The sequence below is a fragment of the Nothobranchius furzeri genome, chromosome 18, assembly GCF_043380555.1.
Source record: "Nothobranchius furzeri strain GRZ-AD chromosome 18, NfurGRZ-RIMD1, whole genome shotgun sequence".
Taxonomy (NCBI): domain Eukaryota; kingdom Metazoa; phylum Chordata; class Actinopteri; order Cyprinodontiformes; family Nothobranchiidae; genus Nothobranchius; species Nothobranchius furzeri.
In genome coordinates this window covers 24,196,330-24,339,889 of record NC_091758.1, presented here as the reverse complement: position 1 = coordinate 24,339,889, position 143,560 = coordinate 24,196,330, and the positions used below count along the sequence as shown (strand labels likewise).

Here is a 143,560-nt window from a genome sequence, read left to right as displayed (position 1 = left end):
AGGGAACTCCTGGCCATTAAATGGGCCTTGGAGGAATGGCGGCAGTGGTTGCTGGGCACAACGGACCCTTTTACCATCTGGATGGACCACCAAAACCTCATCCACATCCAGAATGCCCGGCAACTTAAACCCCATCAGGCCCCTGGGCGCTTTTTTTTAGCCATATCACTTTCACCTGGCCTATCGTCCCAGTTCAAAGAATCTCAAGGCTGATGCCCTCTCCCGCTGCTACACCCAGTCTGCACCCGCCAGGGAACTACCTCCTATTCTCCCAGCCCAGAAGATCATCGCTGCTCTCCACTGGCCGGTAGAGGAACGCTCCTGGGAGCTGACGAGCGCGATCATGGACCCCTCGCTCATCTCTGACTTCTGGGCCAGTCGCTCCTGGGACTTCTGGGGCCGTCCCTCGGGTGGGGGTCCTGTCATGCTGCCTTCCTCTCAGCCCTCGACATCCTCCCCCGGAGGAACCCACACTCATTCAGCCTGGTCCAACTCCACTACCCAGCATTCCCCGGCTCACGTCACCCGCCACGTCTACATAAGGAAGACACCAGATCACTCAGTCATCGATCCTAACTAGACTATGTTCCGAGTCCTCACCGAATCCTACCGGATTACTCTAACCAGTTCTGACCAGACCAGCCCAAGCTACTCACCCTGCCGACTCATAGTAAGTCAGCTTGTTTCCTTTTGGAGCCGCCGTGCTCACTAGCCTGTTACGGTTTGGCTCCTAGAGCAAACGCGTGTCTATCTGCCCGGCGTCAGTCACTCCGCGCTTGGGTCATAAATACACGCTACAATCCAAACTCTCGCTCCGGTCCCGCTCAGCTCAAGTCAGGCCTAACAGTAACAGTCTGCTGGAGCATAGGCGTTGGAACCACTATATCAGAAGGGGACGTACCCCCCCCCCCCCCCCCCCCCCACCACCACCACCACATTTTTTAAAATGACGCATTTGGTCCCCCCCCCCACATTTAGTCCACCTTGCACGATCTTTCAAGCATTCTTAAAGAAATCCATTCCACTTGATTCAGTAGAAAATACTGTCTCCTGAAATCCATTCCATGTTTTACTGGTTGCTCTGCTCTGGTGCACACAACAGCCGGGGTTGTCAATAAAGAAAGAAAAAAAGAATGAACCGAAGTGAAACTTCAGTGCAGGCTTGTCAAAGCTGGAGAAGCCTAGCCTGACCAGCCAGCCCCATGCTTCCTTAATCATGGGAACCTAAGGAACCTGTGCTTCCTTAAGCATGGGGCTGGAAATTCTTCTTTTCAAATAACCCCACCCCCTGAGAATTCGAATCGAGCCAATCAGCGCTGAGCTGTCACACACTGCAACGCTCAGTTTCTTATAAACAACAAAGATGGCACCTGAAACAGAGTTCGCTGCAGCTCTTTCCTCTTTTCTAAATCACTTGAACACATTTTTAAAACCACAACAAGTAGAAGCACTAAAAGCCTTTGTTCTAAAGAAAGATGTTTGCACCATCGCCAGACGTCATTTTTGACTACAGCAGACATGGACTGTCACATACCGCGACGCTCAGTTTTTTATAAACAACAAAAACAGAGGTGGAGTTCACTGCAGCCCTTTCCTCTGTTCTAAATGACTTGGACGTATCTTTAAAACCACAAGAGCGCTAAAAGCCTTTCTTCCTAAAAAAATGTTTGCACCATCGCCAGACGCCATTTTTGACTACAGCAAAAAAACTACAGCATTGCGTGGTACAGTCGGCAATTCCGCCTTTTTTTCTGATTGGTAGTTTTTGAGCTGGCTAGTCCCGCCCCTTGTGCCTCTCTGCCTGTGAGTAACCTGACTAGTTCTCTGTGTAGAATAGAGGACGAGTCTGGCAGGCCAGGCTAGGAGAAGTCATCCCACAATAAGTTGTGTCGTCTGATCCCTCCACAGACATAGACATCAGGGGATTTCTCGCAAAGAATCATAAAGTAAGTTAATAAGTTCTGCAGGACAGGTTTCAGTGGAGCGGGCTGGCTAGTCAGTGTTATTCATCAGCAAGGCTCTCGAGAGGGTGCTCTGACTCTGGTGCAGCTCCACCTTCTGGTGCAGCTCCGCCTTTGTGGTTCTGCAGCGAGCACCACTTGGGGCTCTCTGGGTGTTTAAACATTGGGAAGACTGGTAATGTGTTTCTGATCCAATCTGTTGTTCTTAGTACAAATTAATGTTCCAGATAAACACAAGAGCTAAACTGAATTCTGACTAGGATAAACTCTCACTTTGAACACCTATCATTCTATAATATTGTTACTGGTAAAATGTCTTATTCTAAATAGATACAATGAGAAAAAAAGTCCAGCTATCAATAATTTTATTTTAATATCTGAATTTACATTTAAACTAGAACTATTTTTATTGCAGATAGGCAGAACTTCAGTCTTGTGCTGCAAAACCAATACACATGAATGGGAAATGTGACATTATATGTCCAATATCTGAAGTGTTTGGTGTGGATAGTAGAATGTTATTATGGATATCTGGAATATAAAAATTTACTTGGAACAACAGATTCATAGATATCTGGAATATTAAAAATTTACTTGGAACAACAGATTCATAGATAGCTGGAAAATACGTAAAACTTGCCTAATAAATGTTGACTGTTTTTTAGGATGCGGGTATGTCTCTAATCAGTGCAGTTGTTGGATATCCTTGCATAAAATTCCTGTTCATATCTGTCTTTTCAATCTGACTAGTAATAATATTATTTGTACTGGGATAAATTATTGCTTTGTAAAATAGGGATACAATAAGAGGTATGGTTGTTATTAAATGTGAAAATGGTTCGTTAAATTCAAATTTAGTCCATAGACACCTCCTGGTATTCTTATTTTCAACAACGATCAAATAAACATGCAATCAAAATTTTATTGGAAGTTTCCATTTTTTGTGTGTTTTAATCTTTTTTGCATAAATCAGCTGAAGGTTTGTGGTGATGGTGACTGAGAAATAGTAATTGAGTTATGGTTTTGCTACTGTAGGTAAATTAGGTGTAACAACCTGTATAAATACACCAGAATGCAGAAAATGACATCTACACCATATTTAACTTTTCTCTGTTGTCATGCACAAGAGATTGTTCTGATATACTAGGAGTCCAGATTTATGTACAAATTCAGAGTAAAGCAGTAAATTCTCAGAATATTGTTGAATCAATTCAGAATTTGATGGTAAATTTCCTAGATGCTTATGGTTGATGTGTGTAAGTTAATACTGATCTCGTAGAAAATAAAACAACAAATATAATGAAGTTTTACCTCAAAGTTAATCCATCCGTCTGTAGTTTTTACTGAACAATTTAAGCAAAGATCACCAGACCTCCTTCTACCCAATGTTTTGCCTTCTCTGTCTCCAGAATTTTTTCAATTTTTTTATGTTTAGGTCCCTCGAGCCAGATCCTAACACCAACCACCTCTTTCAGTTCACCATGAGGGTTTTCAAGACTGTTAGATTTTCTGTTCCAGTGAGTCTTGTATCTAACCCAACATCTCCTCCTGGTGGGAGATGTCTCAAGCCTCTTCTGTTGATAGTGTGCAGCAGGCATCCTTACCAGATGCCCAAACCACCTCAAATGGCCATTTGTGATGCAGAGGAGAAGCAAATATTTGAGCTCTGCATATCCTTGCATGTCCTTGAGAATGAGTTCTGCCACTGTTCTGATGAAGCCCTTTTATTTGTGATGTTCTTCAATCCACTGTTTTGCCAGTCAGCTCAGCTCTCTTTCCACCAAGACCTACCAGCATCAGTCCCCTGCTCTGTTCTACCATTACTTATGAACAAGATATTTATATATTTGAATTTATTCACTTGGAACAGTGTCTCATTCCCATGAAGGAACTGGAAATCCACTCTTTTTCAGCCAAGCACAAGGTGTCAGACAAGGTGACAAAGTGATTGTCATCCCTTGAAACAGTTCCAGGGTCTACTGGAGCTCCTGGCCAGTAGGGCAAACCCTAACCCTCTAAAGACAACAAAGCAATCGGATTATCCCCAAAAAGGGGAACTTTCACCTCTTAAATGTGTCTGTAACTTTTTCTGTAATTTGAAATATTTGAAAACCTAATCAAGCTAGACTGACTAGTTTGTCCAAGAGCAATTCTGATAAATTAACTACTTAACAAATTTAGTAAAAGATGTATTTGGTCCCAAAAGTGAAGCGGGTTTGATTTTATGGCCAGCTTTGAACTTTTGGTGACACACCAGATTGAGGAAGAACGATTCCTCTAAAATAGACATAAAAATTCAAACCTTTGGAAAATATTCCTTCAATAATACATTATTTACCCACTGAGAATGTCATTTCACCATAACAAACCCTAAACTGACCATAAGCCAAACATTCTCAAGTGTTGTTGGGAGTTTTTAGAAAAAATGCCACTCTCAGTGCAACTGTTAGAAATATTTAGTCTATTCTGACAACACAGTTACTTCTGTAGTCATCTGTTTGTATACTTAGCAAATTTATTTGTGCTTATTGGAACGTATTTTAATTGCATCTTGCATAGTTTGGTTTTGTATTTTATGCTCATCTTTGTAAGTTGTCAGTTATGATTCTCCATTGATGCATTGGCCTTTTCCGCTGGCTCGGGCATGATGCTTCTACTATTCATTGTATCAGATTTTACTGAACCAAGTCTCATTCATGCCCATGACACATCTGGTTTCCTAGGACACTTTTGGTTACCTAGGAAAGATGTTGTTGATGGCATCACCGCCAACCCACTTACTTCCCAAATCCTCCATATCACTGAAGCTCTCAGAAAGCAGGTTTATGGTATTGATACTATATTCAGTTTACTATTTTTAACTTTTATTTGCAAGAAATTGCTCAAGAACATAACATTTTAAATAACTGATTCTATCACAAGCCTCTCGCTTGTGCAAGAACATTAGGTCTGAAATGGAGTCAGGCCCACAGAACCCCATTAAAGCATGTGTGTGTGTGTGTGTGTGTGTGTGTGTGTGTGTGTGTGTCTTTGGACAATCCATGTATACCTGTACATGTGTGTGTGAGTGTGTGTGTGCTAGACGGAATTTGTGCATGGGTGTGTGTGTGTATGTGTGTTTGGACAATCCATGTATACCTGTACGTGTGTGTGTGTCTTTGGACAATCCATGTATACCTGTACGTGTGTGTGTGTGTGTGTCTTTGGACAATCCATGTATACCTGTAAATGTGTGTGAGTGTGTATGTGCTAGATGGAATTTGTGCATCGGTGTATGTGTGTGTGTGTGTGTGTGTGTGTGTGTGTGTGTGTGTCTGTCGATAAAGATAAAAGTGCAGTGTGTGTGTTTGCGTCTACCCCAGCTAGTCTCTAATGGGGATCATATGTGGAGTCAGCAGTGCAGACACACAAAAACATGCTAACCCAACTCGCCTACCCCCCCATGCATGGTCTGCATTAACACGCATGTGCACGCAGGAACACACACACACACATGCACGCAAATATGCGCACAGAGCATGCCTCAGTCAGCGAGTTAAGAACAACTCCTAAGGGAGGTAAAGCACCAGTTTCTCTGTGAGCATGTGTGTGGATGTGTGTGTGTGGCAGAACACACACTTTGTTTCAGAAAGATGGGGGATGGTGTGTATATGGGGGGGTGGATGGTTAAGGGGGAGGGGAGGGAATGAGAAGAAGGGGGCCAAAGAGAGAAAGGAGAAAGATATGGCCAGTGAGCAAAGGCAAAAGGATGAAATGTGTGTGTATGTGTGTTCGTGTGAGAGTGGAAAGAGAAGGAAAGCGAGCAGAGAGAGAGAGAGAGAGAGAGAGAGAGAGAGAGAGAGAGAGAGAGAGAGAGAGAGAGAGAGAGAGAGAGAGAGAGAGAGAGAGAGAGAGAGAGAGAGAGCAGATCGACAGGGAGGATAGGTTGAGTGTCTGAGAAAAAGAAAAGGAGTGAGGGGAAGGGAAGCTGAGGGGCCCTGCGCAGGGGGAGAGGAGGCCCTGTAGTTTTGGCCGAGGGGTAAGACAGTCAACAACACATTCATCCAAACCTTCAGACAAACCTCTTCATCAAGAACAATCACACTGAGCTGGGACGATGAATTGGTCAGTTTTGCACAATTCTGATCATCCAATTCCCGGTTGACTCCTGCAAGCATCAGTACTGCTTTTATGATCACTAACTTGAAACAAAAAACGCCTGTGAGCGATGAGGGGTCAGTGCAATGGCTTTACACACATCCTGGAGCAAGAATAATACAATCACTCACATCAAATCAACAGCCCCTTTTACACCATGGTTCTGTAACATGGCCATAAACACAAACCCCTCCTTTAGCTGTATTTGGTCATTCATACATGAACCAATAAAACAATACGGAAATGTGTTTTCAACGTTCATCTCCGTTTGTGGTGCTACTGACATGTTGGTTTAGACATCAAAGCAATCAGGGCAGATGAACCCATTGAAATCTTTCCGCTGGCCCTTTATGTGCACAAATTCAAGTCAAGCTGCAAAGTGTTGCTGAAGACTGGAAACTAACACACAGGATAGTAGCATGCACTATTACCACATGGGCCTAACCCTAACCCTAGTTTCAGCCCTGTCTTTGTTACAGGCTCAGAGATGTGTCAGTAAGGAATCATCTTCAATTCAATTCAATTCAGTTCAATTCAAAAATACTTTATTAATCCCAGAGGGAAAATGATTGCTGTAGTAGCTCAGAATAATAATAATAATAATCAAATCATCAAATAGTTATTGTATATTACAATGGCTGTTGGCAGGAAGGATCTCCAGTAGCGGTCAGTGTTGCAACGAAACTGAAGAAGCCTCTGACTGAAGACACTCTTCCGTTGTCAGACAGTCTTGTGAAGAGAATGCTCAGGGTTGTCCATAATTGTTTTGATTCTCCACAGAATCCTTCTTTCCATTATCTCCTCCAGTGGTTCCACAGTCGTCCCCAGAACAGAACCAGCCTTTTTTATTAGGCTGTTGAGCCTTTTCAGATCCCTGCTTCTGATGCTACTACCCCAACAGACGATGACTGAAGAGATTACACTCTCAACAACAGAATTGTAGAAGTGTCATGTTGTGGGCAAGGTGCTTAACCCAGGACATGAGGAACCACACGTGAAAACCAGGTAAGTAAAAAGAGTAAAATATTTTATGAAATGAATCTAAGGAAAAACTAAGGGCGCTGCTCCAGAAAAACAGGAACAGGAACGGACCGGAAATCTAAAACGAAAGAATAAACAATCATGAATACAAGGCGGAACCAGAGAACCAAGAGAATAATAAGTTTGGCGTTTGAATTGTTCTTACGGTCTTAAACCAGTTCTTAGCGGTGGTGGACTGGGTGAAGTTCAGCGGAGGAGAGGCTGCAGGTCCGATGGTTGTAGAGGAGGTGGACAGGAGAAGGTTGTGTGAATCCAGGGTGTAGGTTGGCAGGCAGGCAGAGCCAGAGAGGCAGGAGAGTGGAGGCCAGAGGATCCTGAGCGACGGGACAAGGAAAACAACTCCAGGCGTGGTTAGAGGATGCGAGGCGCGATACTAGAAACAAGAGCATACAGGATCTCATAGAACAAGTTTGTTGGAAGATCAGGTAATGTACTGGGCTAGAAGCTACCCTGGTGAGAGTATCAACTGGCGCTGGAGTTGTGTCACACCGCTCCTTAAATCCCCTGGCCCTCTGATTAGCGGAATCAGGATCAGCTGGAGCTCGTGCCATGCCCACCTGCAACACAAACAGCTGACTGCCAGGTTACCTCACCTGCTGATAGAGGCAGACCGTGACAGCTGAAGAAGTCCTGCAGGGTTGTTTTGAGACCACAGATTGGATGACTCTCTGCCAAGGATATGAAGAGGACATCAATGCCATTACTGGATATGTAACGGACTATATAAACTTCTGTGTGGACATATCATACCCACCAGAACAGTGAAATGCTTCGCTAATAACAAACCCTGGATCACCAGTGAACTGAAGAATATGCTAAATGAGAAAAAAAAGAGCCTTCAAGAAGGGAAACAGGGAATTATTGAGGAGTATACAGAAGCGACTGAAGATCAAGATCAGAGACAGCAAGGAAGCATACAGGAAGAAGCTGGAGAACAAACTACAGAGGAACAATATCAGAGATGTCTGGTCAGGGATGAAGAAGATCACTGGCTTCAAGCAGAGGAAGGATTGCACAGATGGCAGCCTGGACACAGCCAATTAACTGAACAAGTTCTTCAATAGGTTCAGTTCAGGAACAAACCCAGCATCCTCCTCGCCTGTCCCCAGCCAATCAGACATCCCATCCTCCTCTGATCCAACATTTTCCTGTCACACGCCAGCTCTTTTGTCCTCTAACACAGTCATGGTCTTTTATGGTTCTCTTAATCTTTCTTCAACCAAGTCAGGAGATGCGGCTGCCCCATTTACCTCCCCCTCCCGCCTATCTGTCTCTAGAAGTCAGGTGAAGAGGCAGCTGGAGAGACTGAACAGGAACAAGGCTGCAGGTCCAGATGGTGTCAGCGCCAGAGTACTGAAGGCCTGTGCAGAGCAGCTCTGTGGGACTCTGCAGCACCTCTTCAACCTCAGCCTGGCCCAGGAGACGGTTCCAGTCCTGAAGAAGACATCCTGCCTTGTTCTAGTTCCAAATAAAACTCACCCATCAGTCAGTGATGACTACAGACTGGTTGCCCTGACATCCCACATCATAAAGGTCCTGGAGAGACTCCTGTTGGTCCACCTGAATAAGCAAACTAGGGCATATCAGGACCCACTGCAGTTTGCTTATCGCCATGGAGTCGGAGTTGAAGATGCCATCATCCAGCTGCTTCAACCAACCCACTGTCATCTGGAAAAAGCAGGCAGCACTGTGAGAGTCATGTTCTTTGATTTCTCCAGTGCATTTAACACAATTCAGCCTGATGTACTTTGCAAGAAACTCCAGAAGACACAGGTGGGGGCCTCAAATATCGCCTGGATTAAAGACTACCTGACAAACAGACCACAGTTTGTAAGGCTGAAGAACTGCACATCAAACCAGGTGATTAGTAACATTGGAGCGCCACAGGGGACTGTACTCTCACCATTCCTTTTCACCCCGTACACCTCAGACTTCCAGTACAAATCAGAGACCTGTCATCTACAGAAATACTCAGATGACTCTGCAGTTGTCGGGTGTATCAGAGATGGACAGGAAGCTGAGTACAGAGAGCTGGTGGAGCGCTTTGTGGCATGGTGTGGAAACAATCATCTGACCTTGAATGTGAACAAAACAAAGGAGATGATTTTATACTTCAGAAGAAACAGGGTGGAGTCAAACACAGTTTCCATCATGATAGAAGAAGTGGAGGTGGTTGAGGAATACAAATACCTTGGAGTTCACCTGGACAACAGACTGGACTGGAGAAAGAACAGCCAAGCCGTTTACAAGAAGGGACACAGCAGACTGCACTTCTTGAGGATGCTTAGGTCTTTCAATGTCTGTAGCAAGATGCTGCAGATCTTCTTGTCACGGTCTGCCTCTATCAGCAGGTGAGGTAACCTGGCAGTCAGCTGTTTGTGTTGCAGGTTGGTGTGGCACGAGCTCCAGCTGATCCTGATTCCGCTAATCAGAGGGCCAGGGGATTTAAGGAGCGGTGTGACACAACTCCAGCGCCGGTTGATACTCTCACCAGGGTAGCTTCTAGTCCAGTACATTACCTGATCTTCCAACGAACTTGTTCTATGAGATCCTGTATGCTCTTGTTTCTAGTATCGCGCCTTGCATCCTCTAACCACGACTGGAGTTGTTTTCCTCGTCCCGTCGCTCAGGATCCTCTGGCCTCCACTCTCCATCACTCTGCCTGCCTGCCTGCCAACCTACACCCTGGACTCACACAACCTTCTCCTGTCCACCTCCTCTACAACCATCAGAGCTGCAGCCTCTCCTCCGCTGAACTTCACCCAGTCCACCACCGCTAAGAACTGGTTTAAGACTGTAAGAGCAATTCAAACACCAAACTTATTATTCTCTTGGTTCTCTGGTTCCGCCTTGTATTCACGATTGTTTATTCTTTCGTTTTAGATTTCCGGTCCGTTCCTGTTCCTGCTTTTCTGGAGCAGCGCCCTTAGTTTTTCCTTAGATTCATTTCATAAAACATTTTACTCTTTTTACTTACCTGGTTTTCACGTGTGGTTCCTCATGTCCTGGGTTAAGCACCTTGCCCACAACATGACATCAGCGTCCTGTGACCATTTTCTCACAGTTCTTCTTGTCACAGGTTGCCTCTTAACAATTGGTTTGTATTCTTAGCAGAGAAAAACAAGATTGTGATCTGATTGTCACAGAGGAGGTCTTGTTTTGGACATGTATGCATTCTTTACATTTGCATAACACAAATCCAATGTCTTGTTTTCTCTGGTGGAGCAGCTGACAAACCAATGAAGTGTTGGAAGTGCAGCAGAGAGCGAGGCATGATTAAAATCACCAGATATAGCCACAAATGCATTGGGGTGCTGGGTTTGTAGCTTAGCGACAACAAAACTGATGGCATCAGTGTTGATGTCCAGCCACATAGAAAAAAACTACACTCTACACAAACATTCCCTGGTCACAAGAGAAATCTCAATGGACAGTGCATTTGTTTATCCTTTAAACAAATCTTATAGCCCAAATTTATGACCAGAGCAGTCCCAATGTCCGTCCAAGCAGATCAGAGCAATCTTACCACACCACACACAGTAAGAATATCTGATAAAATGTCTTTAGAGCCATAAGCCTGTGAGGCTGAAGTGAATACCCTCCCCTCAGAAGAAAAGTGGAATGCTGCCGTCGCCACGGCAACTCTGTCTCCCTATCCCAGCCTGGGCGGGACTGCGACCGGTGAAGGCCGTTGAATCGTTTCCGGGAGTCACTGTGCTTTCTAAACCCAACTACCTCCCTCCCCTGTCCAAACGGAGATGACGAGCGCTGCTTATCGCAGCTGCATGCACTTATGTGTGCAGAGTCCCCAACCCTACCTCCCCACCTAGTGGACACTTATGATGTGTAATGTCTGAAGTCTGCATTTCTGTCTGAGGTGTTTTTTGCATAGCAAAGCTACCCTCCTGGTGGAGGGTAACTCTGAAGTGCCCTTTTTTCCTCCACCTGACCCAATCCACGTGTAAATCCTCTGACCTCTATTAAGGTAGTGTGACTCCGGTTGCGAATGACCAGTCACCAATTCTTGTCATGTGTCTATGCCTATGTATGTCTGATCTCAGAATTGTGTGCACACTGAAACTCTAATTTCCCTCTGGGATTAATAAAGTATCTTTGAATTGAATTGAATAACAATAGTCAGATGTGTTGTTAAAGAGCATGTCACCCTCAAATCAATAATTTTTTTTGCCGATAAACTATATAAATTAGTGTCTAATCGTGCTGTAGACATGCACACTCAATAATTTGGCACTTTTGTGCATCTTAGTTTAAATTAAAATATTCTGCTTAAAACTGTCAGTGTTGTGCCCTCGTCAGGTTAAAATTCTGCACTGCATTTGAATTTAAATCTGCCATTATCATTGGCTAAGAGGTACACTATGATGTTAGCTGGTATATTGTGATGATGACACAATGTTGTTGTGAGCCTGTGTGTGTGTGTGTGTGTGTGTGTGTGTGTGTGTGTGTGTATTTGTTAACGGTTCCACCCTGCCAGGCAACAGCATTTGGTGCATTTTTTTTAATCAGGAAGTGGGAGTGGATTAATGCTCTGGTATGGGGTGACTTGCTCTTTAAGATTGTCGTAAGGGGAATAATGATACATTTGCTTTTTCCATTCATGTTAAGAGGATCACTTTCATTGCTGCACAAAAACTGTGAGACTATATGTTTTAGAAAACAAAATAAAACCTTCCAAGTAAAAAAAAAAGCAGAAAATGAAAAAAAGTGCTTCTGAATTATATCTGCTTCAGATATAATTGTGTTTATTGTAAACATCAGACTCAATCTAAACATGATTAGTCACTTTAATTTAGTCACTCTTTCATTATGGAAGAAAAAATTTATAAGAACACCAACAATAATTATCAGCTCTGATTTATGCAACATAATTTTGTGTTAGGATAATCAAAGATTTCACAAGATAAAACAAAATAAAAGAGATTAAAAATTCAAAACCACTAGTAGACTTTTACAGTATAAACTGATAAAATATTAATCGTTAATGAAGGTGAATTGTCGCTAAAGTGTCTTTAAAGATAGTGACAGGAAAACAGCATCTGAAGTTACTCTACTAGTATAAATAAAATAACATCTGTAGACTGAGCAGCCAATTATAGCACCACATACTCAGTTTGTGTCTCTGATTAAAACAAAAAGAAAAAAAAGAGGGGGTCGTGTAACCCTTCAAACGTTTTTCAAGTGGGACTTACAATCTGGATCCAATTTGACATCCAGCACAACATATGTTTCTGTCGCAGGGTTTCAGGTCAAATGTAAATAAAAGAATGTGAGCCCCTTTATGTTGTGAATTCTTCACACAAAAGCAAAAGAAGAAAGAAATTTGGCACATCGCTGAATCCATACCAAATGTATGACGTGTGTTAAAGTGAAGTATTGAATGACATATTAGAAAAAAATGAAGTTACAAAAAAACAGAGTGCTGAAAAATGTAATTTTCTTACTTGAACATTTTAATAAAAGTTTTCGTCTTTGAAATGTTCAAATGAAAAACAGCTCAAATAGCTCAAAAGCAGATTTTCACACAGATATAATTGAGCAGTTGCAAAAAAAATATAAATGTGTTATTTATGAGGAAAAATATGAAAGTGGCCTTGGTCTTTATCCTGTAAAAGGGTGATATTAAAAGAAGTTGACGTGTATTTATTTTCTGAACTCAAATGAGTGCATTGAGGCGTTATGGTCGATAAATGTCTTATTTATCACCAAATTAAATTAATTCCTTAACCCTTAAAAACATGGACAATCCAAAATGGGCATTCTTTGGAATTAGCCCAGCTGGTTTAAGAGAAGGAAATCAAGCAAATTAAAGTCCTACGTCTGCACTGGGGGTGTACGTTTGGCATTTTGCAAGGAAGAATTGCATTGAGGCAACCATGCTAACTACCATCCAGATGGTAACTTACTTTTCAAAAGTTAAATTGAAAGTGGCTGCTTTTAATTTTCCTGGACAATTGGACCGGTTCCACCAAATTGTACATTTACACCAAACCAAGTCTCACCTCTTAGGCTTGTTTCATTCTACAAGATTTTACATGGATCAGAAGATTTTTAAAACATGAAAGAATCCACATGTTGTAATCATCGACATATATACACGGTGGAGATAAATAACTTACTAATTTAACAGTTGTGGTCCTGCAGTGTGTGGTCTGTGGCAACAAGGGAAAGACAACACACCACACACGAATGGATTTCACTTATGAACATTCCCTATTCAGACCGGAAATCACACAAAACCTGTTGAGATTACACTTAAGATAAGCAAACATGGTGGACAAGCAATAGTTTGTGGACTACACCACATTTAACAAGTTGCACACTTGTTTGTACTCAGGGCACAGCACGAATGCCGCAGAATAGGCCAAGACAATCCAACATGTTAAATATCCTCGATTTGTGATCAGATGGGTCCCAACTTCCTGACCCTAACCCTAAGCCACACAATACATTTCGATATTCCAGCTAATGTTATCTTTAGAGACATTATGCTTATCGGAGGCATCCATTAGATTATTGGAAGAGAAGAATCGGGTGACAACTCTACACATCTATCTTGAGGTGTGTGTGAACCAGACCTTAGTTACTTTGGTCCATTGATAATCACCCCAATCTATTGGGTTTGTTTTTGGCTTTTGGGCTTTCAGTTATTTCATCAGGTGACACTTCATAAGTTGAAGAACTTCCTGCTGTAGTAAGGCAATGTAGTTTTATCAGTTTGGTAAAGGGTAGGAATCTCATAATCCCCAGAAATAAGAGAATATATAATTGTATATATACAATAATACACGTTCATATCCCGTTTCACAGGTTGGTGAGACTACATGAGGTTTGGTGTCTTGCCCAAAGGGTAAATATTGTAAATAGCATGTATTTATATAGCCTTTTCTAGAGTCCTGCAACCCCCCAAGGAGCTTTATTACGCGATAGTCACTCCTTGAAAGACACTGAGGGTGATATGCTACACTGTAGCCACAGCATAGTGATACAATAAGTGCTATTGGTAAGTACAACCACCACCAGCAAGCATGGAGGGTTAAGTGTCTTTCCCAAGGACAAGACTGCAACAGGCTGATTGGGGCACAAGTCTGCAGCCCTTCCATTACAGGGCGGGTACTCAACTCCTCTGTCACTGTCGCTGCTAAAGACACTTTGCTCCCTTTCCCTGATGCAACCAGTGACTCCATCTCCAAATCAATTTAGACCAACAGTAGCCGATGTTGGGTTTTCAGAAAGGTTTGGTATGTTAGGAATCACAATGAGGTACTGAAAATTTGGGGAAATTACCAACTTGTGGTGCTGGAAAAGGCATTTCAATTCAATCAAACCCATCTGAGTGGTGCTGCTAGAAAAGAGGCATAGGGAAGACAGGATTGACAGGACAAACACCTTTCCCACGTATTTGATGCTGCCCCAAAGCGAGTCTCGTGTGTACTTTGAAGTCATCGTAGACTAGCCAAGTAAGATAAATGAGGGGTGAGTGTTAAAATATGTTGGTAAATGATCATTTGTTGACTAAGGAGGAGAGGGTGTATAGTGTTCTCAGTTCAGCAACAAAAGCTAATGAGAGACTAATGGTTAAAACAAAGTTTTTTAAAGAATGTACGTAATAAATGATCTCACCTTGAACAAAGAGATGTGATAATCTTACGATACAAAATTTGAGGTTTTCATGATCTGTAAGACATTACGTAAGTCAAAAGGCTTGAAATGTTTCACAAGGTGGACTGAAGAGTGAAACAAATTACTGAAACTTTTCACAATGCTCTAATTTTCTTCAGGTGCACCCATGGTGCACAGATGCTTTGATTTCAAACATAAAGCAGTTCAATCTTTTCTGATGATTGAGTTGTCATTCAGTCATTTGAGATTTGTGACATGGCTTGGACTTGCATTTCAATGACTTGATATGGATTTAGTCCTCAACAGGGCTTGAATTGGAGTGAACTCCAGAAAACTAGATGATTTGTACTTGAATCCTATGGACTTAAGATTTCACTTGAGTTCTAAAGACTTGAGAATTTACTTTTTTAACAAAAAGCCCTTGACCGCCTTCAGTTGGTCCAGAACTCTGCAGCGAGGCTCCAAACTCGGGCAAACAGAAGAGCACACATCACTCTTATTCCAATGTCTCTGCACTGGTTACCCATTAACTTTAGAGTTCATTTTAGAATCCTGACTATAACTTTCAGTGCTCTACATGGTCAAGCTCCTCCCTATATTGCTGAAGTTCCGAGCCCTCGGGTCCACCCTCCAGAATATTCTAGAAATTCCAAAGACCAGATATAAAAGTCGAGGTGATCAGTCCTTCCCGACTGTTGCACCCCAACTTTGGAATGATCTTCCTTAAACCTTACGTAACATTGACAGTCTGGACACTTAAAAAACAAGCTAAAGACCCTTTTATTTAAAGCTGCTTTTACATAATTCTTTGTTTTCTTACTTTTAACTCAAATTTGGAATCATCTTTCATTTGTTTTATGATATTTTATAATTTTATTACTTTATTTATCTGATGTTAATCTATTTCTGTTTCAATTATGATTTTATGACCTTATCTTTTATTTTGTTTTGATCTGTGATTCTGTCTGTGATGAGTGCTATATAAATAAAATGTACTTTAGTAAATTTACTTCAAATCAAAAACATACAACTTAACATAAACATTGCCCCCAAAAACTTTCAAATTGCTTTGCACCTAAAGAACTTCGCACTTTATTTGGACGTTCCCTCAGAGACTTGAGGCTTGACTTGGAAGAAAATGACTTGGGAACATCTTTGGAACATGATTTCCTAACTTCACATTTTCATTCTTTCCCGCCTGATGGTTTATGCCAGGAAGAAGCTGCTGTAAATTGATTTGCTTTTTCTCATGTCTAGACTAGAACCCCAAAAACTTGATGCTTGGACTTGGACCTGGACAAAGTTACAATCAGAAGAAAACTCGGTATTGATCATTTGTTAGGAGCGGTTGCGCGCCCTGGACATTCCAGCTGTGTGACGTGAACAGAATTCATTTACATAAGACGTACCTTCTGTTCCAGCTTCATCCAACACAAGTGCTTCTAAGCGCATCTCCACAGCTGAACACTAGTCATGTTGTTAACATGTTACAGTGTGAATCTTTTTTCTGTGTGCATATTTTTATGTCGCCCCCTGAGGGGGTGCTTGCTGTCAGCCTTGGGAACTAGTTTCAGACGGCAAGTCCACAGTCCTGCCCTGTCAGAAATAGGCCGGGTTAGGTTAAAAAATGTTTCATAAGCTTAGACTGACCTCCTTCCTCTCTGCTTCTCCCTCTCAGCCCCCCCCCCCCCCCCCCCCCCCCCCCCCCCCGTGCTGCTGTCTCTCTTTCACCTAGACATTTTAGCGGCCAAATGTAGTTTACTACAGAATGCAAACAAACCCTTTGTAAAATTTGTTTTATTATACTGAGACAAATTCAGACTTCTTCCACTTGTTTTGATCTCAAATTCTCAGTGCTCATTATTATTTTTAGTGTTGCATTTATTGATGGCTTTGTGGAAACTGAAAAGACTTCCTATGATAGCGTGATTTGTTCTTGTGCATGGATCGTGTGTGCAGGTACATGAACGCATGAGTCACTTTTGATGCATGTGCATTTGTGTGTGTGTGTGTGTGTGTGTGTGTGTGTGTGTGTGTGTGTGTGTGTGTGTGTGTGTGTAATTGCATGCATGTGTCTCTATGTTTGTCTCAGTCTACCATTTGACTGCCGTCTGAATCTGTGGCACGTACAGCAGAGCTACGAAACAGCAGATTGGCAGTCAGGAGGGACGAAGCAAAAAATAAAAAAGGAAAAGTGTATGCGTGTGGAGGGGAGAAATGGGGGGGTGAGAAGAAGTGATGAGAGGAGAACAAGTGAGGAGGAGGAGAGGGCAAAAAGCAGAGGAAAGAGAGAAAGACATGAGAGTTAGACAAATAGAGATACAGAAAGAAACAGAGAGACAGGCACAGAGAAGGAGGGGGAGGTGGGGGTGGCATCGGCCTACAGAGGGAGGCTGTGGTCTTCCAAGCAGCAGCGGCAGTAAAAATAGGGGAGAGGAAAACAATGATGGCTTGAAAGATTAAATTCCTGTTGGAGTAGGAAGTGCAGAAAGAGGGAAGGGCAGATGGGAGAGGGAGGCGATGGGACCAATAACCTCTGGATGTGGGATCATTCACAGTAAATTCCTCTCAATCTGCCATCTAAATTTTAAACACCTGATTGGCAACAATGTGAGGGTCCCCATCATGAAGAATCAATGCAAATTTTCATCCAGCTGAAAAGAAAAGAGAAAAATGGAAGAAAAATCATATATTTGAGGGTTTTGTTTTTATTTGGATTATTGTTCACTTTTAGTTTCAGAATCTTTTAAATAGAGAAATAAGCATACGGGCGACGGTGGCACAGAAGTTAAGTGCTCGCCCCGTAATTGGAAGGTTGCAGGTTCGAGCCCCGCTCAGTCTGTCGCTGTCGTTGTGTCCTTGGGCAAGACACTTAACCCACGTTGCTTGCTGGTGGTGGTCGGAGGGACCGGTGGCGCCAGTGTTCGGCTGCCTCGCCTCTGTCAGTGCGCCCCAGGGCAGCTGTGGCTACATTTTAGCTCATCCCCACCAGTGTGTGAATGTGTGTGTGAATGGGTGAATGACTGATTGTGTTGTAAAGTGCCTTGAGGGGTTCCAGGACTCTAGAAGGCACTATATCAAATACAGGCCATTTACCATTTACTATATATATATATATATATATATATATATATATATATATATATATATATATATGTATATGTGTGTGTGGGGCATTGAACATTAGGTCTATTTTTTCTAAGACTTTGTTAGTTGATTACTTGATTTGTGATAATCATATTTCTTTGCTCTCTCTCACAGAATCCTGGCTGCAGCAAGAGGACTATGGTAACTTAAATGAGTCGACTCCTTCTAATTATTTAAATCATTATCTTGCTCAAAGTACAGGGCGAGGAGGAGGAGTAGCAACCATTTTTCATTCAGACCTATTAATCAATCCCTTATCAATTAATAGTTACAGTTCTTTTGAACATCTTATTCTTAGTTTTCCTAATCCAGATTGCTAAACTGTAAAACCACTCTTCTTTCTAGTTTTGTATCATCCACCAGGCCCTTACTCTGAGTTTTTGGATCGGTTCTCTGATTTTTTTATCTGATTTGGTGCTAAATACTGATAAGGTCATTATAGTGGGGGATTTTAACATTCATGTGGACATTGAAAATGATAGCCTCAATGTAGCCTTTAGTAATATCTTAGACTCAGGCCCTGTCCACACGTAGCCGAGGATCTGCCAAAACGTAGATATTTTTCTAGGTTTTGGCCTGTCATCCACACGAAAACGGAGTTTTTTCACACGAAAACGGATCTTTTTAAAAACTCCGGCCAAAGTGAAGATCTGCGTTTTCTCCGTTTTGGGTGTCTGCGTGTGGACGGACAAAACCGGAGTTTTAAGGTCCGCAACGTCACTTTCCGCGACAAAAAATGCTGACATCACGTGTGCGACCTGAGTTTACACTAGCCGGCATCATGGAAGCCTTCGGAGCTGCGCTCGCTTTATCAATTGTCCAAGCGCTTTCTGCTTGTTTGTTTTTGCAAGCGGAATTACTGCTCCTTGCGGAAGACCAAAGACGAAGGACGAGGTTAAGAACGGGGGAAGTACTGCCGCCTACAGGTCTGGCATGTCCTTAACAACGTATTTATTCGGGTACGTGTGGACAGAGTCTGTTTTTAAAACGCGGTGGTGTGGATGCAAGTTTTTGGAGGGGCGGATATTCGTTTTTAAAAAACCCCGGCTACGTGTGGACTAGGCCTCAGTTGGTTTTACCTTAAGAATACATAGCTCCACCCACTCCTGCCATCATACATTAGACCTAGTGCTGACTTATGGCATAGAGTGTGAGGAAATAACAATCTTTCCACACAATCCAGTCCTCTCGGACCACTTTTTGATAACCTTTGAGATTTTTGTAACTGAGTTCTCGAGACATGAAAGTAAATTTCACTATAGTCGGTCTCTATCTGACAACACAGTTGCATCTTTTAAATCAACTGTTCCATCTTTACTCTCTTCAGCATCTCAGAGAACCGTAGCAGAGGGCAATATTTTTATTTCTAGCCCTTCACAAATTGATGCTTTAGTTCATAATGTTACTTCCTCTTTACGTGTGGCATTAGATGATGTTGCCCCTTTAAAAAAGAAGGTAATTAGGGACAGGAAGTTTGCTCCCTGGTTTAATTCTTATTTACGAACTTTAAAACAAAACTCTACAAAATTGGAGAGAACATGGTGCTCTACACACCAAGGGGAGTCCTACTTATCCTGGAAAAACAGTCTTGTGCTTAATAAAAATAAGCTTCAACAAGCTAGAACTGCTTATTTTTCACCGCTAATTGAAGAGAATAAGAATAATCCAAAGTTTCTTTTCAGTATAGTTGCTAAACTTACACAGAGTCATAGCTCTGAACCATCTATTCCCTTAGCCCTCAGCAGCAACGACTTTATGGGATTTTTCACAAGTAAAATCAATTCTATTAGAAACAAAATCATTAGCAGCCTCCCTAATTAGATTTCTTCTTCTCAGTAAGTGAGGCAGCAACTGAGGTAACTGTAGAACCTCATCTGTGTTTGAACCATTTTGATCCAGTTGAGCTTTCAGAGTTATCAAAAATATTAGCTTTATCTAAACCACACATGTCAGAGTCAAGGCCCGCGGGCCAGATGCGGCCCGCGGAGCATTTTTATGTGGCCCGCGAGATAAATATCAAAAATATATTAAAACTGGCCCGCTGGCCGATTTTACCGCAAAGACTTCAACTCCCATGATGCTTTGCGGCGTCAGCGCGGAGGCGACGCGCCCCCTCCTTTGTGTTTTTTCCAGCCCGAGGCAGTCAGGGGTAGTTGGGTGTCTGCAGCTCCGCTGTCTCGGACAAACTACGCTCCTCTCACTCAGCGCCAGTTCACTCAGCTGTTTTCTGACGTTGAAGCCCAGAAACAGAGATTCTAGCCGCTCAGTAACGTGTTCACGACTTAAAGAGAAAGTTTTCCAACTAACATCCAGACAGAGCTGATATAACTCCAGCGAGCAGCAACATGCTCAAACCAGCACGGCTCTGTGGTTGTGTTTCCTCCCCGGCACACAACAACGTGGTCAAGCTGCTCAGACTTGTTCATCAGCACAAACCTATGTGAGCACCTGTTGTCATCTAATGTTGTCATTATTAAGATAAAGATGAACAAAACAACAGGAGTCTCCTCCTCAGCTCAGATCAACCCCATGATGCAGGTATCTGGCTGGAACAGGTGAGCATCACAGTAAACCAGTGGAGCAAACTGAGCTTTAAATATGTTGGTTTTATGCTCTTTTTCTGCTCCAAAACATGAAAGTTAACAGGTGAGATGTTGCATTTTCATTTAAGATAAAATGATATTTTTATTTTGTTGTTGGCCCGTGAGAAAAGATTTAACCTACAGTAAACAGGAAGTGGAAAGGCTGCAGATAGACGAATAGAATAGAAAATCCCTTTATTGTTCCTTAGTGGGGAAAGCTAGATGTCACAGCAGCGATGACACTTATTACAGGAGAAAAAAAGGAGAATAAAAATAAGAAAAATTTATAATCAAGAAAACATAAATCCTGAATAGATTTTAAAAATGCTGAATATACCACAAGTAATGAATACCACTGATGCCTTTTATTTAAAACGGACTTGCTCGTGTGTAGTTTGGTTATTCTACATTCAGTGTTAATGCTGAAATATGTTTGTTTCCAAATTTAAAGGTTCGAAATTGCATATATGTTGATAAAGAAAATGTGCAAATTTGCCGTCACTTTTTCAAAAAATATTAAGTTTGGCCCTCGACTCCGTCCCAGAGTTTCATTTCGGCCCCGTGTGAGTTTGAGTTTGACACCCCTGATCTAAACCTTCAACTTGCATTTTAGACCCAATCCCAACCAAATTATTTAAAGATGCATTTCCTTTGGTTACTGCCCCCATTCTAGATATAATCAATTTATCCGTAGTAAATGGATATGTACCACAGGATCTTAAGGTTGCTGTAATCAAAGCTTTACTTAAGAAGCCTTCTCTGGATCCAGATGACCCAATGAATTATAGACCAATATCTAACCTTTCATTTTTATCCAAAGTCTTTGAGAAAATAGTGGCCATCCAAGTATGTGAGCATTTAAGCACTAATTATCTGTTTGAGGAATTTCAGTCTGGCTTTAGAGAGTATCACAGCACTGAAACTGCATTGGTGAAAGTTACAAATGATATTCTCATGGCCTCAGATAAGAATCTTGTGTCTGTTCTAGTCCTGTTAGATCTCAGTGCTGCTTTTGACACAGTTGATCACAATGTTCTTTTAGAAAGGCTTGAACATGTTGTATGGATCAAAGGAACAGCGCTAGGCTGGTTTAAATCCTACCTGTCTGATAGATATAATTTTGTAAATGTACATGACAAATCTTCATACTCCAGGGTTACTTGTGGAGTACCACAGGGTTCAGTGCTTGGACCAATTCTTTTTACTATATATATGCTCCCAATTGGTAAAATCATTAGACAGCATGGGATAAACTTCCCTGATGACCCTGATTAACCTAATCGGTTAGGTAGATTACAGGCTTGTCTTGAAGACATAAAAAATTGGATGGCTCAAAACTTTTTGCTTTAAAATCAAGACAAGGCCGAAGTTCTCATTTTTGGACCTGAAATTAAGAAAAGGAAATTGCTTAGTCAATCACCTGACCTGAATGGCATTAAATTAGTCTCCGAGAACAAAGTAAGGAACCTTGGTGTTATCTTTGACCAGGACAAGTCATTCAAATCCCACGTTAAACAGGTTTGTAGGATTTCCTTTTTCCACCTTCTGAATATTGCTAAGATTCGAAGCATCCTTTCCAGGAGTGATGCTGAAAAACTAGTTCATGCATTTATTACATCAAGACTGGATTACTGTAATTCATTTCAGGAAGTCCACAGAATGTAGTTAAAAGTCTTCAGCTTGTCCAAAAGGCTGTAGCTGGAGATCTGATGAGAATTAAAAAGAGAGATCATATATCTCCTGTCTTAGCTTCCCTACATTGGCTTCCTGTTAAATTCAGAATAGATTTTAAGATCCTTGTTCTCACATCAATCAATCAATCAATCAATCAATCAATCAAATCAATCAAAGATACTTTATTAATCCCAGAGGGAAATTAGAATTTCAGTACACAAAATTCAGAGATCAGACATACATGGGCAAGACATATGAAAAGAATTGGTGACTGTGGTCATTCGCAACCCTGAGTCGCGCTACCTTAATAGAGATAAGAGGGTTACATGAGGATTGGTTCAGGTGGAGGGGAAAAAAAGGCACTTCAAAGTTACCCTCCCTCTAGGAGGGCAGCTTTGTTCTGCAAAAATACACCTCAGACAGATATGCAACAGACTTCAGACAACAGAACATAAGTGTCCACTAGGAGGGGTGGTGGGCTAGGACTATCCCAACTTCAGTTCCTGCAGCCACGATGAAGCAGCGCATGTCACCTCAGTGTGAATAGGGGGAGGAACATTGAGGGTTGGAGGGTTGCAGTGACCCTGGACGCTTCCGCGGCCTTCCCGCTGTCCCGCCCAGGCTGGGAAAGGAGGCAGAGTTGAGTTGCCATAGCGACGGCACATTCCACATATCTTCTGAGGGAGTTTTCGTTGGAGCCTTGCAGACTCAAGGACGCCAGATACTGATTAGAAATTGTTTTGGGGCCAGACAGAGATAATGTCCTCTCTGTCTTACAGTTTGTTGGTACTCAACCTCTCAGAATCCCAATAATAATGGACGGTAATCTGTCCCGATCCGTGCTGATTCGTCCACTCTCTCCTTGAAGGCATCCATCTTTTGCGCCAAAGAATGAATATCCGCCAAAGTCCCAAGCTTATGATTCATGTCAACAATTGTTTGAGTCTGTGAATTCACAGCGCAGTGCAAACATCGAAATATAAATATTGGACAATGGGTTTCCATAGACTCCAATAACACGTTTTTGAGGAGAAATGGGAGGTGGCCACCACCGCCATTTTGACTGTATCACAGGTTCTGTCAAGCCCAGACAATTCCACAAAAGGGAAGAGAGGTGGAGCTGAGGGTGGGGCTGTAAGGCTGAGATCAACTGACGATACCCGATCGAACTAGCTACAAGCTAACCTGAAGCTAACCAAAAGCTAACGCAGAGGTGGGAGCTAAGCTAACGGAGGTAGCAACCTAGCTACAACCGGAGTTTACTTTGCACAACACCAGAGCTTCTGGGTCAGAGATACGCCAGGCTAACCGCTGGGTAAAACCGGGTGGAACACAGAGGTCTCTGAGAGTTTCATAAGCCAGCAGCCACACAGCAGACAAGCACCGCTGTGATCTGAGATGCGCAGAGCTGCCGCTGGGGAGAACCAGGTGGAAACGTTTCCATCCCAGAGCTCCACAAGCCGGCAGCCCGCGCAGCAGACAGGAGCCGCGATCAGACAGAGAAACGACGAGCTGCGGGGAGGGGAGAACGGATAGAAAACATCGGTTTCCATCCAGAGCTTTACAAGCCAGCAGCCCGAGCAGCAGACAGAAGCCGCGATCAGACAGAGATGCGCCGAGCTGCGGGGAGGGGAGAACGGGTTGAAAACATTGGTTTCCATCCAGAGCTTCACAAGCCGATAGTCGGAACCCAGCTCCACCAACATGTTATATTTCAACCCATTTTCTTAAGTGCAGCATTATGTTAAATTCACTGGGTTTTACCCTATTACATTTAAATTTCATGGTTAAGCAGTAAATGTTAAAATCTAAGCTCAGCTCAGCAGTGACCTAAAATACATAAATATAATTTTACTTACCGAAACAATTGAAGTGGAGACTCCTTGGACGCTCTGTTAGTGCAATTAATGCCACAGCAAGTCATTTTGTCCAACAATTGCACAAATAATATCCAAAAAAAGAATACACAAACACACAGACTCAAAAGACAGAATTTTAGGCTTTTAATACACTTAAACAGAAGAGTGAGAAAAAAATTCACCCCCCTCAGAGTTGTCATGAGTGTAAACTAGATCATTTAAACCAAAAACATGTTTTGGTACCAGGCTGTAAACATGTTTATTTCTGCTGTGAAATTGGTATTTTTAACATGGGAGTCAATGAGGATTTGCTCGCTTCTGACACCAGCCCCCAGCGGATGAGGGTGGAACTGCAATTTTTGGTACTTCCAGGATTGCTTCAGTTTTTTAGCCGCATTGTGGGGGCTTGGGTGCAAACCATCTCTGAGCTCCGGGATCAGGCCAATATTCATCGGCAGCTTGTTAATTTTCCAGTAAGCCAGGCAGCCTCTAAGGCCAATGAGCAGGAAACCTGACACCAACACCAGGAATATTCACATGTCTTCAGAGTCCTCCACAGACAGCTAAGATAGACAAATCAAGTTCCACTGTTTCCAGGAGTCCAAGATGTGTCCAACTGGGTCTGTACCGGCAGGACATTCGGAAGTCCCTTCTCCCGTTCTCATTGTTGAAAAAAATGTTATCAATCGCGTTGAGAGACCAGCTGATGAGATCCATTTAAATGTATTTCATTTTCCAGTTTCCAGAAAAAAGCAGAAGCAGCCATGCACCCAGCGCACAGAGACAGACAAAGGCCTTGAGGATAAGATATGGAGGAGAGGAGGGAAAAAAGCATCTGCACCCGCCAAGAGCCGGAAGAAGAAAAAAAAACATATAAAGCACTAGACAATCAATCTCCATCATACATCAGTGACCTGATTGTTCCATGCGTTCCTAACCGAGCACTTCGCTCTCAGACTGCAGGTTTACTGGTGGTTCCCAGAATATCAAAAAATAGGATGTGAGGCAGATCTTTTAGTTATCAGGCCCCTCTCTTGTGGAACCAACTCCCGGCTTCAGTCCGTGAGGCAGACACCTTGTCTACTTTTAAGACTAGGCTTAAAATGTTTTTATTTGATAGGGCCTATGGTTAAAATCTGATGTTAGCCTAGATCTGGACAAGTGGGGGAGTAGAGGGAGGTGGAATGTGTAGTCGGTAAAGACGACTCTCCCTTGCCCTGCCTCCAACATGCCTTCATCTAAAAGGCTAGGTTTTCCAGAGTTATCTCAATAGTTATGCTGCTATAGTCTTAGTCTGCTGGAGGATACACTGACCACTTTCCACACTCTACTACTTTCTTCTGCAATCTGCTCTTTAACTGTACTATTTCCTGCAATTTCAGCTGTTAACTTTATTTTTTCTCTAAGCGTTTTTCTCCCCAGAAGAAGCTACAATGACGTTCTGCTGAGCTGTGGTGGCCTCATGGAGGGGGCCATCGTCTTGGACACTGTTGCTAACCATTTATTCATCCTCCCTCTCCTGAGAATAACACTTTACTTTCCTTGACATTGAATGTGCTACTACTAGTTTAATTATAGATTCACTAGGATAAATACAGTTCAAGTTTCAAGTTTATTTATATAGCGCCAAATCACGACAAGAGTCGTCTCAAGGCACTTCACATAATAAACATTCCAATTCAGGTCACTTCATTAAGCCAATCAGAAATAATGTTTCCAGTAAAGTTTATCTCTCACCACATAGAATATTTACTAAGAAATCACAATGTAACCATGGAAACACTACTTGGTGTGTGTGTGTGTGTGTGTGTGTGTGTGTGTGTGTGTGTGTGTGTGTGTGTGTGTGTGTGTGCGTGCGTGTGTGCGTGAGTGCGTGCGTGCGTGTGTGTGTGTGTGTTTGTGTGTGTGTGTGTGTGTGTGTGTGTGTGTGTGTGTGCGTAAGTGCATGTGTGCGTGAGTGCGTGTGTGTGTGTTTGTGTGTGTGTGTGTGTGTGTGTGTGTGTGTGTGTGTGTCTGCTCTGTCTTCTTGATCCCTGGTGAGTCGTCGTGGATGGCTGCTTATACAGGATCCTCTGGAGGTTTCTTACTGTTAAAAGGGAGTTTTCCTCACCACTGCCGCTGCATGCTTGCTTAGTATGAGGATTGCTGTAAAGTCACAGACACTAGTCAGTGACTCGATGCAATTTGCTGGATTACTTATATAGGAAACGTTTTTCTGATTGGCTTAATGAATTGACCTGTATTGGAATGTTTATTATGTGAAGTGCCTTGAGACGACGCTTGTCGTGATTTGGCGCTATATATATATATATATATATATATATATATATATATATATATATATATATATAAAGAAATTATTATTATTTTCATCTCATAATAGTATGATTGCTTTTTGAATTTACATTATATTCTAACCCTTATTGCTCCAAATGAATGGAGAAAACGTCCACCATGACTCACTGGGGATCGAGAAAACAGAGCAATTACACGCACACAACAACTCTGCACATACAGACAAACCCACACAAACCCCAACGCACATCAACACACACACACACACACACACACACACACACATAACGTATATAACAAGTAGTGTTTGTACAGCCGTTTTCACAAAACAAAACATTTGCCGCAATGCTGAAACGGCATCAGGGAGCCAAAGGTTTTTTTTTTACTTGGTTAGACCGTGGCGGTAATTTTGTGCAATCCCTCACAGTCCCCGAGCAGACTCTGGTGATCTGACCTCCAGCTCTAATGGAGAAAAGCTCCAGGAGCTCCACTTTATCATCTCAGCTGATTCTGTTTACAAAAGCAAAACTTACGGCCTGTTTTTACTTTCATTTTCAAAATAGTTGCTAGCCAGAGCTCGGCAGTGACTTCCCACATGATCATGACACCTCCCTCTGTTGCACCAAGACGCATGTAAAACAGGTTACCGCAATATTACTGCTAGCAAGGTGGAACGAATGCCGCAAAATGTGTGCATCGTCATGCCGTCGTGGCGCATTTGCAAGACACACTGTTGCAGTAATATTACACTGATTTGCCGGCACTGTGTGTCTTGTAAAAGGGCTTATGGTTACATTGTGAATTCTTAATAGATATTCTATTTAGTAAGAGATGAACTTTATTGTCTTTATCTTAGTGAATCTATAATTAATCCAACAGGTAAACTAGTAGTAGCACATTCAATGTCAAAGAATGTTATTTTCAGGAGAGGGAGAATATTAAGTGGTTAGAAGTATTCAAACCGATGACCCCCTCCATGAGGCCACCACAGCTCAGCAGAACACCATTGAAGCTTATTCTGGGGAGAAAAACAGAGAAAAAATAAAGTTCACATCTGAAATAACTGGAAATAATGCAATTAGAGAGTAGTGGTAGAAGAAAGTAGCAGTGTGGAATGTGGTCACTGTCCTCCAGCAGTCTAAGCCTATAGCAGCATAACTACAGAGATAACTCTGGATAACCTCGCCTTTTAGATGGAGGCATGTTGGAGGCAGGGCAAGGCAGAGCCCTCTATTAGTTCTAACTTGAAACAAAATAACTGCTAATGGTTGAATCAAACTTTTGCCCAAATGTTAAACATTCATTAAAATATCACCAAGGAATGTTATTTGATGTCAGTCTGAACTCAGATCATAAATCTGTAACTTGTTTGATTTTTAGTAACGCTGCTTTCAGCTGGCTCGCTTTGTGCTGTTTTTATCACATAAATTCACATCAGCAAGTTTCTGCACATTAATCAAAGGCTGGTCCAGCAGTTTGCCACAATTAATAACTGACATCTCCACATTTAGATCTTATTAAAAACCCAAATGTTGAAACACAACAATTCCCCTTAACAACTGAGTAGAATTAAGTAATTTTGCTGTAGCCAGTTTAAAGAAATAGGGGTTGTATCATAGGGACTGACGAGCTAGCGGCTAGTTCGCATGCAATCAAGTCCACTAGTAAACAAGTACACAAGTGTACCACTGCCATAAAAGTAAAATAAATAAATTACAAATGTTATTTTAAAAACACTTACTCCACTGCATGTTTACATTTCATGATTATTTTTTGCAATAGTTTAGCAATAGATTACATTATATTAAGAAAAACAGTCAGAACTGACCCCTAAAAGCTACACTTTTGAGCTTCTGGTGCTTTTTGAAAGAATTTAATGTAAATAACCATCAAATAAATAACTGATCGAGGTTTTAAAGTTTATGAAACAACATTCAGATGAACCAGAATTTAGGAGCCATGAGGTGATTAAAGACAACTCCAATCCACTTTGATCTTGAGCGTGATTAGCTGTTAGCTCATCGATCAATGTAAATTCCATTTTTAACATTTACACAGAACAAAACACTTCAAATTCACCGTTAAATGCAATGAAAGCTTTTGTGAAAGTCACAGAGCTATAATACAGATCTGTCACACCGTCTGGGTCAGAGCTGTATCAGCGAGGAGGTCATTTCGACCCGACATCAGAATGTGATGAAACACGAATTCGGACACTTCTGCTGCCACCAGTGAAAACACGTCTATCTCCTATAACTTCACATGTTTCCTTACAGATTTCTTCTGTTTTTGCTTATTTTGGTCACACTTCAAATGGTAAATGGCCCGCATTTTATATAGTTACTTGTAGAGTCCTGGAACTCCCCAAGGCGCTTTACAACACATTCATTCCCCCATTTACACAAACATTCACACCCTGGTGGTGATGAGCTACGTTATAGCTACAGCTGCCCTGGGGCACCCTGACAGAGGTGAGATTTACTTCAATACTTCAGATTTTATCATCAGACAAGGAATTATTACAAAATGCAGCTTTCAAATGTCGTTTTCTTTCATTTAGGGGGAAGAACATCCAAACTAACCAGGCTTTAAGTGGAAAGAGTAACCGAGCCCTGAACTTAATAAATAGTTGTGGCTAAAATGCAATCCGGTCAAAGGTCAGACATTTTCCCAATGAGTTTCTGCTAGAGAGTATAATTCATGTTTCCATCCAGGGAAACTCCACCTGCCAAAAATGAAGCCAGCGCAGAAGTGGCGAAAAGTGCAGTCCCCCCCTCATCCAATAGGGGCTGGATCCAGAAAGGAGCAAGTTCACAGCAGAAAAAACATGCTTGGACACGATTAGAAAGAAAAACATTTTAGGTCAAGTTTACAGTTATGATAACTAAGAGATGGGGGTGTGGATGTTTTTATAACTCTTAAGATGTAATCAAAGGTTGGAATTATACAATTCAATTCAAAAATACTTCATTAATCCCAGAGGGACATTATGAACACTTGTGGGTGTGTTCTTTTGATTGACAGGTAGCAGATGAGCTGTCAGCGCTAGCACTAGCAGCTTGCTGCCCTGCTGGCTCCAGGGAAGGCTTCAGCATTGCATTAAATTGTTACAACCAATGAATGGGTGTAAATCTGTCCCCACCCTCACAGCCCCGCTCTCAGCTCCATTTTTGTATTTTCCAGGAGTGACGACACATGTGACGTGGCCATAATGGCGATGGGGACTGCTCACTGAGCTTCAATTCAACTCTTCAGAAATCTACGGGTGATGGTGCGGAGGGTTTGTTCATCTTATTTGTACAGTCAATGGTTTCCATCAATTACAGCAAGTGGTCCTTAAGCAGCAAAGCAGCCCCAGACCATCACACTACCACCACCATATTTGACTGCTAATATGATGTTGTTTTCCTGAAATGCAGGATAAATTTTACACCAGATGGAACAGAACACACCTTCCTGAAAGTCCACAGATTATTTCGTCAAAATAAGTTTTCTTTTGTGGGAAATGTGAGATGGTCATTGTGTTGTTTTTGGAAAGCCAAGCTTTGGCTTTTGGAACTCTCCCATGGAACACATTTTTTAGTCTCATTCTTAATTAATCATGACATCTCAATCCTAACCTAAGGAGTCCTGCAGATATTTACATGTTCTTTTGTTCTTGAATTTCTTCAGAATTGGGCATGGTGTGTTGCTTTTTTAGATCTTTTAGGCTACTTCATGTTTCCAGAAAGGTTCTGTCAAGCCTTGGTGTAGCAGGTGGGACTGAACTCAGCTTTCCAATTAATGTGGTTAATCACTAGATTCATGATTTAACGAGGACAATTACATTTTCCATCAGACCAGGTGGTTTTAGATGGCTTTTTCCACATTTAAAAAATGTATTTTGCAGGTTGTTTTTGTCAGACAATGAAACTAATTTGCTAATCTGAAACACTTAACAGGTGAGTTGATGTTTCAAAACTTTCGAAATTATGGCAGCTGTCCTGTGGTGGGGTACTTCACCCAGGATACATTCATGTGACCCTGTTCAGGATTTAGTTCTTTGTAGATTTTACCTCTAAATTACAAAAAACGCTTTTTTGTTATTAAAGAAAATCCACAGCAGAAGGAAGGAAATGATTTCAAAGTGCTGGAAGGAGTCCTGCATCTTTCTAAGAAGCCAGCGAGCTTTGATAGAGAGATTCCAACAAACACTGACTGATTGGCACCGCAAAGGATGCCATTCATTTAAAAATGAACATGTGAATGAACTGCTTCTGAGGGAAATCTGGAGTGATGAAAAATACAGGTTTGGTATGATTGAGCTCAAACCTGTTTGGGGAGGATGCGTGTGTGTGTGTGTGTGTGTGTGTGTGTGTGTGTGTGTGTGTGTGTGTGTGTGTGTGTGTGTGTGTGTGTGTGTGTGTGTGTGTGTGTGTGTGTGTGTGTGTGTGTGTGTGTGTGTGTGTGTGTGCTTGCGTGTGTGTGTGTGTGTACACTTATCCTTGATAGGGTAGGGGCTTCGTTTGGGTAATTACAGCTTTGCTATGTAAATAAGCCTGTCATAGAGGGGAGAGACACACCCACCTTTTTTTCAGACCCAATTAACCTAACTCCCCTGGAATTTACATACCTAACAATCTCTATAAACACATATGTATGAGGAAAATATCCATGAAACATTACTTTTTGCTGATTTTTGCCTATCATTGAAGCAGAAATGGTGAATTTTTTTAACTTCTCCAGAGCCAGTCTGAGGCATCAGGCAGCATGAAGTTAGTGTGAGAACATCTGAGGGCACTAGTGTGTGTTCGATCCCGGTTGAGTGAAGAGACTACAGCTAGCCAGGTGATATCTGTATGCATAAGGCATCACCCGGGGCTAACTGGCTGCTGGAGCTCTGGTGAGCAACATCTATCATCTCAGGCCGCTGATGAGTGTCTGTCCTGAATGGATCTTTGGCGTAGTGAGGAGGGGGAGGAAGAGAGAGCACAAAATGACTCATGGTGGAAGGAGAAACAGTGGGGGGAGAAGGGAGGAGGCAAGGTGGGAAAGCTGAGGGGAGGGGGAAGAGGAGGAGGAAAAACAAGAATGCAGAAGATAAAGATGGAGAGGGAAGCTGGGAGAAAATGTGGAGAAGCTGAGAATATTTAATGAGACTGCATGAGAATAGCAATGGAAATGCATGAGAGAAAAGAGGTAGAAGAGTCAAGATGCAGAAGAAAAAGAAGGAACAGAAATATAGATGTCAGGAAAAGGAGATGGAGAACAGAAATGGTGAAGGAATCAAGACAGGAGATGGAGGTGGAGGATGTGGGTGAATGAGGAGGTGGAAAAGCAGGACTGAAAGTTGGTTAGAGGAGAGGACAACCTAGGCAAGGAGACCAAAAGGTGGTGGACAGAAGGATGGATGTGATGGAGATAAGAGTTTATTCACTAAATGGTAAATAAACTCATAGTGTAAAAGATATTAGTCAAGTTTTACTAAACAAACTAAACTAGTTTGATATAGATCTGCGTTTGTTTGCAGTCCAGATCAGAACACCCCACACCTCTTCAAACATTTCACCTCACTGTCTCACTTTTGCTTTTATTGCTTGTTCAGGTTTATGCACTCATTTTAAGCTTTGGACACAACAGTTAAAACAAAAAACACTTCTCAGCATGCATATAGATCTTATTTTTATATCAATTTATTTGATTTTTGTCCTCTTATTTTATTTCTAGCCTGTTTGGTTTGGTTTAGGGTTAACTTCTACTAAGTCACGGGTCTGAATGACGTAAAATCAGTTTGACTGTATGGTTTAACTAGCTATAGATTATTCATAAAACCATCCCACGCCAGTGTGCAGATCTTCGAACCTTTTGTGTTGAAGGCCCTCGTGAGATCCAGAGGGTCAAGAGGTTGGTATGGGCAAACTGCTGATGGACCTCTGGGTAGTTCAGCTCCGAGTACGACCCGTCTGCTTTGAGATACCTTCCAGGTGACAGCAGGAAGCATCTGACACCACTTGCAAGCATTTCAGAGACGTGTTGAGTTTGAATCAAAAGAGAGGATGGTTTCAAATGCTTGCTCACCCAGTCGGCCGAACCAGGAGGCGAAGGAGAACCGCAAGTTCAGGACGTAAACTCTATTTTTATTAGCTCCTGTTTACAAATTTAGACAAATCAGAATCTGACAAGTTTTAAAGGGCGTTACCTAAAATACCTCAGGAAATCCCTCCTTCACTCAGATACTTAGAGAGGTTATTCTTAGTGTAAAGTAAAAATGTTAAACAGATTATGTGAAGCACAAATGTTTTAACCATTAATGATAATATGGTGACATTACTGTGTTCATACAGATAGATTAACGTTACATTCATCAATTACTGATCTGGTGTAATTTAAGATCTGAAGTGAGACATTATAGGAAAAATATTCATTTCAACCAATCATTCATAAATGTAAAGTATAGGACACATTATTCAAACATTTTGGATTTTAAAAAAATAGTTCATTCAACAAAATATGATTATATGACATTTTAACCCTTTGATGCATGAATTATGAAATCTTCAACCATGATTGTTTTAACATTTTTTCTCATTCATCTTTAGGTGTGAATGAAACAAATGTCAACAAATATTTTTTTGTAACACTTAATGTACAAATAATTTTTTACATGTCCACGTCAGTGGACAGCGTGCATTCTGAACATGAAATATGTTGGCTTGACTTACTGAAGTCCAAATGGAGGGGCTCAAATGCAATAACGTCTTCAACAGCTGTGCTTTATAGCAAAAATAAATAAATAAATAAAAACTATTTTGAGTACCTGTCCACTGTAGTGACCATTATGCATCAAAGTCATTTATGGGATGGGGAATACAAACTTTGTTCAAAGAGGATAGATAAGTCCTGCATCTTGCAGCCTTGAGGACTAATGATGTATGCAGGATTAGTTAACCCTCCCACTGTCCTAATGGGTGTGACCCCGTGAGGAAAGTTGACCATTGAGCAGGGTTGATGGTTTATCCCTTGGGTCCACATGGCAGGGGTGAGGAGTGAGCACCACCTCACCCCTGCCACATGGATCTCAAGGGATAAACCATCAATTCTGCTCAATGGTCAACTTTCCTCGCAGGGTCACCCATAAAGACAGTGCGAGGGTTAAGAATGTTGGCTCAAGTTCATTTCTTCATATCGATGCTAGTGTCAGGTTGACCTGTATGAAGAAGTTTGGCCTGTAAGTTAAAAGTTAACTTCTGGTCATTTTTGATGAAAAACATGGCCATTTGGTACACTACATGGCTTTTTAAAGTTAGAATCATTCTACGGTCAATAAAATATTTTGGAAGTTGCCTTACTATTCCAATTCACTACAGAGTATTGTACTCATCTGCTTTTATACCTCACAACAGCAGTGTAGCTGACATCATATGGAATCGGAAACATCTCAGCCAATAGAGAAGGCTTAATCTAATTCATTGTTATGCAGAGAGTTGACAGTTTAAAGTTAAACATTTAAAATTTAAATAAGATGCAAATAATAAAGAGTGAAGCGTGATGTTACGTGCCCATACCCCCACTTCTCAGCCCCTGGCTGAAGGACAAGAACCTCCTCGTATACCACCCTTGTGTTTATCGGTTAGTTTTCAATAAACAGAGCTAAATAGCGGCGAAATAAAATTGATCAGTATGGTTAACACATGTAGAGCTGTAGGCTGCACAAGTAGAGGAAAGAAGGACAGTAAAGTTATATTTTACAGGTTTTCAGCTGATAAAGGATGCTGAAGGCAGTGGTTAATGGACAATTTTAGTGGATAAACCACCCACATTGTGGCACACAGTCTCGAGACAGAAGAAAAAAGTAAAATATCTGCCCCACATGTCCAGAAACAAACAAGTTATTGTAATATATGACATATTTTCTTTTATTATATAATTATGCACTAGTGTGGGGGGGACGAGCCAAGGAAAACCCTCCGACCAAGCAGATCAAGCAGCAGGGGAGAACTATGCTGCAGATTAATTCTGAGAAATAAGCGTGTGTGAAAATGACAGCATTGATGTTGTGTGCAGTCCTGTATGACCCGCGGTAACAGTGGTGGTGCCAGGGGGCGCTATAGCTACCCCTGGATTAGTCATTGCACCCCCATAGCACCCCCAAGTAAATATTAGATTTTTTTTTTTTACAATTTAATTTTAATTTAACGTGTGGATGTGATGATATTCAACATACAAAACAAAAATAATCAGTAAATTATCATATAGATGGTAAAAACTTAAACCAAAAGAGGAAATTGATGTTAACCTTTGACCTCATTTTACACCTGCGAACGAGTGACAGATAGAGCTAGTGGTAAAATGGATCCATTTTTGTTGCCCAAATTTCCATGGGTTCAGTCAGAAACGAATGAATCTTTGGAAGTGATCTCAGACCCACAAAAACCTATGGCTCTGGATTAAGAGAGTCAACCCTCAACCGCCGCAGCAGTCGAGGGTTTTGCCACTGGAAATGCTAACACTAACGTTAGCTAACTTTGCAACACTATAGATGGTTTTCTGTGTGGCTGTATGTGTTTATGATTTCATGGAAAAGTCAGCGATTGTTCATATGTTTATGATGTATATCAATGATTGTTTCAGGTGTTGTTGAGGTTTTGTGCACGCTGCACGCATGTGTATCTGCTAGTGTTGAAGGTGTTTTAGAGAATAATAGGTACACATGACCACTTCCTTCATGGCACCCTCAATAAAAAGACTAGCTCCTTCATAGCACCTGCATAAAAAAATTTCTGGAGCCGCCACTGTGCGGTAACAGTCTTGTTACAATAATTATACAAAATGTGTTGTATAATTGGAGCGGGATGCCACTAATATCGTTCGTTTGTGTATCTGTTTATGTTGCTCATCAAATAAACAGAGCATCCTTTAATCTCCAAAGACGAGCAGTGTTCCAGTGATTGCTCAGCATTAACCCACAAAAGGTAGAAGAGATCCGGTTCCACCTTCACTGGTTTAGCTGTGTAAAGTCCAAACGCCCGGTTCTGAGGACTGTTGTCCCCACAGCTTATAACATATTTCAAACAGATCTGGAAGCTTTGTACTAAACACCGTTGGCTTTGAGATGTTTATTTTTTTGTTTTTCTGCACAAAGATGTGTTGGAGGAGTTAAAGCAGTGCTATCTAAATCTAAAGGTTTTATTTTGTTAGCTTAAATCATGCAGATACAGCTGTGGATAAACGGAGTTCTTGCCCTCCAGCTTGTGTGGATGTGTGCATTTATTCAGATGTAAACAATAACGTTCAGTGGGTCTATAGTTATAAATAAGTCTTAAACCAACGACTGCACCATAAAGTTGTCAGTCTCACCGGACCATCGCACTTCCTCATTTATCTAGGTCCTCCATTCATTACGCATTTGTGCATTTTGCAACAGAGCGCCATTGGTGTGGGAAGTTCTCTGCTCAATAGTGTCAGAGAAGAAGAAACAGCTAGCCACTACCACTTCAACTTAAAGACAAACTAACAAATTCCTCCCCAAAAAACGTTGTTTGAAGAAGCAGGAAACTGTCATAATTCAGCCAGGGGTTGTCACCTTTAAATCAGCCGATGGATATTCTCTGAAGAAAGCTAACTGAGGCAGAATCTTTGACATCAGAAAACTTTATTAAAGAGCTCGCATAAGTACAGGTTTGATGCTTGAGGAACCAGGAGGTATTCAGCCAAAAGAAAATCCCCTGAACACCAAAAAACACTCTTTTTATTTACTTCAGGGAACACATTTGCACTTCCATGAAAGGATGGGATAGAATCTCCTCAGATTGGATGGACCAACACATACCTTCATTATATTAACTTTAGATACCTGACCACCATCTTCTATATAGGGCAAACTACCTGCACACAAAGAAAGGTTTATATAGGCCATAGTGGATCATCTGACCATAGGGATGTGTAATGGTGAAATTATGGCGATACGATATGCATCACGATACAGGGGAGGCGATAAAATATATCACGATATATTGCAAAACATTCAGTCAGACAATATTAGCAATTTTTAGACTAAACTGATTATAGGAAAAGTCAATAACATGTGTAACATGAGGTATCTAAACCATAATAAAGTCATTTGAATTTCAGTGGTGGAAACAAAACCCATTGCACACTGCTGCCAACTAGTGGTCGGCATTTGAATTGCACCAAAAAAAGAAATGTTTGCATGTAAATTCTTCCAAAAATCAGATACATAACTTTTGAATATCAATATAATTTTGCAGGAAAAAAATACACGATATACTGTGATATAGATACGTTTGATACACGGCTTTTGAATATCAATGTAAACAGAAAAAATATCATGATAAATTGCCATTTTGCATCACTATTCCATTTAGGACTGAAGTGGGCTTTCAAAGCCTTAATGGCATCCTCCTCAGTAACTTGATCTGGTAGTACGTAAAACAGTCGTTTTCCCTCAGTCATCCCCCAACGCGGCAATCACCAACAAGTAATATTGGAACATTTTCTCCCACGTTTCCAGCAGGCTGCTTGGCTCTACTGGACGTGGCAGAAACAGGGGCGTGCATGACATAGCAGCAAAAGACATGTCATTGTCATGTAAAACCTTGTTGATGTAGAACTTTGTTAACATAGTCCTTTTATCTTCTTCATCAATTTGTAATGTTTTATAGTTGCAAGGAGCTGGCACTTTACTTTATAATCTAAACTTTATTACAGTAGAGAGGACAGTCACATGTAAGCATCCAGCATCCATCTTGTTTATTCTTCTTCTCTGTTTCATCTCTCTGTATGATGGTGTATACTGACCCCTAGTGGTTACAGAACATAACAAGTAGGTACAGAAGATGTTTGCAGGTTAGGTTCTCAATAGCACCAACTGAGTTATGCTGACCAAATCCACACTGAACCACCCAGTGGAATTGAGGTAAAAACAGTCTACCTTTAAGTGGTTCGCAGTCGCACACATCAAAAGATTTTTGCTGATTGTTGCTTTGAGCTCTGCTCTGTATCACGTCTTCATCTTCTGCTTATTCCACAGAGTTGGGTTGTGGGGGCAGGAGCTTCAGCAAAGAAGCGCAGTTGTCTCTCTCCACAGCCTCCTTAACCAGCTCCTCCAAGGGATTGCTAAGGCATTCCCAGACCAACAGCGACACAACGTACATCCAGGGTATCCTCGCTCTATGTCTCGGTAAACAAATTTAGGATACTCAACAATGTTAGTGGGAGAAGAGTCGACAGGTGAGGGGTTCTATGCTAAATTCCTGAAATGTGATGTCACAATCAGGGACATTTTGAAACACCTTGTTTTAGGCATATAGAGGTTTTTTTACTTATGTTTGGAATGTATAAAGAGGCAGTAGAGACCCATATATAGTAGCCAGGCAGTAGCAAAAGATTTTAATCTGTAGGTCGGTCTAGTCACACTACATTGTTATCTCCGCAGGTCTACCATTGGTCCAAACAATTTTGTGTCTTGCCAATCACAGTGCAATGGAGAAAAACTACAAAAAAGGCATTGGCTCAGGAATTGTGCTCGTTTGAAACATATTTGGCATCAACTTTGAATGATTTAAACTTGAGCCTTCCTTTGAGACACGAGAAGATAGAGCCACTTAAGTCATGTATTTGGAAAAAGGGTGTATTTTCTTCTCCTTTGACAGTCAATGGTGGACTTCCCCACAGACCGACATCCGTAGCAGAGTGAGTGTTTCACATGATTTGTTTCTTCAATTGCTCCTAGCACTGTCCAATAACGTACGGAGACAGTTTGAAAGACAACCATAGATGCCACCCCTCGACTGGGTGGTTTCAATGGCTCGTGGCTAGTCTGTATATTTCCACATCTAGGATGGCTTGCCAGGCTAAAATGGCAAGGCAAAAAGTTGTAAAAATTCATGTCTTCATTATAGGCCCCCTTTTACGTGGTTAAATGTTTTAATGGAGATTTGTGACAACATACAGTATATATATATATACTGTATCGGAAGGTTGCTGGTTCGAGTCCCGCTCAGTCTGTCGCTGTCGTTGTGTCCTTGGGCAAGACACTTAACCCACGTTGCCTGCTGGTGGTGGTCGGAGGGACCGGTGGCGCCAGTGCTCGGCAGCCTCGCCTCTGTCAGTGCGCCCCAGGGCAGCTGTGGCTACATCGTAGTTCATCACCACCAGTGTGTGAATGTGTGTGTGAATGGGTGAATGACTGATTGTGTTGTAAAGCGCCTTGGGGGGTTCTAGGACTCTATAAGGCGCTATATCAAATACAGGCCATTTACCATTTACCATTTATATATATATATATATATATATATATATATATATATATATATATATATATATATATATATATATATATATACATATATATGAATGAATAGAGCCAATCCCTGTTGCCGCTGGAAATGCTAACACTAACGTTAGCTAACCTTGCAACACTATACATGGTTTTGTGTGTGGCTGTATGTGTTTATGATTTAATGGAAAAGTCAGCGATTGTTCATATGTTTATGATGTAAATTAATGATTGTTTCCAACACATTCTCACTCCCAGCGAGTCAAAAACAAACGCTTGGTCAGCCACCCTCCACGTCAGACACCTGACGCCAAAAGTGCCCTTTTTCGTTACTCATGTGCGAAAAGGGGTTTTACCCTTATTTGACTGCAGATCCCAATGCAGCGTAAAACTGACATGATGGGACATCCGCTACCGTTGCATCCCAATGCAGCGTAAAACTGATGCGATGGGATGTCCGCAGCCAGGGTACCAAACAAGCTCATTGTACCTCACCCTAACCTTATCCTCTTGTTATTTAACCTTCCCCTCACCCCTATCCTAACTTAACCATCTTGCTAGCGAACACGTTAGTGATGTGTCGATCGCTCCAAAAGCCGGCTCTATGAAGTGAATGGCGGGAGCCGCCTCGTCATTGGTCGAGTTTGGACCGAGCCAACGCGAGGGGGAGGTTTCAACTACCACGGTGGAGGTTAAAAGTAGAGGGTATTTGTAACCTCCCCTCGCCAGATTGTATGTTCTAACCTTCCCCTTGGGCGGCAAACACGAAAATTCACAGTCAGAATTAGTGATGGGAATTCCGGCTCTTTTTAGAGAGCCGGTTCTTTTGGCTCAGCTCACCAAAAAGAGCCGGCTCTTTTGGCTCCCAAGTGGCTCCTCAGATTTTCTGTTGCGTAGAGTACATTTATAACCAAAATAATTTAAAACTATATGTAAAATGATTTACTAATGTAAACAAATGCAATATATCAAAAATTTATCATTTATATGGATTTAATAACTGAACACTTTAAGAAATCTCCACTTTCCGACTGCTGGCGCTCATTTTCTCACGTCTTCGTCACACTCTCCTCTCTCTCTCTCGCTCGCCTTTTTCCTCCTCCTCATTCCCTCTCGTCTCCCTCCACCCACATGTGCTCTGCAGTGTGTCTGAGTCTGATCCTCCCTCTTCCCCGCCCCTACTGCTCTGAGTGTGGACAGTCTGGACACGCAGTTACACATGTTGACCAATCGCCTGTAGCGTTCACCAAAGCAAGAGGGGAGGGGGGAGGGGAGGGGACGGCTCCCAATGACGAGCCGGCTCACGTCGTTCACTTCAAAGAGCCGGTTCTTAGAGCCGGCTCGTTAGCGACGACACATCACTAGTCAGAATGCATGGGAAACAAACGCTTGATCACAGTGAGAGTAACGTTTTAGGTAGCAAGAGGGTTAAGGTTAGGATGAGGGTGAGGGGAAGGTTATAAATAGTGAAACGTTAAGGTTTAGGTGCGGTTAAATGAGCTGGTTCGGTGCCGCATCGGTTAAATGAGGGTTAAGGTTAGGATGAGGGAGAGGGGAAGGTTATAAATAGTGAAACATTAAGGTTTAGGTGCGGTTAAATGAACTGGTTTGGTGCCGCATCAGCGGACATCTCATCACGTCAGTTTTACGCTGCACTGGGATCTGCAGTTACGAAAGGGAAAACCCACTTTTCGCACATAAGTAACAAAAAAGGGCACTTTTGGCATCAGGGGTCTGACCAAGCGTTTGTTTTTGACGTGCTGGGAGTGAGAATGTGTTGTTGTTTCAGGTGTTGCTGAGGTTTTGTGCACGCATGTGTATCTGCAAGTGTTGAAGGTGTTTTAGAGAACAATAGGTACACATGACCACTTCCTTCATAGCATGCTCAATAAAATAAATAAATAAATAAATATATATATATATATATATATATATATATATATATATATACATATATGTGTGTAAGTGTGTGTGAACCTGAACTGTGTTATAGAAGTACACTAAATACAAAAATAAAATTTGTGTTTAATAAAATAAAGGGACCATAAATGGAAAAGACTCCCTTTTGCTGTTCATTTGCTCCGTGCAGATAAAAGGAAGAGTTGGATGTTGTTCCATAGAATCACTGGGTTTTTGGATCAATACTGGAGCTATGATACGACACTGACAGAGTTTGTGGTCCACATCCTGTTAGATGCCTGTACTATCACTTTCCTTCTCTTTGTTTCAGTATCTGCACTAATAATGTCTGTATTTGATGATGATCAAAGGTTCATAAAACCAGATAATTTGCATATTTTACATACAAGTCAGGGAAACATAATCAAATGAAATATTTTACAAAATATTTTAAAATGCATTTTAAAAATACTCTAAAAAATAATGTAGGCATCCTTTTAAAGAAGGTGTTCTGCAAGGGTGTGCAAAAAATACCAGTAAAATATTTTGAAATTTATACAAAACATTTTATGAAAATGGGCTGGTGAACAGTGCAGTAGTTTAACGTGATTTTTGGAATAGACAAATTAAACCCTGGCTCATTATTCCAATGAGAATAGGGCAGATTCAATTATTTACAAATATAAACATGGTTCTTGTGTTTTTATTATATTTACATATGATAGCTTATATTTGGTCTATTTAGGGATCTTTTAAATGTAAAGGTAGGTGAAAGTATGAATAACAATGAAAAAATAAAACGCTGTGGCTGCAAACAATGTTTTGGCAGGAAGTAGGTGCAAAAGTGGAAAGATTGTGATTATTAATAAATGTTACTGTGGTCATATATTTTTGTGTTTTCAAATGCAATTAAAAACCAAACACATTAGCTTTAATTCAAATTATAAAATGATTGAACTTCAAGATAGTCTATGATTTATTGCAACTCTGTTCTGGATATGAGGGAATTTCTATACAATTTTGTTTGTTTTTTACGTTTAACAATTTATCACTTATCCCTGTTGCATCATTCAGTGTATTCGTGTTTCTATATGTTACATAAACCCGTGAAGAAGGGAAGATTTTAGTCCAATGAAATGATGCTCTTTACCACTTTTCTTTGTGTGTTTGCTGTCCTTTCTTTGCTCCTCTATTCTTTTATAAAATCTCTGCTCATCAGAGCAGGTGTTTGTGTCCTCATGTAAAAAAGGAGGCCTTAGCGCACATACAGGAACACGTTCTCTTCCTCTGTCGCTCTCTCACATACGCAGAAATACATGTTCAAGCACACACACAAACTGGCACATACACACATGCATGCAGGCACGCACACACACAACCTGACGTGCATGGACACAAACACGCACGCAGTCATCTGTGCCCTTCCCACAGCTCGTAGCACAAAAACAGAACACACTGCCTGTCCCTGCCTTACACACATATATACACACACATGTGTGCACACAAACTCTGCAAAATGCTCTCTACACTCTCTTAAAGGGACATGCCGCAGGATTATACTTCACCATCAGGAGCCACCATCGGCCCTGGACATGAATATGTTCATGAGCTGCTTCAGTGTTTAGAACATACATCATTAATGGATTATATCTACAAAAGTAAAGTATTATTCATAGGAATTGTTGAGATGACGTCTCCTAATATCGCATTATGCACACCAAACTCTGGTCATTAGATTATTAGCTTGCATGATTAGACTCATATTAATATATTTGAATGATCATAAAATCAAATTGGTCAGAAATTGTGCACTGAAAAAGAATAAATGTGTTGTTAAATGTTGGCTCAGTTTGGTTATTTAACCTCATAAGGGCTTGTGTTCACACATTTGGCGTCTTGCATTATAACATTTTATTCTGTGGAACTTGAACCCATTATTATTCACAGAGATGATGTTTCCATGTTTAACTGAAAGAAAGTATTAAATGTCAGATTTCTAAAACATTTTTGAAAATAATTGTTGTGCTAATAAATGTTTTGATACAATACTTTTAGTGGTATGTTTTTTTTCCATTAGGTCTTTTTTAGCAAGGTAAAATTAAAGGTTGCATAGTGTTAAATAGTGAGACTTTCACAATCCAAATCAGATTAAGCTGTAATGCTTTTGAACCACAAAGAAAATCAAACATAGGAGATTTTATTAAATATTAACAAGTCAACAAGGATGTTTATTCTGTTTCTACTTACCCGGAGGTGTAAAAAACCTCCTCCTTCACTTTTAGAGCAGACCTTACAATTAAATTAGAAACACAAAGGGAGGATGGTGGTTTAATCTACTGGAAAAGTATATAAAACATTAAAAAAAACTATACAAAGTTACCCAAATTACTGAGTAATATGCAATTAAAATATAGTAACTTTTATTGAAATAACTGAGAGCCCACAACACAAAAAATATTAAAATAAGCTCTGTTTGGAGCTTTGATTGTCAACTAGACCTAGTTTGTGAACAATTTATCACATAAATGACAAAAAAATAAATAAAATGAAATAAAATTATATATGGCCTCCTATTTGTGGTTAGATAACGGAGTTAGGTAATGTAATAGTACCAATCAGTCTGCATGAGGTACAAGCAGTGAGACCTTTCCTTTTTTGTCTTGTTGAAGATAAGGTTATGCATTATTAGTATAAAGGGGTCACTGTAAGAAAGGTTTCTTTGATTGACTTCACTTTTCGGATACAAAGATGCAACAACAGGGATAAATGACAACAAATAATACATATTTGTTGCAATTAAGTATGTTAAAATTTAGGAATAATATTCATAATTGCATTATTCAATAACTAATTTTTTTTAGGGAAGAAGAATGCAACATAAGGCCTGAACTTGAAGGTCTCCTAAAGAAACATGAACTTGAGCGAAGTTTGCAAAACATGGAGACACTGTCTCTTTAAGAAGCCCCCACCGTCCCATAACGGGGGGAGTGTGACCGGAATCCAGGAACAGCGATTGAAAAAAAAAAACTCCACCACTGGACAGTTTCAAGTTCCCCCCGACTGAAACCCTGCCTGATTTGTGGGCAATGTTGGGGATGTAGAAAAAAAGGAAACCGGAGCAAAGAGAGGAGAGCGCAGGAGAGAGACAGGGAGGCAACACTAACTGGGTAGCTATGGAGATAGTAGGTTTTCCTGGTTGCTTTCTTTGACAGGTGTCGAGTGGGATAAAACAAAGTATCACAACAGCTTCCAAGATGTACGGAAAGGGCAAAGGAGCTGTGGTCCCCTCCGATAGCCAAGCAAGAGAAAAGTGAGTAAATTATCGCAGTGTCACTACAGAATAACTCCAGTGATGTGAAGCAGTTCAACCTCTCTAAGAGTTAGCTTCTCAATGTTACCATCAACACACCGAGCACCTAGAAGTGCAGCCGTGGTAGTTTATGGGTTGTGTTAACCACTTTGTGTCTTCTTTTGCATCCTCCAACTTACCAGGCATGGCTGCTGAGTTAGCCAAAGCAGCTACTACTAGCACAGCTAGTCTCACTCTTCTGCTCCTTAAAGTTGCAGCACCTTTGGAGGGTTTTCTGGGGTTTATTTACGTGCTGCTGCGAGGAGCATTGGTGGGGATCCTACATGTGGAACACTGCTTTGTGGCTGGCTCTGATGTGTGCGTGTTGTGGAGCTTTATCAGCCGGTAAAAATAGGATGCAGCTGTTTGAAGGGGCTTTGTTGCAAACGGAGGTGTTCCCGTGGATCTTTGCGGGCTGTCGCGTCCACGCCGCGCTCCGTAACTTTTGCGGCTCCTTTGTCTTGCAGCAGCACGTCGCTCCTCTCCTGTCTGCCTGTTGTTCGCTCTGGAGAGACGTGCCACACGGCTCCCAGACCGAGCTGAAATATTCATTTCCACAAACATCCGTGCATCTGGGGAGGGGAGCCGCACGCGCGCGCTTCTCCTCGAGCGAGCTCAGTCCGTGTTGAACTTTCTTCTCATTCTGCGTGTTTACATTGTTCAGCGGCTCAAACGACGAGTCTGACAGCCTAACCTAAATGTTTGCGTCCAGATCAACAGGCGCACACGCCCCTCTGTTACCTCATTTACTCCTTTATTCCATAAATGTTCTGCTTTCCGTCTCAGTCCTCATCCCTCACTCCGGTGCTAAATTATTGAGACGGACCGAAGCAGCTGCTCTCAGCTTTGCGTCAGAGTTGAGAGACAGAGGAGAAAGGAGAGGAGAGGGGGATATGGTGGGCAGACTCATCCATGTTTAAAGAAGGGGTTTTGTCAGGAGCCTCAGGCAGGATGTCAGGTGTACTGATGGGAAATTTCCCTCCCAGTGGATGGATGTGAAGCCCCCCCACATCTGAGAATGAGGTCAAAGGGCACCAACATGGTATGAAGAGAGCTAAACTTTTTTCACTCAAACTTGTTAACCTTGCTTTCTCATACTTATATGTCATGTCGTGTTCTTCTGAAAGCGAATCTCTCTTCTTCAAACTTCTTTTCAATGAGCTGGCCTTTTAATAATGCAGCGGGCTAGGTGCATGCACGAGCAGCCCCTTTAGCAACCACACACACACAAAAAATAACACACATCACCACACATAAAAATTTCATTGAAGGCCTCATGAGAGTTGGGAGGGGTGGGGGCATCTGCAGTATGATCCTCCTATCATAAAGAGCCGAGTCTTTAAACATTTCCTGAAACTCTACTTTTAAGGATGTGCATGTATTGGACAAGCCTGTAATCCTGCTGGGAGACCGGCATTGAGATTTTGCTGTTTCCTAAAGCTTCCCGTGAGCCTTCACCAGAAATTCCTGAAATCAGTTTATACCTAGAGGTGTTTAAGTGAGATTGGTGGGCTGTAAAAGTTGCAGGCATAGAAACGTTCAGCGTTGGGTAATGTCTGGGTGTGCCGTGTAGGTGACTGCTGCGTGTGTGGGCCATGCTGACCTGCGAGTGGCGGTGACTTACACTCTACACCAGCGGTCAAAGAGAGCTTTGTGACCTACAAATTGCTGGAAACCTCAGAAAGTGGTCAGATTCCCTTGGCTAAAGTGGTCAAGTGTTTGTGTGTCTCAGCAGAAGTGGAGTCTTTAGGCTCCTGAGCTCATTGGCCATTTGCACAGCGGACATACTGACCCACTTGTCTGTGCCGGATTACGTGATTCAAGCCTCTTCTTTGTTGGATTTATCATCATTGTTTAAGGATTGGTGACTTTAAAGGCTGTTGTTAATCAGTTTTCAGGGAAGTTAAGAAGCCAAGTTCTGTTTTTATCTTCATTTTGGTTCATCTACACGTAAGTCTCTTATGTTTGGTGATTATGTGCAATAAAGAAACACTCGTAGCTATTTATTACCCGCTCAACCACATGGCCCAATGTATGTATAGTGCATTTACTTCTAGAGGCCGACCGATATGGGATTTTTGTAAGGCCGATACCGATTTTTTGAAAGAATTTTGTTGCAGATGGCCGATATCTAAAGTAGATTATTATGGCTGATATAAATACGTTTTAGCAGCATATTGATTGTGAAAGACAACTGACCACTTACTGTGTGCTATAAATGAAATCAGACGTCAATAAATCTCGTAATATTTATTGAACTTCAAATACAAAACAAACTAAAAACATTTAAAAAGATGCAGTGTGTTGGCATCCTTCCGGTCCTTTCTTCAGTCTAGTAGTGGCGACAGTTGGCTACACAGGTGCCTGATTCATTTATTTACTTTATCGGCTTTTTACAATAATTTTGGCCGATATAGAAAAAATTTAATACATCAGTTAGCCTCTATTTACTTCGACAAAACACTAAAACTAACTGATGTTAAACCTGAGCTCACCCATTTTACATAAGTCACAAATATGTTTGTGTAGATCCTCAGTCATCACCCCCTGGATGACTGAGGATCTAAAAGGTTTAGTTGGAAACTTAAAAAGCTTCTTGGATGAGAGATGAAATGTCTTCAAAGAAAACAAGAAAAGTCTAGTTGTTTCCAACAAAAACCTTCAATATAAGTCACAAATACTCTGTTTTTACATTAATATATTCTACTGGATGCATGAGCAGGCGCATAATGCATGACGTAAAATATGCATTTTACCTGTGAGCTCAGTGGTGTGTCCCTTCACGCTGGGGAAACGGCAGTGAAAACACTTCATGCAGCTAGTCTCGCTAGGTCACGAAATCACTGGAGAAGATCAAACGTGATTTCGGCAGTTGGGGCAAGAAGAAAGATGGCAGGAAAAAGGTCTGTGATGTATTTTCTATTCGGTTCACCTTTGACATGGAGGTTTCACGGGTAATGAAGTACCCCTTTTTTTGTTTTGTTTTACTTGTTAAACCACTGATAATCTGTACGTGACTTTTATTTTGAAAATTTACAGATGATGTACACTGCTCCTATGCTTGACTTCCTGTCTGGCTCGATCTGAACTGCTGAGACTGATGCATTTTGGAACCGTAAAGCATAAAACACAGACTCAAAGCATAAATTTAGCAGAGTGATGCACCACTTTGAGAAGCGTCCAGAACGCTTTGCTGCGGCTGGTGGAAATGCACCCATCCACTATAACAGTGGCAAACTGCTGTGCGCTACGCTTCATGGATGTTAGGCGACACTTACGCGTCCAGTAGAAAGGGCCAGTTAGACTCAACCCTATTACACAAAAAATTAATTAAAAAAAACTTCAAAATTTTCATTTCTTTTTTCCCTAAATTCTAGTTTTAAAAGAGTCCAATTAAACTGTAAAATAACAAACATTCCCTCTATAGTTGAGCTTTTAGCTTCTCTAAATTGGAGTGACCTGGACGACATTTAAATGACGCTAATATAATTTTGGGAGGATGTTTACTCATTCAGACCTTTTTTGTTTATTTTTATTGTTGGACATTTTTAATAAACAAGTCTGGACAAGTCTTTAATTAACTCAGTGTTGTTGTTATCTCAGTTCTTCTTTATGCTGATGAGACTTATTCAGATCAACACATTTTCTTGTGGCGATGATCACTCGTGAGCCAACAAAACTTGCTGAGAACTTGTTCCCTGAAAATTCCACATTAAAGACACTGTGCTGCCATAGATTTTGTGTTTAGCGTTACGTTTCTGAATTACCTGCAGCGGACCTCTTCACCTCAACTCACATTCGTAAAACATTGCAGTGGTCTCTCTTTATTATAACTTAAAGTGTGGAAAAACACAGATCGTTTTGGAATTCTCAAAATTCTCAAAATTCTCAAATGTCCGCGTAATCTTAAATTTCACAACTTTCCACATTCTGCAGTAAATTAAAATTTTTAATGTTTAGTGGAAGTTATGGGGTAATTCCTTTAGTTTACTGTTTTAAAACAAAAAGTTGAATCAAAAAGTTGTTAATAAGCTAGTTTAAATTTGATATCCACCCATAATATTACACGGTCTGCAGACTCCGGTTCTAAAAATACAACATGGTGACTTCACTTTTGAACAACTGATGTAAGTGTGGAAAGTTTGTCTTGTTTAAACTGATGTTGGAGACAATTTTGATTATCAGTGGAGTTTCCATTATAATAACATTATAGTAAACATTTTTTTCCACAATAATAAAGCCTGTCAACATGTTTCCTGAGGTTCTCAATTTTTATGTGATTTTTAAACTAGAGGCCGACCGATATATAATTTTTTTTTGTTTATATATCGGGCTGAGCTATTCAATTTTTTCAATATCGGCCGAAATTATTTTTGAAAGCTAATTTAAATAAATAAATAAATCAGGCAGCTGTGTGGCCAACTGCCACCACCACTAGACTGAATAAAGGACCCCAACACAGTTTTTTTAATGTTTTGAGTTTGTTTTATATTTGAAGTTCAATAAATATTAAGATATTTATTGACTTATTTAATTCATATAGCACAGTGAATGTTCAGTTGTCTTTCACAATCAATGTGCTGCTAAAACGTAAATATATCGGCCTAATAATCCGCTTTAGATATCGGCCATCGGCAACAACATTATTTAAAAATCAATATCTGCCTTATCAGTCGGCCTCTATAAGTTAGCATTTTCTCACTTTTCTCGGTGTGATCGATCATCACAACACGTTTTTGTGTTTTTTTTTTTTCCATTCCAGCCACTTTCATCTATAGGCTTCAGGGTCAGATTGGCATGCATATGGAACTTAACAATCTAATTTTTATCGCGGTCCAGTCAGTTTTTATTAAAGGTACACACAATAATGTTGCGTACTGTGCTGCTTCACTGTTTCTTAGCAGTTATGTCATGTGTTCCACTTCTTGCAAAGTATTGTTACAATTCAAGAATGATTCCAAGGGAAATGTGTGTGTTTGTTGACAAATTGCCTCCCTGACTGGTCAGTAAAAGAAGTATCAGTCTCAACATAGATACCGTAAATCCTCTAATACAGGCCCGGGCCTGTATTTGACTCAAGCTCATCAAGCTCCAGGCCTTTATTGGAAGGAGGGCCAGTATTAGAGGCAGGCCTCTATTTCTATTTGAGCAAAATGAACTGATGGTTCGCTGGAGTTTTTGACAATTAAAATTGCGCCCACATTTTCAAAGTTAAACACATTTCTTTTAACAACAGTAGTTCCTGCTTCAGCCCTCTACCCCCTCCCCCTGCGCAGCGCCGCAAACTCACTGATGCGCCTGCAGCCTCTTGGAGTTCCTGCTGCTCTAAACATTAAAATAATTATTTCATTTTCTGTTCCTCACTTCTGATTACCTTCAATGGTGTCTGTTTGTTGCAACAGCAGGTACAAAAACTAACTTGTTTTTATTTGACTATTTTTCTGTCCTGCCTGTTTATTATCTTCCTGCATCTCCTCTCAGTCCTAAAGAAAAACTGCTACCTGGGTTCATATATATTCACCTCATGAGTTACCTTTGAACTGCAGTTCTAAAAGATCTACCGACCGCAAAAACAGCGGAGCGCTCGCTGTTTGACAGCCGTATCAGTGATCAGTGCGTCGGAGGACAAGGTGATGCGCGCAGCGTCCCGCTCCACAGCATGCAGCGAAACACATCAGGCGCAAATAAAAGACAGAAAACATTAAAGGAAATGAACTGACATGAACGATCGCGTGTTAAATTAGTTTTTGAGGTGGCGACACCTGATTGTTACTGTGGCCGTGCTCAGGAGGCAGATCTACCGACCGCGAAAACAGCTGAGCGCTCCCTGCTGTGATCTGTGCGTCGGAGGACAAGTTGATGCGCCCCGCTCCACAGCAGCGATACACATCAGGCGCAAATAAAAGACAGAAAACATTAAAGGAAATGAACCGACATGAACGATCGCGTGTCAGTACCTACGGTCTGGCACTTGAGTTTTACCCCCAAAAAGAGAATGTGATCATACGATAATTCAATAGGGAGCGTGGTTTCACAGACGCGGAAGTGATAGCGTTGGTGCTCTAGGAAACCCCCGAGCGTTCGAGCGTCAACGAAGTGACACGGAAATGCCGGGCTTTCCAGAAGTAAGTAAGATAACTTACTATGAGCTGATAGTTCGTTGGATTGATCGGTAGGTTGGAAACTCTGATCGTGAATCTGAAGAAACGATGACTGAGTGGTGAGCTGGAAAGGCGACTTCCGTTTATAGCCGCGGTTTGTGACGTAGGTGCGACGTGAAGGGAATCCCCGCGAGGGGCATGCTGGGAGTCCCTACTTCGCGGATTTTCACCTATAGCGGCCAGGTCTGGAACGCATCTACCGCGGAGGGATTGCTGTAGTTCATACACCCCCTACTGCTGCTCCCCAGAGTGTTCTGCAGCATAATCAGCACGTTCTCTTTGAACTTGATAGTGTAATGACCTGGCTGGGGTAGTAAGCCAGGTGCATTCTGGGTATTGTGTTATATGTGTTTCCTATCATTCTGCTAGTTCCTATGTGCTGATTTGCTGTTGTGTGAGTGTTATGTAAGCCACAGGGAAGGTGATGTGTGTTCTGTGGAGCAGGTTGAATTAGCATGGTTAACTGACACCGTGACTCTGTGTGGTAGGAGCGTGATAGAGGATCGTGTCTGTAGCGTTTCAAAGCGTTGAAGAAAAGGCCTAAAAAAGGTCTGCGTGAACTTCTACTGCCTCCTGCTGGTTGATTTGGGGACTATAACCCTGCCGCTGGGACGCTCGTACTTGCTTGTAACGACATGCCATCCGGCCACAATAAGAGACCGGCCATTATTTACCTCCACTGACTCAGACACCGGCCAGAATTGGAGACCCGGCCTTTAATTGAATACCGCCCTGTATTAGAGGATTTACGGTAGATAGAAACCTCAAATAGAGATAAATGGTAGAACATCCAATAAAGCAAAAATGGACAAAGCTCTTCCTTAGGAATTACTTTAATCTCTGGGGTATAACATCTGGGATGAAGCTGGTGTTTACTGTAAACCGGTTCAAACCGGAGACAGCTTGTTTCCAACACCCAATCTGCAATGGTCTTCAAAACCACTGTCATTTGTAAGAAGAGCTTTTACTTACTTGCACGTACAAAAATCATGAAAAGCTGAACACCACCCTGTAGTCCTAATAATATAAGGCTAAGAAGACCGATCTTGTGACAGAACCATGGTTTAAAGTTGGCCCAGCAGCCTAAACATCAGCGTTGCTCTCTAAAGGTCGAGGTATCATCGTGTAGGAATTACTGGCTCCATGCTACAGACACTGTTTGCCTATTCATATCTTCTGCAGACTACATTTGCATACTAACAATGCATTTGCATACCATTGGTAGTAAGAACAGGTCAGGCGCGGGTTATATCTGTTGTATCACACTACAGCAGTTGTCATTTCTCTTCTCTTCATAGCAGAAATGGGTAAACATGAACAAAGATTAGCCTCACCTTACCACACCCCAGATGGGCATTTACAGGAAGCCCTTTTATTTGTCTGTGATATTCCACGGTATAGAATACACCTCAGTAGCATGGATTTAATGGTTGTATTTGTGATTATTAGACACAAGTAAGTAGGGCTGCTCGATTATGGCAAAAACAATAATCACGATTTTTGTGACTGAAATTGAGATCTCGATTATTTAGGACGATTTTTCAATTTATGTTGATTTTATTTGTTTTTATTCAGTCATAAAATTGCTCAGGGCACAATCAGGACAAAAATAAATAAGAAACAAGATGATCACTAAAATAACTCCTGATTCCCAGTATAAAAAGACCAATATACTTACAGCTCATAGTTTATGACCCAAGGGCTATAGACCTTGGTTTAACTCATTTAAGTCTAACCAGTACAGACCCAAATACCAATATCTTGCAAATACTGACAGCAAGAATTATACAGTGGCATTTATAACAAATAAATGCAAATAAATTGATGTTCAAAAAATGTTGCATAATATTTATTTAGTCGTGTCAAGTTGCTGTAGGAGAGTGCACTAGCACCGTGTCCTCAGAGAGATTAGTTTAGTTATCAGCGTGAGGAACCTATTTCTACCTTATTTGTAAATGATTTATTTACAAGTCCATCAGTTAATGTAATAATTGTCCCAACCACAGCTGCACCCCCCACCCCCCAACCTGGTCTCACAGCAATCGGGGGCAAGCTGCACGTGTGTTTAGCACGCCGCACGCGCACATTACGCCGTTTTTAGTGGCTCAGGAGTCCGCAAGTGCGGTGTGTGTGTCACTCACTCTGGTTAATCCAACAGGGAGCCAGCTCCGAGAGCTGTTTCTTTAGCGACTGACACATCACTACATCATTCCCTTTCCTAATGTTGTGAAGAACGGTCCGGAGCACAGGCGGAGTGTTTAGCTAACCTGCAGGAAATGTCGACGACAGTTATCCAGAAAGTAGCTAAGGGTTACCAGAGATGTTTCTGAGGTGTTCGCTAGGTACTTTTAAGATTTAAAAAGTTAAGAAGGGGGTCTGAAACGCAGTTGGAAATAGCGTCAAAGTCGCCAAGCTGGCAACACTGTGGGAGGAGCGCTTCATTTGCAACTCAGGGCAGCGCAAGTGGGAGGAGCAAATAATCGGCCTGTTTTGTTTTCATAATCGTTCAAAACTCAGATCGTAATTGTGATTAAAATTCGATTAATTGAGCAGCCCTACAAGTAAGAGAAGTGATCCATGCTGTTGAACGGACTCACAAATGCCACAAATACGGTATTTGTTTGGGTCTTTTTATTTTTGTCAATGACTTTCTATCACTGAAAAGTCTTGGATGGCCTTTAGAGTAATGCCTGAAAAGCGAGGCAGGTGCTTCAACAGATCTTAAGTTCATTCACTTTTTCTTTGCTAACTTCAGTAGCAAAAAGGCCGTTCATCGCTAATGGAGAGAAGAATTTGAAATAAAATAAGCGGTCATGTTCTTACATGTTCTTAGTGTGTTGCTTTATCACTAATGATTATGTTTATTAACAGTTTAAATTTTACAAATAGCCCTAAAGTCAAGTACTTTCATCTTTTTGACCACATTTTTAATTGTCCTCTTTGCAGCTCTGATATATCACAGGTTTGGCATACAGACTTAGAAATCTCCCCTTTTAATACTTGTCTGTTGATGTTTTTTTATCGCATTTGCTTACAAATCTATATGCATCGGTAATTAGACCATCTTACCAAAGCATCCCTGACATGCTGATACAGAAATGCTTTATTTTTAGCTTTGATTCATCCCATCAAACATAAATGCAGACGATGCGTTGTTAAATTCAATTTACTATTGAGCAACAGAGCATAAGAAGATCACTGGTTGAATGAAAAGTGCACAACAGCCTGATTATCTCAAAACCATGTTTCATTGATCAGTTCATTGACTAATGATAGGGGCTATGACACTGAGCTACTGTCCTTGTCATTAAGACCTTACTGGCCTGTCAGATGAGTGTCTGCTCACGGCACACGGGGGCACTGTCATATCCACGTGGTGGGTCGATTGATGGTCCATTAACAGCCTATTAAACATGACTAAGTGAAGGAGTTTGGAGCACAATATTTGGCCAGTGGGGATTTCCCTCTCAGCAGCATGGCCGTCTCTCTCTCTCTCTCTCTCTCTCTCTCTCTCTCTCTCTCTCTCTCTCTCTCTCTCTCTCTCTCTCTCTCTCTCTCTCTCTCTCTCTCTCTCTCTCTCTCTCTCTCTCTCTCTCTCTCTCTCTCTCTCTCTCTCTCTCTCTCTCTCTCTCTCTCTCTCTCTCTCTCTCTCTCTCTCTCTCTCTCTCTCTCTCTCTCTCTCTCTCTCTCTCTCTCTCTCTCTCTCTCTCTCTCTCTCTCTCTCTCTCTCTCTCTCTCTCTCTCTCTCACACACACACACACACACACACACACACACACACACACACACACACACACACACACACACACACACACCCTCATAATAGACGAGTGAATTTCCATCTTCAGATGTTGTGAATCAATTTACAATATAGTAGCAATTAAAAATGAACCTCAAAAAGAGCTTCAACAATGTTCCTTAAGTCAGTAAGAATGCACAATTTCCAATTGTAAATTGTTTTTATTTTTTAATGATTTTCATACGTTTTCTGTCCTCAAATATTTGCTAATGTGTCCGCTTTTTATCTTGGGGATGCACAATTTATCCGAATATTATGGTACACGATATCAATAATGCAAAGGTTTCTGGTAGGGCTGCACGATATTAGGAAAACCTGTGATATGCGATAACAGTGATTAATATTGCGATGACGATATTACTTGCGATTAATAAAAACTTCACTCAGGAACAAAAATAATCAAAAACAAAGAAATTAAAAAATGACCAAAAAAATCATAAAAATGAGAAAAGCAAAAGATGTGAGGAAAGGGAAAAAGAAAACAAACAAGAAAAGGTAATCAGTGGATCCCTGGAAAAGCAAAATCAGCAGAAAGAGCAGAACAAAGCTAACTGAGGTGTTTGCTAACCATCAAAATCAGGTGCCGTCCACCTCGGAGTTGGGCATCTAACCTATGAGAACCCACACAGTTGGCCAAATCGGTAAAGAGCTATTTTGATTTGTTAAAAAAAACATCATGCTTTCATTTGATTGACAGAATGCATTATGTGTAGCAAACATTTGAGCTGACCATTCAGTACGATATTTATCTGTTCTTTGCAATATTCATGTTGCATATGCTGATATTGCGATAATGATACATTAGCGATATATTGTTCAGCCCTAGTTTCTGGTAAATTGCTGCTGCAAACTTTAAGGAACGTTCATATATTTGTTTATTTAGATTTGTTGGAGTATTCAACAATAAATTTTTTTTTTCCCGTGTCCTGTCTGGCTGTGAAGCAAACAGAATTAATGTCTGAATGCTGGTAACAAGCCTTACAGATTTACTCTTAGGTGGAGCCGTCAGCAGCACGTTACTGCAGCAGCACGTCATAGCTGCTGATAGGAACCGCTGTGGTCAACAGAACCTTTTCCACTGGAGCCGTCGGCAGGCGGCAGCAGCGCGAGTCGGCCGCGTCTCAGGAGCAGCATGTCGCGGCCCTTACGCGCCGGTTCTATTTTCTACGCGCGACGCCTCTGAAACGGGTCAAGTTCGACATTTTTGGGGAAGGAAAGACAGGAAATTGGACGCGGAAACGGAGCGAAGCTACAGAGATTTTCAGAATAAAGAACGTACTGCCTTCCGGTTGCTTTACTTTAATAAAAGGTTACTAACTGTGCGGCCCCGTGAGAAGTTATCACATAGCTAGCGGTCTCCTTTGTTTTTCAGGTCCGTATTGGCGATTATAAAACAGACAGAACGTAAAACACAAACCATGTTGTAGTTTTCTCCTGCTTGTTGTTGTGTTTACTGACGAAGTCACTCGTGTGACTTCATGCTCTGTCGGTGACAGCTGCTCCCCTGCTGCTTCGCGTCTCGTGGGAAGGGCCAAGCAGCAGCTTACGCGAGCAAGACGTGCTGCTGCAGTAACGTGCTGCTGATGGCTCCCGTGGAAAACCGGGGTGATACTTAAAACTTTATTGTCATTGTTTTTTGGTTGCTTTTTAAATCTGACCAGACACGGAGACAGAGGTGAAAGAGAAAGGAAGAGGTGGGTGGGTGGGTTTCCACAAACATAAACAATCAAATGATGAACAAGAGCCTGCTTCTAGACCTGCAGAAAGAGAAAAATAAATAAAAAAAAAAGGGGGGGGGGGGACGCATAACAATGCAACAAGAACAAGCTATCACTGTGTCAACCTAATGAGGAAATATAAAATCAACATTGTTTTGCTGAGCAATCACGATAATAAATCACAGTGCATTAAGTGCCAACCACAGCCTTATGACATAGTGAAAATGCCCAAGTCCATACTTATGAGAGCACCATGTGAGCACCTGTGTGCGTTCACGCACTTGTATATGTAAGGTTTCTCTATAGGAGCGTCCAATAGAGAGTGTGAGGGGCCAAAGATCTGCCCCCCAAAGATGTGTAGGAGATGGAGGGAGAGTACGTTTTTCTGGTAATCATGCAGCCGTACTGGTTCTTAACGAATTTTAAAGTCTCTTTCTGGAGTATTTATCTTATCCAATGACACCATCTAATGGCTGACAAGCATATCACACAAATAATATCTCCTTTAGTTTTTTTAAGATGGTGACTTCACGTTTCTTGTTTATAAATGTGCTTCTGTAGCTGACAAACAGAGCTAAAACACGTTGTTTTAAAAGTATTTTCATGTCATGTTGTGTTCTCATATATATTTTAAAGACTTACTTGTTCGTGAAAAGTTCGTCAACTCTGCATCGGCTGAGGTGTTTCTTAAATTTGAAGCATGCAAGCGGTAGTCTAAAGCTATTACTTAGTTCTGGTCCGCGCTTGGTTTCCTATAGGGAGTATAAGTCATGCCCATCTATAGGGCTGTAGCGAAGCCTCGACGAAGTCGACGGCTCGATTCTAATAATTTGTCGACGTCAGATCCGGAAGTCGACGCACCGCGCCCACTTGTTGCATCCCCAGGAGTTTGTAAATAGAGGAGGAATCTGCCTGTTTTTCCTCTAGTTCGCCCTCTTCTCCGCCTTCACTAACATCTCCGCCAAATACCGAAGACCCGGAACAATGTCCGTCCACTACTAGATTATTTTCCTGTTTTGTCCCTTCGTCTCCCGGCAACGGACAACAACTTCCGGGGTCAGATGCGCTGCTTCGTGTCTATCGCAGATGTAGAAAATCACCGGGAGCGCTTCTCCCTTCATTAAGGAGCTTCTTTCAGACATGAGGAGAGCTGTTTTGGTGGTAGCAGTCTCTCCTCCGTGCTGGTCTGTTTGCTGCTGGGTGTTTTTGGTTTATTTAAACTTGGTAACTTGAACTTAACGTTGGTAAAGCTACTGTTAGCATCTTCGCTAACAGCTTCTTGCGTTGGGATAAGCTGTTACGTTTTGGTTTAGAGTTCATCTTTTTTGTGGTGTAGATCTCCCTTTTATTACATTTAGAGTGTTATGGGTTTTCGGTTTAGTGTAAAATATCACCTGAGTTTGGTTTAACCCGTAAGACCACTCGCCTCACGCACATAAGTGACCAAAACAAAGCAGCATGGAGACACTCCATCTTCTACCGCCTCTCAGGCAGCAGCCTGCACTCCCAAGTTCTACACGTCACCAGAACATAACCAACCAACACAATAAACGCAGTGTTATACAAAATGGAAGGCCTGTAGTGTTTATTCTCTTACAGTAAGAATTTATCAATTTTTTGAGGAATTTATTTGAGATTTTCTGGTTTTTGTTAATTGTGCAATAGAAAAATAATCATTAGATTAATTTTCTAAATAGTCATTAGAATAGTCGACTATTCGATAAAATAATCGTCAGAATAATCGTTTTAAAAATAATCGTTTACCCCCAGCCCTACCCATCTACTTCCGGACCATGTGTCCCCGGAAGAATGAAAAATTGAATGCAAGTCATTGGGGCTAAAAACGCAATTTTCTAATTTAGCTTGTTTTGTGCCATGGGTTTCACATATGATGTCCGTGAATTTTAAAGACGCATTTTGATACCAAGGACACGCTTATTTTTGAACAAGGGGAAACGCTATTTTAGGTTTTGTGTGAAATTAAGTCCAGGACTACAAATGCACTTCACAAAAGTGACGTCATCAAACCAGACACGGAGAAAACTGAGGAAAAAGTTCAGCAAACTTCCCACAAGAGGAAAGAACCACCATAAATCTGGTCATGTGGTAGCATCTACTTTGGGGAGAGGAGATTATGTGGTGATGTCACATATGCGACGTGCCGATTTCTGGCTTGTAGTCATGCTAATTATGAACTTTTACAAGCTGATAAATCTCAAAGTACGTGACTGGTGTGGTCAAAATACCCATCATTACTTTTCATTTAAATTACAGTACAACATATGTTTGATCCAGGGCGTAAGGCTAATTCAATTCATTTCAAGTTTATTCGAAATCACGACAAGAGTCGTCTCAAGGCACTTCACACAGTAAACATTCCAATACAGTTCAGCTCAGCTCATTAAGCCAGTCAGTAAAAAGTGTACTATATAAGGAACCCAGCAGATTGCATTGAGTCACTGACTAGTGTCAGAATCTTTACAACAATCCTCATACTAAGCAAGCATGTAGCGACAGTGAAGAGGAAAACTCCCTTTTAACAGAAAGAAACCTCCAGAAGATCCTGGCTCAGTATGAGCAACCATCCACCACGACTCACTGGGGATCAAGAAGACAGAACAGACACACATGGACAAAGCAGGTTAGAAAATAGTGTTTTCATCCCCATTGACTTGTATTCATTTTTTCGTTCTTCCGGGGACCCATGAGCCGACCGGAAAGGGAGGAGTCTTAGGCTCCCTATGGCACGGAGCTCTATGGGGCAGGGGGCATGCTTAGCAAAAATAATAATAAAAATACATAGTGCTTTCATTAAATCACAGTACATGATGAGATAACCACTTTTACGGATTTCTGAAAAATCATACATAATTTCTGAAAGGGGTAAAGTCTGGAAAGATACTTTAACTTAAGCCCAGTTTTACATGTTTACTGTAATGACTTTAATAGTAATCTCAGGTATTCCTGCCATGTATGGTATGTTAAGAGGGCTCTAATCTTTTCGGAAGCACATTGGGATGTGAATATGTTGGCTTGTCTTGCCCTGTTTTCGAGGACTAATGAGTGTGCTGCCTATTGAACGTAACATGTAGCTAATAAGAAAACAAGGCAGCAGAAGCAGGGGAATTCAAATCCTTCTCCGCCATGTTTGTTTACTTTTGATAGGTTTTGCGAGATTTCCCATCTGACTTGGAATGTCATTAGTGCGGGGTGTGTTGTCTTTGCCATGTGGCTGGACACCACACACTTCAAGACCAAAACTGACATATTTGTGATTTTTATCACCACATTTGTAATCTTTCATATTTTGAAAATCATCTGTTAAAATCTTGCTCTGCAGCATCTTGCAAATTTCCTAATATAAAGGATGTGTACTGTAGTTAATTTTGATTAGCAAAGCTGTTTCTTTTCATGTATTGTGCTTTTTGGTTGATATATTTCTGTTTTATCTTGTCGGAATCATTTGGGGTCCGATTTAAATTGGTTTGGTGGATTAAGGTGGCTCTGAGTCAAAGAAAAAGTGAAAGGTGTTTTCAAAGGATCAGGATTTGAAGAAATTTTTAAGGTTTTTGGTTACGTTAAACTACAGTTTAGCTGTAGTTGTTTTTCTATGCATTTATCCTTTTGTGTATTCGTTAGAGACTCTTATTGCAGTCGCTGCAATGTCTCGATAGCCAGAGTTACTGAACTCCTGCTGAATGAATCTGCAGGTTTAGGAATGATGCTTTTCACAGTAAAACACTTAACATACAGTAGAGTATCCACGTTGTCTCTGTAGGCATCGTCACAAGTTATTTGACAACAACGTAAATTTAACAGATTTGCATCTGTAGGTACAAACAGAAATTATGTGACGTGGTAAAATCTATTTTTATGAGTATTCTGATGTCCTGATGCTTTTTAGACATTGGGGCTGTTTTGAAACTGAGTTTATCTATACAGCCTTTAAGAACAGAAGATTGTTGTCTTCTTTTCTGCATGCTTCCTTGTTTCTTTCCACTCAAAACCTTCAAGGACTAAAATGTTATCTAAAACATAGGTAAAGGCTTTGTCTCGACCTCTCCTTTCATGTACTTATTGACGTGTTTAATGCGCTCTCTCTCTCTCTCTCTCTCTCTCTCTCTCTCTCTCTCTCTCCCCCTCCCCCTCCCCCTCCCCCTCCCTCCCTCCCTCCCTCCCTCCCTCCCTCTCCCTCCAAGACAAATGCATAAACAAAGTTACATATTTCACTTAAGTAACTTTATTTCAAAGAGATTCGTTTAATTATGACAAACAGGAAAAGTCTTAAAAACAACCATTGAAAGCATAATTTCTATTTCCCTTTTGTTTGAAATCACGTAGCTTTTCAGGAATCGTAGACAGTAAAATTTAAACTCTAGGATTTGAGAAGCCTGACAGATCTACGTCACTCTGTCACTTAACATTCATGGACTCGCCCATCTTGACTCGCGACGGGGAAGGCTGGTGTTGGTTTGTTAAACATTCAGTATTATTACATTTTTGGGTTGCTGCCCAGCCCTACTTTAAGGCGTTTTTCTACCGCCTTCTAAATGCCTTATCCACATTGTCATTGTCTGATTTGTGACCTGAAGAATGTTTCTGCCTTTGCAATATCTGACGGTGTGTTTTTTTCTGTTTCAGGTTAGCGTTATATGTGTACGAGTACCTGCTACATGTAGGAGCACAGAAGTCAGCACAGACTTTTTTGTCTGAGGTAAGATAACATCCCTGAACCAAAACTTGGAAAGGAACTCTTAACTGAATGTTTAGAGAATGCTTTTCATTTGACAGTTTCTGTGGAAATCACCTGTTCTTACCTTCAGCCAGCTCCTGTCGTAACTTGTTTACTGAAAGTTCTGGATGCAAAGCAACTCTTTTCATTCCTAAGCTTTTAACTATAAAGTCTTAAATTTTGGGATATATTTAAAAAGTTTGTCTGCTTTCTACTGGGGCTTAAACTAGAAAATATGACCTCACATGAAAGTAATGAGATGCAAAACCATATTGTAATTTTAATTCAAACAAAACTGAGATGTTAAGATAATCCTTACCCTTTTAATGTGAAGTAAGAGGTTAAAGTGACAGTGTGTATTTTTCCTGGCGATTGGGGGGGGGGGGGGGGGGGGCAGTAGATACCTAAATCATTGCAAGCAAGTAGTATTTTTGTGGTGGAGTTCGACCTTACCAGCGGATGCCCATTAGGATCAAAAAGCCCTGGAGACTGCAAACTTCAGCAAAATGGAAAGCACATCAGACTTCCTTTCATCACTTACAACTACCAAGGGGGTAAATGTGTAAAACAACAATGTTTATGAATGATGAAAGTTTTGTAACAGTTTGTTACAAGTCAGTAAATGCATTTTACTGACTCTCATGGGCTCCCGTAGAAGGAAACGCCCAGAGACTTAGACCCGCTCCCTGATTTCTTTGGTTATATGTGACGAAGCTGCCAATATTTTTCAACAAATGGGCATCATTTAATTCCTTTTTAGCAACATTTCGATGGATATTTCCTGAGATTAATGATAAAAACTACACAGTGTCTCTTTAAGTTTGACCACCTCTTCGCAGTCAGGAGTTTTGGCAGGTTGCTGGTCTGGAGCATACAGGCGTGTGTTAACACACTAAAAACTCTGCAAGTGGATGTGCAATTTTAGAGGAAATGTATAATGTGAGTCTTAACTGGCGTCCTTTACTACCCTTAGGGTTGTCACGGTGTGAAAATTTAACCTCACGGTTATTGTGACCAAAATTATAACGGTTTTCGGTATTATCGCTGTATTTTTTTAAACGTGTTACATTTTCAGACAACTAAATAAACCCTGTAAATCAGGAAAATATTGTCCTCAGTTTGTCTCTAAATTTTCCCTAAAATTTGTTATTTTGTGATGATGTTGTTTATTTGTTTACATTTTTCTCCTTTAGTCTTTAAAATACCAATATTTGCCCATAACTTCTTAATTTATGTCTGTTTGATGTCATCATTTTAAAAATATTAGATCAGATGATACTCGGTACTCAAGTAGCCTTCTAATCAGATACTTTTTTACCCTTACTTGAGTAATAAACCCTATATCAGGAAAATATTGTCCTTGGTTTGTGTCCTTCCAGTGAGCTTTGCAGATGTGGGAAAATGTCATCAGGCAGTAATCATTGTTAAATTCATAATTATTCTCGGAGAGAGACCAATTATCTGCCCCTGGGAGCCCCGTAATGCATAGCGTCATTTCAACAAGGATGTGTCCGCGACACGGTTTATATGCAGGTAGCGGCGCTGCGGCTGCTTTATGTAGCGACTTGTTGCATTCTCCCTCAACCCAAATCCTCGGATCACGCATTTTAGCTAAAACGCTAACGTTAACTTGCCTTGCGTTGACTGTAGAGTTGTGGGTGATGGTCACGCAGATGTGTCATGAGATTTGAAGCGTTGCTGCCTTTCACAGATACTTTTTCTGCACGTGCTGCAAACAGGATAGCCGTCTTCTATCAACTGTCCCTCGGCATTCTTCAAATATCCAAAAAATGCCTGTACTTCCGACTTTGTCTTCTTTGAGGGATAATAAATGTCCTGAGTGCTGCCGTCTCCTAGCCTGGCAAGCCAGACCAAATAAATGTATTATTTAGTCTGGCAACGCTCCATTGACGGCTCTCGGTTGTGGGGCGGGTTCTACCGTTGTCTTTCAAATGATCTCCGCATTCCACTGGACAATGAATGTGACATACTCTTGTTTCACTCTGTTGCATCATCCCACCCACCGGGCATATAGAGTGCCCTGATTGGCCCACAAAGCGGATTAAGCTCTGTGATTTGTTCACTAAGCAGATAGAGCACTATGATTGGCCCACCATTATGGACCAATCACAGCTCTTTATGTGTTTGAAACCCCTCTAGAGAGCTGTGATTGGCCAGCCAGAATGCCGTTGGGGCTGCAGAGGTTCCAGTGAAGCATGCCTAGACCAAACTTTGCAAAGCAAGAATTTGGTCTAGTTCACTAGGCTAGCCGTCTCCTCCTCTGGACATTATTTCAGCTTTAGCTTCAAGAAAGTTTTGGTTGTAAACAACAAAGTGTGCATGTGCCGCCGGCAATTTCTGCAGATGATACGGTGGCTGGTAAGGGTCACCGCGCTTACACCGCAGCCACAGTAATCCACCGAGATAATATATTTTTTTAAAGACAAGACGGTTATTATTTTTGTCAACTTTTTTACCGGGGTTTACCGCTACACCGGTTACTGTGACAACCCTAACTACCCTAATGTCAAAGTTCACAACAGCAAGTCAGATAAAGACTAGACCAGTATGGTTTGTGCGGAAGTCACAAGTAGGAGTCCTCTTCTCTCTCCAAAACTTCTGAAACTGTTGCATTTGGAAAAACAAAAATAGAATGGAAATGTTTGGTTAAAATTTACAGCCTAGCACAGTGATGCATTCAAAAACCTCGGGGCTGATGATCTGGGATAGTTTTAAAGACATCTAGTTGATTATTTTGTATATTAAAGTTTTCTAGAGTTAAAGGGGAAAGTAATCAACTGTGTACTGTGTATAAAAAAAGAAAAGTAATGGATTTAAAGGGGACATATTACGTCATTTTTTATTAAACTGGAAAAGTTCTGTGGTAGGTACAAAACATGTTCATAATGTTCTTTGCATTAAATTCCTTTCACAAAAAGCTATTTCAGCAGTTTTAGTCTGTACCATCTCAGTACCTTCCAGAATGAGCTGTTTCAGGGATCTGTAATGTAAAAAAAGAAGCTGGATCTGGCCACGCCCACCTCTTCCCCCCTCAGGCTGCTATAAACTGAGAAGCTCTGATACACGGGAGGGGCTCGGTGTAGAGCCACTGCTCCCCCAGCAGCATCTCTCTTTTGCGTGTGAGAGGTGGTTCTATTCTACTTTCACCATTTGTGACATCACAAGTGGGGACTTTTTGAAATGGCTTGTTTTAGGCACGTGATTCCTAAAACCAAACACTCAAAGAAAATGGATGGATGGGTGGGTTTATTTCCAAGTCGCACTGCTGTGTGGTATGATCCTGTTTAGAGAAAATAAATAAATTTAATTCGTTTCCAAACTTAGTGAGTGATAAATAATTTCAATATTGACCAAAATAATCTCTATTTCAGTTTTTCCATAAGCGAGTCGCCCCAACTTGGGACTTTACACCTGAAGAGAGGATCAAATTTGCTATTTAAATGGATTTAAAATTCTTGCTTCTCTATATCACTTTTCAAGCAGAGGCTGTGAGTTCACACCTACTTGATGGGACTGCTTAAACATCAAGCAATTTGCTTTAAAGAATCAAACCACTTATGTTATTACCCTGAAACCGGCACATTTGTTTATAACCCTTCACAATAAGAGCCTCATGAAAACGAACATTGACATAAATCCTTTTAAAACTATTTAAATAAGAGCCGCAAGCAAATTGATGTGACAAATAAATGAAGAACAATTATATTAATATAGCTGGAAACACAGTAATGCTGCTAGAATTGAAGTTTGTAGGAGAATTTTTTTGCACATTTTCAGCACAACTTTCTTACACCATTTTATCCCCACATACAGCTCAACACACTCACATTTATTCCTTACTAACTGCATAATGTAACTGTATTTCTTTGTATTTACATAATCTTCTGGTTAGGACTTGTCCTCTCACATAAAAATTCCCAGCTGGAAGAAGCTTGGACTTTTTTTTACCCCTTGAATGACTTCCTGCTTGATTGTGTGCACAATGAAAATGCAAACAGGCCTGACTTTATTACAGAATGAACCATGTAGTATAAATAGAGTCCTGTACCTGATTCTTCTAACTGTTCCAACACCAATAAAGCAGTCGGTTTTATTCATTGTGATGTTTTGTGTTTTAAAAATCTGCTTCAAACACCAGCTAGGACGTAAAAGTTCTTTGCCGCGGACCTGCAGACATTTCCTGTGGCCACTAGTGACTTTTCCTCTCTCCTCAGATTCGATGGGAGAAGAATATCACATTAGGGGAGCCGCCCGGATTCCTTCATTCCTGGTGGTGGTAAGTGTTGCTGTCACTTTCTGCTGAATCAGCAGTTTCTCCTCTTATTTATTTTTAAGTAAGCGGGTTGAGTGGATTTGCTACTGAATGAGCAGATTTTATTGTAGATCTCTTAAGCTTTGTATCCTTGTTTTTGGTACGTAAATGCTTTACAGAGCTGCTGAATCTTTCCTGGCCTGTCATAATTCATTACGGTATCGTGGACTAACAGCGTCTTTGTTTGAACTGCGATGGGTCGGGGAGCTGTGGTCACATTTTCTATAATTTGCCAAATAAACATTGAAATAATGATGTGCATATGCAAAATGACGTTTGGGTTTAATCGAACACCGAGTTCGGGAAATAAAAAAACAATATTCTAGCAGAGCATTGACCAGACTAACTGAGGGCGTGACCCCCCAATCCCCTCTTTTTCCTCCCCCTCCTCCAGCTTTTCAACCTTCACCGCCATTTCTGAAACAATAGATCCAGATGGTTGGGGAATGGACCCCCAGCTCCCTTCCTCCTCCTCCTGCTCCTCTCCTCACCCTTTGTGTGCCCCCCCACCACCTCAGACTTTACCCCCCTTTTGTTCACATGGGAGAAGGCTTTTTAGCAGATTAACCCGATGCATTCCAGCCTCACCTTCCACCTCCCCCCTTGTCATTTCTGCCCCCTTGCAAATCTGACCTGTTCGGTCAACACCTTGAGCACTGACCAGCTCTTTGCACTGTCATACGTAGTGGGACCAAGGTGTTTCTGTCAGCATAAAATAATCCCACAAATGGCCAAACACACAAAGGCTTTTTCTTCATTTGCATATGCATAGCAGATAAAGACACAAAGATGTTTCTCTCACCATCTTTTAAATCAAAAATGTTAAATAATATATTTGTCGTGACATGTTTTGAGTTTAGACCCAAAGATTTACCAAATTCCGTGAAATTATATTATCCTTCAGTTTCTGCATTTTGCATTTACAACAGCTCATAGAGTGCGTTTACATGCAGCCAGTAACCCTTTTAAAACCCGAATATTCACAATAACCCGGTTCCGCACGGCCATGTAAACACCGCCAAGAACCCGGATATGCTCATAACTGGGTTTTTTAAAACCCTGTTACTACACCTGGGGTAACCCTTTTCTAACCCGAATGTTTGGTCGTGTAAACGCATACCGGGATATCCCCATCAAAGCGTGTATTCTGCGCATGCTCTGTTCGCAAGGAATCTTGGTCTTTTGAATAGCGAGACTTCTTGTATGCGCCAGAACACCGGAAGTAAACAACAAGTTGGGAGCAACACGGCGAGTCGCAGTAAGAGCTGCTGGTGGGTCAATATCAGCACTAAAGCGCAAACAAATGCGGTCGCTATCTCTTCTGAACTGGGAAACGTTGTTGTTTTCACGGATACCGGAAAAGAAGAACCGGAAATGACGCATATTGCGTCTGGACGTAGTCCATACGTCCTGACGCTACCCCAATGTTCGCATTTAAATCGGGTTATGCAGGTTAGGGGTAACTCTTTCTATTTATGCTTGTAAACGGGTTATTCTGATCAACTCAAAAACCCGAATACCGACCTTAACCCGATCATAACCCGGATATTGGCTGCATGTAAACGTAGTCATTGAGAGTTAAGCTCAAGCTTACTAAAGAAGCTAAAAAAGACCCGATAATGGCTGTTTACTTACTAACGAGTGGAAATGCTACAACCTGGTTGGCCGAATGGGTGAAGAGCTCCACTTGATTGGTCAAAAGCTTCATGCTTCTATTTGATTCCATTTGAGCTGACCATTCATTGTGATTTTTTGCTGTTTTTTTGCGATATGCGTATTTCGTATGCTGATATTGCAATGACGATACATTTGTGATGTATTGTTTAGTCCTACTTTCTTCGTACATAAACATAATATACCTCATTAAAAATCTGGGATTCTTGTGCTTCCAGTGGTAAATGCCAATCAAGGATACAACCATAACTGTAAATTAGAAAATAATGTTTAATTAATTTTTAGATGTCACCCTCCCTTAATTTACACCTGTCCTAAGATTTTCCACAAACATGATTACTGTGAGTTGGTCATTTAAATTTTTTATGTTCTTGCTGTGGCGATTAATTAGCATGAGAGATCAACCAATAAAGGTTTTGCTATTGCCGACATGTAGAGGTCATGCTCAGCTGAGGGCCAAAATAAAAAAGGTAAATATTGGGCTGATATTTTGACCAATTGATATATCGGTCTATCCCTGGTTGACATTTATAGCGCCTGTTGGAACAAAGCTAATGCTATCTCTTAAAGAAACACTAAAGAGTTTTAACTCTTTAAGCTATTGCTTTCAGACTGGTTTCAGTGGTTCTTGAGCCAGAAAGCTGAGCAGCATCACGTGGGACCTCACTCTTCAACCCTCTGCCGACCAGAAACTGCACTAACTGACCTTTCTCAGTGGCCTAGTGGTAGAGTGTCCGCCCTGAGACTGGGAGATCAGGGTTCGATTCCTGGCCGGGTCATACCAAAGACTTTGAAAAAATGGGACCCAATGCCTCCCTGCTTGACACTCAGCATTAAGGGGTTGGATTGGGGGGGTTAAACCACCAAATAGTTCCCGAGCGCGGCTGTGTCTGCAGCTCACCGCTCCCCCAGGGGATGGGTCAAATGCGGAGAACAAATTTCGCACACACACCTGTGTGTGTGACAACTAATGGGACTTTAACTAAACATCTTTGGTTGTTCAGCAAGATAAAGTCGGGGTGGAGTTTACTGTGTCAGTAGCTCACATAAATGCTAGCGGTTAGCTTTTTCAGTTCACCAACTGTCGATAAAAAGCACACAGACATTTTGTTAGCATCACGGTAGAGCCTTGGAATAAAGGGAACAGCGTAATGTCTTAGCAGGTGAAGCAGAAAGCTAAAACCAGGGTGAACTTTGGAGCGACCTACACTCTTTGCTTGGGTTGTTTCCATCAGTTGTATTTCCACACTCATCCAGTAGGGGGAGCACTGGGAAACTTATTAAGTGCTGCTTTAATTTGTTATTACCTTGAGTTTCCATTTTTAATATCAAAAGTTTTGGACTAGATTAGTATTGTCACCAAAATATATTAACTGGAACAAAGTACTTAGCATTGTGAGTTTCTTGCTCCAGACTTCCTGCAGGGAATTTCCACCCATCCTCTCAGTAAAATGTCTGAAAGATTACTGGGCAAGACAATGTGCAAACGTAGCAAAGCAGCAAATCTTCTAAAGCATTAAGTGTGAGTGTGTGAAGCCTTTGTGCTGGTAAGAGTTGCTGCTTCATGCTTTTATCTGCTGACCTCTATGTTGCGTTCTGCACGCTCGTCAATATTGTGGATGCATTCAAATACGTGTGGGATTGATATCAAAACGTAGAGTCATCGCAGAGCATCATTCAACATTCTGCCTTGACTGAAAAACAGTGATTTCCACTCCACGTCACGCTTTTCGCATCATTCAAAAAAGTTTTATTTTAGATAGATGCTCCTTCACAGCCTTGTACTTGTATTTTATGTTATTAGAGCACATCTCCAGTAGAACATCTCCTTCTGTAAAATACTTAAGTGAACAGGAATTGTGGCAAAAGTCTGTGTGTGCACACGTTCTTCAGTGTACATTTGTGGAAATAACCTCAAAAGTTCAGATTGGATCACAGTTATCAAAGCTGACCTGTTTAAACTCAGCCACCTTCAGATTTGAGAGCTTAAACATACATCGGCTGCTTTATGACTAGCGGTTAGCCTATCAGTCTTTCTTAATTTTAAAATCTTTTCTGAACTAAAGCCATTGAGGAAACTTTTGACTATAGTGAAGATAAATATTTGTAACTGTTACACTGACACACACTTCATAATGGGCAAAAATAAATCAAAATATTTACTCTTAACCGTTTAAAGTGCTTCCATCTTTGCACACATAAAGTAAACTTTTACTTTGACAGTTATATTTTTTATAAGAGAACATCACAAACCTGCCCTGAAGGAGAAGAGTAAGTTTCACTAACGCCTTTTCTGGATTTACCTGGTATTTATTTATTTATTTTAAGTAGCTTTTTAAAGTATTTTAGCTTCTTGATGTGCTGTAAGCGACTGAAAACATTCAGGTAATTTACGTTGAACATGTCTGAGCGAAGCAGCTCGCCGGAACATCTGACTGATTAGTCGTCGTGATAGCCGTGCTGCTGTTCCAGTTGCTGTATAGAGTTTTGGTGCTCAAAAGAAGATCCCAGCTAGCACCGCGGTTAGCCGTTTGTGATTGTTTTGGGGTTTTGTTTTTCTTCCTTTGGGGAGCCTAGATACATACCTGATGTTTCTCTGTTGTGGTCAAACGTGGATCACACTCCCGAGTATTCTGAGGATGTCACAGAGCAGTGTAACTGTAAAAGTGTAAGTTCAAGATCTGTAGAGGGGGTCCGGTCTGTGTGAGTGTGTGTGTGTGTGTGTGTGTGTGTGTGTGTGTGTGTGTGTGTGTGTGTGTGTGTGTGTGTGTGTGTGTGTGTGTGTGTGTGTGTGTGTGTGTGTGTGTGTGTGTGTGTGTGTGTGTGTGTGTGTGTGTTTTGAGTGAGTGAGAGGTTGATTGAGAGGGTGACACTGCCATCGTGTCCCTCTTACAAAGATACTCAAGTGCATAAGAGGTGGGTTTAAGAGTGCTGGGGAGATAATGAGTGTGTGTGAATGGGTTATGATGAATAGCTGTTGCACATGTGCTTGTATTGCTCTGTTGGCTAACCTCTGACCTCTTCTTCCTCTCTTCATTTTAGTGTATTCTGGGATTTGTATTGTGCAGCTCCAGACCGAAGAGAGACGTGTGAACACTCCAGTGAGGCAAAGGCCTTCCACGACTATGTAAGTGACAGATGGACCCTGCCAGTAGTTTTTGTTTGTGTTTTTACTCTGTTGCCTTATAACATTTATGTTTTTGAATGGCTGCTGAAGCACACGTAAACAGTGTTCATGGTTTAAAAAAAGAAACACGGCAGCACCCATTTGTGTCTAGTTCAGGGTCATTCAAGCCAGGACTACTAAAGTTGAATTTTTTTTTCCCAATTTTCTTTGATTTCATTTTTCTTTCTGTTTCTATGACCTTGACTCTATGTGTGAACATTTCTGGGATGTTTCTCTAACGATTTCAAATGTATTTTCTTTTTTATACAATAACTTTCCGAAAGTGAAGCAGGGCAAGGAACCCTTTTCTTGCTCAAACTCTATTTAACTAGGTAGATCACTCAATAAATCGTCAAATCGTCCTTTAGTTGGAAAGTGGCTGTTTTGATCCCTGACTTCTTGAATACAAGATCTAAGAAACATGGAGGCTTGAAATCCAACCTGACACAGTGGAGGGTCTCGTCTCGTCTTCTTCCGCCTATCTGGGTCGCAGGGGCAGCATCCCAGCTAGGGAGTTCCAGACCCTCCTCGCCCCGGCCACTCCCACCAGCTCCTCCAGTAGGACCCCAAGGCATTCTTGGGCCAGTTCGGATATGTACTTTCTCCAACGTGTCCTGGGTCGACCAGGAGGCCTTCTGCCAGCAGGACATGCCTGAAACACCTCTCTGGGGAGGCGTCCAGGAGGCATCCAAACAAGATGCCCAAACCACCTCAACTGACTCCTCTCGATATGGAGGAGCAGCAGCTCTACTCCGAGTCTCTCCAGAATGTCCGAGTTCCTCACCCTACCCCTAAGGCTGAGCCCAGCCACCCTGCGAAGAACACTCATTTCGGCCGCTTGTATCCACGATCTTGTTTGGTTTGGTTATTACCCAAAGCTCATGACCATAGGTGGCGACTGTAGGTCCGCATCACTGCACACGCTGCCCCAATCCGCCTGTCGACCTTCCGCTCCCTCCTTCCCTCACTCGTGAACAAGACCCCGAGATTATTGTACTCTTCCACTTGAGGTAGGACCTCACTCCCAACCTGGAGTTGGCAAGCTGCCCTTTTCCGGTTGAGGTAGTCACAGAGCTGAAATGCTAGATGTGTTTATGTGTCAGCCACCATTGCAGCATGAGAGTTTAATTTAATGGTGATGGACATTTGGAATCAACACACACTTTATGCGTAGACTCTTGAGTTATACCTAATGTCTCCTGTGGTTCTGTAGTAAAAGGTTCCGACTTAATTCATTCATTTACAGCTCATGCTAAAAATGAAATCCGCTGTGCTTTTTTTAATCTTCAGAACATCAATCGGGTTTGTGCATCTCTTTCTAGAAATGATACGAAAACCCTTGTTAATGCGAAGGTTACCTCCCACATTGACTACTATAATGCACTACTTGCAAGGTTTCCACAAAAACGTATTCACAGACTTTAACTGGTACAATCGCTGCAGCCCGCATCATCACCAGAACACCTTCCTCTCAACATATTACTCCAGTTCTTGAAGAGCCTCACTGGCTACCAGTGGAATACCGTATTGAATTTGAAATTCTCCTTCTAACATACACAGTTACTTATCTAAGTAACCTCCTTAGCCATTGCAAACCACCTCCTACCCTTCGCTGAACAACCAGTAATTTACTCATGACACCTCGTGTACATCTATCCTCTAGGGGCCTTAGGTCCTTTGGCTCTCAGGCTTCCCGGCTCTGGAATAAACTTCCTCCAGCAATTCGTTTAGCAACCTCTGTTCAACATTTTAAATCTTTGCTGAAAACACACAGATTCCGTGTGACTGGCGGAACACACTTACAGGCCAGGACAAATATTAGTGCTAAAGGTGATCATATTGTTGAATTTACTGAATGCACCTGAGCGAAGCATTTGACTATTGCCTATATTTTATCAATATTTTATTTCTTGATTCATCCAGTGATCTTGGATAACCTTTATTCGCTGTAGTAAATAATTTTACCTATGATTTTATGATGTTGTTGTGCTATGTATCCGTTGTCAAAGTGACCTTGAGAGTCCTGAAAGGTGCTTTCAAATAAAATTTATTATTATTATTATTATTAGGGCTGAAACTAATCATCGAATGATTGAAATGGTTCGATTCATTAAATTCCTCAATTTATTTTTTTACTAATTCAAAACTTCGTTTAATATTTGCGCCACAGTCTGAACACAATTTACTGGCAAACATTGTTGTAATCTAGGCGATTGGACAAATTTATCATTCATCGGCATAAGATTGACCCCTTCACCGATTTCTTTTTAAGACAAATATTTGTTGTGCTGATGAATTGGTCCCATTACATTACATATTTTAGGGTCAAACTGGCATCTTTGTACAACACTCTTTCTATGTACCTAAGCTAGGATTCTTGTGCTTTCAGTGATACAATATTTGCCAATTAAGGATACAACTATGACTAGATACAGTAAACGCTTTTGGAAACCACTCAAAATAATGTCTAACTAACAGAGCATCATATAATTTACAGAAAACGTTACAAAAACAATCTGTTTACATCCACAGGGGTCCAATAAAACAGTTACACCAGAATTGGACACCGCTGTCCCAGTGTGATTATCATTTGCAAACTTTCTGAATTAAAATATCTGACTGGATGTCTTATTATAGTTTCCTTACATTCACTCAACTTGGATATAATTTTGAGTGTTGAATTGTGAAATTCTGAAGAAGAAACAGTTGTTTCATTGTCTCTAAGGGTCATAGGTCAGGGGTCAACCACACTTCCAGAGTTTATAAGGATTTAAGCTTTTATATTAAGCTTGTTGCTTTTTTTCAGAACTCACCAAGTTTACATTTCTTGCCGATGTTCTAAATAAAATCTAAAGATGGTCAAAAGGAAAGTTTTTCACTTGCTGGGGTTAAAAGAAACCATCTGTGTTCTTGTATGTGTAAAGGTCGTCGGTTGTGACTGACACTGTAGCCTGTCTTCAGTCTATCCTCTGGTCAAGACAGTGTTGTGTGTGTGTGTGCATGCGCTGTGTAGTGTGAGGAGATAATGGAATAGAGTTCTAATCCAGTAATCCCAGCACAGGGCCAAGGCTAAGCCAGGGATTTGTGTGTGTGTCTGTGCATGTGTGTTTATGTGTGTTTGGGTTTGGATGGGGGGGAGGGGGGTGTCTTTGGCAACCAGCCCATAAGAGGGTGACTGGGCTCACACCCACCTTCCAGTTAATGCATGTAGATGTGTGTTGTATGTGGTTCCTTCTGTCTGCCTTTACCCGTGATAAAGTTAGGAGATGGGCCTGGTTTAATTCTGGCTCCGGCCCCCAGCGGCTCGCCTCTGAGCAGTCTTCTCTGCTGGTTTCAGAAGAATGAGCCGGTTAGAGGCGTCCGTCAGGAGAGGAAAACTCAGACATTTCACCTCAAAAGAGGTTTATATTCTTGTGAAATTGTCAGATTGCACGCAGGCATTAAAGTAGCATTATCACAGTTTGCTCTGCTGGGTGCAGACACACAGCAGAGGGTCGCGGTTACTGTCAAGGCTGCTTTTTTACTTTATCCTCCGTAACTGTAATGCAGAAGTTGATAACTGCTTTTAGTAACTAATCCACTGAGAGACTGGTTTGTGAGGTTTGGCTTCTTGTGCACAAGTTTTATTTTTATTTTTTTCACCCTCAGATTTATTTTGTTTTATGTTTGTGGAATTGATCTCTTTATATAAGCTTTCCCTAGGTGGCTTATTAAATCTAATGTAGAGAATGCCCTCATTATTGAGCATCTGTATTGTCATAATCGTGTTATGAATATATGTTAGTTGGTAAAGTATCTGGATTCAGTTTTATTCTTTGATTGATAAATGTGAAGTGGTGTTTCTCTGTTACTGTTTGTTTTTGTTTTCATCAAATTTACCAATCATTCAGCTGATGATCTGTTCAAATAAGTTGCATATGAAGGTATTTTAGCAGCAATTTACTCGGAAAATTGTTAATTGATTACATAGCATCTGCTCTGCCAGCCAGAGGTGATTACAGAGCATCCTTTTTTTGGCGATACTTATTTAAACTGATATGTTTTGTTTTATAGGTGGCTACTTTCTACCCACTGATTCTCTTGAGCTGATCTGTTTAAAGCTCATAAGCTTTGTTCACACCTGGCATTAACTTGCATCCTTAGTGATCCGATCACAAGAGAACGGCTCTTCGTCTTAGTTCACCCTGGCATTAGAACGTGGCTCCGGTATGTTTTTGAGTAATCTCTCCCTGATCCTCTTCTAGATTCAACTACCTTTTGTACTTCTAAAACCTAAGTAATAATGATTTTGTCTGTTTGAGGTTGTTTTTTATTTTTATTTATTTATTTTTTGCAAATATCTCATGAAGGGGGTTTCTTATCTCATTAGAGAGTTTTTAAAAAAGCTCCCAGAAATTTCCAACTCTACGATTGTCTCCGACTTCAGTTTAAAAAAAAAAGCTAAAACTCAGTTTTTGATACTTTGACTGTTTCCAAATTCAGGAGCTGCATCCTTCAAGGGTGCGCTTGAAGGCTAATTATGTTACAGCTATGTAGCAAAGTTCCACCCTATCTCACGACTCATTGCGGACCAAATAGGAGATTTTTGATATTGTTATAAAGGTGGACATGGGGAGAGAATTACAGCATTAAGTGTCAGGAATAAAATCTGACTTTACAAATTAGAATCTTAAACCAGTAGTGTTTTTAGGCTTTTGTCGTTTACGCAGTATTTGTCCCTAAATGTAAATTTTGTCAAACGAGCTTGTATGGCGGTAAAGCTGCTATGGCTCCTCCCCAACGATAATACAAAAGCTCTGCAAAAGTTCGAGCTACATTCTGACTAGCTTATGTTTGCTGCTGTTACTGTTGCTGAGCAACAGGACATACAACAAGGTAAGGATGGGCACAAATGAAGGCTTTAACGTCCAAATTTATAGCCGCTAACTCCTTGTCTTCAATGTCGACAAAGTACCTGGCCTACACGGTTGACATAGGCTGGGCCCTTCAAAGGATGCAGCCTCAGAATTAGAATATTTGTTCTTCTTTGTTACGTTCGTACTGTGTTTGTTTTCTGATTAGTTTTCTTTAATTCTTTGTTGTGCACAGTGTGATGAGGGGTTGTTTTTACCTTTGCTGACATATTTTGACGCCTCTGGCTGGCTGGCCAGACTACCTTTCATGACCTTCTCAGACGCCCAAGGTGCTGAACACAGTCAGAAACACAGCATTTATCAACATAAAAAAAAATAAAACTATTAAGAACTACTAAAATAGAAATCAAATACAAACATTAAAAAAACTGTTAAAACAAATAAAGTAGGACAATGATGCCAAACTACAACACCTAGTGGTTGAAAGCTAAGACGTAAAAATGGGTATTCAGACGGGACAAACCAAAAGTGAAGGAAACAGGCGCACAGCCATAGGCAGGTCTTTCCAAAGTCTCTGACCCATCAAAGAGGATGCACGATTCCCACCTGAGTTACATATTGAACGGGGAACCACCAACAGCTCTCTGTCCGCAGAGCGATGAACCCACGACAGATCATGCCTCTGCAGGAGGCCAGTTAGATGTCAGGGTGCATCTCCCTTAAGAGCTTTGTACACCATTGTTAACAACTTGAATTTGGCCCTGAAATGCACCGGGAGCCAGTGTAAGGATGCCAGAATGGGGGTGATGTGCTCCCTGCGTCTAGTGCCTGTCAAGAATCTAGCTGCAGAGTTCTGTACCAACTACAGTCATGCAACCGCGCCTTGACTCAGGTCTGTGTACATTGCGTATTGTTGAAAATTAATTAAATGATTCCTACTGAATTGAAAAATATTGGCGGCTTCGGAACACATAACCCAAAAAACGTGTCTAAAATACATGGGAGCGGGTCTCTGGGCGACGCCATGTTTCTTTCTACGTGAACTCATGAGGACAAAACAAATTTACTGATTTGTAACAAGCGGTTACAAAACTTGCAACATTCATAAACGTTGTTTTTTTACACGTTTACCTCTTCGCTCATTGCCAGTGGTGAAATGTGCTTGACATTTTGCTGGAGGTTGAACGATCTGATGATGTACTCGTTCAAAAATTGCGCTCCCAAGGATTTTGGACCCTAAAGGCCATCCATTGGTAAGGTCTTACTCAAATGCAAAAATACTGCTTACTTGCAATGGTTTAGATATGTACTGCCCTCTATCGCCAGGAAAAATCCACACCATCACTTTAAACAGAGAATCACAGGTATTTCTTGGTGGATTAATTTATTTTAAATAAAAAAAAATTCTACATTTTCCACACTCTTCTACAACTTCCTTTTTGTCACTTTGATTTTCTTCCTCCCTTCTCTCTACTTCTGTTTGGTTTTCACCATTTTCCTATCATACTCTCCCAAATTCCACATCTGCATCTCTTTTTACCCCGTTCGTTTTCATTCTGTGTCTCTAAATCAGTCTTCCCCTTTGTCTCACTCCTCTCCTCCTCATTTTGTCTCACTCTTTCTATTTCTTCCCACAGCCCCTCTTTCCTTCTCACTCTCATCACCAGCAACACAACAGCTACCTCCATTACTGGGAGAGGATTGATCAGCTAATCTATCTGTTTACCCACAATCCCTTGTACCTCCGAGGAGATGAAACCAGTGGATTAAACATTATGGAAAAAATAGTCTACAGTTGGATTTCCTTTTGCCATCAGAGGCAGGATAGATGCATGCTTTCGTGTTGCTGACGCCAAATTCTGACCAAACAATCTGAACATTGCAGCTGAAATCCAGACTCATCAGACCAGAACACATGTCTCTTATGGAGCAGTGAAAAGTCATCCTGTGTGAACCCGTCTAGGTGCCTGAATGGATTGAGATTCTACCATGTGATAGCAGATTTTTTTATTTACTGGTCAGTGACTATTTATTTAAAAAAAACACTTTACAATACTTTATAGAATTTAAATGTATTAAACAAATTCAGCTGCCAGTTTCTGCTTGAATTGAGTTGCTTCTCCAAATAGAAGGGGTCCCATATTTGTGATAGGCTTCACTTCTTTGCTTTAGTTTTAAATCAGCATCAAAGGAAAATGCAGAAATGATAAATGGGGCAGCTAAAAGAAAGAAAATGATCTTTTATATAGCGCTTCTCAAGATAAAAATCACGAGGGGCTTCACAAAAAAATGTAAGTATAAAAAAAACTTCTAAAATGATTACTAATATGTTTAAAATGAGAGAAAAAATTGTGGTAAAAAAATAATGTAAGAAAAGGAAGAGGGAAAATGAATAGGAAAGAGGCAAATCATTGGAAAATGGGGAAAGGCGGAAAAAGTAGAAAGAGCAGAATAAGGAGAGGGAGATGAAGGTCGCACACAAGGCAGCCTGAACAGGTGAGTTTAAGGAGACCACTGAGTCCACTGATCTCAGGCTCAGGGAGAGAGAGCTCTAGAGTCTGGGGGCCACAGCAGCAAATGATCTTCACCTTTGGTCTTTAGCCTGGTGACGACGGTGGCACAGGAGTTAAGAGCTCGCCCTGTAATCGGAAGGTTGCAGGTTCGAGCCCCGCTCAGTCTGTCGCTGTCGTTGTGTCCTTGGGCAAGACACTTAACCCCCCTTGCCTGCTGGTGGTGGTCGGAGGGACCGGTCGCGCCAGTGCTCGGCAGCCTCGCCTCTGTCAGTGCACCCCAGGGCAGCTGTGGCTACATTGTAGCTCATCCCCACCAGTGTGTGAATGTGTGTGTGAATGGGTGAATGACTGATTGTGTTATAAAGCGCCTTGGGGGGTTCCAGGACTCTAGAAGGTGCTATATCAAATACAGGCCATTTACCATTTATGTTTTTTCATTTTAATTTCAAGAGTGAGTGTTCATCTTGAGTGAAACCATCAGTTGACCTCTTACAGTGTTTGCTGACAGCAGGATGCCGTGGTTCTGTTCTTCGAGTTCTGTTATCAGCTGAGTGGGGTATATCTTTCGGACCATAACACTGTAACACCGTTGATGCTCTACATACCAGGCTGATAAATGTTCAAGAACAAGAAAATATATCTTTTTGGATGCAATTATACTAAGATTAGGAAGTCCACTTGTACTTCCATCTTTTGGAGTATCCTTTTCAACAAATGGTAGGGTTTTGTTTTGTTTTTGTTTTGTTTTTTTGTAAAAGTAGCATAAATGTTTTCTCGAAGACGCGGGTTAAACGGTTCGATCAAAGAAACAAACCTGTGTAACGACTCACCTTGACTTCAGGATAACTTACAGCTGTGTGTGGAAGCCATGATGGTAGGGTTTTGTTTTGGCCTCTACTCGCCCATCAGCAACATTTCTGCCACACCGGAGCACGAATCCTTCATTTAAGGCAGCACTCTCATCCTGCCTGTGCCACAGACAACACTCAGACCTGCCTCCCTTGCTGCAGTTAAAAGAGAGAAGAGGAAACCCAGAAGAGTTTTTGACACAAACAGACTTATGATGAACCTGAATCCTAAACAGTAGATGCTGTAAATGGAGGACACCATTCTTTTTCAGCTACTCTTCAACACCTGGCATAATGTTCATTGAGTTTCATTTTGATTTAATATTCCTGGTTTTATTCCGGTTCATAGCTGATCTGATTTACTTTGTTTTTTGTTTTTTTTGTTTTTTTACCCCTCTGCTTTGTCTGGAGCATCGGTTAAGTGGATATTGTGTCTGCAGCGTGTATTAGTGCTGTCATCCGCCAGTCCTTCTGTCTAGTTTGGTACTTCTACCTTGGCAGCAGCTTTAGTCCAAGTGTGTGTGTGTGTGTGTTTGCTGTGCAACTTGTGCCAGTTTTGAGGACCAGCTGGGTCTTCAGAGATTGTGCGCTTCATGTTTGTGTGTGCATTTGTTTGTCAGACGTGACGGTGAGAGTAGCAGCCGTATCCTGTTGCTTTCGAGCGAAACACACTGTTTTGACTGGGTGGATGAATTGGCTCGATCGCCACAGTCAGCTATTTTCCCTCTCGTCTCCCATCCTCACTCCTTCAGGCCCCCCCCCCCACACACACACACACACACACACACACACACACACACACACACACTCTGTGCGCTAAGGACAGCAGGTCAAGGAGACAGTGATGAGGTACATATCAGTGTGAACCAGAATGTAGATTAGTGCCTCTCCAGGCAGGGCCACACATAAAAACAGACACACACACGAAATACATTTACCATCGCTTCCTGCTTCTCCCCACTCACCATCCAGTGTTTATGTCTCTGTCTTTATCCCTGTGAAAGGTATCAGGCGGAGGTCAATAATGTGTTGAGCACTATTGATTTGTCCGGTAGGTCCTATGGGTGAGAGAGGGGGAGAGGGAAATGGCAAGGTAAGAATCAATGCTAGTCTGTATAACCCATCTACATACAGTGCTGTACCACCCAGATTCTTTCTTTTGTTCTCTGATAGATTATTCATCAACATGGTGGGTTGTACGGAGGGTAAAAGGCAAGAACAACATGGCGTCTTCACAGGGAGCCAAGACTCTCAGTTGAGCCAGTTCTCAGTTGCGGAAGGGGGTAATGATTTTTTAAGTTGTGATTTGCCTCAATTAAAGGTTGGTGAACGTTTATGATCCAAATCAAAATAATTTAGCCTAAAGTTGTATCGAAACCTAGTTCCTGTAGACAAAAGCACACAACTAGTTTACTGCATGGGCTATACATAATAACTAGAGGAGTTCCGGAACATTTGTTGGCGGGAGGAAGGTGATGGTGAAAATGTGCCGCCTCTGTCCTCTCTGCCGTTGCATCTCCATACACAAATATGCTCTGTAAGGACTTGTTAAGGCATCGGTATACCATGACCATTTTGGCAGTGAGTGATGTCACTGATCAGCATTAATAGGGGCCCTCAGCCACAGATGAAAATCAATAATGATGAAGATTTATTCTTTCATAGAATGCTGTATTACACCATTTAGGGGATATGTTGAGAGAGCAGCTGTGTGATGTAAAAAGTGGTGTTCAATGAACAGAAGTCACACTATTTTTAGGGAACTGTAGGAGCCCACAAAGTTGTGTAAATTACGGCATTGTAAGTAGATTTCCTTCACATTTTCTGGTTTTGAGATTTTAGAAATGGCAGTTTTAGAGCAGCGTCAACGCTGCTTTTTTTCCCCATTACATTCTGCTTGCCCGCACGCTTACAAATGCCAATTGTTTGGTGATATCTGCCGTAATTTCCCACTGAGTTGCAGCCAATCAGCATGAGATAGCCACAAGTCTTGCCCAGCTACTCTGTTGGGCCATTTCCAATACCCCAGTGCAGGTAGTCGTTTGGTTCCTGAAGTGGCTCTTTGGGCCAGCCCGGTGAAATGTAGACCGTGAAGGTCCGATAAAATTCCCTGGAAGTTCCAATAGTGAAAATGGCCCTAATATCCTAATGAGGCAGGGTGGATTTTTATTTTTATTTATATATATACATTAATGCCTTCTCTAGGTCAGGGACGAGGTCCTGCCTCAAGTGGAGGAGTTTAAGTATCTCGGGGTCTTGCTTATGAGTGAGGTAAAGATGGAACGTGAGATCGATGGGTGGATTGGTGCTGCGTCTGCAGTGATGTGGGCATTGTACCGATCTGTCGTGGTGAAGAGAGAGCTGAGCCGGAAGGGTCGATCTACATTCTTACCCTCACCTATGGTCACGAGCTTTGGGTAGTGACCAAAAGAACAGGATCGCAGATACAAGCGGCTGAAATTAGTTTTCTCCGCAGGGAGGGTGGGCTCTAACTGGCACTAACAACAAGCTAACGCCAACATGAGCCAAATCTTACCAAATAAGCCACCAATTAAAAAGACCCACACTGTTGGACTAAAAATATTATTAGTTACAAGTCCAGTAGCAACAAAGCCAGGTCATCATCAGACTGTGGTTTCATAACCAACTTTGGCTTCATCAAATTAGTGTAGGCTGTGCCGATGTTCACTCTGGTTTAGCTCTTTGCTTCTCCGAAGACATTATTCTCTGACTTTTTTTTCCAGACTTCACCATGATGCCAACAAAAAATGCTAACTTTTTTTTTCTTCTTGGATTAGGGTTAGTAATGGGTCTGTAACACTGTCAAAGTATCGTTCACGCAAGTTGCATCTCATTACAATGTAACTAAATGATGTTACTGATTAAAATCTTTCATGTTACCTGTCACTGGCTTTAATGTAGTGTCTCCACAGCAATGTGATCCGCTTCGTGTCTATAGTCCAAGTCCTGTATTATTCATACCTGATGCTGTGACACGGTGTTTCTGCGGCGCTGCAGGATAAGCCCATTAAAATGTAGTTTACGGATTAAACACCGTAAATGTTTCCAGGCATTTGAAAATGTCTCCCCTGGGGTTTGAAGAACTTCCAGCTGCCTCAAATAAAAGAAACATATTCTTGTTGTTTTTCCTAGTTGTCAGACATTAAAGCTTTCACTGGTACCAGTCGGTTCTTCTACAAGCTCCTTCATCTGCTGGCTCGTCCATACTTGATGCTAGAAGAAAATTTAACTCAACTGCAAAAATCAACTAATTAATGCAGCATCGCTGCATGTCGCTCCTTAAAGGTGCACACTTGTTATTCTTCTACCTGAAAGTTCTTGCTGCATTAGCAGTCACTGTTTCCCTGCAGAACTGCTGAGACACATTCCCATAGATCTGTGGTCTTGGTGAAATCTGCCTTTTTGCAAGTCTTCCTCTTTATTGAGAGGAGTTGAAATGGAACATTAAATATAGACAGTGCTGTATGTGCTACCACATGAACTAAAAAAGCTCAGTTGGATCTTTTTGTATTTCCTCAGGCCGGTTGGTTTTAATAAAGTCCAGCTGCATACTAAATCTACCTTCCTTCTTTTTGCTCTCGGCAACCGTGCTCAATCTGCACTTTATTTCTCCCCACGCTGCAGTCATTTCAGATGGGCCCATTTACAGATAATTTGTCACCATTGGTGCACAACAACAATTGTGATCAGAGACTTAATTGCAAACAGAAATCTCCTTTTGTGTTACCTTATCTTAGTTTCTTCTATGTTCCTCTTTTTTTCCCCTCCTTCTTCTCATTCCTGTATCTTCTAACTCACTCTCTCGATCTCACTCTCTCCTGCATCTTCTCATTCTCTCTCTGCGCTCCTGGAGCGGGGGATGCCAGGGGGACAGAGTGCAGATAGGACCTGTCGCCATAGCAACAGCTTCTGCAAGCTGCTAACACCCTACTGTGGGGTGGTGGGGACTGAGAGGAGGAGAGGTTGTGATGGGGAGGTTTAGCACAAGGGTTGGGGCTCAGGAAAGGTTTGTGCATCTGTGTGTGTGTGTGTGTGTGCGCGCGTACGCACGCTCGTGTGCGTGCTGGGCATTGATGGGAGGAAAAAATGGAGAGAATACGGTATGGAGGAAGGGAGGGGTGGCGTGGACATGGAGAAAAAGAGGCAGCCGACCCTGCGTCTTCCCCAGGGATTCAGTGGCCTGCTCATGTTCACAAGCAAAATTAGCATAAAGGGGAGGAGGTGTGTGTGTGTGTGTCAGTGAGTGTGTGTGATTTTTTTAAGTTGTTGTGTGTTTCAGATAATGTAAAAGAGCAGAGTATTTGTCTGTAATGGGATGATTGGATGCGGTGTGTTTATTAGGTGTGTGAGCTGGTGGATCGGAGTGTGTGTGTGTGTGTGTGTGTGTGTGTGTGTGTGTGTGTGTGTGTGTGTGTGTGTGTGTGTGTGTGTGTGTGTGTGTGTGTGTGTGTGTGTGTGTGTGTGTGTGTGTGTTGGAGTGACTCCCTGCCCTGGGTCTTAACCCCACCCCCACGTCCCCCGCTCTCGCTGGTAGCCTGCGGTCCTCCCCTTTCTGTCTGTACTGAGGGGCTGCACTTTATGAGCATGTGATGCAACTCTTTGTGTGTCTGTGTGTTATATATATATATATATATATATATTGTTTTTTTTTTTTTTTTTGCATTCATGTGATTGGCTGCTGGTGTGTGTTTTGTTCTGCCTTGCTTATGTAAGCACTCTGAACATGTGTCTACTTCCTTGTGTGTTGTTAAGGATACAGTTATATCATATTAACTTGTGGGCTAAATCACTCCCCCTCTTTCTCCTCTAGTTTGTAGATTTTTTTCATCATTATTAATTTTTCCACGTTGTTTGACTTGCAGAAGAGCTGCTGGTGTTACATGTGTTGATGTGATTAGCAGCCGCTTTCATCAGGTTCCAGTGTTGCTAAAAATTCCTCTGTTAGCTCTTCAGTTTTAAATGTCGTGAATTGTTCCATAGGATTGGTGTTTATATGTGCTTTTTGTCAACAAATTACTGTGAATGCTAAAACTGTGGTGGTGTTCATCATGTCGAGGCAGAAATGATTCTATAATCCAATTTTAAAAATAAATAGACCGATTTTAATGCGTTAACGGTAAGCTTTACTTATGCAGAATTATTATAAGCTTTTTAATGCTAAGCAAAAACACTTCAGTGTGAGTTTTAGGAGGTTTTATGGTATTTGATTTTTATGATATCATTTATTTGGACTTGTATCATTTGATGCTTACTTTTTTTTAGGTCAGTGTGTCACTGAACTGCAAAAGACCGTGAACAGCAGGATCTTTCTCAAGTTTCCCTGCATGAGTTGTACGATTAGGCTGCGTAGTGGCGCAGTGGTTATGGTTAGAGCTGCAGCAAGAAGGTCCTGGGTTCGCTTCCCGGCCTGGGATCTTTCTGCATGGAGTTTGCATGTTCTCCCTGTGCATGCGTGGGTTCTCTCTGGGTACTCCGGCTTCCTCCCACAATCCAAAAACATGACTGTTAGGTTGACTGGTCTGTCTAAATTGTCCTTAGGTGTGTGTGTGTGGCAACACAGAGACACACAGGAGGGGGTGCTGGAGATGGGTTCAGACAATGGATGGATGGATGGAGTTGTAGGATTTTGTTCCTGTTTTTTTTTTTCATAATTTTGAAGTTTGGGGAAAAGTAAGTTTCACACCAAATAGCACGTTGGTAAACTGTTTTTGGTTTAGTTTCTGGATTTTGAGAATCCCTTTGGAAGACCGCAAAGACCAACGAGCAAATAAAGAATTAGAACAATGACAAACGACGATTTACACGATAATTGCTCAAGTGTCAATATGTTTTCACAGCCTCAACATATAAAACTATTGATTACATTGATTTTTGCATCTAGATGGACCCCAGTGAGAAACTGAGTTTACTGAAGGTGTCTCCTTGTATGTTTACATCAACAGTTGCCTCTTTAAAAAGTTTGATTTTAAACTGTGTGAATTTTAAACATTAATTATTTTTCTCATTTTTGCTGTTAAGGTTTGTTATTTCTAGCTGATCACATGTTGTTAGACTGTAAAACACGAGGACCCATCTGGTACAAAATGCTTTAAAACTCCATAAAAAGTGGGATGTGTGTGTTTGTCTGCTGATAGACACACTGCCCCCTGTAGTAACTTATTAGCCAGTATATTATTATGCTGATAAATAATAAAAGTTAGATGCTTGAATATTAAAATGTGATGTTTAACTGTTGTGTTTGTGTGCTTTCAGAGCGCAGCAGCAGCGCCAAGCCCGGTAATGGGCAACATGCCCCCCAACGACGCCATGCCAGGTGGTCCAATGCCCCCGGGCTTCTTCCAGGTACGACCCACAACCTCTAAAAGCACTCGTTCTCTTTTTATCCTACCTTGTCAACGTCTCATTCCTTCACTCATTCGTCTCTGTCGCTCTCTACAGATGAAATCTGACATTTTTATTTATTTTTAAAAATGCGTACATCCGACCTTTCTTCATAATAAATAAAAATCATTTTTACAGTCAGATATTGGAACGTATTTGTATTTATTGCATTAAATTCATTCAAAGAATTTCAGCATCTACGAGAGCTCAGGTTTGGATTTGAATCTGTCTGATTTCTGCTGTTTCTTTTTTTAACAAATATTTATGATGTTGTTTTTTTAACACTTTTTTCCTGTTTGCAACACTATACATAATTATATTTGTTTCAGTGAGAGAAGTGGTGCTACTTAAACAAGACGTATTTAAATTAAACGTTAAGTTTTCTCACCTGCAATTCTAGGTTTTTCTGTTTTTGTTCTTAGCCAGTTTGTCATTACTTTAATCCTGATTGTTTATGTACAAATACTTTATTTAGTTTGTTATAAGAACATATTTACAGAAAAGGCTTTCTCGTTTTAGCAGGAAATCCTAATTTGAACCATTTTGTTGATTTATTTACTGATTTTTTTCACTTGTTTTGGGATGCAGGCATCAAAAAAAGGAAATCTTAGAAGAACACACCTCAAAAGTCAGCTCTAGAAGCTGAAGCTGACAAAAAAACATCCCTACTATAGTTTGATCAGGTGAAGCTGCAGGGGCCATTTTTTTTAAACTACGTTTATCAAACTAGTTATCTCTTCCACCCGAGTGGCTCTGTTCATCTGTGGCTCAGCCTCTTCTGCGCTGCTGCTCAGTTCATTTGTGATTCACCCATCCCATCTTCATCCCTTCTTCCACTCCTCCGTCTCCATTTTTGTTCATTTCCGACCCGTCCCAGCTTTGCGAAGGGAGGTGTTGTAAGTGTTGGAGATGGTTGTGTGAGGAGTAAAGGCTCACAAACACACATGCATCCAAGCACAAACTTCAACCTCGTACATCCACATCCTCCTGTGTGAGGTGGTGGCGTTGATGGACAGCTGTGGCATTTGGCAGGAGGCGTGATAAGGTGGCGGCGAGGAGTGGGAGCTAGAAAGCGAGTGACACAACAAGAGAGAAGGGAGGATAGAGAAGAAGAGGGGTAAATGTGAAAGATTGTTGCCTAGCGTGTGTTTCTGTGGCTACATACCAACACATTGTTTGCTGGGGGGGGGGGGTAGTGAAAGCATGACGGTGAGTAAGCAAAGGAAAGGGTGGGGGGTGACGAGAGATGCATGGAAGTGCTATTTTTAACATTGTTGGGGGGGTGAGACTGGGCGAGGGTGTGTGTGGTTGTTGTGTTTAAGGAACCTCGGAACAGAAAGATTTGGTTGTTCTCCGCAGACATGAAGTCATGCTCATTGTTCAGATATATGGTGGCCATATTTGTTAATGCATGGACATAACCCTGCTGGAAAGAGAAAAAAAAAAAACGATAAACAAACTTAAAGCCAAGACTAAACCTCAGATCATCCAATAAGATAGTTTTATTATGAGGGATACTATCTGTCTTTCTTGTCGTCATCATCATCGACTGATTTTATTCGTTTTAGTGCAAACTGTCCGTTTATGTGATTATTACTGATCTAAATAGCAGTACAGACTAATAAGACATGTTTAATCAAATATTGTTTTAGTTAAGGTATTGAACCCCATTGAAACCATTGATTTCTTCTCTTCAGCTAAAAACACAAAGTAAATGACTGAATGTGACTTGTCAAAATAAAAGCACTTACTGATACCCCAGACACGCACAGAGCATCACTCTGCTGGGTGCACAAGACTGTATATTATGATCTGTGTTCTTGTTGCAAAAGTTTCACATTTTTTTAGTTGTATATTTATGAATGATGTTCTAGAAATGTGTAAAAGTGATATATTGTAGGCCACATGTCTTTTTTAGAGCCCCATGCAATTTAAATTGACCGCCGCTCAGCATTAACCAGTAGCGCAACACATCTGCTTATGCACAGCTGTCGATCACAAAGCGTGCGTGAGCGTTTGTGGAAGTACTTAAACAGAAACAGTTGGAGACATTCCTTATGGTATTTATATATGAACGAACAACATACGATGACAATTAAAATGGTAAAATGATGTGTTTTCACTCTGTTGGCCGCCTAGAGGTGTGCGTTCATGAATAAAGGGGCGCTGCTTTTGGCCCTAAATACAGAAAGGATGAGAACGACTTCAGGCTGGTATACTTGCATGTCTTTCATGGCTGCCTAGCGTGACTTGCGTTTGTTTGAAGTGTTATTTGTGCCCGTCCTCCAACGTAACTAATAGGGGGAGTTGTGAAAACAAGCGAGACATACTTCATTGTCAAACCATCTTTGCTTTAGAGGTCTTACATATTATCTACGATACCTATGCTGTCGTTTCTTTCTTTTTCAAAATGTATCAGCTGCTGATCTCTTCTATTGTCGCCCTATTTGTTTTGTTTGTACCCTGCAACCCCGGCATTTTAATGGGTCTGAGTTCTGTACTGCACCCCCTAGAGGGATCACTGTGAGGTTAAAAGCAAATATATTCCCAACCTTAAAGTGACAGTGTGTAGTTTCTCTGGTGATAGAGGGCAGTACTTACCTAAATCATTGCAAGCAACCATTACTTTTGTGTTCAAGTAAGACCTTACCAACGGATGGCCATTAGGGTCAAAAAGCCCCGAGAGCACGACCTCCAGCAAAATAACAAGAACATCAGATTCTCTTTCATCACTGGCAACAAGTGAAGAGGTAAATGTGTAAAACAACAACATTTATTAATGGTGAGTTTTGTAACCATTTGTTACAAATCAGTAAATGCGTTTTGTCCTCACAGGCTTCCGTAGAAGGAAACATGGCATCTAAAGTGGCGTCGCCCAGAGACTTAGACCCACTCCCATGTATTTTAGAACAGATTTTTATGGTTATATGTTATAAACCCGCCAATATTTTTTGTCAACTGGGCATCTTTTTGTTCTTTTACAACAACACTTCTATGGATATTTCCAGAGATTAATGATAAAAACTACACATCATCACTTTAATGCTACAATGGGAAATTTGGAAAACAAATTAGGTTAAAACGTTTTATCCTTCCTCTTAACATTCTAACATAGTATAGCTACATGTATGTATATGTATGTGTGTGTGTGTGTGTGTGTGTGTGTATATATATATATATATATATATATAGGAGATTAAAATAAAATAAAAAATTAATAAAGTACTTCTTATGCATTTGTCTAAAAATGTCTGCTAATTACACTTTTTAGACTAAAAGCAACCATTGGACCATCCATTGGACCATCCAATTGTTGGTCTCGCCAAACCGTGGCACGTCCACACTTCCCTGGGTGCTCCATTCATTACACTGACGTACCGTACTGACCCGAATATAAGATGACGTTTTTTTCATTGAAAATAATTTTTAAATGTGGGGTCGTCTTATAATCGGGGTCTAACCATTACACTCCCGTAACAGCAGAGGGCGCCAGGCTCTGTGTTCTCAGATGGAGAAAAAAATGGAGATGAGTGGTCTGAAGCAGAGTGGACTGAAAGTGGGGCAAGTTAACATACTAAGGCAGAGTGGTGCAAATGTTGAGATGACGGTGGTTAAATTCAGCAGAGGCGTCAAACATTGCATGCATGGATATGTTGGATGGCAGTGAGGATGACGTTCTGGGAGGAGTCAGCAGGTGTAGTGGTCTGATGGTACACCGGGACCGCAGCAGCATGACTGAGTGAGTACAGCGAGGCAGAGGGCGTCTGAATAAAAGCCTGATTTGATTTTTGATTTCACGTGTCAGCAAAGTACTGATAGTCTGCATTAAAACAGTATTTTTGCTCAGTATTTGTTTCTCAAATTTTCAAGCTCAGAGCACTGTTTTGGAGGCCAGACAGTTGGGTTTTTGTGTCTGCAAGTTAAAGGTTACTTTTCCAGTCATGTTGATGGAAATTTGTCCTTTGGTACGTTACAAACAGTTTATTTAAAAAGTGATTTTTTTTGTCTTTTCCTGAAGATTAGTCTCGGGGTCGTCCAACATTCAGGTCAAGTCGGTATTTAGCAACAGAGAGGTTGTCCGCTCAATAACACCAGAGAAGGGGAAACAGCCGGCTGCTCCCTCTTCAACTCTAGGACAAACTAACAGAGTCCCAATAGCGCCATTTGAAGTCAAGGACAAGAAAAGATGTTTGGACCTAGAAAACAGCGACTGGTGTTTAGCGCTATCTTGTTTCCTCTTCAAATGTGGGTGTCTGGTTCCGGCATCTCAGGGAAAATACGCGAGGGGAGTGGTGAGTGTTTTGTGACCGTGTTTGCGTTCAAAATCTAGCTTGTTCTGGAAGTTCGCTGAAGCTGCTTTTAAGGGAAACGTATCATCAACGAAGCAATTTGAATAATACTGTTGTTGCATATTTTAATATGTTATACTAAATGAACCAAATGTGTTTAAATATAACAAGTTATCACATCAACGAAGCTCAATAATTAGTGGGAATACATTTATTTGTGTTAGTATTCTGAAAATGCACATTTATTTCTTAGTATTGTAAACAACAAATTATCCTAATAATGCAAATAACAGAAAATTAAAAAACAAATACAAGAAGCAGAATAGCTTGAATTCAAATACCCTAAAGGTGAGGGAAAAAGGTGCAAACTTATTCATTACAATTATGTTTTCCATATAAATTTCAAGAGACTGACGCTGATAGGTATGAAGAATTACATTTGAGGGGACTAAATGTGATCGTTTTGCTCTAATATGATGTCCTGCTGGAACCGCAGGGTTCTGGCATGAACCTGGATGGTGTTAGACCATCCAAACCCGGTCATTTTACAGCTGATCATCGCTGTATCACTAGTCTGAATCCAAGGCTGTAATTGAAATTGGCTTTTCCTCTGAAGAAGTGATTTTAATGATTAATCAGTTATCTGAAGTAATAGCTTTATTTTCTGTCAGTTAATTGACTAACACCCCTCACACATTGCCACATTACCTAACAAGGCCCGGGATCCGATGCGTCCGCTCACAGAACGAGCAGTACTGGGTGCAGTTTGAAGATGCGGATCTTTGGGAACTATGGATCTCCTCTCTAACAGACACGTTAGTCGGAGACAGCCTTGTGTCTTCACAAGCTAAAGCGGGCGTTTGTGTCTGAGTGTGTTCCGACGCCTAGGAGGTATAGGTGGAAAATTCCATCTGCTGTTTGTAAGTCAGCCTCTCTTTGTTTCCGCTGGGGAACTGGGAAGGGGAGATGAAAGTAAAACGCTGGAGGTGTTGTGTAATGACTTTTAATTCCTGCTCTTTGGGTGAAAAGTCAGCGTTGTTTTTGGAGAATTTGGCCACAGGAACCTGAGTTTGTTATGAAGAAAGTTTCCAATCAGCAGGAAAGCGTCTAACTTTGACTTGTTTTTGTTCTGGTGTGAAGTTGTCACCAGTTCCTGTCCTGTTTGATAACACTGCCCTCGTGTGGTTCCCACTCAGAGCTGATCACCTCTCATGGTGCAGCCGTGTTGTTAGAGTCGGGCTCCAGGGGGTCGTAAACTCCTCCTATAGGGTCAGTTATTGTATTTTAGGAACGAATTTGCCCCAGATGTGCTGCTTCTTCCACTTTCCTATGTCACATGTTCCTCCTCAGACTACCCCCACCCTTCAGACTCCCCCCAGCATCGTCTTCCTATCCCTTCTGACTGATTGGGTTATTCCTCCAGGTGTGAACCCACATTTTTGCCCCCCCCCCCCCCCTCCCCTCCCCTCTCTGATGTCACTCTTCTTTCTTAAAGGGACCACCCGGCTCTCAGCAGTCCCCACATGCACAACCCCCCCCACACAACCCCAGCAACCCCATGATGGGACCCCACGGCCAGGTAAGATGTTTCTCTCAAACACTACCTCTTTTTCTTCCCTCACCCACATTCACGCCCTCACCCACTGTCCTCCTTACCCATGAGGCTTTGGGAACTCCTTTTACGAGAGCAGAAGATCCAGAGGCATCGGCGCCCGCTCCTCTCCGAGCCCCAAACCGGCTGTCCCCCGTGCTGGATGAATAATTCACTCCCTGCCCCTCCCCCAGAGCAGCTCGTGGGGGGTTGCACACTTCTCCTCCAGTCCTAACACACACACACACACACACCTCACTCCTCCCCCTTGCTTACTTGTTCTTGCATCTCATAAATAAAAGAGGGATCAAGCTAAATAAACAACATCCGTTTCTTTTTATTTTAAAGATAAATGACAAAAGTTTCAAATGTCCAAAAAGTTTAGTCCTCAGTCCTGGTGTTTCCAGAGCAGTAGCTACAGATGCCACCATGGAGGTAAAGCGAGGCTTCGCCCATTAACTGCGGCAGCTCAGCTCTTCATTCTTGTGGTTTCGAGTTTCTTTCTTGTGTGCGAGAGTGTGGACATGCTTCCGCTAAGGCTTTGAACCGTGTTGTTGGCCTGAGGTGTCTCAGACTAAGCCAGGCAGACCACAGGCCGAATCAGCTTACACCACAGCGAGAGCAGGCCGGCTGTGTGAGCGCCGCCTGGACACACACACACACACACACACACACGCTCAGATGAATACATGCTTTGAGGACATCTTTTCAGACTAAAAGGGTTGCTTATGTTTGTCCTTTTCTTTCTGGCTGATGTTTAGCACCATCGTCCATCCTCCAACCACACTGTGTCCATCCACGTGTCCTCTCTGTCTTTCAGCTTCTGGTTTGATCGATAATAGACTTGTCTCTGTCCCCCACCCGTTTTCTCTCTCTTTCCTTCATTTGTTTCCTCTGCAGCCTTTCATGTCACCGCGGTATCCAGGTGGACCCCGCCCCGCACTCCGAATGCCAAATCAGGTAATCGTTTTGTTGTTGTTGTTGTTGACAGTAAGTTAAATCCGACACTCCTGAGACCACGTGCTGCCAGTCACGAGTCCTTCTTTTGTTTGAGTTTCCATGTTTTTGTCTCTTCCCAGCCTCCTGGCGGAATTCCAGGATCTCAGCCTCTCCTGCCAAACAGTTTGGACCCAACAAGACCACAAGGTAGTGCTCGTAAGAATGACCAGCCTTCCACCGATATGTGGACTAAATATTTGGTATCTGGTTCAAGAAAATGGGTCTGTGGTGATTTCATCCTGAGATTACAGCTACAGGAGTCTTAAAGGTTACAGCTAATGAGATTAGGATGAAGAGTTGTCTATGGCACGTCTTTAATTCCTGACATAGGTGGATGTAAACGAGCCCTCTGTTCTTGCAGGACATCCTAATATGGGCGGACCAATGAGAATGAATCCTCCCAGAGGAATGGCCATGGGCCCACAGGTAGAACCTATGCTTAAAGCTTAGCTCTGCACACAAAACATTTGTGTGCAGAGCTAAGTAAGTTAAATCTGACTCTCCTGAGATTGCGTGCTGCCAGCCACGTGTTTTGTGTCTCTTTACTTTCAGAATTATGGCGGCATGAGGCCTCCTCCAAACTCCATGGGTGGTCCCATGCCAGGAATGAACATGTAAGTGCAGTAAAGTGCTGTTACATTTAACGTCTCACCTGTGTTGCCGTTAATCATTCTCATCATCATACTTTTCATTCTCTTTCCTCTTAATTTTTACGTCCTTCTCTGTCACTGTCTTTTTTTTTCTCAGGGGTCCCGGAGGAAGGGGGCCTTGGCCAGGACCTAACGCTAACTCTGTGAGTCACAAAGCTTTTTACGAACACATGATGAATGTGTTTATGAGTTTATGAGGCTTTAGATCATGTCATCACTGCATGGCGTGACCCTGTTTGCTCCTTCCTCCTCCTGCAGATAGCCTACTCCTCCTCATCTCCAGGAAACTATGTGGTGAGTTCAGGTTTATGGGATAATTTTGCTCTACAAGATGAGCTAAATTGGCTATTTAAATCCGTCCTCTGATTGTTTCCCAGGGTCCCCCTGGTGGAGGAGGCCCACCTGGAACCCCCATCATGCCCAGCCCAGGTGGTGCGTCACTTTACTATGTCCCCAGCACTAACTCTTGTCTCCGTTTATATGTTTTATCCCCCACTAAACAAACTTGAATGTGTCCCTTTAGTGTCCCATCTGTCATCATGTTTATAAATAAAACATCACTTATCCAGTTTCTTGTTGCTGATTTTCTTGCATTTTCTTTAGATTCAACTAACTCCAGTGAAAACATTTACACCATGATGAATCCCATTGGACCGGGAGGCAACAGACCCAACGTGAGTTTTCATGTTTTAATAAACATGTTTAAAGGTGCAATAAGTAAAAATTATCCAGGGAAATGATCACAAAATAGTCTAATATCTCAGTCATGTTGGAAGGAAGGTTACAATGAAACAGATTTCCTTCTCTGCCTTACTGGGGAGTTGTCAGTTTCTCTTCTTTTATAAAGGCCAAAAAGGGACAAAGTCATTGTTTACAATCTGTCCCAACTCCATACTTCCTGGTTGCAGACCCAATCATATTTTAGCCCACTGGGTTGCCAAGTCTGCCGGCATTTGTAATTCGACACTGTCCGGCAAAGAGCTGCAGCATTTTGGGAATAATGGAAGCCAGTACCAGGAGCGACCTAGAAGTTATATCTTTAAAGGTGTGGCGGACGATGTTTCTGGATTTCAGGAAAGAACTGCCCTCTCCCTGTTTTGAAAAAATGTGCATCTCGTAGCTGTTTTTTTCCCCCAGATTGACCTCATGTTAAATTATTTATAAAATGGCTGCACAAACGATTTATTATCCAACAGGCTTTAAAGTTTTATAAGTGTGACAACAAAAAAAATCAAGGCAAATACTTTTTCATAGCATTGACTGCGAGGACTGAAAGTATAATGATTATACCTCTGAGTCCCTAAAGCCTGTCCCACATCCTGTCTCCAGTTCCCTATGGGACCAGGGCCCGACGGACCTATGGGGGCTATGGGAGCCATGGAACCGCACCACATGAACGGATCACTAGGCGAGTTTAAACACAGTAGATCACTCAGCTGTGGCGACTTTGGATTAGATGTAACTTAAACGTTTTCCTCCTCAGGCTCCGGGGACATGGATGGGTTGCCAAAGGTGAGTCAACATTTAGGTTTCTACAAACATCCATTCTTCTCTCTGGTTAAAAGTATTATTTAGATCCTCTTCCCTAAGTGTGACGTGGATAAAGGGTCATCCGTCAGTTTGTTTCTCCCACCAGAGCTCTCCTAACAACATGGGAGGCATGAACAATCCCCCTGGGACGCCGCGGGACGAAGGCGAAATGGGCGGCAACTTCTTGAACCCATTCCAAAGTGAAAGTGTGAGTAGAGTAGAGTGTTTTGACGACATCTCACAACCCTTAACGGTTCTCCTTGCTGTCCTGACATACACTAGTGGAAGAATGCAAGCAGAGGAGGGCTTTTTCATCTAAAACGTTAAATTAACATTCTGAAAAAGAAGGTGCATTCTGTCTCTTTTGTCATTAATCAGAATTTTTTGTTGTGCTAGTTTACCAATAATATATAAATAAATGGAAAAACAAAACTCAGTCCTAAAACAAATAGAATGATAAAGGATTTGTTGCAGATTGGTGTATCTGAGTGGTGAGAAGAGAACACGAACTAAGAAGCATCTTCAGTTCAATCGGGGAAATATTTAATTACAGTTTTTATCACTCGCACCGATTCTGGTTTGGAGGATCGATACCAGTTTCTGGCATTTGTACAGCTATGACCTTCTGATACCAGTTTTCACCTATTCTGGTTCATCGCATAGAATTATAGCTAAATTTGAACGTTTTAATTCTGAAAGTAGAAATGTTCTGAGGATCTGTTTTTGCTAGCATAAATTAGCCCTTAGCTGTGGTGATTTCGTATTAAACTCAGCATGATGAATATTGGCTGAGTGACCGGAATTGGTCCGTATTTCAATATGATCGAGTTAATCTGTAGTCGACCAGTCAAACTACCAAATAAACGCACCATTACCAAAGAGCAATAGAAAATCCACCATTCTCTCCAGTGTCCTAAGTGCCAATTCACATTAGCAGTGACAGATGGTTCATGTAGAAAATCTGACTTAGTCAAGTTTTTCAGGTCATTAAAAAAAATCTGTTAATTATTGCTCTTTGAAATACATCTGTACAAGGACCTGGACTTGGTATTGGCTCTCTAAACCCGAATCATCTGCAGATGAGTGTGAATTAGATGAGACAAGTTTATAATTCCACCCAGATTTGCATCCCTTTACCCTGTTGAGGTTTTTTAGTCTGGGACAGCGCTGTGAAACTAAATAAAGTGAGGATTTTTGTTGCCCACGAAAGGTTTCTTCTAAAATCAGAGAACTAAAACCACAGTGAAGATGTTCTGCTTGCATTGTAGCCGCTCTAACTAATCACTTAGAAACTCATTCTGTGATCACAGCTGATGGAATCAAAAAGCCTTATGAGCGTTGTCGTATCTGTGGATTTCAGATTAAAAACACAATAAAAGACTGGTGTCGAACCGGTGGAATCTGTGTAAATCTGTGATGGACTTTGACCCAGGTCCTGGAGAGCCAGGAGGTCACAAGCTGCCCTCACTTTACTGGATTCAACCAATCAGGATGTTGGAGCAGCTTGACCTCTGGTATGCTCCGTGACTCCAGATCTACGTTTCCATCAGACTTTCATGAAAGTTTGACAGACACTGGTTGCCTGAGCCTGTGCTCTCTGCAGCTCTGTTGTGGACCTGGGTTTGAGCGCCATCTTGTGTTTAAATGTTGTCAGTGACATATCCACTCATCTCTGCCCCCCCCTCCCCCCCTCCCCTCTTTCTCTTTTCAGTATTCACCCAACATGACGATGAGTGTGTGATTTTATTTCCCCCCCTTTTTTTTTACTCTCCCCTCCCTTAATTTTTGTGACCCTCCGCCTGATTTTTATTTTTTAAATTTTGTTGATTTACTTCTTCAATTCCATCCTTATCCCACCTTGGATCGGACCGCCCCCGTAACCACACACACACACACACACACACCACACACAAACTCCTGATGGGACCCACCCTCTTCCACCCAACCCCGCCACCCTTTCTCCTCTACGACCCCGCAGCCCTCCGGGACGGCCCTAGAGCATGCTGGGACTCTAATTAAGTCGGGGCCTCCCGCTTCGTGCAAGATGGCTGTGGGTGTGAACAGGAAGCAGTCACAGAGCAACAGGAAGAGCCTCCTCTCTGCCTCCAGCCTACCCGGCTTCCTGTCGGGATCCAGACAATGAACGAGGGATGGAGGACGAGCAGAGGGAGACGCAGCCCTTCCTCACGGACTCAGTGGAAACTTATCAACCCAAACTCTCTGAGATCATCTTTTCGTCGCTGCTTTCCGAACAAATGTAGATGAAACGACCCCGTCGCCCCCCCACACTGTTCTACATGCGTGCACATTTGTAACACAGGTGTTGTGATTATCGTCCAACATGTTTATTTCATTTTTGTCTGTGTATGTATTATATTATTGTTGTTTTTATTATTGTATTATTATTATTAACGCTATTGCTATGATCATGTTAAGACTAGGTTCTGATTTGCTTTGTTTCGTTTCTACAGGCACATTATTCTCAGTCAGAACTCATTTGCTGTGTGATGTAAAGGCTTTGTGTTAGCACACTGCCCCCTGCTGGTAGGAGTGTGTCCTCCATGGTACTGATTAGGAAGCAGAACCGGCTCTCTGCAGTGAAATGCACCGCTCTATTTATTTATGGACTTTTGATTTTTTTTAATGATGATTTTAATGAAAGCAGCTGGACTAGTAGCAGCTGTGTGAACATGTTTAACCTCCCCACACACACACACACACACATGTTGTTTACTTACACATGAAAAGGATTTCTGCTGATGAGTTTTCAGGGTTAGGAAGCAGGAAAAAGGATTTGCTCTTGACTGGAACGAGTGGCGTTCCCGACTCCTCCTCCCTGTTTTTCCTCACCTTCCCATCAGGATCCCCACATCACCCCCCTCCCTCCCTCTGAGATTTCTTTCTTTTTATAACTACAGCTCTCCATCTTTTAATTTTGTTTTGTAAATACTGTAAAATGCATTTTGATATCATTGACATGTTTTGATATTTCAGATCACAATTTAGCAGCTGATCGGTGACATGCTGATTCAGGTGACTTGTGTGTATTTGTTCAGAGATATGACGTGTCTTTTTGCTCAGAGTTAATATGAGGAGCTGAAACCGGAGCTGCTACAGACTATGATGCTTTTTCACCTCATGATGGGCGGGCGAGCGGGCGTTAGGCCTCTGCGCCGCCGCGCAGGTCCAGCAGGACGAAGGCAGAAATCATTCGCAGGAGTTTTGTTTTGTTAAAAACTCACATTCAACCCGATTATGCCTCTATTCTTGAAATGAGTTTGAGGTGGGAAATGAAATTTAAAAAAAAGTGGAAATATTTTTACAATTTTTGTCAGAAATGGCTTTTTTTTTTGTTTGTTTGTTTTCTGTTTGGCTCAAACCAGGAACCAGAGTACAAACTTATTGTGAAGGACTTTTAAAATCTATTTAAAGGAGGCAGGAGGAATGTGTGTGAGAGTAAAAACACGTGTTACTGGGATGACGGAGAGAGAGAGAGTTCAGGAACATGCATTTCCTGTGTTATTTGAAATCTTGTATAAAATGCAGTCCAACTTTTCTCTTTCTGTCCTGTAAGTAACGCCGTCACCATGTTGATCATTTCTGTATCTCTATCGTGCTGATGTATAATACTGTAACATTAAACGGGGTTGGGGGGGGTACAGAGAGGACTTTAGAGGAGATGGAGAGCAAAGATTTTTCTGTTCAGTCCTCAGTTTTCCCGTTGATGACAAAGCAGTATTGGATTTGAGGCAGTCTGTCCCTGGGAAGTTGCTTTTTATCATGTTAGGGTAGTTTCAGATCCTAAATGTCTTGTGTAGTAAAATAAAAGGTTCCTTCGTACGTTTCTTTATATTGTAAAGTTGCTTTGGACAAAAAAAAGTTGCTTATCGGGGAAAAGGTGGGAAATCTGCATTGGTAATTAATGTATTTTATTTTGTTTTAATTTTCATCAACTTGTCAGTCGTTTTTTGCCTGTGTCCCCCTTGTTGTAGATACATATTAAAAACAAATAAAATGACTTCACTCCTTTTGCCATGATACGAGCTGTTTTAGACATTATTATTAAGGTTTCATCTCATGTTGATGTTCTGGTTGACCTTTTAAGCACAGTCCAGCCTCTGAAGAGTGCTCTGAAACCATAAAGTCACATTATTATTAATATTAATATCTACAATAACATAACAAATTACCCCAAAATTATTCAAATTGTTTGAAAGGGGATTTATTTTTTGTTTTTAGCTTTTTCAACTTTTAATTTCACCTTTAACCTTTTTCGTGTGTCGTTTTTTTCATAGTTGTTTTTATTTAATTTAATTTTTTACTATTTCTTAAATTATTCCTCAGTGGAGTGTGGATGGAAGATAACGTGAAAAATGTGAAATGTCTAAACATGGCGCCACCTTTTTATTATTATTGCTATTATTAACCTAATATGGATAAAGACATGACCAATTTTGCATCCCATACATGAAAATAAATTATCTTGGTGGGAATTAAATAACAGTTTTTTGTTGTATTTTTTTAATTGAAATTTGAGAAAAACACCAAATTTACAAACTGTCTCAATTATTTTTCATTATTACTTCAAAGCACCTAAAATTAAACTATGGTGAAGAGAATTTATTTAATTTATGCTGATTCCTGCTTGACTGAATTCATTTGACACAAATTTGAATATGAAGAAGGAAAGCATGACCGAGGAAAAACAGATGTTCATCCAGAAACAGGCTGAGGAACCAAACTGCAGCTCTTGGGCCTCAGAGGTCTAAATGTGCTCCTCTAAGACGTTCGAGCTGTGCTGAGTGACGACACATGGACTTCCTGCCCTTCTCGCTGTAACAGCAGGTAGGAGGAGCAACCAAGGAGGAGGCAGAGGAGGAGAGAGGTGGGAGTGATGCAGGTGGGTTCTACGTTTGGAAGATGAAGCGTGGTCTGACACCTGCAGGTGAGATTCTGATTGACTGATTCATTAAAGGAGGGAGGTGAAGAAGAGGGGGGGACCACCGTCAGGGTAGGGAGGGTGTTCCTGCGGGGCTGTGAGGAAGAGGAGGACCAGGATGGGAGCTTCTCATCAGGTCCTGGTGTTGGACACCATGATGTCTTAGTGAGAGGACTGAAAGAGAATCTCCCAGAGACCAAAGCTCGCTGCAGCTGTCCTCTTTCCTCCATGACACACTTCCTCCTTCCATCATCAATTCCCGGCCATCTCCCTCCTCTCTGGCTCCTGCCCCTCACTCTTTCCTCGTATGCGCTGTTCAGGGAAGCCAGGTTTTGGATGGCTAGCCAAGGTTCAGATAAAATCCTAGGTCTAGCGTTCAGAGATTCTCTTGGACTGGATGAAGTCAGCTCACAGGAGGAACGTCTGCTGCTGTTGCCACTTCCGTGTCTGCCTGCAGGAAGTGAAGGAGATGGATATAAAGGACAAAATGACACAAAGACCAATTCAGGTCCTATGGTGTGCCATAAATCTGGTTGATCTGGCTCCTAGACCTGTCAGACTCACTGGTTCCTCTAAAGCTGAAGATGTTTTCTTCCTCTGATGAGTTTGGTGAGCCCGTCTTCAAGACAATGTCTGACGGGGACATGTAGGACATTGCAAAGGAATCTGGAGAAGGGGAGACCTCTAGGTAACGCCTGATCACTGGATGTCCATTTGTACCCATCTCCATGGTGATGACGATGGTATCCCAACCCCTGGCTTGGCAGGCATCCATCAGCACCTGAGGTGACCTTTGATAAATACTCCAAACTCTTAGCTTTCCTGGATGAGGCTTTCACTCACCTGCACTGTGGGCTGGTGCTGAGCGTTGATGGCGTAGACCAAAGCTGAAGCTCCAGAGACGTCCTCCATGCAGGGATCTGCTCCTGCAGCCAGGAGGCTCTGTGCCACATGAACTCCTGCTCGCTCCGTGCAGGCGTGCATCAGAGCAGCTCGTGCATTAGGGTCTGCCTGATTTAGACGAAGCATCTTGTTTAAAAAAAAGGCAAGTCCAAATCTTGAATCTCCTTCATGCTGCAGACAGACCTTGTTCTGAAGCAGGTACCTAAGAAGTTTGAGAGGCTCAGACCCAGCAGCCTCACCCCTCAGGGCCTCGCAGGCAGCCAGAAGAGCTCCTCTGGAGTTACTCCCGTTCACCTGAGCTCCACCATCCACCAGCAGGCGGACCAGACGAAGCTTCCCACAGGAGGCTGCACTGATCAGGGGGCTGCAGTCTCTCAGAGGGTCCTCCATTTCCTCCTGGAAACAGAAATAGATCTACTCATTTGTTATTCACTACAAATGTAATCAGGTACGACATAATTAAATACCGACCTTGAGTTGCTGCAGGTGTTGCACTTCTGCATTGTTATGTCACTGGAGCTTCGTCTGTCCTCAACCGCCCTCTCCTGCTGACGGCTCCTGCAGAGAGATGGTGAGTGGGGGGGTTGTTCAAAGTCAGAATTGATTTTCAGCCTGAAATGTCACCTGTTGCTGCTTCACAAAGAGCCAGAGGGCCATTGATAAGAGTCAGCTTTGAATTGCACTGCGACCACCGTCTGGGTTCAAACGGAGCAGAGAGACACAAACACCAAGAAAACAACCTCACAGCCGCTTCTTTTATTATTTCTGTTGCAACGAATGTGTCCTGAGCCATGAATGTAGGCAGTCATCAAACATCAGAGGGGCACACTTACAGCAATGTTAGCTAAGATCCCCCCTCAATGAGCTCTACAAGCCAGATTTAACATCTTCCACCATTCAGGTGGGCTGCTGGAAGCAGAACCAGACTTGCGTTTGTGAATTATTGACTTTCAAGAACAAAGATTTAGAGCTATGTCCAAGGGCTCCAAAGAATAACTTACAAAAACACCAGTTTTTACTCGCATCTATGTTTGTGGTGGAAAACTAAGCTTTAATGACACGTCTTCCACAGATTTTTTTTCATGCAGATGGTATTCTGATGTCTGCAGTGGCACATCTCCTAAAGAAATCGTCTGTTGGATTATGTTATTTTTATTCTGTTCTATAAAAACAGGAATCTTCTTGTATCTCTTGCCTCTGGTGACACAATATTGACGTTAGAATAAAAGTAAGGGATATGCATAACCAGTTAAATACAAAACTGAGGGAAGAAGGGATGAAAAAGTGGAAAAAAATGTTCTTTAACCCTCCCACTGTCCTAACGGGTGTGACCTTGCGAGGAAAGTTGACCATTGAGCAGGGTTGATGGTTTATCCCTTGGGTCTATGTGGCAGGGGTGAGGAGTGGGCGCCACCTCACCCCTGCCACGTGGACCTCAAAGGATAAACCATCAATCCTGCTCAATGGTCAACTTTCCTCAAGGGGTCACCCATAAAGACAGTGGGAGGGTTAAATGTTTGCAGGTTGTGCAAAGAAACAGTCAATTACTTTTTTTTAAATCTTCCAGCTTCCAGAAAATAACAACTTTAGAGAATTATGAGATTTCATAATTTATTATATGAAAGTTTTTATTATTGAATAAATGTTTTGGAGAAGCATTGAAGCTGCTGCACTCTGTACAGGTTTGGTTGCTTCAGAGTAATGGGAGAGGGACATTTGAAGATTCCCAGGTTACGGTTGGAAAATCAGCCGTGGTTCTGGGACTGGGAACGCTGAGTGTCGGGTCTCTCTGAACACCTGAAGTTCATTTGGTGATGTGCCAACCACACCTAGGGTCATGAACCTGATCCGGGTTTGTTTATGCAAACTTAAAAGCTGTTGGAGGTCATGGCGTTGCATTAGAAGACAACCAGCATGTTGATTTTGTCAACACTCACTTGTGACATTAATTTTCTTATAACTCAGCTTTAATAACAAAATCTGGCTTAAAATTTCTATCTAATTAGCTTTAGATGGACAGGATTTTCTTTTATGATGCACGTAAATAAATGTAAACCAGGTTGCACTTTATGCGCATGTGTGGTAGGGACGGTGTTTAGCAGTAAAATGTTTCATCCAGTTATAACAGAACACTATATGTCTTATTGGAAATAGAATAAAGGTTAAAAAATGAATGTTGGCAAAGCCTGAGACTGGAGCTTCCTCCATAGTACAAATAATGTTATGTAAACTCCTACTTGTAGTGGGAATATTGCTCATGCACAGCCCACACACACACACACACACACACACACACACACACACACGCGCACACACACACACACACACACACACACACACACACACACACACACCGTGTTCACATCTACATACTGCAGACCAAACAAAAAATTAAATCAGTGTCCTTTTTAAAATTGACGCCAATTTGAAACTCGACACATTTTCTAAGTCATATAAAATAATTGACTAGATGTTAAAAAATAAATATTTACAGTTACAAATCTCTTGTTCTGCATGGCTGTACCTCAGGTCAATAAACCTATGAGGCAGTAAAACCAGATCTGTCAAGCCCACTCAAACAGAAGTGTGACTTCTCATGATGACACAAGAGGTAAGGAGGTGAAAAATAAAACACAGAGAGTTAGGGGAAATCATAATTACACTGTGGGACATAGAATTAAATCAAAACAGGAGTAAATGAGCTTGTGTATCAGGTTTGTGGATTTGAATTTAAACACATCCCTTATTAGAGCCGTAGCCAGAGGGAATCTTTAAGCTCTCACAGACAAAACGTTGCATCTGAATGGTTTTCTGTTTCCTAGAGTAACTTGTGCATCAGTGTATGGAAATGATCCAAAAATAAATTATCAAGGCAATAAGGCAAGTGCTTTGTGTTGGATAATAGAGAATATTTGGTTCAACCTCGTATAAAATAATTCTGGGTAGGAAAGTTGTGTCAAGTCAGTTTTCCCATTTGCTCGTTTTGATTTACCCATCAGATGTTTGTTGTGAAAAACAGCTCAGCTAACTAGAATTTTGATTCTCTCTTCATCAATCAACATTTTAGACATCCCATCTCAATCGATGTCATCTTTTTTGTTCAAAAGCCTCATTCATCCGTTTATTCATGTATTCTTCTTGTCCAAAAGAAACATTGTGCGTGTGAAACTGAAATGCCAGTCATTCAAATTCGAGATAACTTCAATCAAATTACTGTGCTGGGTTGGCTTGATTCTTCTGCGCCTGGTAGCCCCTCACTAGCGTTGGTGTGTGTCTTTTGGGGCCCGGGTAAGTCCCCTTTGTGTGTGTGTGTGTGCCGCCCCCCCCCCCCCCCCCCCCCCCCAATTGTCTCTTTCCCTGTTTGTTGTTGGCCTACTTCCACCCTGGCTGTCCATTCTGTTGCCTAAGCAGATGTGGTCTAGCATGCCACAAACTTAATGCAGTCAACAGTGCAACAGGAGAAGCATCTCACATCCTTCCCATTGTAGAGTAAAAGTACTCTGTCATGGTACGTCACCCAGACTAACTACTCTGTCTGCTCCAGCTGCCAGAATTAATAAATCATTTGATTGTTTTTGTTATTGCTTTGAAGAATGAGTTGCAGTAACACTTAATTTTCCATCTGATTCTTAAAGAATTTTTGAATTTGAACATGTCAGGTTAAACAAAAATTTACAGCTGCTCAAAACACATTGTGACAGTTCTGGTAAAGATTAGGTGATAATAAACATTTTTGAGAAAATTGGGTTAAACCCTCCCTGCCTACTGGTGCTGGTCAGAGGGATTGGTGGTGCCTGTGCTCGAAAGTCTTGCCTCTGTCAGTGCGCACCGCCAGCGTGTGAATGTGTGTGTGAATGGATGAATGATACTCTGTAGTGTAAACAAGCACAGTGGAGTCTTGACTTTGATAGGCACGATACAATTGCAGGTCATTTATCATTTATTATAAGAGATTTACTGGGAGATTATTGTAATATTAAATAAATAAATAAATTTAATGGACAGCCAATCATCCAGGCCACAAGTTGTCAAGTTCCTGTAGTATAATTATAAAGTGTCAGTGGGAACGTCCACTGGCATGTCTGTGGTTAAAATATGGCATATACAGCACCTTCATGCAAATCTGTTTTAACTCTTTTGTTCGATTTTATTTAAGTAGCCTATGTTGTAAAAAAACATTTTGGTAAACATTATTGTAGTTATGCGGCTTAGACTGCTGGAGGACACACTGACCACTTTCCACACTGCTACTTTCTTCTACCACTACTCCCTAATTGCATTATTTTCTGTTATTTCTGCTGTTAACTTTATTTTCTCTCTAAGTGTTTTTCTCCTCAGAAGAAGCTACAATGGTGTTCTGCTGAGCTGTGGTGGCCTTGTGGAGGGGGCCATCAGCTGTGACACTGCTGCTAACTACTTACCGTTCTCCCTCTCCTGATAAAAACATTTTACTTTAATCATAGAATGTGCTACTACTAGTTTACCTGTTGAATTAATTATAGATTCACTAACTTAAAGATAATAAAGTTTATCTCTTACTAAATAGAATATTTACTAAGAAATCACAATGTAGCAGCAGAAATAATACTTGGTATATATGGTGTGTGTGTGTGTGTGTGGGGGGGGGGGGGGGGTGTCTCTGTTCTGTCCTTTCAGTGAGTGGTGACGAGGCCAGAATCTTCTGGTTTCTTTCTGTTAAAATGGAACTTTCCTCTCCACTGTCACTACATGCTTGCTTAGTACGGGGTTTGCTGTGAAGACACTGACACTAAATAGTGACTCGATGCAAGCTGCTGGGTTCCTTAAATGAGAACCCTTTTACAGATCTGATTGACTTGATTGCGTTAATGTTTACTGTGTGAAGTGCCTTGAGGTGGCTCTTGTCGTGATTTAGCGCTATATAAATAAACTGACAGAAACTGAATGTATTGTATGAAAATCGATGTACTAACATCATATTGTTGCTCACTAACTTGTTCTGGTTTTCATTTCATGAACAAACTCAATGCGTGGTTTCATTATATCTTACAATGGCCTGCCATAACCGGGGAAACCAACAGTTACGTAAGCTGTACGTAAGCGAAAAATCGTGTCCCAGGACCAATCAAATCCGCCCTTGTTTCACCCGCCGTGACGTAATGTTCGGTACTCCAGAATAGCGCGCAGCGGCGGAGGAGCAGCTACACGGCTCCGCGGAGCGCCTTCCTCTGGCCAATGTTTGCTCCCTTCATTTGGACTGCTCCGGTTCGGAACCAGCCTGAGCGGCGGGATGTTGGCGCTGAAGGAGAACCAGTGTTACGGGCTGTCCGGCGGTAAACTGAGCCCGAGCGGCAACAACGTCTCCGTTTTTCATGTAAAACTCACTGACAGCGCGGCAAGAGCTATTGGTACCTTCCTGAGCAGCAAGGTAGGATTATCATTGTTGTTAACGTGAATTCGTCAACTAAAAGTCATTTGTTGGAGCTCTTTGTCTGGAAGACGCTTCCTTTAAGAAGGGAGCAAGGGAGCGTTGAAACAAAGCACCAACGGCTGGGTAGTGCGCTGAATTTCGGCCGAAGTTCAGCAGCAGTGGCTTCCCCGCCGGTTGTTGTCTCCTCCGAACCTCCAAGCGGTGATACATGTTGCATAATACAAGGCGTGTAGCTTCCCGGTGATCTGAAGCTTCTAACAAGCTGCTGGTCAGTAATAGGAATTGTGTGTGTGTGTGTGTGTGTGTGTGTGTGTGTGTGTGTGTGTGTGTGTGTGTGTGTGTGTGTGTGTGTGTGTGTGATCTTTGATGGACATGCAGTTAGCTTTTCTACTATTCACCACCACCAACAAACTTAATCACAGTCCAACCTACTTCTTCTGAAAGCCTGATCAGTCATTTCCTGTAATTCCTTGTAATGATGGTAGGAAACTCCAGTTTGATAAAAGGTGGAAACCACACTGCTGAGGTCATGCTGGTGTGAAGCTGCTGTGATGAGAAGTGGGGGGAAAGCACCAGGCGCAGGGCTCAACACCACTGGGGTTCTTTATTTAGCTTTAAGAGGAGCTATTCGCGTCTCACTTGGCCCGAGCTCAGGTCCAGGAAAAGAAGAGAAAACACCTCCACATGTTGCAGCAGCTCCAGACTCTGCTGGCAGACGCCTCATCCTGTGCACTCACCAACAGGTGGATTTACAGATCGGCTCTGTGGAAAGGTCAGCCGAGGTCTTGTCAGTCATCCTTTCATCTTCCTGCAGGTTAATCCACACCTGTGAGAGATGGTCTTTTATTAAGCTGCTGTGTCTGCTTTAGCCACAGCTCTGTTTAATAATGTAAAAATATGCTAATTAAAGGTTTTCTTCTTATTTTTACTAAGACTTTCTGATTTTAGCCCTACAGAGATACTAGAGGGTCTTTATGACCACCATGTTGTAATAATCAGAACCGGGTGTGTGTTCTGCGCTTGGTTCTGGATTAAAGGAGGGGTGGTTTTGCAGACAGATCCAACAGACTGTAATCATGCTGCCTCCAGCTGGACTGATGGTGAAGTTTGTCAGGTTTCGGGTTTGATCTGCTCTGGTTTTGATGACCAATACTAGTCCCAGATTTTTGTACAGCTCTGATTGGTCGATTCAGTTTCATCCCAATGAACCACAACTAAAAATGTTGGTGCTAGAAGTATAACCTTCCACATGGGAGATTTGTTATTGGGAGGGTGAATTGGAACGTAATGTGTACAGACATCACAGCTTGGCAATTCTGATACCTGGGTTTAGGGTTGGCTGGGTAGATAATCATGGAAAATTCATGCAAGCTACGTTTTGGAGGGAGAAAACACAATTCCAAGGTCCAACCCCCTTTCTTCAGATTTCATCTCCAAGCCACGCCTCCAAAATAGAGCTGGACACGACGGATGCTCTCAAACAACCATAAAAACATAACGTCATCCTAACAGTTTCACTTGTTGGCACCTTTCCTGCCATGATTCCTAATGTTATGCACCAATATATCCGTCACAGAGCCTCCAGGCTTCTGATGAATTCCTCATAGTCCCGTGCAGGTCAGGAGGCCTCCAGAGTTTGTTTATTGGGGCCTAGATTGGAGATCCAGTTTGATGGACTGGGCCTACTGCACTGGAAACCGCCTCTGCTACTTTACCTCAGGCTGCGACCATGTACACATGTAGCCAGGTTTTTGCAAAACCGAATATCCTCCGCTCATCGAGACCAGAGAAAAGTATCTTTGTTTTGTCAGATACCTGTTGGCTACGTTGTGTGTACATGACAACCTAACCTCCTAACAGTTCAGGATGCTAGCTAATATAGCTAACCCATGTCTGGCCTCCCTTCCTGTTCAGCTGCTCCAAGCCCGGAATGCGTGATTTATGCTCGGTGAGGGGTACGTGTTCAGAGGGCCGTTTCGTGGAGGGCTCAGGAGGATCCGGTCATTATGAACGGTTTGTTCACAATGATATGATGAGGTTTGCCATCAGAATGTAAATAGCATTTCAAGCTAAACTGTCTCCAGAAAAACATCTCCTACCCCACTTTAAAGGGGATCGCGCTCAGGTTAATCAGATTCCAATAACTCCAATTATAAAGAGGATTTTATAATTCTTAAATCTGTTGAATTAATAATTTTCTGATGGACTTGACATGTAGCTGTTGATCATGGAGATATTGATGTTTGTAAATAATCACAGATGACCGTAACTTATAGAACAAAGGTGGCCTTTTAGAAACTGGGCCAGTGGCAGCAATCTGCCTTCGGTCCTGGCTGATTTCAGACCAGCTGTTGGCTCATAAAGGATGTAAACACTCTCTAGAAGGGATTAAAACAATTATAATTAAAACGTTTACACAGAAACACCTTTAAAGGGCCCAAATATTCATTTAATGTGAGATGCAGCAAACTTCTTCATTTAGCATAATTTCTGTTCCTCTAGGGACGATCAACTCATCCCATCATCAGCTTTAGTGGAAATCAAGGGGTAAGGGAAACCCTCTGTATATTTATTCATCCATACACATGTTATACATTTGAGCAGATGTAAGTCTCCATTTTTGTTTCCTACAGAGAATCTCCATCCCCTGTTCAGATAATAGCGATGAAGTGAGGATTTTCACCTTTGGCGTGGCTAATGTCGCCCGTGACAACCCTCATGGAAGCTTTGACTGCGTCAAACAGCTCAGCACGGGGTAAAAGACAACAAAACATTAAATGACAACAAACGTTATAAAGCTGCTACAAGTGTTTGTGGCCAAATAAATGGCTCATTAGCTGTTCGTTAAAAGGCCTCCAGTGGGGTGCTGTGAGAAAATCTACCTGATGTTAATCTATATCTGGCTTTAATTGCTGCACAGGTCACGAGAAGCTGGGAAAAGTCTTAATTATTCAGATTCGTGATTAGATTTTAATGCTGCTTAGGAACTGAAAACCATCTTTTATTATGAGGAATGAAGGTAAGATGCAGGATTCCTGATTGTTCTGAAGCTTCTGCCTTCTCCCCCTCCTCCTCAGAGCTGCCGAGGAGTTGTCATGTCTCGGGGTGATTCAGAAGAAGATAACAGTCAACGCTACCGATGACTCGTACGATAAGGCTCGTCAGAACCTGGCTCAAGCTGAGGAAGAGACTCGCAGCCGCGGGGCCATTGTTATCAAAAACGGAGCCCGCTACCAGGGTAAAGAGTGTGTACTGGCCGTAAGACAGTTTAGCGCTGTGCTTATAATCTCCAGGAGACACAGTCAGCCATGATGCATTGGTTGCTTTGGCAACAGGTGTAGTAAAAAGACTCTAGCTGGTATACGTGGACGAACACGTCCAACACCTGCTGCTAAATGTTTTACACACACAGTCGCTTTGATTTTGTGATTCTTAATATAATAAAACCAGGGATTTTTTTCTTTTTTTTTTGCCCGTTCTGTTTTTGCAAAGCCAACCACCGAACCACTTCCTCCTGAGCGGATATGTTAGTCACCGTCAGCACACAAAGGCGCTCCTGTCACTTTCCAAGTGTGTGTTTGATGAATCTGTCAGTTCACAGGAAGTTTAAAAAATAATCATAACTGGCTTTTGCAACCATGTGGTTGTTTTTTACATTAGTGCGTGTGTGTGTGACCTGGCTGTGGCTTTATGACAGGATGAAATAAGATCTGCTTTCTTTTTATCCACGACTCTGCAGGCCTGTGTCTGATGTTGCCCTGTGAAGCTTAAGATAATATTTGTTTACACAAACACATTTGGATTGGAAGGATTTATCTGTTTATTATATTTTTTCACCTTCCTCACAGGTAAGAAGGTGACGGTGCGAGCTCCAGCCCCCGCTCTGGCTAAGTTGACCAAGCCCAAACACACGCCTCACACCCTCCTCAGCAACATTAGGAAGGGAGTCGCCGCCGCATCCCGGCAGAGTAAGGCTCCGTGTCCGGCTAACAGGAGGAGCGTGGGAGATGTGAAAGAGAAGCCCCTGGGGGAGAGAGTCATGCACCTGCTGGCTCTGAGGCCGTACAAGAGGCCCGAACTGATGCTGAGGCTGCAGAGAGACGGGCTGACAGATGGAGACAAAGACGGGTTGGACTCTGTAATGAAGGAGGTAATGTGTGCAGTCATTGTGCACGGCGTTAGGATAGGTGGGTGAATTACTAGTTAATGAAAGGAACACCTGTGTGTTTGTCTGCAGGTTGGCCAGCCCAGCGGCAGAGACGGGACGTTTGTCCTGAAGGACGGTCTTTTTAAGGATCTGCAGAAGGACTGGCCCGGCTACACCGTAGGAGACCAGCAACTTCTAAAACGCATCCTCGTTAGGTAAATGCTCACGAGTCACCTAGAATAAATAAACTACCTATTGTCCCTATTGGTATTGTCATTGCTTCAGTTTATATAGTTTAAATTTGAATAAAGGCAGAAAATGATTGAGAAACACTGCCTTAGCATGAGCTATTGCTAACACAGAGTTTCTAGCTTCAGGCAGTCATGGAACCGCTGGGGTAAATCGGCCAATCAGCACACAGCACAATTAATATTCATGTCCTGGCTGAGTGGGCGGGGCAAACCGGTCTTTTTATTGTAGGGCTTTATTATGGGGCTGTTTGGCCATTCTTCATGGCTCCTGGGTCATTTTGAGCCCCAACAAAGAAAGAGGCTGAAAGAAGTTTCCAGTTGTAAAGAACCTCACGCCTGGTACAAGGTGATCGGGTCGGGCCTACACGTCCACGGACCATGTGGCCATCTCTAAAAAATCCATCCCTTCCTCCAAATCATGTGGAGAACTACCGACCTATCTCTCTCCTCCCTTTTCTGTCCAAAATCATTGAAAGGGTGGCTTTCAAGCAGATCACAGAATACCTCTCACAAAACTGTCTGCTTGACCCTTACCAATCTGGGTTCAAAAAGGGCCACTCCACTGAAACTGCTCTGTTAGCACTGACAGAATCCTTAAATGAAGCTAGAGCGATTGCCAAATCCTCAGTGCTTATCCTGCTCAACTTATCGGCTGCATTTGACACCGTCAACCATGGCTTCCTTTTGTCCACACTCTCTAGCATGGGCATCACAGAGAAAGCACATGCCTGGTTTGAATCGTACCTCACAGGACGATCATTCAGTGTATCTTGGCTTGGACAATCCTCTACCATGCACCATCTTGCCACAGGACTCCCCCAGGGCTCTGTACTAGGACCTCTTCTCTTTGCCATATACACCACCTCACTGGGTGAGATCATTCGATCACATGGCTTCTCCTACCACTGCTATGCAGACGACACCCAGCTCTATCTGTCATTTCCACCGGACAACCACACTGTCTCTGCACGAATATCAAACTGTCTCTCTGACATATCAAAATGGATGAAATCCCACCATCTCCAACTCAACCTCTCTAAAACTGAACTACTTGTCATCCCAGCAAAACCATACATACAGCACAATATCTCAATCCAAAATGACTTCCTATCTCTGGCTCCTTCAAAGGCAGTTCGAAATCTGGGTGTTGTGATTGATGAACACCTGACCTTTAAAGATCACGTTGCCTTTGTTGCTCGTTCATGCCGCTTTGCGCTGTATAACATACGAAAGATCAGACCATACCTAACACAACATGCCACCCAGCTCCTGGTGCAATCAACTGTCATCTCCCGCCTCGATTACTGCAATGCCCTTCTAACTGGTCTTCCAGGCTGTACTGTGAGACCTCTTCAAATGGTCCAGAATGCAGTGGCGCGTCTGGTCTTCAAAAAGAGCACACGTCACCCCTCTGTTCATTGAGCTCCACTGGGTACCGCTAGCAGCACGCATCAAATTCAAATTGCTAACACTAGCATACAAAGTCCGAGATGGTACGGCTCCCATCTACCTGAATCCTCTTGCAAAGGCTTACGTCTCAGCCCGACCGCTCCGGTCATCACAGGATCGTCGGCTAGCAGTGCCTACACCACACTCAGGACAATCCAGACTCTTCTCATGCATCGTTTCACAAATGTGGAATGACCTTCCAAGCACTACAAGAACAGGGACTTCCTTTTCAATTTTCAAGAAACTCCTGAAGACCCTGCTCTTCAGAGAGCATCTTCTAAACTAGCACCCTCCCTGCACCCGTCCCCCTCTCTACCGTCCACTCCTTGTTCCCTCCTCTCCATGATTGATGCCAAGTTTTTTTTATTGTTGTTGTTAGCCTCAAGGGCAACATGCCGATTATCACTTGTAAGTCGCTTTGGACAAAAGCGTCTGCTAAATACATAAACATAAACATCTTGGCTTCTTAACGCCAAATCCAACCAGCTTTGCAGTAAGTTGTTATTTTGGTGGTTATGTGCCAGCAGCAGGCCAGTGGCAGCACTTCAGAGTCAAACTACTCTCAGGAGCATCTTTATCATTTAAAGGATGGTTTTAAAGTGGAGTCCCATCAGTTCTATTCTGTGTTTTCACTTTGTGAAAGTACTTGCTGTTTCTTTGCAGGCGACTTTTCCAACCACAACAAAACCTCCTGACTGTTCCCGAGGCGCAGGTCAGCCCTCTACGAGACACCCCCAACTCGTCACCAGCACACCGTCCAAGACAAGCGCTGTTGGAGGAGTCCACGGACCATGTGGCCAGCAAGAAGCCTCGGATCTCCCACTTGTCAAGCAAAGCAACTGGTGAAAACTTAGGGCTGAGGCCGTCCAAACACAGGACTCACAAGGACACGGAAGTGAAAGCGGAGGACAGGCAAGGAAACTCACTCTATCCTAAAAAACTGATGGACTCGCTGTCAGCAGTTTGTCAACAGGAAGCAGAAGTGGCTAAAAGACTAGAGCTGATGGATGCTGCTCACGAGGGACAAAAAGACCCTGAGAGACACCCTTTAATAAACTCTAGCCGCCCCTCGTCCCTGCTGACGGTTCCTGATCTGAGCAGACACACGGTCAAAAAAAAGAAGAGCAAACACAAACACAGAGATCAGGTCAGAACACTCTCAGGTCATGACCTTCAGTGGGTTCCTGTGTTTATCACACTGGTAATGATGCGTTTTCTTTTGAACCAAGGACGAAGACAGGTGGAGAGGCAGGAAAGAACGAAGAACAGAGGTTACAGATGACAAAGTGACTCTAGAAGACCCAGGTGAGCAATAACGGATTAGAAACCTGAAGTATGGATGTTCCTTCTCACCGACTTTGTTTTATTCTTCAGAGCCGAACGAGATGTTGTTTGATTCTGACGAGCCTCGAGCGGATCCCGAATCAGCAGATTATTTATCGTAAGTCCAGTTTATGTTAATCTTGAGAGGATCAACGTTCTCTTGCTTGAGGCTTTAAATAAACATTACACCTGTGATCATTTAGCTGAATGTGTGTGAAAGCTGTTTTTACTGGTGATTTTTGTTTTCTCTGAACAGAAAGTACACGGTGATTTGCCGCTACGACCAGAGGCAGAGTTATAAGGAAGATTTTAACAAGGAGTACAGCGAGTACAGGGACCTGCACGCTCGTATCGACGGCGTGACGCGGCAGTTCATGGAGCTGGACGCGCAGCTCAAACTACTTCGTCACGATTCCCATAAATACAAGGTGAAGAAATGCAGCCGCAGCCTTCATGTAGTGAAAATGCGACATTTTTATCACGTTCCTGCAGGTCTGCTTTGTTCTTCAGAGTGTAGTTAGCATCGTTATGTGGATAAAAGCATCTTTTATTGGTGCAGTCAAACCTGAAGTCAAGCTGCAGAATCTATTAGATCTTTGTTATTTAGCTGCTTTTAAGCTAAATAATTAAGAAACGGACTCGGATAGTTTAGATTTGTGTGATTTAACTTGTGTGACGTTAAATCTGCATTCACTCCCTCTTTTTGTGTTTCCTCTCAGACGGTTCATAATAAAATTCTTCAAGAGTATCAGAAAATTAAAAAGGTAAATGTCTTGTTTTAAAGCTCAACATGTTTTTACCTGATAAATAATTCTATATATGTTTGTCTCTAGTGCAACCCCAACTACAATCAGGACAAAGTTCGCTGCGAGCATCTCCACGACAAACTGGCTCACATTAAGAAGCTCATCTCAGACTTTGACCAGCAGCAGCTGACCGTAGATCAGTTCTGTCCCAAACAAAGTGTCTCGTTGGCATGAGAGTGGAGAGAACAGGAAACGCCCAGAGGCAGAAGGGGGTCGTGCTGCTGGGTCTAGTGTCAATGGACCTCAGAAGCCCCAGACAGGTTTGGGGTTTATGATCATGCTACTGCATCAGACCGGCACCGCCACGGCCAATAAGACGGTTCTGCAGAAGCTCCAAAACCTGGAAACACATGCAGAGGTGCTAAGCCTGAAAATAAGCCAATCACTTCACTTGCAAAGTATTGTTTGTGTTATTGAGTCCGTGTTCCCGTTTCAAGATGAAAAAACTGCATGCTGTAAATATTCACAAAGATCACACAAATACGAGTGTTACCGGCAGCTATGATGCAGATGTGTCCCGAGCAGACACACGTCTTTGGTGGGATTATCAGTGTTGCTGATTATCCGTCTGTGTTTTTTTTATATATAAAGCCTTAAATGGTTTTTACTTTAAACTGGATTTGTTGTATTTTTTTTAACTGGTTTTATTCTTTGTTCTGTTCCCAGATAGTCACATTGTGTTAGCTTTAAGTGTGTTCAGGGAATGTAAAGTATGATCCTCACTGAAAGCGTAAACTGTTTTTACCTTCATAGAAGAAAATGACATAAATCCTGGAGGCTGAGAAGAGTGGGGAGAAGTCTGGATGCATGCTGTTCCTTACAGAATGCATGATGAGCACATTAAAATATGTCAGATTTAAATAAATTTGTACTGATCTGTTAGTTTTGATATTTGCTCTTTCTTTTAATGTGCAGTTTTGTTGCTGCTGGTGTGGCCCGCTACTCATCACATCAGTCATCTCCGGGCTTTTAAAGTTACACAAAAATGTATTAAAATGGCTTAATTTAGGTAATTCAGTCATAATTTCATTAAAAATTAAATTCACCGGTTGCCAAGTTAATGTATGTACAGTAAAACAGTCAAATTAGCAACTAAGACTTGTCATTTTTTAATCCATATTATTTATTAAATATTATTAAGCCTTACATCAAATTATAACCCACGTTGCCCTAAATTAATTTAAAAAGTACATAAATGGTATATAAATGGATGTAAAATCTATTCAGAGGGGAGATAACTAGGTAAATAGCTGACTAAAGGGTAGAATTCAAAAGGCCCGTATTGGCTGCTGGATCACAATGAAAGCTCTAATTCCATTGGCGTATTTTGTAAGCAACCCATTGATTGGTCTATTCTTTTCATCCTTTTCCTTCACAACTTCAGGTGTGACGCGCTAGCTGTAAACAAACTCGAGTCAAGATTAAAGATCTCATTTATGTTATTGCACAGATGTACAATGAAATTGATTTTACGCTCATTAAAAACAACTCACGTAAGGAGGCAGTAAAATAAAAAAAAGGCTAAAACAGACGTCACGCGCACCGACTGGGTCATTGGTTTACTGAGCTGCTTTGCTTTCGAGCTTCATGGCGGACTTTGGAGTTTGATATGATACAAAAAACAAAACCTCACGTGGACGGAGAGTTTCGTGTCGTAAAGTGAACGTTTACGGTGAGCAAACGGCGGTTTGACTTTAGTAAATATTGTTGATCGATGTCACAGAAGCTAAGCTAGCTTTGTAAACTGCAGACTACATAATGCTTGTCTGCAGCTTGTTAGCTAAACACAAATAAATACACATACACACCCTTTGATTTATCCTTTCATTCCGCAGCTTGTCACTTGTCACCAGGCATGCTGGGACTTTTCCAGGGAGCCTCCAGGCTGAGAGCAGCTCTGAGACTCCTGTCCTATACAGCACCGTTTCCCCCCACAGACCTCCAGAGACTGTGTCCCATCCAGACTTCTGCCCGGTTTATGTCCTTATCTCGGAGGTTGCATCATGTAGGAGAAGATGGGTCCAGGTCTTCTCCTGCTTCAGCCCCAGACAGGCTGCCTTTCTCCAGAGTATCTGTGGAAGATCTGGCCTTTTTCAGTCAGATTCTCCCCGGAAGAGCCATAACTGACCCTGACCTGGTGGAGTCCAGTAATGTGGACTGGCTGAAGTCTGTGAGAGGTGAAGCCTTCAACTGGATTCACACATTTATTGTTGTGTAGATTTAATTAGGCTCTTGCGTCTCCTACAGGGTCGAGTGAATTGTTGCTGAGACCTCAGACAACAGAGGAAGTGTCACAAATTCTTAGGTACACGACTAATCGCTAAAAGATACGAGTGTTGATCTGTTTACTCTGGTTTAGATGGTGATGGTTTTCCTTCTGCAGATACTGTAGCTCCCACAACCTGGCAGTGAACCCTCAAGGAGGTAACACGGGTCTTGTTGGTGGCAGTGTGCCTGTTTATGATGAGATCATCCTCTCCACCTCTCTAATGAACAACATACATTCCTTTGATCACATCTCTGGTAAGTCTCAAACTTTCAGCCCAAACAATGATGGAGAAAAGCTTTAAAATGGACACGGATCTCCTCTTTAGGTATTCTTACATGTCAGGCAGGGTGTGTTTTGGAGAACTTGTCCCTCTTCCTGGAAGAGAGGGACTACATCATGCCCCTGGACCTCGGGGCTAAAGGTAGCTGCCAGATCGGAGGTAATGTGGCGACGAATGCAGGCGGGCTGCGCCTGCTGCGGTATGGCTCCTTACATGGAACGGTGCTGGGTCTTGAAGTGGTGAGTGGAATTTGTAAATGCGAGACCTTTACTACCCTCCTTTGTGAGCTGCCAGCATTTGAACAAAAAGCGAGTGCCAGATGTTGCTTTTTCGCGTCTACGTGACTTTCTGTTGGACCTGTGGCTTTAGGTGTTGGCAGACGGACGCGTGCTGGACTGCTTGTCCACGCTGCGAAAAGACAACACAGGATATGATCTCAAACAGCTCTTCATCGGCTCTGAGGGCACTTTGGGGGTCATCACTGCAGTCTCCATCCTTTGTCCCCGAAAGCCCAAGTCTGTTAACGTGCTCTTCTTAGGTAGGAACTTCTTTGTTTCTCACACCCACGAGTGTTAAAAGTAAATCCTTTTGAGTCCTACGTGTTTATGCTTCTACTTTTTTAGGATGTGAAACCTTTGAGCAACTGCTGAAGGCCTTCCAGCTCTGCAGAGGCATGCTGGGAGAAATTCTCTCAGCTTTTGAGTTCTTGGATAGTGAATGCATGAAGCTGCTGAACACACACCTCAAACTGTCCAATCCCATCTCTGGTGAGTGGTCACACACACACACACAAATGTGATGAGCTAATCAAAAACAGTCATCAGTTACTCCTCTCTTCTGCAGATTGCTCGTTTTACATCGTCATAGAAACATCTGGGTCTGATCCGAGTCACGACGCGCAGAAGCTCCACAACTTTCTCGAGGAAGCGATGAAGTCGTTATTAGTTACTGATGGAACTGTAGCGACCGAGGAATCAAAAATTAAGGTAACTAATAAACGTTCTTGTTCTTTAGTGGCTTTGTGGGTTTACTTAATAACAAATACTTACTTTGTGTTTCCTGCAGAGGTAGGCTCCACCACACAGCCCTTGTGTCTCAGAGCTGATAAAAACACATCAGTGATGCAGCCTTGGCCTCATCTTTGTTATGATGACCTCAGATGCGAGTTTATTTTGAGTTAGTCCCTCATAACCATCCCAAACACCTACAATATCCATTAATGAGCCACCCCATTAGGTGGAGTGACGAGTTAACAGTTCTCTCACACACATTTGAAGATTACCTCAGTAGGAATTTTTCATGAAATGCCACGGTGCAGTCCCATGGGTCCTGGACAGCCTGTAAGAGCGGCCCTAGTGGAGACCAACTCACTGATGTCAAGCTCAGCTAGCCACGGAGACGCGTATATCCACCATCGAGAGCTCTATTTTAATAGATTCCAAATGTATTTATCTGGAGATTTCCATGAAATTCCTGCAAAATTATCGTGAATGTTGATGCAAAAGCCACTGGGAGCTCGTGAGACGAGCGCCTCGTTAAGTAGAAACCGAGACTGCAACAGATATTTTTAGTTATGCTTTTGCGAGATTTAGTCTCGAACTTGTTGCCAAAAGGCCCATGAGAAAGGAAGAAGTACGTAAAACACCACTTAAGTAAAAAATCCAAGAAATTTTTGATCTAAGTATAAAAGTATGCATTTTCAAATGTACTTAAAAGTAAAGGTATTCAACTAACATAAATGTGCAATGTGTGTGTAGAAGTGTGCTGTGGGGGTTAAAGAAAACACAAATGAGAGTACTTATACTTTTGAAACTTAAAATGTCTTGGAGTAGAAAATACAGATTACTGCTTTGAAATGTCAAAGAGTAAAAGTAAAAAGTAGATCTCAGTTAAATTACTTAAGTACAGTAATAAAGTACTTGTACTTCATTACTTCCATTACTGAACAGCAGTGCCGGTGGGTTTTTTTGTAGGACCTACAACAATTAGTTGATTCACTTTTCTGCAGGTTGTTCAATTTGTGTTGTCATGGAAACGTCACCATGTGCAAAAGCTCCACCACTCTCTCTCTCTCTCTCCAGGAAGTAACATCATTAGGATGCAGCTACAGATAAATGGAACCTGAACCTTCGTGTCAGCTGTAGGTTTAATCGGGCTGGTGACTTCCTGCTGCAGGGAAACTAAACACAGATCTGGGAGATGAATGATGTTATTGTAAGAGTTTGAGTTTCAGGTCGCCATGCTCTTACAGAACGAGACCTTTTCCCTTTCCTACCTGTCCAGGCCCTGTGGTCGATGCGTGAGCGTGTCACCGAAGCGCTGACTCATGACGGCTTCAACTACAAGTACGACATTTCCCTTCCAGTGGAGCGGATCTACCAGCTGGTGACCGACATGAGGCAGCACCTGGGAAGCAGGGCCAAGCGTGTGGTGGGATACGGCCATGTTGGTAAGAGCATCTCAACACCGTTTTAATCTCATTCCAAACACAACTTGACCCTTTCTGCTCTAACCTGGCAGGCGACGGAAACCTCCACCTGAACGTGACTTCTCCTGTGAAGGACCCTGTTCTCCTGGCGGCCATCGAGCCATTCGTGTACGAATGGGCGGCCAGATATCATGGCAGCATCAGTGCAGAACATGGACTGGGTCTGAAAAAGAGGAACTACATCTACTACAGTAAGCCGAGGCCAGCTGTGGCTCTGATGGGGAACATCAAGGCCATGCTGGACCCTAAAGGCATCCTCAACCCTTACAAGACTCTACCAGACCAGCTGAAACAACACTGAGGTCACCGTCTAAGCTGGGCTGTAGATAGGAGGAAAGAAAAGTACAGTTGGGAAAAAGTCCAGTAAATGTTTTATTACATATAAAAACACAAAGCAACATGTTTTCCCTCTTGAAACAAAACCAGCACTTGTGAACTAATTTCTTTGTAAACCGAGGCAACTGCTTATTTAAAAAAGTCTTGGATTAAACCGTTTCCAGTAAAGTTGTTGTTTTGAGGGCTTACTGGTCGCCCACTTAACTCCATCGTTGTTTAAATCAGGGAATAAAGAACAAAGACTTTTATACAAACTCCTATTTAAAGATCCTTATTGTGTTTCATCCTTTTCCCACAAACACGTTTCACTTCCTGCTGTCAGCCTACATAAGTACAATCATCATACATACATATATCCTCAGTAGTGTGGTAACAGGAGAGTTATTATATAAATATCATATAATATCTTCAAAAAACAAGTGTTTTAAAACCAGCTGTAGCTCTTTTCCTCCTACGAGGACATTTCCTGTTTTTGTGGCTCGTTCTAATAAAGAGGAGCATTTTATCGTGTCTGAACAGAGAGCGCCACTTCCCAAAGAAAAAAAAAACGCTGGCTGGAAATCAGAAATGTAGTGTTTGGTGTGTTTGTAGTAAGGCTGAATCCAGAAGGAAGTGTGTGTTACAGCCACCGGTGTCCACACACACACACACGCTGTAACTGTTCAGGTCAGCTGGTTCAGCGAAGGCGGGCGTCTCCAGACACATCTCTACAGTCGTGTAGTCGACCAGAAAGAAGGACGGCTGCTGCTCCAGTTCATCATCTGATTAGCTTCTCCTCATTATAACATTGAGCTCTTATTGAATCCCTGACGTCATGCAGCTGCCTCCAACACACACACACACCCTCAGGACTCCTTGCCCTTCTCCAGAGAGCTGTGAATCTTCTCCAGAGTCTTCTTGATGCGCAGGGCTGTGAGCCGGGCAGACGGGTTCTGGTACCAGCATTCCTTCATCAGCTTCACCAGAGCAGAGAGCGTCTGCAGAGACCATTAGATGAGTCATGAGCATGTCCAGCCGTGTCACTCGTTAAATCAGCTCAGGCTCACCCAAAATAAAAATGATATGTTATTCAAGCGAAATAAGATCTTCAGCATCATTAAATGTGAAGAATTCACCTGTTCCAGGCCTCAGAGGGGCTGGGCTGCTCCAGTGCATTCTGGGATTTGTAACTAACAGTTCTGAGCCAATCAGAACGCACAAAACCTCCACCTGGTTTCACCTGCTCGATACGGGTCTCATCTAAAGCATGTTTTAATTAGATCAGGTTTAAAAAGGGAGTCCCCATCTCACGTTCTTTAAAACCACTTAAAGAAACATTTCAAACCAAGAACATGTGAAATACTCGAGTCTACAACCATGTTAGCATCATTGTTTACTTGTTTTCTGCTCCTGATGAAACAAACAAGTGTCAGACTGAAGGAGCGAACCACTAACTCATAACTACTTACAGGATCTGAGAACCAGCGGTTGGGAATGAAAGGCCGCTGCTGCTCCACACACACCACCTTCCTCATGTCCTCAAAGCTGGGGTCGTTTGGCACCTGATCGTAAAACGGCGGCTTGTACTCCTCCACGATACCTGCGCAAAAAAATAAAAAGCAGACTTCAACATGGATGACCTCAGTAAAGCAGAACGCCGTGCACAGATGGTAAAACCGTAGCATTACCACTCACTAACCATTGCTGTACGTGCGTCTCGCTATCTCCCACAGCACCAGTCCAAAGGCCCATATGTCCACTCTCTTATAGGCATCAAAGCAGTCGGTCTGAATGGTTTCATCCAGAACTTCTGGTGCCATGTAGCGTTTGGTGCCAACCTTTGGGTTGTTGCCCACGTCCAGCAGGTTGTCTGCCTGTGAGTGAGTCACTGCCAGCCCTGAAACGCACCGTCAGACCGTTAAAAACAATCTGCAGCAATCCAACATTATTAGTGATTTAAAAAAAGGAGAAAACTCATAAAAACGCCAAAGTAATCGTTAGAGCTGACCGAGGTCGGCGATGCAGCAGCGCAGCTCCTTGGTCACCAGGATGTTTTTGCTCTTCAGGTCTCGGTGAGCGATGGCCGGTTTCCCCTCAGTGCCAAAGATCTCGGTGTGCAGGTGCACCAGGCCGCACACTATCGCCGCCGCCATGGCCAAGCCCTCCGACGTCTCCACCGCCACTCGCTGCAGGTAGTCGTAGAGGGAACCGTTTTCATGATAGTGGGTGATGAGCCACAGCTGGGTGCTGGAGTTCCGAGACGTCATGTCAGACGCCATGAACCCTGAGGAGCACATTTCATGGATTAGCTCACGTTGTGTGGAAGCCACGGCTCTGATTACATCTGAGGTCAAAGGTCAAACGTCAACATGTTGATTCTAGGACTCACCCAGTATGTTTTCGTGTCGCAGCAGCACCGTGTTGTAGATCTCCGTCTCTCTGAACCACGACTTTTCGTCCCTGGAGGAGAAGATCTTCACAGCGACATTCTCGCCCTGCCACTGGCCTCTCCACACCTCTCCGTACCGCCCCTTACCTGAATAAAAGCCAGTCAACAAAGAAAATAACAGCTACAAACTGACAGCAAACCCGTTGAGAACCTGCAAAAGTCTAAATCTGACTCTTAAAATAAAGAAACACTGGGAATGGAACCAGCAGCACGTACCTATACACTCCACCAGGCTGATTTGGCGGGCCACGGTTCTCTGTACGAGGAAGGGAAGCCCCGAACCGCTGCCAGACGTACACGTGTGATCCAGTAAGTCCTGGAGACATGTCTCATGTTAGCTAACTCTCATGACCTGCTAATGAACCGTAGAGGGGGTTAGCAGCTTCATTCTTACCGCTAAGGTGCTGTCCCCCACGTTGGAGGTGATGAGACCATCTCCCTGCTCCGTGTCAAACTCCTGCAGCCTCTGGAGGCGGCCATGATGGAGCCTCCTGCAGGCCAGCACCAACGCCACAGAGAGCAGGACCAGAACCACCACAGGACCGAGAACAAAGAGAGCTAATGTCTCCACTCGATACCGAACCGGTTCCCCTTCAGGAGCTGTGGGAAAAGGTAAATTATGAATAAATTACCCACGTTTGTATGGGTTACTCGTATCAGCTACAGCCCTTTATGACCTGACAGAAGACGAGACTTGAGCGAGCTGCTGTTGGTGTTGCTGTTGCACAGGTGCTGGGAGCAGCACAAGATAGCCTGGTGGGGGAACGGCGAGGTGGAGCACTGCAACTGGATCTGCTCAGGTCCTTTTAGGCAGCCGCGCTCAAACAGCTCCTCACCGCCACTGACCCTTATCGAGGAGAAGCAGCTGCTGCCGCGGCACTCTGAGGCCTGGAGGCACTTTGGGCCTTCACAGATACACTCCAGATGTTCGTCTGTGAAAGACAGGACGGGAGATCGACACACAGAGACATTTCAAAGCACCTCACCGCTGTAAAAGAAAACTGTAATTATGATGTTTTCTGTTGCGTTTGCACAGTAATGACCAAAAGCAGACACAGTTTTGTGATAATGTTGCTTTGTGATTCCTCTGGGCTCTGTAGAGGTTTGTTTGGTGACACATTCTCTAAATATACAAAAACTACACCCAAAAAGCACAAATCAGACTGGAGGAAAAGGGAAGAGAATACCTGAGCCCTCAGCTGATGCCAGCAGAGCCCGCAGGAGGAGCAGCAGGAGCACATGGAAGCTGCTCAGAGCCATGTTTCAGCGCTGAGGGACAGAGAGGGTCACATGAGTTCACTGTGGATAATCACATTTAAACCTCTCCTGTGTTTTCTGACTGCAGACAGGATCACGGAAACAAACGGACATCTGAAGGAGTTTCTACTCATCTTTCACTGGTTCAAAAACAAAACCTGACATTTGACTGAAACGGATCTGAACAAACGAAGAAATCTATCACAGCGTGATGACCCTAACCCAAAAACACAAACGGGATGTTCCCCGACACGTCAAACGAGCTGCGGCTTCTTCCCTCAGTTCTGAAACATTCCTTCTTTTTCAACGATCACTTATGAAAACATAACGTGTGTGTTTGACAGATAAATGACAGGCTTTGGGTGAGTCTCATTTAACCACGTCCCCCCTACCACTTAGTGCTATTGATCCCTGAAGATGGAAACAAACACAATCATGGCGCTTTTGAAGCATCAGATTAGTGATTACAGCTAAATGGTTTAGGAAAGTTCATATCTGAACAAACAATAGACATGATGAGACCAAGCCCCCACAATGCGGGTGAAAAATTGAGGCCAACGCGGAAGTGACAAAACTTGCAGTTCCACCCTCATCCACTGGGGGCTGGTGTCAGAAGCGAGCAAATCCTCATTGACTCCCATGTTAAAAATACCAATTTCACAGCAGAAATAAACATGTTTACAGCCTGGTACCAAAACATGTTTTTGGTTTAAATTATCTAGTTTACACTGAGGGGGGTGAATTTTTTTCTCACTCTTCTGTTTAAGTGTATTAAAAGCCTAAATTCTGTATAATTCAAATCAAAATCAACTTTATTTATACAGCACTTTTCATACAAAAAAAATGCAACTCAAAGTGCTTCACAGATTAAAATGGCCCCATAGATCCCATATTCCCATCCCAGCCCCCCTCCCCAAGTATAAAACAATTGACAATTACGGTTCCCCTCCCGCTCCCAACTTCCAAAGTGGACAAACAATCACCCGCACACTCATCCATATGCGCGCGCGCGCGCACACACACACACACACACACACACACACACACACACACAACAGAGGAAACAATAGGCTGAGTTCAGATGGGTCAGGTAATGAACGACACATCATCAGCAGAGCCATCTGCCCCGACAGCAACAGATCCAAGGCAGCAGCCAAGACACCGGCCCATGACGCCCAGTGGGGGAGGGCAAAAATCCCCACCACTGCCCGGGCACTACCCGAGGAGCGCCCCGGCCGCCGACCACCGGCCCCAAGGCAGAGGGCTCCGCAGAGGAAACACTGGAGGATTAAAATATATAACTGTAAAATATCAAAAGCTAATATGGATAAAAAGTGATTATAAAGATAGTAAAAGAAAACATAATCATGTAAAAACACTAAGATGTAAATAAAATGATAAAATTAATTAAAAGATATATATATATATATATATATGATACTGTGTATATATATGTTTATATATATATATATATATATAAACAAATATGACAGACGATTCAGTTAAACAGACTAGATAAATAGTAATCAGTTAAAAGCTAAGCTAAAAAGGTGGGTCTTGAGCCTATTCTTAAAAGCCTGGACGTTCCCTTCGGCCCTGAGGTCCTCCGGCAGCCCGTTCCAAAGGCGAGGGCCGTAATACTTGAAGGACGCCTCGTCGTGGGTGTGAGTCTTAACTTAAGGGATAACTAGGAGACGGCTGCCAGAGGAGCGCAGAGACCGCGAGGGTTTATACAGTAAAAGCATTTCTGAAAGATAAGAAGGCCCAAGACCATTAAGACACTTAAAAACCATTAAAAGAACCTTAAAATCGATCCTGAAACATACGGGGAGCCAGTGCAGTGATTTTAAAACCGGAGTGATGTTCTCCCACTTCCTGGTCTTCATCAGGACACGTGCTGCTGAGTTTTGTAAAAGTTGTAAACCTGAGATGCTCTTTTTGGGAAGACCAGAAAGCAGGGCATTGCAGTAATCAATTCTACTGGTTACAAAAGCATGCATCAGCGTCTCCGTATTGGCCCGAGAGAGAATGGGGCGGACTCTGGCGATATTCTTAAGATGGTGAAAACCTATTTTTGTGATGTTTTTAATGTGGGGAATAAAAGTCAGCTCAGAGTCGAAAATAACACCCAGATTCTTCACTTGTAGTGATGGATAAAAAGACACTGATTGGAGTTTAGGTAAAAGTTTCTCTCTCTGGGCCTCAGGACCGATGACTAAAACTTCAGTTTTGCCTTGGTTGAGCTGGAGAAAGTTTTCAGTCATCCATGATTTAATATCTAAAATGCAGTTAAAAAGTGTTTCCATTGGCTGTGCATCATCAGGAGACACGGAGATGTACAACTGTGTATCGTCAGCGTAACTGTGGAAATTCACCCTGTATCTTCTGATGACGCACGCCTCCTGATCCTAATTAATGAGCATCAGACCCACGTGACCACAGAGCTAGCTCAGTGGAAAGGCCTCAGTAGAGCCTCGGTCTGGCTTGGAAACTGTTCCGGGATTTTGAGTCTCTGTGTTTGTGTATGCTTTTTTGGATATTTTTTGTGCAATTGTTGGACAAAATGACTTGCTGTGGCATTAATTGCACTAATAGAGCGTCCAAGGAGTCTCCATTTTTTTGGGTAAGTAAAATTATATTTATGCATTTTAGGTCACTGCCGAGCTGAGCTTAGATTTTAACATGTACTGTTTAACCATGAAATTTAAATGTAATAGGGTAAAACCCAGTGCATTTAACATAATGCCGCACTTAAGAAAATGGGTTGAAATATAACATGTTGGTGGAGCTGGGTTCCGACTATCGGCTTGTGGAGCTCTCGGGAGACCTCTGTTTTCTACCCGGTTCTCCCCTCCCCGCAGCTCGGCACATCTCTGTCTGATCACGGCTTCTGTCTGCTGCGCGGGCTGCCGGCTTGTGGAGCTCTGGGATGGAAACCTTTCCACCCGGTTCTCCCCAGCGTCAGCTCTGCGCATCTCAGATCGCAGCGGCGCTTGTCTGCTGTGCGGCTGCTGGCTTGTGGAGGTCTCGGGAGACCTCTGTGTTCCACCCAGTTTTACCCAGCGGTCAGCCCGGCGTATCTCTGACTCAGAAGCTCTGGTGTTGTGCACAGTTAACTCTGGTTGTAGCTAGGTTGCTACCTCCGTTAGCTTATCTCCCACCTCCGCGTTAGCTTTGGGTTAGCGTCAGGTTAGCTTGTAGCTAGTTCTACCGGGTGTCATCAGTTGATGCCAGCCATACAGCCCCACCCTCAGCTCCACCTCTCTTCCCTTTTGTGGAATTGTCTGGGCTTGACGGAACCTGTGACACGGTCAAAATGGAGGTGGTGGCCTCCTCCCATTTTTCTTCAAAAACGTGTTATTGGAGCTAGTCTTGGGCGGCATACCAGTTCATACTACAAACCGGTGTTTATTTTGGTTATGATATGAATTTTTCACATAACGCTATACCGGTGAATGGCCAGAACAACATACAGAACGTTCGTAGTAGGAAAGTGTTTCAGCTGGGACTCATTTCACTGCTACACACAAACACCACAGCGTGGTGAAACCAAGAATGGCGGCTGCTGTCACGGCGACATCAGAACTTTGAACGCAGAAGAGCTTATTCCAAAAAGAGGAGCCACGTCTGTTGTTTGGAGGTATTTCGGGTTTAAAAATTCGGACGTGGAGCAAACAACTATTATATGCAAATGCTGTCAAGCAACGGTGGTAGCCGGCGGGGGTAATATCAGCAACTTGCTTCATCAACTCAGCCGAAAACACGTCTTGGAATACCAAGCATGTCACGAGCATCGATCTGCACCCTCCACCTCCAAGGCTAAAACGGCTAGTAGCAGTCAGAGTCAGACGTCCATTAAAGACGCGTTCGCTAAAGGGACTGTATTTAAAAAAAATAGCAAGCGGTGGGTCAAGATAACCAACGCAATAATGTTGGATGTGAAATCATAAAGATGGTTAACTGCACAGATTATATGCAAAAAGTGTTCAGTAAATAGTTTATTTTGACTGCAGGATTTTCCTAGTTGTTTTTCTTAACTGCTTTCTTTTGACAAGGATACTTTGAGGGGGTTTCTGCATTAACCTACCTGTGACTGGACATGGAAAAACTGGTATTCTGCACATGAAGGTAAACAGGCTATTTAAGGCCAATCTAGTGCAGTAAATATTTTCTTATAAAAATAATCTGGGTAATCAAAGCCTTGTGAAAAATACCGTCAAATACCGTAAAACCGATATAATTGAAAAAAATACCGCGATATGACATTTTTGCCATACCGCCCAGGCCTAATTGGAGCCTATGGAAACCCACTGTCCAAAATTTATATGTCGATGGATGAGACCTTATCCATAGGGCAGTGTCCTGTCTGTCCTTCAAAATAAAATGTCTGTTAAAAAAATACTAAAACGCAAATATATCTGATCTTCACTTACATTAAACTGGGCTCACTGTTAAATGACCCGCACTTGTATAGCGCCTCTCAGAGTGAGGACTCCAAAGTGCTTTACACTACAGTGTAGGGCTGCAACAAACGATTATTTGGATAATCGATTAATCGGATGGGGTCTCGACACGATTAATCGATTAATCGGATTACATGGGGAAATTTTTAAAAACTGCTAGGGAAACGTTATTTCTCTCCTTCCTTCACTTTATTTAACACAACATTATTAGAAAACAGTTCAATAGCAGAAAAACAACATGCCATCACATAAATTGTCTTATAAGGTGTATAGACAGAGACCCTAAGCTACATCTATCTGTGACCTAAAATGCTTGGTCCAAGTTAAACAGCTTAAGGGCAATTCTCATCTGTTTTGTTTGATCTCATCTGTTGACATTTATTTTAAATGTAATTAAACATAGGCTGTGAATTAATCAAAATTGATCACTATTTCCAAAAATGACTGAAAAAATACCAAATAAAACAAAAGTAAATGAATGCCATTCTCCTTGCGATGATGCCCTGGGCAACTGCCATAAAGTCACATCAAGAAATGCTGCTGATCATTCCAATGATCCCAAATAGACTCACATTAGGCCACATGAAAGCAACTGAACCCAAAAATATATTAACCAGTATATAACTGCACTCTCACACAACACGCCTGCAGCAACAGTTAGGACTCCTCCCTCCCTTTTAAAAGCGTTTTTGCTTCTGAGGACATTGTGGTTGTAAAACCACATGCTAGTAGTCTGGCCCCGGTGTGATCAACCAGTTTCTGCGGGAATGTGACGGCGGAACCAGGGCCAGATTAACACTTTGTTGTACCCTGGGCAACAATATTCAAGGGCTCCATCATCACGACCCGAGGATCACCATAATATGGTCACATACAGAATATTTTACTGTAATATGCAGTAAATATACTCAATACTTGAATGCCTGACAACACGTAACCCGCCCAGAGTAACCTTTGACCCACCTCGTGTGGACTGACCAATGAGGAGAGGGTCTTAACTTGAGGCCCTCTCTTCATTGGTCAGTCTGCATGAGACTGACTCTCAACTGACGTTCAGTCGTAGGCAGCGAAGCTTCTCTGTGCAGTGCAAAAGCCCGGGTGGACAGTTTGTTTAATGTAGGGAGACCATATTTCCATTTCCAAACAAGAGGACAGGGGATCTGTGCCTATGATGTCACACTATGGCAACACCACACAAACCATGTTGGGACCCATTTTTTGTAAGAACTAAATTAATATCAGATTCTGCCAATAAAAGGGCTCTAAAACAATTCATATGTAAATATTTTGCATATTTAATGCAAAATCTCATTTTTCTGCTTTAGTGCTGCAACAAGGTTTTATTAATAATAAATTATTATACCTTTTGTTTTACTACAGCATCGGTAAGCTTCCTGTGCACAGATTATTAAGGATGCTTGTTTCAGCTGTGAGATTAGACGATAGGATCAATGATAAAATAAGTTGTCACACACTCCATGGAAACTTTCAGATAATCCACAAATAGTGGCTTTCAAATGGTTTTGTTACTTTTTGCAAGTTTAGAAAAGAAGCTGATGAGACAGCATATCTGATAATTTAGTTTTTCATCTGATAATATTAGAACATGTCAGTGATGTCTGAGGGGCTTTTACAAACACTGTATAACTAATACTCCTGGACAGGGCATGAATTACACAGAGGCTTCTGGGGAGCCCAGTTATGGGGGGGGGGGGGGGGGGGGGGGGGGCATTTTGCCTTGGCCCCCAAAATGTCTTGAAACGGCCCTGGGTGTGTGACTGAGTTTTGAAGGTGATCTGAATTGTATCAGATGTATAACTATGACATGTGTATAACTTATTGTTTTTTACTGGTAAAAACGTGTAGTGGAGATAAATCTACCTACATTTTACTTTGTTTTCTTGTTTTTATTTAACTATTTTCCTGTCCTGTCTGTCTCTCATCTTCCTGCATCTCCTCATAATTCTCCAGAAAATCTGTTGCCTGGATTCTTACTTTTTCACCTCATCAGTTACTTTTGAGCAGATCAAAGAGATCTCCTGACCGCAAAGCGGAGAGCGCGTTTTCGATGCTGCGTGAGGTGAAATCACCACAGCACAGGTGATGAGCTCCGCAGTAGTGAGCTTCAGGCACAAATAAGACAGAAAATAGAGAACATGTGCAGACAAGAACGATCGTGTGCTAATTATAGTTTTTTGGTTGCGCCACTTTGAGAATGGACCGTGCGCTGGAAGCAGCTGCCTGGATCGCTGTGCAACAATGCGTAACCGGTTCGCAGCAGCGCAAGTCTGCAGGCTCTCCCTCGCGCTGATCTGCGGCTCTCCCTCGCGCTGATCTGCAGGCTCTCCCTCGCGCTGATCTGCCGGCTCTCCCTCGCGCTGATCTGACTTGCTCTGGTCTGCGCGCAACGGTGGGCGGGAAGGGGGGGGGGGGGCGCTTTTGGAAGAGTTGTGCGACACAACGAATCGATGACGCAATTCGTTGCCAACGCTTTTAGTAATCGATTTTCATCGAATTCATCGATTCGTTGTTGCAGCCCTACTACAGTGTATCATTCATCCATTCACACACACAGCCACACACTGATGGTGATGAGCTACGATGTATCCACAGCTGCCCTGGAGCGCACTGACAGGCGGGGCTGCCGAGCACAGGGTCACCGGTCCCTCCGACCACCACCAGCAGGCAAGGTGGGCCCAAGGACACAACAGCAGAATTCTGTCAGGAGCCGGGATTGAACCTGCAACCTTCCGATTACTGGACAACCTGCTCAACCTGTTGAGCTACTGCTGCTGTTGGGGTGGATGACATAATAATAATTAGAGTCGATGATCTGCCAAAGCAGAAAAGGTCATAAAATCATCACATCCTGTCTCTCAGGAAGACTGAGAACATTCCATGTTTCAGGATTGTTTCTACTGGGACGATTTAAAGTGCGACACACTAAGCCTGATCACTTCCTGCCTGGTGAAAAACATTCTACAGATGATCCTTTTACTTTATGACCACCTAATTTTGTTCTGCTAACACTATTTCACTGTCAGCTGTTTATGTACATGGCGTTAGCATTACTGGCACCTGTAAGCATAAGGCAGCTAATGTCATCTTTGTTGATGCTATGAATAACACATTATTCACTGCATCTTTTATTCTTTCAGGGGTTTTAAATACAAAATAGTCTCATTGAATATTTCAGTAAGTTCCAAAATAGTAAGAAAACTTTCAAACAAATTCTGGTTCAAATTCATAAATTATTGTGATTTTAATTTAACCCTCCCACATTCCTAAAGGGGTCAGATGGACCTCAGTAGGGTTTTTATCTCTCAGTCTTTCATTATGTTTCCCCAGTTTCGTCACTAATCCAGATGTGGCGAGTCCTCCAGTAAGAATTTGAAGGTTATTGTTCCAAATTATGCCGTTATCTCGGTGGCGTCCAATGGACACTGTGTACACGCTAGGGTTGTCACGGTAACCGGTGTAGTGGCAAACCCCGGTAAAAAAGTTGACAATGATAATAACCATCTTGTTTTTAAAAAAAAATTATCTCAGTGAATTATCGTGGCTGCGGTGTAGGCGCGGTGACCCTTACCAGCCACCGTATCATCTGCTGAAGTTGGTGGCGGCACATGCGCACTTTGTTGTTTACAACCAAAACTTTCTTGAAGCAAAAGCTGAAATAATGGCCAAAGGAGGAGACGGCAGTGCTCAGGACATTTATCATCCCTCAAAGAAGACAAAGTCGGAAGTACAGGCATTTTTTGGATATTTGAAGAATGCCGAGGGACAGTTTATAGAAGACGGCTCCTGTTTGCAGAACGTGCAGGGTTAGGGTTAGGGTAACCCTAACTCTCCCAGTAAGGAGTGTCTGTGAAAGGCAGCAACACTTCAAATCTCATGACACATCAGCGTGACCATCACCCACAACTCTACAGTCAACGCAAGGCAAGTTAGCGTTTTAGCTAAAATGCGTGATCCGAGGATTTGGGTTGAGGGAGAATGCAACGAGTCGCTATATAAAGCAGCCGCAGCGCCGCTACCTGCATATAAACCGTGTCGCGGACACCCCCATGTTGAAATGACACTATGCATTACGGGGCTCCCAGGGGCAGATAAGAGTTGGTCTCTCTCCTAGAATAATAATGAATTTAACAATGATTACTGCCTGATGACATTTTCCCAAATCTGCAAAGCTCACCGGAAGGACACAAACCGAGGACAATATTTTCCTGATAAAGGGTTTATTACTCAAGTAAGGGTAAAAAAGTATCTGATTAGAAGGCTACTTGAGTACTGAGTATCATCTCGTCTAATATTTTTAAAATGATGACATCAAACAGACAAAAAATAAGAAGTTATGGGCAAATATTGGTATTTTAAAGACTAAAGGGGAAAATGTAAACAAATAAACAACATAATTACAAAATTACACATTTTAGGCAAAATTTAGACACAAACTGAGGACAATATTTTCCTGATATACAGGGTTCATGTAGTTGTCTGAAAATGTAACACATTTAAAAAATATCGTGATAATACAGAAAACGGGATAATTTTGGTCACCATAACCGTGAGGTTAAATTTTCACACTGTGAAAACCCTAGTCGAGGTTTGCATGCCTTTCTCACAGTTTCTTGACTAATAAAGCCCTCTTTTCAAAGTTTTGGCTAAAATGTAGTGTTTCTTATTTATTTTATTTTTCAAGCCACCCACGTTCCAATATAATCCAGGTGTTTTCTCTACCACCTCACCCCTGAAACATGGAGGATAAGCCTGCTCAACCATCCTTCCCAGGCGGAGGGCTATAATAATCACAGTTTTACATATTGCCCACCAAAAGTTCTGTGCAAGAAAAAAAAATACATCAATTGTTCTTAACAAGCATAAACCAGTGTCGCAAACTGAATGAATATATTTCACCCACATCATGTGTAGATTAAAGCGCTCTGACATGGCTGATCTGGTGTTGTGATTAACTCCTCTTAGGAAACGTTAACATATGCACATACATGTGTTAACAACTTTGAGTGTTTTTTGTTGGCAAAATAACCGATTAAACTTTTCTCGGTTATTAACCCAATAAAATCTGTTAATAAAACCTAATTTTATTGCCTATTGTGAGTTTTGTGCTTTTTCAGTTGTTAATGTATTTTATCTTATTTAGACTGCATTTTACTCCTTTTCTGTTCGTCGGCCCCAGTCTGATTAAAGGCTTTCAAACACTGACAGAAACATGCAGCTTCTACAATGGCTGATTGGTTATTTACTGACTGAAACCTTTAACTGCTGCTCCTACAGACTTTAAACGAGAAGCCAGAGTGGACACAGCAGTATTTAACCTTCATCTTACATTTAACAGATCGTTTATTACGGCAGATGGAAAAACAGGGAACAATTAAAGAACTGATTGTTGATTGGTCACCTCCATCATGTATTTTTTAACCTTATTTCCAATTTTATAGATGGTGCAACTCTTAAAAGTTATTTGTAGAGACTAGTCTATGCAACCTTACGCTAAAACGTCTCTGGATTAAATTTCAATTAATAAAAATTTACTTGGTTCATCTAAATGACAAATAATAAAAGACTTTGCTAGAAGAGCCGCTGGTGTGTTTATCTCTGCAGTTGTAGCCTAGAGGACAAAAATACTCTTTAAAAGGCAGCGCCTTAAATTTCAACGTCAACCCTCCAGAGACACTTACGTCCGTATAGTAAACGTCTCCGAGGGGAGGCCTGGGTGTGTGTTGGCTGGGGCTAACAGGCCATTAAGCGGCTCGTGTTGTCCGTCCAAAGGCGTCTCGGAGGCGCCAGCCAGCCAGACTGTTAGCCCCGAAAGCTAAGCTGGAGCACAAAGCGCAAACTAACGGGCGCGCGCGATGCTAGCAGGGATCGATTAAAGAGAACACGCACCTACCTGGCACGAGGCGACGTTTCTAACTCATTCTGGGACGTCTCTGCAGTTGGCAGCTGAGCTCAAATAATCGTTCCAGATTGATTTGCAACGTCCAAACGCCGAAACCACAACTCCAGCCCAACCCACCCACCGACTGTTTTCCCTTTTCCAGCCACAAATTACGTCACCAAAACATGTTACTGATGGGAATTACGGCTCTTTTTAGAGAGTCGGTTCTTTTGGCTCAGCTCACCAAAAAGAGCCGGCTCTTTCGGCTCCCATTGGCTCCTCAGATTTTCTGTTGCGTAAAGTACATTTATAACAACAACAAAAAAATGCAAAACTATATGTAAAATGATTTACTAATGTAAAAAAATGCAATGTATCAAATATTTATCATTTCTATGTGTGGCAGCGTGAGCGTCCTGTCACAGTGTCCCTATTGATCATGCGCCCTGGCTACTTGGCCAAGGAGAACTCCCTTTGGCTGACTGGTTATCGCGTGTGACTCTCACCCGGGAGTCTGGGGATCAAATCCTGCCTGGGCCCTCCTTACTCCACCTTGCCACATATGGATTTAACAACTAAACACTTTAACCCTTTGATGCATAATGGTCACTACAGTGGACAGGTACTCAAAATTGTTATTTATTTATTTTTGCTATTGAGCACAGCCGTTGAAGACTTTATTGCAAGTGAGCCCCTCCATTTGGGCTTCAGCAAGTCAAGCCAACATATTTCATGTTCAGAATGCACACTGTCCACTGAGATGGACATGTAATAAATTATTTGTAAATTAACAAAATGTTACAAAAAATATTTGTTGAAATTTGTTTCATTCACACCTAAAGATGAATGAAATAAATAGTTTAAAAAATCATGGTTGAAGATTTCATAATTCATGCATCAAAGGGTTAAGAAATCTCCACTTTCCGACTGCTGGTGCTCATGTTCTCACCGTCTTCATCACACTCTCCTCTCTCGATCGCCTTTTTCCTCCTCCGCATTCCCTCTTGTCTCCCTCCACCCGCATGTGCTCTGCTGTGTGTCTGATCCCCCCCCCCCCCCCCGCACACACACACACACACACACACACACACACTGCTCTGTGTGTGGACAGTCTGGACACGCAGTTACACATGTTGGGGAGGGGACGGCTCCCAATGACGAGCCGGCTCCCGTCGTTCACGTCAAAGAGCCAGCTTTTAGAGCCGGTTCGTTCGCGACCGACACATTCTCACCCAGGTGCATTGTGGGGTGGAGGAGTCCTCCAACATAGATCAGCCAACACATTTTAAACACTTTTACTGTGTAAAATAAACTTTTACTTAGCCACTTTTATTTTATTAATGTCTGATGTGAATCATGCAGGCATAAAGTGAGACAACTAACAAATAAAACGTCTCTGAACTTTATCTGCTGTCTAAAGAAAAAAAATTGTTTTGCCACCATCTTCAAATAAGTAGTTGAAAACTGGTTATAAAGTAGATTTTGAGTCATTTATAAAAATCTAAGACTGTGATTTTTTTAATAGATAAAGTCAAGTCAACCTTTATTTATATAACACATTTGAACAGCAACGTTACACCCCAAAGTGCTGCACAATAGTAATTGTAATAAAAACAAATAAAAAGAAACTTAAAAGCAGCAAATCATTATAAAACATGTAACACAAGTTTAAAAATGATAAAACAACAATGAAAAGTTACAGGTAAAACTTTAATAAATAGCTGAACCTGCAGCCACTGATTATTTCTAAACTACCAGAGAATACAAATGACGTACTTTGAAAGAGGCTATGATGTGTATAAATCATATAAGAGAGAAAAAATAAGCTTGTTAAGGCTAATTTAAAATTTTAGAGGTAAAGGGTGTTGCAGTCACTTTTTGCCATGTAAAAATCACAATATTAATTATGAGAAAAACACACAATAAGAAGCTGATACAATTGTGGAACAAACAACTTATTTTCATGAACATTAATTGAACCATTGAGTCATTGCAAAACAGTCATTTCTTATTATATATTTTAAATGATAGTGGAAAAAAAAACCAAAATGTCGCATTTTTTAAGCAAACACTGTTAAATGCAAAGAAATTACAGGTAAATGAGGAGGTCAGAGAGCAGGAGGAGGTTACTTCACCCACAACAAAATGTCAAAAATCCAGTTGTGCAAAGGATGTTCACCATTAAGAAAGGACTCAACACAAGGAGGCTCACTGTTAGTGAGGGACTCACTCATAGTTTTGTTTTGTGTCTTTGGCTTTAGGTAAGATCAGTGACACAAGCACATTTATTATGGGATGTCTGATGGGAGATGTGTGCACCAGCAAAGGGTAGAGGAGTGAGAGATAATACTCTAGAAGCACTTTAAAAGTAGTCAGAATGATAAGACTCTGGTAAAAGTAAAAAGCTAAATACAGAGTAAACGTTTGCAGCAGCTGACTTACTGTGTTGAACTTATTTAATTAGATAAATGAAGTGAGCACAACTAAGTTATGCAAACTCCTGCGGCTTAACAGGACCTTAATTTAATAAAGACAAAACTGTTCAATTTATATTCATTTAAAATTCATGCACATGAAAACAATTATTTTATCCCCATTATTTTATTATTGGTTCTTGTATGTTGGGCTCAATTGTCACGTTGAGAGCAGGAGGTTTGGACCCAAGATGCAGAATCCCCAGAACGACTCGAGGCAGGAGTGGTTTAAGAAAATAATTCCTTTATTTAAAGGAGGATGCGCCAAAAGTCCTAAGGCACAAAAACCAGACTTCATCTCAAAACACACTGAATGATCAAAAACAAAACAGAAGCTCACTCATGAGCACAAACTTGGAGAAACTCAGACAAAGAGCAGCCCAAAGACCTCTTATGATGAATTATATAAATGGAAACAATGTTCCCTCGCCCGGACGTGGGTCACTGGGGCCCCCCCTCTGAAGCCAGGCCTGGAGGTGGGGCACATTGGCGAGCGCCTGGTGGCCGGGCTTTCACTCATGGAGCCCGGCCGTGCACAGCCCGAAGAGGAAATGTGGGTCCCCCTTCCAATAGGCTCACCACTCATGGGAGGGGCCCAATGGGGTCAGGTGCAGTGTGTGACGGGTGGTAGTCGAGGGCGGGGACCTTGGCGGTCTGATCCTCGGAAACAGATGCTGGCTCTTGGCACATGGAATGTCACCTCTCTGGTGGGGAAGGAGCCTGAGTTGGTGTGTGAGGTTGAGAGGTTCTGACTAGATATAGTCGGACTCACCTCAATGCATGGCTCTGGCTCTGGAACCAGTTTCCTTGAGAGAGGTTGGACTTTCTACCACTCTGGAGTTGCTCCCACTGAGAGGTGCCGAGCAGGGGTGGGCATACTAGTACCCCCATCTTGGTGCCTGTACGTTGAGGTTTACCCCAGTGAATGAGAGGGTTGCCATGCGGGGGGACGGGTTCTGACTGTGGTCTGTGCTTATGCACCAAACTACAGTTCAGACTACCCACCCTTTTTGGAGACCTTGGAGGGGGTGCTGGAAAGCGCTCCTTCCGGTGACTCCCTCGTTCTGCTGGGGGACTTTAACGCTCACGTGGGCAATGACAGTGAGACCTGGAGAGGTGTGGTTGGGAGGAACGGTCCCCCTGATCTGAATTCGAGGGGTGTTTTGTTATTGGACTTCTGTGCCAGTCATGGATTGTCCATAATGAACACCATGTTCAGATAAAAAGGTGTCCATATGTGCTCTTGGCACCAGGATACCTTAGGCCGCAGCTTGATGATCGACTTTGTTGTTGTTTCATCTGACTTGCGGCCGCATGGTTTGGACACTCGGGTGAAGAGAGGGGCGGAGCTGTCAACTGACCACTACCTGGTGGTGAGTTGGCTCAGATGGTGGGGGAGGATGCCGGTCAGACCAGGCAGGCCCAAACGTATCGCGAGGGTCTGCTGGGAACGTCTGGCAGAGTCTCCTGTCAGAAGGAGCTTCAATTCCCACCTCAGACGAACTTCCAAAATATTCCGGGGGAGGCAGGGGACATTGAGTCTGAATGGACCCTGTTCCGTGCCTTCATTGTTGAGGTGGCCGACCGGAGCTGTGGTTGCAGAATCGTCGGTGCCTGTCGTGGTGGCAACCCCCGAACCCGCTGGTGGACGCCGGCGGTTAGGGATGATTTCAAGCTGAAGAAAGAGTCCTATCAGGTCTTTTTGGCCTGTGGGACTCCAGAGGCAGCTGACGGGTACCGGCAGTTCAAGTGGAAAGCGGCTCGGGTGGTCACCGAGGTAAAAACCCGAGCATGGGAGGAGTTCAGTGAGACCATGGAGAAAGACTTCCGTACGGCTTCGAGGAGATTCTGGTCCACCATCCAGGTGGATGGTCTCAGGGGGGAAAGCAGTGCACTACCAAGCCTATCTATAGTGGGGACGGTGTGCTGCTGACCTCTACTCAGGGCGTTGTGGATCGGTGGGCAGAATACTTTGAAGACCTCCTCAATCCCACCAACACGTCTTCCAGTGAGGAAGCAGATTCTGGGGTCTTTGGGTTGGTCTTTCAAATCTGTGGTGCTGAGGTCACTGAGGTGGTTAAAAAGCTCCTCTGTGGCAAGGCTCCAGGGGTGGATGCGATCCGCCTGGAGTTCCTTAAGGCTCTGGATGTTGTGTGGCTGTGTTGGCTGATGCGGCTCTGCAATATTGCGTGGACATCTGGGGCAGTCCCACTGGACTGGCAGGCCGGGGTGGTGGTCCCCCTTTAAAAAGATGGGCCACAGGGTGTGTTCTAACTACAGGGGGATCACACTCCTGAGCCTTCCTGGTAAGGTCTATTCAGGGGGTTCTGGAGAGGAGGGTCCATCGGATTGTTGAACCTCATATTCAGGAGGAGAAATGTGGTTTTTGTCCTGGCCGTGGAAAACTGGACCAGCTCTATACCCTTAGGGGGATCCAGGAGGGTGTGTGGGAATTTGCCCACACACCCGCCTTCTCCAAATCCCCGTTTGACCGCGTCCCTTGGGGGGGGGGGGGGGGGGGGGCTGTGGAGGGTACTCCGGGAGTATAGGGTACCAGGCCCTCTGATACGGGCTGTTAGGTCCCTGTATTACCGGTGTCAGAGCTTGGTCCGCATTGTTGAGTGAGGGAAAACTGGAGCATGAGATCGATAGGTGATTTGGTGCTGCATCTGCAGTGATGCTGGCATTGTACCGGTCTGTCATGGTGAAGAGAGAGCTGAGTCAGAAGGTGAAGCTCTCAATTTACCGGTCGATCTACGTTCCTACCCTCACTTATGGTAATGAGCTTTGGGTAGTGACCGAAAGAACGAGATTGCGGATACAAGTGGCCGAAATGAGTTTTCTCCAAAGAGTGGCTGGGCTCTTCCTTAGAGATAGGGTGAGAAGCTCGGTCATTCGGGAGGGGCTCAGAGTAGACCCGCTGCTCCTCCACATCGAGAGGAGCCAGTTGAGGTGGCTCGGTCATCTGGTCAGGATGCCTCTTGGACGCCTCCCTGGTGAGGTTTTCCCGGCACGTCCAACTGGGAGCAGGCCTAAAGGGAGACCCAGGACACGCTGGAGGGACTGTGTCTCCCGTCTGGCAAGGGAAGGCCATGGGATTTCCCTGAAGGAGCTGGCCTAAATGGCTGGGGAGAGGGAGGTCTGGGCCTCTCGCCTTAGGCTGCCCCTGCGACAAGACTCCGGATAAGTGGATGAAAATTGATGGATGGATGGATGGATGGATGGGAATGAACACATTGTTAAAGGAAAAGACTGACTGGATAATATAATTATACAGAGAACTCAAGATGAGAACTAATAAACCTGAAACTAGACACCAGAAAAAACACTAACACTTTAGCTTGGGGAACTAAAGAGACAGGGACCAAAAGAGAGGGGAAGGGGAGACTAGACTAAATTGGATGGGATAACTAAGTATAAAGTGACTAGGGAGAAACATGAGGGAAACCTGGAAGGGGCTGGGGACCACAAGGAGCACAGGACCTGAGGGGACACCTGGAGGGAGAACAGGAGGTTGGCTGGGGACCAAAGGGACACAGAACATGACATCAGTGTGTTAACACAGTTTTTTTACATGGCAAAAATGGCTAAAACTGGACTACTTCACTTGCCAAATTTATTATCTCATCCAGGTTTTCTCTGAATGATTTGATCTATAGTGACTTCATTTAGTTCTTTCAGCGTTTATTTCACGTTTCATTTGAGAACTCAATCCTTTATGTCTGGCTCTCGAGAGTAAGGATTTTCTGCCCTCTACTGGAGAGAAGCGGTTACTACAGGCAGCTAAACCTGTTGACTCCAAAATAAAACACATCCCTTAAAAATACTACGATTTTTAAATTGGCGAATATATATATATTTTTTACAACATTACAAGCATATGTTTGTAGTTTCTAATCAAATATCTCCGGTAAAAACAGTTAGTTATTAGTTCAAAGACCAATAAATACCATTATCTAATAAACACAGAGACATTCATAGAGACAGATTTTATTTAAAAAAAAGGTTTACACAGGAAAATTGTATGTATTTTAGGTTTTCACAATGAATGCATAAACTGGGGCTGCGCAGTGGCGCTGTGGCTAGAGCTGTTGCCTTGCAGCAAGAAGGTCCTGGGTTCGCTTCCCAGCCTGGCATCTTTCTGCATGGAGTTTGCATGTTCTCCCTGTGCATGCATGGGTTCTCTGTTAGGACTGTTAGGTTAATTGGTCTGTCTAAATTGACCTTAGGTGTGAGTGTGTGTGTGTGCATGATTGTTCGTCCTGTGTGTCTCTGTGTTGCCCTGCAATGGACTGGCTCACAGGGTGTACCCCGCCTGATTGACCGCTGGAGATAGCAGCCCCCGCGCGTGACCCCACATGGACGAGTGTGATCAGACAATGGATGAATAGATATATAAACCACTGAAATAAATAAAATAAGAACATTTGATGAAAAAGAGTAAGTGTTTGATCACAAAAGTTGATTTAATTTGATAAACTTGTTTAATCAGATACATTTAAATTGTATCCAAAATATTATAATTCTATAGGTTAAGGGAAAACTTAAAGATAAGTAACATTTAATAAAAACATTTTAAAATAACAAAGGTAGAAGAAACACATTTCCAAATTATTCTTATTCACAATAAAGCTTTAATAGCATAAGGTATATTTGTTAGAGATGTTCAAAAGTTCTGAAAAGTTCTCTTAAAGCAGCAGGAAAACATTTTGATCCTTCATCTCCAGAGCAGACACACACATCAGAACCTGAATAACAGCTTCTCAAAAGAGAGAAACAGATTTATTTAACTTTCCTCCTCACCTGTTGATTTGTTCTCATTTTCTTTTGCAGCTCAGAGGCTGCTAAAGAAAACGTCTGAGAGTTTCTGTGTTATTGGATTTGTGCAAAGAGAGGAAAATAGTGCAATTGTCTCTGACGTGCTTCCCCCCTCTCCGAGTCCCCTGGACGGGAACAGTAGTCCTTCCCATACTTGGATTTTAGTCTCCAGTGAGTCGGAGCGAGACCCAGCCGGGAACACCACTCCAACACAAAGACACATTGTCCACAGCCGCTTTTAATTAAAGATCCTGGTCCAGACTTGGTGCCAGGTGACCCGATCTGCTGCGAGTCCACACATATCTACTCAAGATCCTCTTCACGGCTTCTTAGCCTCGATGGATAATTGGATGGAGAAATGCTATACTGCTATCAGGAGACTGAGGAAGGATTATCTAATGAAGATTTGGACTTTAGAGGAATAATGTTCAGTCTACATTCAATCTACCTGCCTCATTCCATATCTCCTTTCCTCGTCTTAAGGTTATGAGAGAAGGAGGGGGCTGAATGAATCCCTCTAGTCCTCCTCCTCTGTGCAGAATCAGTTCTAAGCTGGTTTCCAACCAGATCCGACATGGAGAGAAGACTGCTCGTAGCTTTTCTGCTGCTCCTGCCTCTTCTGAGTGTCAGCTGTGTCTCCCATCAGAAAAGCACAGGTACACCCAAAACTATATGTGATGGTCAACATCCTCCTCCTAATATCTTCAGATGAGTTCAGAAGGGTTTAAAAAGTGGTAAAACATCATCTTTGGATACTTTTATGACTTTGTGTAATTTTTGTCTAATTGTGACGTCTTGTGTATTTAGTCACCTGGTGTGTTTTGTCGGATGCTGAGGAGCAGAAGTGTTTGGATTTAGCTGGGAACGCCACAGCTAAGAATGTGAGGGGAAACCTGCAGTGTGTCCGTGGACTGAACACTGGAGACTGCATGGACAGAATCAAGGTACACCCGGGGATTTAAAATAAATCCTCAGGAAAAAGCTCTTCTTCTGAAAATGTGTAGACTCACAGCTCAAATAGATTCATATTTGGAATGTTTCAGACATCATTCAACATTTTTTCTTTAATAAACGTTAATTTGATTTTTAAAAGTTTAATTTTGTGTATTTACGTTAACATTTGTATTATTTATTTCATGGTTTTTCTGTGTCTGCAAGATGGAAAACACAGAAATGTAAAATATTTTCAAAATAAAAGCATTAAAAAATAATGGAACTCAACAAACCCACTGAAAATACAACATAATAAATTTTTGTTTTGAATTTAAATCACATCTCAACCATAAAAGTTTGAATCATTTCTGTCATACAAATACAGGAAGTCACCCAAAATGTTGCATTCCTTTAGTTACGCCTCAGTGTTTTCATAAGGTCATAAATCTGTCCTCAGAACGGGACAGCGGATGCTGCCTCCATGTTTGCTGATGACATCTACGCTGCGGGTTTCTGCCATGGTTTGGAGCTTGCAGCGGGAGAATCCCACAACGGTCTCGGTAAGTCAGAATAAATCTAAAGTGTCAGATTCCTCATGTCTGCCTTCTAAACCCTCACACTCGCTCCAGCAGATGGTATCAGCTACTATGTGGTGGCGATGGCTCGCCGCTCCTCCTCGGACCTGTCCCTGCTGGAGATGCACGAACGCAGCTCCTGCCACCCCGGCATACGGACCACAGTGGGGTGGACAGTTCCCATTGGATACCTGGTCAACACCTCTCAAATCAGTGTAGGAGAGCAGTGCAATTTCCCAAGAGGTAACTGTGACAGGTGTGTGTTGGTGTGTTTAGGGGCTGCTGATCTGGCATAGTTCTGTACAATATGGTGTCTTTTTCCTGAAGTTCATCACTCTTCAGCTTCCATCTTCTAAAATAAAAATAAAAAATATAGTCATGATGCAAAGATAAATTGTGAATATATAAAGAGAAAGAGAGTAAAGAAACAATTGGTCCTGATTCAAAGCATCTTAAGCTTTTGTGTCTCCATTCAAATTGGATTTACTGGGTGAGGAGATGAAAACAGAAACAAAAGTCACTTATTTCATTTGCTTCTTCTTTGCATTGCCAGCGGTGGGGAACTTCTTCGGTTACAGCTGCGTGCCCGGTGTGAAAGACCTTCAGCATGACCCCAAAGGCAACAACCCGAAGAACCTCTGCGAGGCCTGCATAGGAGACGAGAACGACAGACACATCTGCGCCAACAGCCACCGAGAGAGGCATTACGGAGAGGCCGGAGCGCTGAGGTACTGCTCTGACACTGTAGCAGGAATAATACGGCACCCTGAGGTGGTGCTTCATACGTCTGCTTCATCTTGGCCTCTCTTGTGTCCATGACAACCAGAGACGATGTTGGTACTGTGTGGGAATACTGCGGTTATCATAAATGAGAAGGAAACATAGCGACCAATGAAAATGAATATTATTTCTGTAGCAAAGTTAAAAAAGCTGTAGTTAGACTGAAAATAAACAGAACAGGAAATTACGTGACAACTGTTTCAGGTGATTGTGGACACTAGGTTTCATTTTAATTTAAAATAATATGAAATACTCAGAAAGTAGAGGAGCAACAAGAAGCGACAGGGCTGAAAATATCAGTTACGATTTACACATTTAGCTTCTGAACATTGTGTCAGTAGGTCTCATCTTTCCTTAAAGACAATAAAACACTCATTTGCACATTTTATGAACTGTGTTCCCTTAGTAGGGTGGCGAAAAGCTAGGTCCTAACCCCAGGTGCCATTGGGGACAAAAGGTGGGGGACACATTAGACTAGTGTCCATCACAGGGACACACAGACACACTCACATTATGGGGCAATTTGAGTTAGCCAATAAACCTAACATTCATGTTTTTGGTTTGTGGGTGGACACCAGAGTATCTGGAGAAAACCCATGCATACATGAGGATATCATGCTACCTCCATACAGAAAGGCAGTAGCCGGGATTCAAACCTGCAACCCTCTTCTTGCGAGGCCACAGTGCCACCAACTGCACTGCCAGGCAGCGACGATAAAATCAAATATCCTAACTATTTATCCCAGAAACAGCAAATATAACAAAAACATCACGGTAACCAGAATAGATCCCTGCGGTACACCAAAGCAGATGCATGCTGGGAAGGATTAGGGCTTTATTATGGAAGAAGAAAAAAACAACAGCTCATAGACAAATACGATTTAAACCAAAGCAGAACTTAAACTTTAACACCAACAAGTGCTGGCAAAAGAGTGTTGACCCAGTCAAAGGCACCAGTTAAATCCAAAAGAAGAGTTTAAATTAAACATTAAAACCCATAAAGTACCATCTCTGTGTTATGATGGGTTTTAAAACCTGACTGGCAGCATCCACAAATCCTCTTAGAGTGTTTGAAGATGATTAAATACAACTTATTATCATAAAAAAACAGATCTACTTCCTGCCACCAGATAATGCTGTAATTTGAATTTCCACGTGGATTGGGTTAGTTTAACTCTTCCTCGCTCTCTCCTTCAGGTGTGTGGCTGAAAACCTTGGCGACGTTGCTTTTGTCAAACACACGACCGTCTTCGATAACTTGGATGGTTAGTATTTAAAATCTTTGCATGCTATACAAATGGTTAGGGTTAGGCTAACCCAAATTTTATCAACAACTGAAGATGCAGTTCTCTCTTCAGCCACGAGATGTCAGTGCTCTACAGCATAATGTGGTAACCAGCTGCATGTGTGATCTAGCACTAAAGGAAGATTCCTATTAAAATCTAACAGTTTTGACTCGTTTGGTTGCTTCTCAGATGTAAATAAGTAGAAATGTGGAAAAACAAACTAGTCTCCAGGTGTTTATGTCCATTTGGTGTCCTAATTCCAAATTTACTGCATCTGCTCCTTTGCTTTGGGCAACATCCAGAATTAATGGTGATCATTATCACCGTCATGCTACACAGACTCTGCTGGTACAGCTGAGAAGGAGGCATTTGGCAGCGGATCCACAAACACACTGCAGCTGCTTAACAAAGCGTGCTTTGTCATATGGATCAGAAATGTCTAGAGTCACATGGCTTAGGGAAGGTCAGGAAATCATGGAGGGTTTGAAGAGCCGACCTTTTAGGAATAAATCTGAGAAGCATCAAATTTGTTGATTCTTGGTGAACATTTGTCTTCCTGAGGAAAAAAAAGAAAGATATGCAAAACATTTCTCAACATGTCCTGCTCCTTTGCTTAAACTCAGTCTGACCCACTCAGGTAAGAACCAGGAGTCCTGGGCCTTGGACCTGGAGCTGGAGGACCTGAAGCTGCTGTGTCCAGATGGAACAGAAGCAGGTCTGGATCAGCATGAACACTGCCACTTAGCAGCAGTCCCTGCAAACGCTGTGGTGGTCCGCATGGAGGACAAGTGCCGTGTCTGGAAGTATCTTGAGCGCTTACAGGTGGGTGTGGACCTAAACCTGGACTCCACATGAGTCTGTCTCAAACCTGAAGAACAATTATTGATCTGCTCAGCTTCCTGCTAAGAACTGTCATCCTTCTTCA

At 42.4% G+C, this 143,560-nt stretch overlaps 6 protein-coding genes across 10 annotated transcripts in view; 4 read left to right on the top strand and 2 right to left on the bottom strand.

The window, feature by feature from the left end:
- Positions 1–43,574: 43,574 nt before the first annotated feature.
- Positions 43,575–95,417, top strand: zgc:110158 (single-stranded DNA-binding protein 3). Of its 4 annotated transcripts, none has more exons than XM_054741731.2 (18): positions 43,575–43,823; positions 60,183–60,255; positions 64,509–64,570; positions 69,323–69,407; positions 83,934–84,023; positions 89,847–89,930; positions 90,843–90,902; positions 91,022–91,088; positions 91,303–91,367; positions 91,494–91,555; positions 91,689–91,734; positions 91,850–91,885; positions 91,969–92,023; positions 92,195–92,265; positions 92,921–92,999; positions 93,075–93,103; positions 93,228–93,329; positions 95,100–95,417. In XM_054741731.2, exons 1-18 carry the CDS (start codon positions 43,768–43,770, stop codon positions 95,262–95,264), a joined length of 1,287 nt encoding a protein of 428 aa, XP_054597706.1. In that variant the 5' UTR covers positions 43,575–43,767; the 3' UTR covers positions 95,265–95,417. The 4 variants fall into 4 exon arrangements, with proteins under 4 accessions (XP_054597706.1, XP_015825196.1, XP_015825195.1 ...); XM_015969710.3 differs by lacking the exon at positions 95,100–95,417 and adding an exon at positions 94,833–95,026 and having other exon boundaries at positions 91,969–92,020; XM_015969709.3 differs by lacking the exon at positions 95,100–95,417 and adding an exon at positions 94,833–95,026.
- Positions 95,418–97,686: 2,269 nt separating this feature from the next.
- Positions 97,687–99,480, bottom strand: LOC129163662 (ankyrin repeat domain-containing protein 34B). The gene is made up of 4 exons (XM_070546847.1): positions 99,147–99,480; positions 98,904–99,071; positions 98,625–98,841; positions 97,687–98,511 (listed from the first exon to the last, which is right to left on the bottom strand). The coding sequence occupies exons 1-4, from the start codon at positions 99,351–99,353 to the stop codon at positions 97,901–97,903; spliced, it is 1,203 nt and encodes a 400-aa protein (XP_070402948.1). The 5' UTR covers positions 99,354–99,480; the 3' UTR covers positions 97,687–97,900.
- A 4,621-nt stretch (positions 99,481–104,101) lies between these two features.
- Positions 104,102–112,725, top strand: LOC107392115 (RNA polymerase II elongation factor ELL). The gene is made up of 12 exons (XM_015969704.3): positions 104,102–104,370; positions 106,876–106,920; positions 107,007–107,128; positions 107,451–107,611; positions 108,222–108,523; positions 108,611–108,735; positions 110,884–111,367; positions 111,450–111,525; positions 111,595–111,661; positions 111,800–111,971; positions 112,263–112,307; positions 112,377–112,725. Exons 1-12 carry the CDS (start codon positions 104,233–104,235, stop codon positions 112,521–112,523), a joined length of 1,884 nt encoding a protein of 627 aa, XP_015825190.3. The 5' UTR covers positions 104,102–104,232; the 3' UTR covers positions 112,524–112,725.
- A 1,098-nt stretch (positions 112,726–113,823) lies between these two features.
- On the top strand, positions 113,824–117,982 carry d2hgdh (D-2-hydroxyglutarate dehydrogenase). Its single transcript, XM_015969706.3, has 10 exons — positions 113,824–114,021; positions 114,185–114,526; positions 114,597–114,654; positions 114,733–114,872; positions 114,944–115,137; positions 115,268–115,436; positions 115,522–115,665; positions 115,742–115,884; positions 117,182–117,347; positions 117,419–117,982. Exons 2-10 carry the CDS (start codon positions 114,205–114,207, stop codon positions 117,685–117,687), a joined length of 1,605 nt encoding a protein of 534 aa, XP_015825192.1. The 5' UTR covers positions 113,824–114,021; positions 114,185–114,204; the 3' UTR covers positions 117,688–117,982.
- On the bottom strand, positions 117,934–131,928 carry acvr1l (activin A receptor, type 1 like). Its single transcript, XM_015969707.3, has 10 exons — positions 131,782–131,928; positions 121,338–121,419; positions 120,828–121,082; positions 120,545–120,750; positions 120,367–120,466; positions 120,091–120,237; positions 119,710–119,985; positions 119,401–119,598; positions 119,171–119,301; positions 117,934–118,699 (listed from the first exon to the last, which is right to left on the bottom strand). Exons 2-10 carry the CDS (start codon positions 121,408–121,410, stop codon positions 118,568–118,570), a joined length of 1,518 nt encoding a protein of 505 aa, XP_015825193.1. The 5' UTR covers positions 121,411–121,419; positions 131,782–131,928; the 3' UTR covers positions 117,934–118,567.
- A 7,496-nt stretch (positions 131,929–139,424) lies between these two features.
- otomp (otolith matrix protein) overlaps positions 139,425–143,560 on the top strand; it is a 5,902-nt gene continuing 1,766 nt past the window's right edge. The window contains exons 1-7 of one of the 2 annotated variants that reach the window (XM_054741733.2): positions 139,425–139,717; positions 139,869–140,005; positions 140,452–140,554; positions 140,624–140,812; positions 141,123–141,297; positions 142,547–142,614; positions 143,273–143,457. In XM_054741733.2, coding sequence (XP_054597708.1) covers positions 139,636–139,717; positions 139,869–140,005; positions 140,452–140,554; positions 140,624–140,812; positions 141,123–141,297; positions 142,547–142,614; positions 143,273–143,457 — 939 coding nt within the window. In that variant the 5' untranslated portion in view covers positions 139,425–139,635. The remainder of the gene's footprint in view (positions 139,718–139,868; positions 140,006–140,451; positions 140,555–140,623; positions 140,813–141,122; positions 141,298–142,546; positions 142,615–143,272; positions 143,458–143,560) is intronic. The other variant, XM_015969703.3, reaches the window with a different exon arrangement.

Coding starts and splice junctions, on each gene's coding strand:
- zgc:110158 (XM_054741731.2), top strand. CDS start 43,768: ATGTACGGAAAGGGCAAAGGAGCTGTGGTCCCCTCCGATAGCCAAGCA. Junction 60,256..64,508: donor CACAGACTTTTTTGTCTGAG/GTAAGATAACAT, acceptor CTCTCTCCTCAG/ATTCGATGGGAGAAGAATAT. Junction 91,368..91,493: donor GAATGGCCATGGGCCCACAG/GTAGAACCTATG, acceptor CTTTACTTTCAG/AATTATGGCGGCATGAGGCC.
- LOC129163662 (XM_070546847.1), bottom strand. CDS start 99,353: ATGGAGGACCCTCTGAGAGACTGCAGCCCCCTGATCAGTGCAGCCTCC. Junction 98,842..98,903: donor AGCACCAGCCCACAGTGCAG/GTGAGTGAAAGC, acceptor AGGTCACCTCAG/GTGCTGATGGATGCCTGCCA. Junction 98,512..98,624: donor CTTCAGCTTTAGAGGAACCA/GTGAGTCTGACA, acceptor CACTTCCTGCAG/GCAGACACGGAAGTGGCAAC.
- LOC107392115 (XM_015969704.3), top strand. CDS start 104,233: ATGTTGGCGCTGAAGGAGAACCAGTGTTACGGGCTGTCCGGCGGTAAA. Junction 111,972..112,262: donor ACGATTCCCATAAATACAAG/GTGAAGAAATGC, acceptor GTTTCCTCTCAG/ACGGTTCATAATAAAATTCT. Junction 112,308..112,376: donor AGTATCAGAAAATTAAAAAG/GTAAATGTCTTG, acceptor GTTTGTCTCTAG/TGCAACCCCAACTACAATCA.
- d2hgdh (XM_015969706.3), top strand. CDS start 114,205: ATGCTGGGACTTTTCCAGGGAGCCTCCAGGCTGAGAGCAGCTCTGAGA. Junction 114,873..114,943: donor TTCCTTTGATCACATCTCTG/GTAAGTCTCAAA, acceptor TCTCCTCTTTAG/GTATTCTTACATGTCAGGCA. Junction 117,348..117,418: donor GGTGGGATACGGCCATGTTG/GTAAGAGCATCT, acceptor CTAACCTGGCAG/GCGACGGAAACCTCCACCTG.
- acvr1l (XM_015969707.3), bottom strand. CDS start 121,410: ATGGCTCTGAGCAGCTTCCATGTGCTCCTGCTGCTCCTCCTGCGGGCT. Junction 120,238..120,366: donor CAGCCTGGTGGAGTGTATAG/GTACGTGCTGCT, acceptor GCTTTTATTCAG/GTAAGGGGCGGTACGGAGAG. Junction 119,599..119,709: donor CTGCTGCATCGCCGACCTCG/GTCAGCTCTAAC, acceptor GGTGCGTTTCAG/GGCTGGCAGTGACTCACTCA.